Source organism: Artibeus jamaicensis, unplaced genomic scaffold, assembly GCF_021234435.1.
Source record: "Artibeus jamaicensis isolate MK-2021 breed Jamaican fruit bat unplaced genomic scaffold, CSHL_Jam_final contig_465, whole genome shotgun sequence".
NCBI classification, from domain to species: domain Eukaryota; kingdom Metazoa; phylum Chordata; class Mammalia; order Chiroptera; family Phyllostomidae; genus Artibeus; species Artibeus jamaicensis.
Genome location: NW_026521843.1, coordinates 20917135 through 21061313, shown reverse-complemented (window position 1 = coordinate 21061313; position 144179 = coordinate 20917135).

Genomic DNA, 144179 nt, shown 5'->3' with positions numbered 1-144179 from the left:
CTTGAAAGAGAGCAATGTGTTGATAAGACCTTCATGTACAACTGAGCCCAGTTAAGGACTCTATATAAACTTTTAAGCTTCTGGAAAGCAGATACGGAGTTCTACTCCCCTCCAGGCAGCCCAAGACAAGCCTTGTGTGTAAGTTCTCCCACTCATTACACCTGCTGCTTGCTATCTGGAGTGACCTGCTTCTTTCTTTGGTGTCTTCTGGCCCTTTGTGTACAGGGGCCAGTTTCAGATTTCACTTTAGATGTTCCTGAGGTTTGTGACCAAGAAAAGGATAAAAAAAAATGTCTTGTAGTTCAGATAATTAGATCAGGAGAAGACTCACATTTTTATGTGTTTTAAGCCCTTTGAGATTTTCCCTAAATTATAAAAACTCTTAATTAAACCTGTGTGATGTATTATAATAACAGTTAAATAACAAATAAAGGAAACCGCCAGCTAGGATTGCTTGGATGCCCTCATTTTGTCATGAATTATAATCTACATGTTTTCAAATGTCAGACCTGAATAAGAAGCCATATCCCATATGTCCCTGTTACCTTCCTATTTTTCATTCACTATAGTTTTAGGGACATTCTGAGTCAATATGCTCCTAAATTATTTTAAAAAAATTATTTCTTGAGACAGAAGCAATAGTTAGATTAAGGAAAAACTTATAGACTCTTTGATTTTGTGTCTTTCATAGTTACTGAGAAAAGACTGATAGGGTAAGAGAAGAGCTTCAACACATACTTTTCTCACTATTATTGGTTTAATTCTACCAGTCATTCATTTGTTCATTCATCATTTAACATCTGTTATGCTTGAAAGAATGAGAAAATAACAAAGAAATGCAATCATTGCCCTTGAGGAACTCCCAGTTAGTATGAAAGAAAGTTATGCAAGCCAGTTATTACAACGTGGAGAGATTAATACCCTGGGGGCTTTAATGCATAAACATCCAAGGTTGAGGAGATGAGTCAGGGGAGTACATTGGGAGGAAGAGTTGTTTTAATTTAATATGAAGCGATGAGTTCCTATCTGCATGACATGAAGAGAAAGGATATTTCAGCTGGGAGGGATTACATGTGCATGGAAATGAAAAAGATAAGGCCACTGGGGGTTGTGGGTAGCCTTTCATAGATGAAACTTTGGGTGCCTGCGAGGGGTGGGTAGGTAAAACTGGAGAGAAATGCAACAGCCAAGGACTATTCCCCAAGTGATGGATGGGGAACAGTTCTTCCCACCCATAAAACACCATCATTAATCTATTCTTAATTTTGCAAAATCTTCCCCAAAGCAATTGTCTACCTTGGAAGTCATCAGAAGTCAGATTTGTGCAGCTTTGCATTTTCCTGATGAACAATCAGTTCTCCATTTCACTTTGCAATGTGTAAACTAGGTATAACTAGTTTTTCACAACTATTTTTCACAACTCGGTATAACTAGGTTTTCACAAGTATTTCTTTAAGTTGATCAGCCAAATACAATTCCTTTTCCTTAGTCTTAACTACCAGTGAATGCTGCTGTGAATTCATGGACCCTCGTTATTTGTAAAATTGCCTCTATTGTTACAGTCTGACAAATTACTAACAGATACACATCACAAAAATGCCAAGCACTTTGGCTCATTTAACTGCTTTCAGTGGCATTTTATTCCTTCCCCTCATGATTACTGTCATTTCTTTTTTAGCTCTGTGTTAAATTACCATCTAATTATGCATCATCGCTGCAGCTCATAATGGTTGAGGGTGTCTCTTTCCTAAAGTCTCATAGCAGCTCTGTGAAGTCAGGCTCACAATGAGTGTTGTCACTTCTCTTGACCTTGCCTTCTGCTCCAGAGATTTGGGAGTTTTGAGTTCTATGGTTAAGGTGGGAATCTGCTCAGAGAGAGGGCTGTGCTTTTGGAAAGTTCATCCGTTACTTGGGTAAGATGAGGAGTAAGGAGCCAAGCAGGAAAGCTATCTCCTGTTGTTTCATTACCAAATTCAGGTGACCTGATTTGCGTTCTTACTTCTAATTCACTTTCTAATAAAAGAGGCATTGACTGATGGGAAGGCGGGTGTTAAATCTTGAGTTTTTGGCCAAATAGGATCATGTGGGTCAAAATCTTGCAAGTCAATTAATCTCTGTTTTCTCACCCGTGAAATGAACGTAGCCCACCTTTCCTAGCTCAAAGATGTATGAGGATAAAGTGCCCTAAAAATAACTGCTTGGCCCTCACTTGTTAAGGGCAGATTGTTTGACTCTTCTTTTAGAGAATGTTGCCTTTTAAAAATATATGTAGTTGTGATTGGCATTTGAGTAATAGAAATTGCTCTGTTGCTATTAACTGGAAATTTGCAAGTGGTAGATTGAGGGAGTCTTGCTGAGTGAGTATTAGTTGTGATCCTATTGAGTTCCTGTTTAGAATGCAGAGTCTGAGCCGAGTGGGGCCTGAGAGAGAGCCATTCTCCCTTGAGTCACCAGTGTGTGTTGGGGCTCCATAGCCTCTTTATAAAAATCATCTCAGATATGTATTTTATTTTGATGCCTCTATCAGAAAAAAAACCCAGTGAATTTCAATAGGTTCATTTATGATTATAAGCTCATCTGGGATCATCACCTGTTCCCATTTATCAGCATTGCCAAGGAAAAGTGGGATATTTTTATTTTTATTTAATGAGGAGCCAGCTGCTTTAACAGATGTTTCATAAATTTAGAAGGTGCCCTGCCCTTCATCAGTTTAAGAACACCTAAATGCTCTTTGCATATGCAGAAATGGATATATAAGTCCTTTGCTTTCTTGACCATTAAATTACTTGAAATGAATAAATGACAAATTATTCAACTCCTCAAATCTATAATCAATATATAATAGCAGATGACAAAGGTCCAGCTGCCTTCCTGTTTGTATTTTATCTCAAAAACCCAGTGGCAATAATGTGTAATAGTTGTGTGTCTTACAGACTAGCTTAATCAACAACCCATCAATGTCAGGATTATTGTCCGCACTTAAAGATGAAGAACCAGAGATGCAGGAATGCTATGTTCATTCAGCTAGAACTTGCTGGGTCAGTATCAAAACTCAGGTCCCTCTGACTTCACAACAAACCTCTTTTCATTCCTACCTGTTTTACCAGCCAGGGATATCTCCATGACAATTTTCTGGTGACTACACAAAAAATATTATTTCATAATTTTAGGAAGAGATATATTCAAATTACTCAAAAAGTCCTTCTTAATAACCTCAGAGTATTGACACTGGATAGAAAGAGAAAGAATTGGGGCTTTTGCAGAGACACAGGTAACAAAGAAAATTCTAGATTGTCCTGTATGGAAAGGTAGTTCCTAGTCACAACACACTAGGCCCGGGGCCAGATTTTCTGTGAAGTGGAAGGAATCTGAGATGTATTTACATTCATGGGGGTGACCAGGTAGTGTTAGAAGGCTGTGCTGTGTTCTAGAGTGACTTGTGGACTTGAGACATCATTCTTGATATCCATGAAAATATCCTTCCTCTTAGTGTTCACTATGTTCAACATGAGATATTGCTTTTCATGCCCAAATCATCCAATTTACTCTGCATCTCTGAAGCAATGACTTCTCTGAGAGATGGGAGGTTAGAACATACTTTTAATCCAAAAACCTTATCACCTTATTTGCAGTCAGCTTCACACAGACACAAGTTTTACTGAAGCAGTCGTATTTTGTTTTGTGAGAAGAGAAGCTTGGTTGTTGCTTCTTACCTTCTAATTCATATTTCCCCCTTGAAATTAGACATTAAGAGAAACAAACCATGGTTTGTTTCCATGGTTTCCAATTCGAAAATATTTCCAATATTTTCCTCTGATGAGTTTTTTGAAATTTTTCCTACCACAGTTGAGTTACTACTGGATCATTGCATAGAACCAGGACACCTTGTTTTCCCATTTGCTGCTTTCACATATTTAACATCTCTTGCTAGATACCCACTCATTCAATCATCCATCCATCCATCCATTCCTCCATTAATTCATCTAGCCACTCATTTATTAATTAAGTCAGTCATCTTTCAATGTTCACTTCCTTCTTGGTCACTGTATTTATCCTTTATTAAAATACTTTATAAAAGTACCGATAGTTAAAGTGGTATATTATTTCCCTGTGCATGTATTTCTTTTACTGCAATAATGATGACAATATAGAAAAATTGTAATACATAGGTTTGTATATATACTGATGATGTTAGTATAAATTGATACATACTCATTAAAAGCAATTTGGCAATTGACCCAGTGAATCTGTTATTAGTAATTCATTCTAGAGACATGCTTGTACATACAGGAAAAGACATGAATAAAGATGGAAATAGAAATGTTGTTAAACCACAGATAACCTAAATATCTACCAAAAGAAATCTGCTAAAAATAGCTATCTATGTTCTTTTAAAAGACTCTTTTCAAACTCATTTTCATTTTCTCTCAGTCTTGCCTTTCCAGTATTAGTTTTGTGGGTTAGTTAAATTTGACAACAAATAATGACTGTCCTAACCTTCATTAATTCTAAACCTTTTAACTCTATTCTTGACATGAGGTTTATATATTCATTCAAGAAATATTACATTGAGCACTTACCACGTGGCAGGCAACGTTTGAGGCGCTTGCAGACAAAAATTCCTTCCCTCACAGAGCTTACATTACAGAGAGGGGAGGCAGAAAATCTGTAATACTAATAATGAACAAGTAAATTGTATAAAAGACAGTAAGTGGTTTGGGAAAAAATGAACAAGGTCAAGGGTGTTTGGAACGCTGGAGATGAGGGTGATGCTGCAGTTTGGAGTAGGATCACTGGGGTCAATTCTGTTGAGAAAATGACATTCATGCAAAGATTTAAATGTGAAGGGGGAATTAGCTAAGCAGATCTGGAGTATGTAAGGTCTGAGTGTATTCGGACTGAGGAACAAGAGAAGATCAGCAGGAGAGGAATGATGAAAAACCAGATCATGTTGGTCCTTGCAGAACATTTGGAGTTTTCCTTCTGGGTGAGACGGGGAACCACTGGGAATTCTGAGCAGGGGAAAGACACAATCTGATTTATGCACTAAGTGGAGCTGTGTTGGAAAAATTGCAGGAGAAAATCCTGTAGGAGCCAACTGCAGTCATCCAGGTCAGAGGTGGTGGTTGCTTGAATATGCGTCACAGTAAATGTGGTGACAAGCAAATTGGGTTGAGAGTGAAGCTGCCCAAATTTCCTAAGAGTAGATGTGGGATTTACATAATTCCCCATTGATTAAAATAGGGAAGGCTGTGGGTGGGGCACTTTGGGAAGGAAGATATCTTACATTGAAGATGTCAGATGTCCAAATAGAGACTTCAGCTAGGCAGTTGGGAACATGAATCTGGAGGAGGGCAGGAGAGGTCCGGGCTGCAGGTTTACATTTGGGAGTCCCTGGCATATGGTGGGTATTTAAAACCATGAGGCTGGATGAGATCTCGAAAGGAGTCAGTTCAGGGGTATGGACACTGTGGGACTGGGCGGGAGAGGTGGAACTAGTGAAGAGTGCAAGGAAAGACTTGCAAGGAAAACAAAAACAAAAGGAGTCTATTGGAAATCGGAGTGAAGTGTTTCAAGGAGGAGGGAGAGATAGACTTTGCCAAATGCTCTCGTGAAGTCAAGCGAGCTAAGGACTAAGTGGCTGTTAATAGGGGTAATTCATAACCTTCAGAAGAGTAAACACTATAATCTTACTAATGATTATGAGAGGATTTTTGTTCAAAAGTGGACAAAAACATGATTTAGACAAATATTAAAGAGAGTATATAAGCAGGATAATTCTAGGAAAAGACATTACAGCCATTTTGAGCCCAAAGATGTTTAGAAACATTTAAGTAATAGTAAAAGCAAAATAATATAGATAAGATTGTGTAACAATTCCTTTTCACCATTTCCAATTCTTGACATAAAAAGTAATTCCATGATTCAAATTAAAATCTCTATTTAAGGTATAATTTTGTGAAGTTATTCTACTCTTGACCCTGCTTAGCCCATTCCCCTACTGCTATATCTTTTTGTATATACTTTCAATATTTTTTATTGCAGGCATTAGCAAATACAAATACATACTAATATTCCCCAATTGCTTACTCAAAAGATAGCATATGGCCAACACTTTCTTGTACTTTCTTTACTAAACAATATAACTTAGAGGTTTTTCTACATTAGGATAAAGAGAGCTTTTTTAAAATTTATGGTTGGATAATGTTTCATCGTAGTTTATGTAAAGAGCTTTCTTTTGATGGACACTTGTATTTTTCCCCTAACTTACGACATTAGTTAATGCTATGACCTTTATACAGTTCATGAGTTCAAGTATATCTATAGGGTAAATTCCCAGAAGTGATGTTGCCTGCTCATAATTTTTCTAAATTTCATATGCACTGTCAACTTTCTCTCCCTAGGGATTACACTGTTTTGCACTCCTGCTGACTAAGCTATGTGACTGCCTGTTATCCTAAAGCCTTATCAATGCGATGTTTTGTCAAATTTTGGACTTTTGCCGATATAGTAGATGAAAAATGGCACATCTTATGGTTAAGGCTGAGCACAATTTTGTATGTTTAAGGACTCTTTGTATTTTTTCCTTCTGATTATATCCTTTAACCATTTTTCTATTTTTGATGCTTTTCCTCCAGTTTTTAGGAGGTTTTTATATTTTAGAGGGATAACCTCTCACCTATGATGTGAATTGTAAATACATACATTTTAAAGATATATATATATATTTAAAAAATGTATTTTAGATGGATTTTTTGCCACATGGAAGTTTTCTTTTTAAAAAATGTGACTATGCATTTGAATTTATATTTTATTTTAGAGCTTGTAGATTTTAAGTCAGTTACAGATGTCTTCTCTGTTCTGAGATCATAAAGGGATTTGATATGCTTTCTTCTAGTATATTTTTGATCCATTGGAGTCTGGCCTGGTATGTGGTACAAACAAAAGTTGATCTTTTTCCAGATGGCTACCCAAAAGTCCTAACTCTATGTATTAAAATATCCATCTTTATTTCTACTGACTTGAGATTCTACCTTATCATACCTCAAATTCCCACTTGTATCTGGGTCTATAGTTCGACTTCCTAGTCTGTTATGCAGGCCTGTCCACATTGTGTTGTACTCCCCCACTGCTTTAACTGCTGTGGCTCCAGGATACTTTTAACTTAATGAGGTCCCTTCTCCTCTTTCAGAGTTTTCATGGCTCAGTACCACAGCTTGAATACTTGTGGAATTGTCTGGTTTACTTGCGATTATGACATTAACAAAATAAGCTTTAGAAATTGTTTTTAGTTTGTGGTTATTTAAACTCATTTAAATTTAATTTCATTTAATCAATATTCCTTCAGCACCTATTGTGTGCATTGCACTTTTTATACAATTGGGACACTGGTAAATAAAACAAGTCATGTTCATTGTAGCTTTGTAGCCATGAACATTAGTCCTAAGTCTTTCAAGAAAAAGTTTTTTTTTTTTTTTGACTTCTGGCCAAGATAGAGGCATAGGTAGATACTCTGTGCCTCCTTGCACAACCAAAATAAGGACAACAACAATTTAGAAACAAAATAACAACCAGAACTGACAGAAAATTGAACTGTGTAGAAGTCCAACAACCACAGAGTTAAAATAGACACATTCATCCAGACCAGGAGGAGGGGTGGAGTTGCGGCAAAACACAGCAGTGGCACTGGGCACACAAGGCAGCAGCTGACAAAACCCGGGTGTGCAAGATGGCTGCGGGCAGACCCCTGGTGCGCAGGTGGTGGCCGGCAGACCCCAGGTACGGGGTGGCAAAGGGCAGACCCAGTGAGGCAGCAATTGTGAAACAGGACATGGAGCACAAGGCAGCTGGCTGACTGGGTGGTCCCATATTTATGTGCAGATGAACCAGGTGAACCTGGGGAGCAAGACAGACTCAGGGTCCCAGTGTGGGGAAATAAAGCCTCAAAACACTGATTGAAAACTCTGATGAGTTGGGGGGGGCGAAGAATGGCAGCAGCGATTTTTGGTTTGGGGGAGGGAGAGGAGGAGATTAGGTGTTGGATTTAAGTTTTTGTCCGACCTGTGGGTGTTGAGGTCCTGGGGGAGACTCCCAGCCTCACAGGAGAGTTTGTTGGAGAGACCCACAGGGTTCTCGAATGTACACAAGCCCCCACACATAAGAATCAACACCAGAAGGGCCAAGTTTGCTTGGGGGAAGTGGCAGAAGAGACTGAAATCTGACAAAGCGGAGCAAACACCACTGTTCCCTCTTGGACCCCACCCCCACATACAGCATCACAACCCAGTGACTGGGTTGCCCCGCTCTGGTGAACACCTAAGGTTCTGCCCCTCACTATGTAACAGGAAAGACAGGACAAAAACAAATGGCCCAAACAAAAGAATAGATCAATGCTCCAGAGCAAATACAGTTAAGCGATGAAGAGATAGCCAACCTAACAGATGCATGGTTCAAAACACTGGGAATCAAGATGCTCACAGAATTGGTTGAATTTGGTTACAAATTACATGAAAAAATGAAGCTATGCTAAGTGAAATGAAAGAAAATGCACAGGGAACCAATAGTGATGGAACGAAATCTGGAACTCAGATCAATGGAGTGGACCAGAAGAAAGCAAATAATGGCCAAACAGAAAAGAATCAAGAAACAAGAATTCAAAAAAAATGACGAGAGGCTTGGGAACCTCCAGGACATTTTTAAATGTTCCAACATCCAAATTATAGGGCTGCCAGAAGGGGAAGAGGAACAGCAACAAGTGGAAAACTTACTTGAACAAATAATAAAGGAGAACTTCCCCAATCTGGCAAAGGAAATAGACTTCCAGGAAGTCCAAGAAGCTCAGAGAGTCCCAAAGAAGTTGGACCCAAGAAGGAACACACCAAGGCACATCATCATTATATTAGCCAAGATTAAAATGAAGGAGAGAATCCTAGAAGCAGGAAGAAATAAGGAGACAGTCACTCCTACAAAGGAGTTCCCATCAGACTGTCAGCTGATTTCTCAAAAGAGACCTTACAGGCAAGAAGGGGCTGGAAAGAAGTATTCCAAGTCATGAAAGGCAAGGACCTACATCCAAGATTGCTCTATCCAGCAAAGTTTTCATTTAGAATGGAAGGGCAGATAAAGTGCTTCTCAGATAAGATCAAGTTCAAGGAGTTCATCATCACCAAGTCATTATTATATGAAACATTAAAGGGACTTAGAAAAAGAAGATAAAAATTATGAACAGTGAAAGGACTGCAAACTCACATTTATTAACAACCACACCTAAAATAAAACAAAACAAAAAAAAACAGACAAACTAAACAATCAACTAGGACAGGAAGAGAACCACAGAAATGGAGATCACATGGAGGGTTAGCAACAGGGGAATGGGAGGAGGAGAGAGGGGGAAAAGGTACAGAGAAAAGTAGCATAGATGTTATGTAGAAAATAGACAGGGGGAAGGCAAGAGTAGTGTGGGAAATATAGAAGCTAGAGAACTTATGACACATGGACATGAACTAAAAAGGGTGAATGTAGGTAGGAGAGGGTATGCAGGGTAGAGGGGAATGAAGGGGGAAATGGGACACTGTAATAGCATAATCAATAAAATATATTTTAGAAGTTTTATTTATTTGCATTGTATGAGATTAAATTCAAGCAGATAGTCAGCTTTGCCATATCAATATTTTGTTAATGAAAAAAGTCTTTTAAATCTTGTTGAAGGACATCTATAATAAATCCTTGTTGATTCAAAATAATAGTAAAGAATATAGAGCACAGGTGTAAACACAAGGCCCTCGGGCTGAATCCAGCCCTCCATCTTGTTTTATTCAGCCCCACACCTTGTTTCTATCCAGTGGCAGCGCCAAGCTCTGGCTTAACTGTTAAGGAGTAGTTACATTTATACAGTCCTAAAATCACATTCGGCCCTTTGAAGGCAACTGCAAAGCTGATACCCTGATATAGAGTATTGAAGAAAAGAAAGTGCTAGAGAAAAAGGAGCTACCAAAGAGCAATCTGTTCCTTCACTTGCCTCAGTTGCAATTAAGTATCTATTTAAGCATCACAAACTCGCAGTGTGGTGGTCGTGGGGCATTTTAGCAGTTGACAAGGCTCAGAAATGGTCATTCCTGCACTACAACATTTTAAAAATTTGACTCCTAAACTGTTAAATTGTAATAATATTTTTTTTTGTTAAAATTCAAGAATTATTCTTGAATTCAAGGAGTTTGGTGGGATATTTGGCCACAGCCTTGGCTTTGGCTGAGTAGTGCTTTCAGCACTTGACCACTTAGTAAGACATAAAAAATATATATCTTCTAAAGTCCTTTACCATCGATTGATTTTTCCAAAGACAGGGGGAAGAGATGGGAATAACAGACATATAGTGCCTGTGTACCAGTGGCATGTAAGTCTCATGCCAATTTTTTAATCAGTTAGAAGAGTTCCTAACCCCAGGTAAACTCTCTAGTGAAGACGACTTATGTGAATCAACTTACCTGGACTTTGACCTTCTGCCGAGTGGGACTATCCTTTAGTCCCTTAGCAACCACCACACACCTGGGATAAATTCTTTTAGGGCTTGGAGTTACAAACCCAACTTATTCAGGGCTGTCATTAAATAAGGAACAGACAGTAACCAGAGAGGACAGGAGAGAGGGAAAGTAGGGAAAGGGCCACCAAGGAACATGTATAAAGGACACATGGACAAAGTCAAAAGGGGTAGGTTTGAAGTTGGGAGGTATGGATGGGTGGGGTTTGAGGTTGGGGTTTTAAGGGGGGGGAAAATGGAGACAACTGCACTTAAACAATAATTTTAAAAAGCTTATTCAAACAGTACACAACAAACATTTGAAATTGATCTATGGCATACTTTTCGATTGGTCTTTATTTATGCCACTGCTTATGTCTGGAATGTCCTTCCCATCTCACTGACCTCACTTTTCAAATCTCAAGAATGGCCTCCTCAACTGCACACTTTCTGAACTAGTTCCCAGTGAGCTGAGAACCTATCAGTAGTTATCTATAGTGTGGTGATTGCCTCAGAGCGCTTGGGTGATTACAGTGAGTCCAAATTTGGCATTCATTGGAACCATCTGGATGGATCGTTAAACCACAGACTTGTGGGTTCTACCATCTGACTAAGTCTGGAATGTTGTCCAAGAATTTACATTTCTGACAAGTTCCCATATGATGCTAATACTACTGACATGAGACCACACTTTAAGGACCATGGATATATTATTAGATTTATGACTTAAATTTTTGTTTTTCTACTTGTCTATGAGTTTATTAAAAGCAGATCAAATTCAGTTTTATGTCCCTTCCAGAGTCTAAAAAATAAGTCCCATAATAGATGCATTATAAAAATCTGTTGATTAAATATATAGTGACCTTTATTAAAAAGGGCCATTTTAAGTGTATAAATGTTCACAGTTTTTGTATTTGTGAGCTATTTATTTTACCCCTGGAAGCCACCAGCTGTTTTCTAGGAAACTGAAATTTCCCTGATTACTTTAGTATAAAATCTGAAACACACAGGGAAGTTTTGAATTATTTACTTTATTAATCACTAGCTAATATCTGTTAAATAGAAAAACCCGCAGGCCCCAAATGGCATCACTCATGCTAAAAGCCTATGACACCAAACCTGGATTTAATATCTGATCTAATTGCAATTTCAACCTCTCCCAGAAACATAATCTGGATCAACCAGTATGAAAATTCTGGTCAAGCAATAGTAAGGTAATTTGTTACATGGGACCTCTGTATCCCTTGTGGAAAGAAGAGGCGATATATGCCCAGTTAAAACCTGCCCCTTTTCTTTTCCCAATGAAAAGATGTCCCGACCCCAAAGAATCCTTTCTTTTCTTTTGTTTGTAGTTCCTTGTCCCACCTTTCTTTTTATAAGACCCTTCTTTTTTGTACAACACCCAAGGGTGCCTGTCTGGTTGCCAGATGGGGTGCTGCCTGATTTGTGAATTGTTTAATTGGAACCAGTTAGGTCTTCAGGTTTACTTGATCGAATATTGTTTTTCATTGTGTCAAAGAGAGTTTTAGGTTGATGTTTTATGTATAGAAAAACAGAAATACATTCTTTCTCATTAGTGTGTTTGGCTTGTGTATATTCTCATGAGGAAAGAAAAACCCCAACAACCTTAGCAAAGATTTCAGATAATACTAATCAACTTTATAAGTGCCTTGATGGGAAGTTGCAGAGAATACCTGTGAAATAGTACTCCATGGAACCAACTGTTAAAACTACTGCATTTGCTCTATGAGGCAGGGATGTAGGAAAACAATAGAAATAGTAAATAATAGTGGATGTAAAAGGGGTCACATACCAAACCTGACGAGCTCAGGGGAGGCTTGCTGGTGGGCCCTACAAACTCAGAGAGTGAAAGTAAGTAACTACCTGGGATGGTCTGAACGTAAAAATTCCTAACTGAAAGGGTCATGGCAGGAAGTCATGGCCTAGGCCTCTAGCTTCCTAGACAAAGGTCAGTCTTGACCTTAAGTGAGCCTGCCTAGTGTCTTTGTGCATTTAAGATCAGATACCTTTGGAATGTCAGAGTGATCTCATTTTCCTGGACCCCTCAGGATACAAATTCATATGTGTGTAGCCGGAGACCACAGAACTCATTGTCATGTGGTTGCCCACATACCATCTCTGTGAGCTGTAAATGTTAGCTGTCACTTACCCAAGTGTGTAAAAGAAGGATGTGTCTTTCCAGGTCCACCCTTTTCCAGTCTCAGAGATTCCCCCACTTTGCTTTCTTCCATCCCCTTAATAGACCTCCAATTAATTTCATAGAACCGCATCCCCCCACCTTATATCTGTCTCCACCTTGGTTTCTAATGTGTACAATTGTTACCGAACAATAGGAGGTCCGAGGGAGGGGCAATACAATATTTGGCCCACCTAGGGATGCCCAAAACTGCTATACAACAGGGGCCCCTCCCAAAAACAAAATACTAAAATCTACTGGGCCCTTCTGTCCGCCGCCAATTGGAAAGACATCTCTTAATGCCAGAGATTTGTGAAAAGGAAACAAAATGTTTATTTAATGCTATTCAGGCCTAATGCCACCACTAAAATATCAAAGTCCTTTAGGTTGTACACCTACACCCACACAGCGTTCCCTTCTCCCACTGTCCCAACTCCGGGTACCGTAAATCAGGAAAAGAGAGCACACGTCCCTTTTTCAGGCCGCTGGTGCCATCAGCTGTGTCACTGTGCAGGATCTTGAGTTAATCCAAAGTACCGTGGTACCCTCTCATGGTCCACTGGCAAGAGTCCTTTGTACCCAGTTTCAGTCAAAGTCTCTCTTGCTTTTTCAGGCCCCGCGGCCAAAGGGGGCACCTCAAAGCCGCGTGGGCCTCTTCTACCAAAGCTGCAGGAGTCCGCACTCCACCAAAAGCATGTGGCTTTCTTCTTCACCTGGCTGCAGGGATCTCCATTCTGGCAAAGCTGCGTGGTTTTTCCCTTTCACCTGGGAAAGAGGGGGTCCACACCCTGCCAAAACCACGTGGCTCCCTCTTTCACCTGGCCAAGAGGGGGTCCTCACTCTGCTGAAACCGCGTGGCTCTCTCTCTCTCTCTCATCTGGCCAAGTGGGGACCCTTCATGTCCTGGAGCCAGTCTTTTCCAAGCTCTCATCTAGGCGCTCTCACTCAGGAGCGCAGCCCCTCATTACCATCTCGAGTCCTTTCTTACTCAGGAGTGCAGCTCCTAGTTCCATCTTGAGTCCCTGCCACAACCTTCTCATTCAGGAGTGCAGCCCCTCATTACATTCTGAGTCCAAGCCCTCTCACTCAGGAGAGCAGCCCCTAGTTCCCATCTTGAGTCCCCCTAGTTCCATCCTCAGTCCCTGCTAGTTCCATCTTGAGTCCCCATCCACTACCTTCTCCTTTCTCAGGAGCGCCGACCCTAGTTACATTCTCCTGAGTCCCAGTCCACTCACTCAGGAGAGCAGCCCTTAGTTACATTCTGAGTCTCTGCTAGTTCCTTCTCTCTGGCCCCAAACTTGGCCACTGCTATTTAACATATCTATGAAACCAGTTAAAGGTTATAGATATGTTAAATAACCATTCCTCCAGAGGTTAGCTCCAAAACTGTTGCTATGCAAAATAGCTCTCAATGGCCTGGCTCCATTCATCCCTTCCCCCTGGGGGGGGGTGGTGAGGACATCTTATATGTCTCTCCAATATTTCTATACACTTTGAATTCTGGACACCTTTCTAAATCTTTTTTTGGGGGGCCCCCCCTGGCTGCACCCTGTATCACAATGAGCTGCATAACTTCCATTCTCTAGAGCATTTGCTCAATCTGTTGAGATTTTGCTTCTTGGCAATTGTCAGTTTGGCTTAAATAAACTCAAATATTCTCTGCAGGTCCGGACATTTCTTACGTTGACATGGCAAACGTAGATAATTAAAGCAGACACATTCAAAATTGCCACCAATAATCACACCCTCCAAAAGGGAAAGCAAATGAATCAAAACAGCAATTCCTAGAACATTACCTACAAGATTGAATATGGAGAGGGATGAAGAAGAACAACCGACAGAGCAGTGAAGTGAGCACTCTCCACAACTCATAATCATGTCTCCTGACACCTGACACAGTGCCCTATTTGGTATTGGTTTGCAGAATAATAATGTCCCTAGTGAAGCCTCTTCTCTCTTTTCATCAACATCTCTCCTGGACCCCTCCTCACCCACAGGCAGCCAGCAAGGCAACAAGCCTTGCTGGGTTGGACCTTCCTTCCCAGGTAGGTTGCTCCCAATGTTCCTCTTGCCACGTGGAATTGAAGAAGCTGAGGGTAGGGCTAGGCAAAAATTTGGTTCATTGACCACTGAGTCAAAATACAGCTTGGAGTACAAGATGCCGGAAACAAGTATTTCGAAAAAATTCTGAAAGCAAAGGTTAAAAGTGTTGAGAATGCTACACACACTTAGCTTTCTCTCCGCTCCTATTTCTTGCTTTAAAGTTTTTCTTATTCTCTGCCCGAATAGTTGTTGACTTGACACCTGATGAAAGGACAGAGACAAAAAATAAAATAAAAACATTTTGTCTGTGACTTACTCTTTGGCTTATGTTCATTAAAATGATAAAAGTGGATGAGGTAATTTTATGCTATTCTTTGTGTTTTTCTCCCTTCATTTCACTTTTAAATTGCTCTTTTACTTACCTTACTTTCTCTAGATGCATCTTTTATTGTTAGCACTACCTGTAGTTCAAAAGCCTTTTCAGATGTAAAATTCTCTCCTGCATTTATTCTCTGGCTTTTAATTTTTCATGTCTTTTATTTTCCTCCCCCACACCTTCCACTTGTGTTTTCCTTTTCCATGGATTTGATTTCACTGGCAGCTGGCATTGTTTCCATTATTTCATCCTGCTTACAAAAATATTGTCAACGCTCTCGCCTCCTTTTTACCCTGGAGGAGAAACGAGTGGATAGAGAATATGCTACACCTTTTCTTTCTTGCAAAGAACAGATAGCTATTTGGTGTGAAATGTCTCTCCTCTGTAAAATTTCTTTATATTTCTCCTTAATAATTAATCTAGTCTTTGTTCTTTAAAAAAGCAGTGCTAGCCTCTGCTAAAGATTTGTTCTATGTTGGAATCTTGTGAGTTCTTATCAAAGCAAAATATTTAAGGATTGGAGGAAGATCAAAAGCAAGGGAGAGGACACCCTTTCACCTATTGTATTTCCTCTCTTTGGAACAAACGTGTAAGACTTCAAATTTTATACAAATGCCTTAATTCCATATTAACATGGCTTCTAGCCTCATGAAACCCAAAACACTTACAGGGAATATACCAGACTATATTTCCTAAGATCTAAAAATATATATATTTCAAAATTTACTGAAATAGGCTTATGCCTACCTAGGAGATATGTTTCAATATGTTATTGGCACGTTTTGGTCAGTGAAATTTTCTATTAGTTTTGTGGAGACTTTTCCAAGGCAAGAAATGGCGATATTAATGGCTTATAAGGTATTGGCCTTGCTGATATAGCATGTGGACTGGAACAAAAAGGAGATTTCTTTAATGTAGCTGCTCTCAACTGAACCTGTGCCTTAGAATCATCTGGAGATTTTTAAAAACACTCTAGGTGCCAGAGCTTAACTCGCAGAGATCTGATTTCAATACATTTGGAAGGAGGTACGGCAAAGAAGTATTTTAAAATAACCTCCCAGATGATCCTAATGCAGAGTCAAAATTGTGACCCATTCATTTAGCATCAGATGGATAATCTGTGGATGTGTATACAGGCCTAAGAGCAACTTCATGGCACCAAGCAAAGCATTGCTCCTCAACCCGTGTCCTTTCTTGGGTCTATCTCTCAGAATCCTAAAGGATGACTTGACCTCTGGCCCCACAATGGTGAAGTGTGCCTCTGTCTTCTCTTTTGCACAGCTATCACCTGCCACCCCTTTGGGAATGAAGGTAAATGTCCAAAGTATAGATGAACCTCAATGTGGGGGGATCAAAGAATGGGAAAAGCAGAGAGTGTCCTTTGCAACATGGAACAATAAAAGAGCGCATGCTTTTGTTTCTGAGTCTGGCAGAGTGTGCCACTAATCTAGTTATATCCATCATATCAACTTCGCCCACAAACTTATTGTTGTCTGTCTATAGAGATGTGACATGAAGTAGCCCATATCCTGTGTTATTTATTTGTTTATAGGTTAATTGCTCAGAATATTGATCTCCTGGGCTCATTTGCCCATTCTTTTTCTAATACCCTTTCAAATCAACAAACATAAACTAGAACAGGTTTGCTACACAGGGGACTCTTAAATGATGCAGATTCTTTCTCCTTGGTGACTTAAAAAAAATCACTCTTACAAGAAAACATAATCCAGTGTAGTAAATATTGCTACCACTCCAAAAGTTGCTGCAAGGTTTTAGGTCCTCACTTTGGGAAAAAATAATTGGGAAAGACCAAACTTTTGAACACTTGACCTTTTGATTAATTTAGTAGTGAATATATATAGGCAGACCTCTAAGTTGCCATAAAATTCTATAAATTTTTCAAAGAATTTACTTGAAGATGAAGCACTCAGCTCTGTGTGAGCTTCCGGGAGACTTGAAATCTGCCTTTAAAATCACAATTTTAAAAAAAGGCTTAATTCTGAGCAGTGAGGATATTGTTGTCATCTGCCCCCCATTTTGTACTTCCTACAGTTGCAATTACACAGTAATTACTGCCTTAATTGCATAATGCATTTGTTTTTTAATTAGCAAAAAGTGCATTCAAAACCTGCTGCTTGACCAGTGTGGGAGTATGTGATGATAAACTGGGTTCCGGCGCTTGTGAAGGGATTTTAATTCCCTTGATGGGATTACGTGTCCACGGAATTGGGTGACTCAGAGGCTGAAGGGAGCTGTGCAGAGGCAGCATCTGAATCAGAACCCCTGAGACGAGATCAAAATCTAGATGCATAAGAAATCAATGCAGAATCTGGGGTGACCTCCGCGAGTGAGGACAGAGAAACTCTTATGAGCTAAGAACCAGAAAACTGAATGTGGAGAGAAAGAAGATTGCCCAGTCGAGACCTCAGTAAGCAAAGCAGGGATCCATAAAGAAATTCCGGGAGCAGAGGTATTAAACTAGGAATAAGAATTGGCAGAGATACCAGAAGTAAAATGAGGTGAGGGGAGATGGGCCGGACTTCTGGATGAACTCAGCCAGGGAAGAACAGATTGCTGCGGTTGTTTAAATTTGTGCTGTTGATTTTGTACTGTTATTTTTACATATTCTTTTTTTTCTTTGGTATTATGATTAAGGAAAATATTTTATTCTTGCAGGATGTGATGACATTGGTATTAGACAAAGAACATTCCACCAGTGGATAATCTATTTTTTGAAAGCACTGCTGTAGCCCATGTTAAATGTGTTCTTGGGAGCCATTTTTTCCCCTTCAAATACACCTTCCATCTTTTTTCTCATGACAAACCATCTAGATTTCTCTAGGATTCTATCTGCACATGTGTCTCATGGAGGGAAATGTGCTTTCTTAGCCATTATTGAGCACAGATAGAATGGTAGAGGATGTGTGTGGAACTTTCTGGAACTTCAAAGTTCTTAGCCATTACTGAAAGTTAGCGATATTATAATCAGTTAGGACTGTGACCCATTGTAGGCAACAGAGGTCCTCCAAACACCGCCTCAAGCACACAGAGATTTATTTGTCTCTGATGCCAAGAAATCCAGGGCTGGACAGTTTGGAGATGGTCCCCAGTGATATTCTCTTCTCTCATAAACCTTTATTGTGGAGGCCTTTTCATGTTTATGGACACGTGGTTCCTAAGTGCCCCTCACTTTAGTGACCTTGGCAATAGGAAGAGGAAACTGTGTTGTGTGGCGTGTATAAAGTTGCGGGGGAGGTATCCTCTTGGCTATAACAGAACTCCTCAGTTTGAACACCAATCATCCTAACTACCCATATTTTTAGGACTATAAGATGTACCTAGGTTTTAGAGGAGGAAAATAAGAAAAAAATTTTTGAGGCAAAATAAGTTGTAAAATATTTAATAACCCGTGACCCCACTCTACTGCCCCCCCCGGCACCCCAGTGAGCCAGGTAAGCTACATTTGGGCTATAAAATGCACCCCAATGTTCTCCCAAATTTGGGGGGTGCATCTTATAGTCCAAAAATAGTGTTTGTCACATGACCACCCACAGCTGCGGGGGAGTGTAAGGAGGCGAGCGTTCTTACCTGGTCATGTGGTCACTCTTAACAAAATGAATGGCTTTTTAATTAGGTGGTGAAGACAACACTGGGTGTCACACAAATGCTTATGGATGAATGTAGGAGTAGAGGCATTCTAAATACCTGAGAACTAGACCAGCTGCAGAACCAATGTCTAACTTAACGGTGAGATCAGTTCAATATTGTCTGCATTAGTCATAGTCGGTGGGTAAGATCTGAGGCAATTTTCTTCATAAGGATGTCAATGTTTCTATAAATTAAAAAAATCATATATCTTAAATTAAGAAGTTTGTCTTTGCATTAGACTTATGAATAGGGTTAAAAAGGCCTTTTCTTTTTGTCTGTTTGGAGTCCTTAGCTCTTCCTTATGCCACTCAGTTTAAGCCAGAAACAGGTAGTGGATCTTTCGTAATATGGAATTTTATCCTGTGGTTCTATGTGATATTTATTCTCAGGGAGCATTGCGTTTATTTAATAAAATAGTGCTAAGCCTCATGCCCAGGTAGAATAACTCTAGAAGTACATAACTGGATTTCTGCATTCCATAATAATTAGGTACATATTTATTATTTCCTCTTTTTCTTGCACAAGGGTAGCTTACTAAATACTCTTTGCAATTTAATGTTTTTTCATTTACTGTTTCTTGGAGATAAATACTCAGTTCATGGTGACCCATCCTCACCCATTTTTGTGGCTGCCGAGTACTTCACTGTGTGCCTGTATCATAGCTTGTTCAACCAATCTTTTACATATGGGAATTTAAGTCACTTTGAATGTTTAAAAAAATTGAAAATAGATTTTGCATATGTACTTTGATATTGTCATGTGTTTTTTCAGTGTAAATTCTTAGAGTAAAGATTGCTGTGACAAGAGAAAAACATAGTAGGGGTTTTGGTAGACATTGCCCAATCCCCCTCCAGTAAGATCGCCAACAGTGTGTGTGTCTCAGTCCCTTAATGCTGCTAAAACAGATGACCACAGACTGGGTAGTTTAAACAACTAACATTTACTTCTTAAATTTCCGGAGGCTGGAAAGTCCAAGGTTAAGGCACTGGCAGATTTGGTGTCTAGTGAGGGCACTCTTCTGCATGGCAGACTGCTACCTGCTTGCTTGTTGTATTTTCACATGAGGAAAGAGGGCTGGAGAGCTCTCCTGGGTCCGGTTACAAGGGCACTAATCACGTTCATTGGGGCTCAACCTTTAGGACATAATTACCTCCCAAAGGCCACACCCCCTAATACCACTGAATTGGGGGTTAGGGTTTTAATACATAAACTAAGGGGAAAGCACAAGCATTCAATCTATTGCCATATGCACCCCAGTTGCCACAACAATGCAGTGTTTTGTTTACTTCAAATTTTTTGCCAATATAAGAGGTAAGAAATGGTATTGCATTATGGTTTTCACAGATGTTTCTATTACTATGAGTGACGAGAAACATCTTTTCTATGTTAAATAGCCATTTGTGCATGTTTTCATGAATTGTCTGTTCATGTCTTTTGCCACTTTTGTTATTGTCTTTCTGAACCCCTGCTATTTTCTTACCTATCCTGCAAATAGCCACAGAGATCTGAGGAAGGGAACTGAAGTATGTGCAAACAGTAGGTCACGAATGCTTACCTAGGTTTAGTGCAGGCTAATCGCTAAAGAATGAACTAGGTATTACGGACTAACTCTAGCTTCAATTTTGTAATTGGGTAGGACTGGGGGTGTGGTCAGAGGATTCTACAGTTTTAACAACTGCTCCTGGAGGTTTTGGTGCCTGGCCACATATGAGTACCATTAAGACTGCTCTTTCTGGAAGAAAACCAGCTTCAGGACCCTTCACTGGGAAGAGAATAGGCTGCCTCAGACCTCAGGAATATTCCAGAACATTTTAGTACCCACACATTTTACCAGGTCGGCTTTATCTTCCCTGGGAAGAACAGAGGTGCTTTTCGTTCCATTTCTGGTCCTCCGAATGCAGCTGGATCACCTGGGCACCTTGCCCTTGAGAGCAGGTACGAACCCAGTATTGGATAAGGTCCCCAGTGGTTTTCAGACCTCCAGACTGGCTTAGGATTGCCCACCTGACTTTCAGTTTTCTTTTCATTTTCCTGGCTGTCTTATTTTTTGGATTTATACTATCATTTCTCAGGAATACCTCAAACTCTGCTTCTTTGGGTGACCTAATTTTTAGATTACTGACTTTGGTTCATCCTGTTCCTTATGCTTTATTATGGTCTCTTGGTTTCTACTGCTCCTTTGGCTCTGGGGCCTGGGGCAAGAATTCTCACCCTCTTGGGACAGAGGACATGAGTGTTTCATTATTTCTATGCAGTAGAACGTAGGGGAGAGCAGCAGTCTGGTTTGAATGTGGGTCCGAGATTCCTCCTCTGAAGATGTGTTTGCACAGTAAAGGACAAATGTTTCTTAGGTTCTGTGTTCATTCAGATGGAGGTCATGGGGACTGATGTGTCAATTACTTCCAACTTGCTTCCTGGAGTGGCCACTGGCATATATACATAGTAGGATGGGCCTTAGCACAGCAATACATTTTGTCCTTAGGTTAACCACAGGGTATTTGACAACCTGGAAATAGTCGAAATTTCTGGCCCCCATATTTTTCTAGCTGCAATTCTTTCTGCATGAAAAGTAGGCAGAACTAGATCATGGAGAGCAACGTTTTCATTATTTTGAAATGGGGAGAGTTATATATGATATTTTTCTTATTCAGAAAAGAGATCATATTTTTATAAGTGACAATTTAGTAAGATTGAAAGGGCGTACTAGTCAAAAGAGGAGTTTTGAGAGTAGTTGAAGGTGCTGGCAGGGAATTAGTAGCAGGAGAGCAGAACTGGTTGACCCAGGGACAGAACGTTTCCATACTGGGTGCACCTGGGTTTTCTCATCTTTGACTTTCTGAAACTCTGGCCTGATTCTCATATTTGTAGAACTTTACCTTTAATTTCAAAATCACTGAATATGGGGTGATATTAATATAAGAACAGAAATCACTTAGAGAAGCTGAAGCCCAGGTGTGACTTAAGTCTGGGACATGGCCAAGGGTCACAGAAGCGGAAAAACTGAACCAACTGTACTATTTCTCCAGGTGAAAAGGCCACAGAAGTCACAGATGTTTAAGCTTGAAAGAAACCTTCTTAGAAGCACTTTCTTGTGTATAGTCTGAATATAGTCTTTTGGAATTATATTATACCCCCAGGGAAAACAAAGATCTCAGATAATTTTCTTTAAAAATGTTTATTTCAGTCATTAAAAGTAATGCATTTTTCTTGTAGTGTAACAAAACAAAACAAAACAAAACCCCCAAATCTTTCTTTTTAAATCTTTCAAAAAAAAATCAGTTACTTCTGCCCTGGTTGGTGTAGCTCAGTGGATTGAGCTCGGGCCTGTGAACCAAAGGATCTTGGTTTGATTCCCAGTCAGGGCACATGCCTGGGTTGCAGGCCAGTTCCCAGCAAGGGACTCATGAGAGGCAACCATACATTGATATTTTTCTCCCTCTCCTTCCCTTCCCCTCTAAAGATAAATAAATAAAAATTGTTTAAAAATTAAAAAAAAATCAGTTACTTCCCAGGTTCATCTGCCCTTTAGGTGTATTTCATTTACAATCGATTGAAACTGACTTGGTATCCTCCACTTGGGTAATTGGTTTCCAGTCCTTCTTTAGAATTTCGCTCTTAGCTATTGGATGGATGCCCTTCCCCGATCCAACTCCTTTCCCCTGGGAGAACACTATTTATATGAAGAGAAGTTCAAGAATATGTATTATTGTTCATTCCTACAGTTTTTTTTTTTTTTTTTGCTATGGAGTCTCATTATTGCAAACAGATTGCAAGTAGATTTTCTTTAATATTCCCCTGAAGCATATTCATTTCATGTCAGCTGGTAAATACCATTATTCAATAAACATGGCATCATTAATTAAATCCAACTGTAGTTGGATTGGTAGTTTGGTCATTTCCTCCTCAAAGGTGGGAAGGAATAAAGTGACATTCTTATATTTTGGTTGGTCTGCTACAATTAGGCTAATCACATGGAAACAAAGCATTTACATTTAATTTGTAGAAGCCACTAACCCTTGCCTTCTTATTATTCTGTTTGTTTGTGAGGTTAAGCCAATGACGCCATAGAAACAAAGGTATTGTACCCAAAAAGCAAGGGCTGTTGGGATCTGTCTCACAAGATTCCAGTAGTTGATCCTGAGTATCTTTTAAGATAAGGAAGAATTGGGCTTCACATTTTGAGTGAAATTCAGCAGTATTTAACAAAAGAAGTTTCAACTCAGTATGTAGTCAGTAAGAGATAGCTATGTAAAAGAGATGCTGTTTTTTTTTTTTTTAATTCAAGAGAGATTATTTTTTAATCTCTACTGAGTAAAGAACAGGGGGATGTGGTTAGGTTAGACGCCAGAATTCCCCTCTGGCTAGGATTCATGTACGTGTGTGGTTATAAGGTTTCTTTTTCACTAGGGAAGAGGTTTTCAGAGTGTAGAGGAAACTGCAGTCTCTCTTGAGGTGACCTAAATGCTGTGTTATCTCTAATATGACAATGTCTGTATTTTGAGTTCTACTGTATAACATCATTTGCTTGCAATTTTTAAAATTTTAAAACCCTGGTAAAATGTTGGGGAATAGCACGTGAGTACAGAGGGAATAGGTGACCTGTATAGTCCTAGAGATCTTAGATGGGAATGATGGCATGGTCCAAAATAAGATGAAAAATATTTTCTTAAAAGATTGTCATTTTGAAGACTTCTGCCAAGATGGAGGCATAGGTGGAGATGCTGTGCTTTATCACACAACCAAGTTTAGAAGTTTAGAGACAACAAAATATTAGCAACAGAAAACAAAGCCAGAACACAGAAAATTGAACTATTCGGAAGTCTGATAACAACGAATTCTTCAGCCTGACCGGTAAGAGTGGGGAAGCCAGCAGCTGGTGGAGCAGGGTTGCACAGGAAAACTCGGTCAGATGGACTCAGGTGTGTGGATCCCAGGCATGGGGTTGCAACGGGCGGACCCAGTGAATGACCCAATGAGTCACCGGCAGACCCAGCAAGGACACAGGTCGGCGGGTTGACTGTGGTGGCACATTCCTGTGTAGATAGACTGGCGAGGGAGTAGACAGTGAGAGGGGACTGAGCAGGCCCCAGCGGCGGCAGGAGGCAGTAGAGAGGGCCGCCATTTCCCTGCTCTGACTCCGCCCCCACATACAGCGTCACAACACAGCGACCCTGCTCTGGTGGCCCTGCCCCACCCCTAAGGCTCCGTGCCTCATACTTAACAGGCACGAACAGACCAAAAATGGCTCAAGAAGATCTCAAAGCCCCAGAGCCCATAACTCTAAGCCATGAAGAAATAGCTAAACTTTCAGATGCACAGTTCAAAACACTGGTGATCAGGATACTCACAGAACTGGTGGATTTTAGTCACAAATTAGAGGAACATATAAAGGCTAAACTAATTGAAATGAAAGGAATTGTACAGGAAACCAATAGTAATGGAAAGGAAACTGGGACTCAAATCAAGGGAGTGAGCCAGAAGGAAGGAAAAAATGACCAAACAGGAAAATATGAAGAAACAAGAATTCAAAAAAATGAGAGACTTAGGAACCTCCAGGACATCTTTAAAAACTCCAACATCCGAATTATAGGGGTACCAGAAGGGGGAAAAAACAGCCACCAGTGGAAAACTTATTTGAACAAATAATAAAGGAGAACTTCCCCAATCTGGCAAAGGAAATAGACTTCCAGGAAATCCAGGAAGCTCAGAGAGTCCCAAAGAAGTTGGATCCAAGGAGAAACACACCAAGGCATATCATAATTACATTAGCCAAGATTAAAATGAAGGAGAGAATCCTAGAAGCAGCAAGAGATAAGGGGACAGTCACCTACAAAGGAACGCCCATCAGACTGTCAGCTGATTTCTCAAAAGAGACCTTCCAGGCAAGAAGGGGCTGGAAAGAAGTATTCCAAGTCATGAAATCCAAAGACCTACAACCAAGATTACTATATCCAGCAAAACTTTCATTTAGAATGGAAGGACAGATAAAGTGCTTCTGAGATAAGATCAAATTCAAGGAGTTCATCATCACCAAGCCCTTATTATATGAAGTGTTAAAGGGACTTATCTAAGAAAAAGAAGATAAAAATAGGAACAGTGAAAGGACAGCAAACTCACAGTTATCAACAACCACACCTAAAACAAAAGCAAACTAAGCAGACAGCTAAATCAGGAGCAGAACCATAGAAATGAAGATCTCATGGAGGGTTAGCAACAGGGGAGTGGGAGAAGGAGAAGGGGGAGAAGGTACAGAAAATAAGCAACATAGACGGTAGGTAGAAAATAGATAGGGGGAGGGCAAGAATAGTATGGGAAATATAGAATCTAAAGAACTTGAGACACATGGTCATAAACTAAAGGGGGGAATGGTGGGGTTGGGGGGGGTACAGGATGGAGGGGAATGAAGTGGGGGAAATAGAACTGTAATGGCATAATCAATAAAAAAAACTTAAAAAAAAGACTGCTGTCATTTCTTCCGCAAAATTAAATTATAACACGGATTTTTAAAAGGCTAATTTATTTGTAGGAAAATTCAGTACACAATAAAACTGCATAATAAACATAAGGTCAGTTAGGATGAATTATTCAGCTATCACGGGATTCTCCATGGTGGGATTCAGGACTGCAGTTCACTGGGAAGTCAATTTCTTCTAGTACTATTTGTACCCCCCTTGCTGGAAAAGACTGAGTGAATGAAGAGCCAAGGGTAGTCTGTATCTGCTTTGGCCATTATTGCATAATTTAGGACAAAAGCATGAACTAATAAAATTCTCTCACTGCTTTATTTGAACTGAGGAACATGAAAGGAAGTTGCCACTTAGTGGTAGAACCCAAGGTCAGAGAGTCAGAACACTGAGAGTTGTAGCAAACTTATGAACCATTATAAACCATGGAAGCTTAAGATTCTCTTTTAGTGAGAAGCTGAGAGTGGAACAAGCACCCACAAAAAAATTGCAATGTCCAAAGTGGGACACTTCAGGGCTTTTATGCTTTTGGTTTCTTGGAACCTCTTGCAAATATGCACCCAATCTTGAGATCCAAAAATACTTATTTTATTGTTAAAAGACAGTTCACTTTATTTGCAGTTTTATTTATTCTCTTTGCAGCCAAACTAGCCATGGTAATCAGTTTTACATAAACACAAATAATGTTTTGCAGGAATGTCAAGAAGCTGTATTTTTCACATTCTTTATTTCATTTATTTGTGCTTCATTTTACAGCAAGTACATTTTTTTCTACAAATACAATGTTTATTATTAATGTGAATAATATTAAAAGATATGATAGTGACAAATTTTTGAAAAACCAAAAATAAAATACATTTGAATATTTTATTCCAAACTGATTTACTAAAATCAACATTAATTTTAATAATTGCAGTATATGCTATGTGCTTTTTTGGTGGGGGTTATAACAACTCATATTCATGGTTAACAGAGGGATAATGATGAGCAACTTAATGAAAGGGAAAAATGCCCTAAATGCATAGAAGTAATTAGACACTCGATGCAGCTTTTAAGTTTCTATGTGCATAGATATCCCCTCATTGACCTTTACAAGAAATCATTTTACTTTATTGAATAATGGCTCCAAAGTGGAGACTTCAAAATGTGTTCATGCAAAGCTTTACTGTTACTCTTGATTGAGTCTTCTCTTCTCCCCAGCTTGGCCATGGCCCTGAGTCTTCCCTCCCTACAGTCCTTACCTTGGCATTAAGTTTTCTGGGGTTATGGACCAGATAGAGGCATATGGGGAGACGAAGTCTTTTTATGTGACTTCCCATGTGTCAGTGGTGGTCCTTGTTGTCCCCGAGGCTCAGTCTGATGCTGGCGATAACTGCTGGCATGCAGATTTCCACCCAGATGGTGTGTTCCATTTTCTTTGGGTGGCATTGACACTATTCCAGTTTTCTTTGTCACAGAGGCATCCCCTAGAGAAGAAATGTGCCACCCTTTTTTTTCAGTGGCACCTACCTCAAATCCTTGTTTGGATTGGATGTCCCATCCATTGGTCCAACAACTGCCTGGGCATTTTCAGTCTATTTCTGTACTATTTTCCATGGAGCCGGGGTGCTTTTATTCATGCTGAGGGCTGTGGAGACCTGGGGCAAGGTGCCCAGGAACAACAGACCCTTTAAGCTCCCTTGGCAAAAGCATCTCTAGGGCTCTCCATCCGTTAGAAATCCCTAATCCAGGAAGAGGCATCATTCTTTATGTTCAAGAATGACCTCTGAACTTTAAAGGAACTTTGTGAAGCACCCACTTTCTCCTCTCCACAGTGAGGGAAACAGACCGAAAAACGATGACACCATAGACTTTTGGGGCTTTAGCGTGCCCTTCCCTGGGGCATCATCAGCAAGGGCCAGAGGGTCCTGCAGCTCAATCAGCAAGCCTCCCACCAGAGAGCTCGATGTCATTAACCCTGTCTTTCTGGAGCCTCCATTCTTCACAAATTATTATTTTGGCTTTTTGGAGGGGAAACACCCCTGACTCGATAATCTTTTCTTCACAAACACTGGAGTACTCATCTCACCCAATTCTCTGCTGATTTTAAGATGCGGGGATTGATGGGGGAATTGCCCAGTGACTAAAAATTCTGCACTGGGCCTTTCAACAAGTTCTGCAGGGAGGTGTTGGCTCCAGCTCCATCTGACGACAGCTCCCTGTCAGTGCAGGGTCACTTTTGCCTTTTGTCCAGAACGACACAGAAGATCCCAATGTACCTATACACCAGAGACCATGGTATATTCATCCCCAACTCTCAACGTTTTATTCATTGCTTTTCAATAATTGGAACTCAATAAACATTTGTGATAAATAAAGACAGGAAAGGTTTGGATAAGTTCCTTTTTAAGAAAAATTCTAAGAAGCTTCCAAGAGAAATGGAAAATGTTTGATAGAATGAATGGCTACGTAGAGGTTAGAATGGATTTGTGAGAGTAAATCTGGCCCAAGTAATCTGACATAACCCCCTGCTGACATTCTCTGATGAAAACTAATGATGGGAAGATGATGTATTGAGATATTGTATGGGATTTAACTTGGGGAAAGTTGTGCATTTTATAAAATAGTAGAGAAAAGGGATTTGGGAATCAGTATTAAACCAAATCGCCAATGAATAGAAATAAATATTGAGTTTTAGGCTGTGCCTATCTAGGATGAAGCTATCAACTATTTCAGTTTGTGTGTTTTTAAAAAAATGTATTTGACTGACTTGACCAAGTTGACTTGTTGTTTCAGAATCACAGAAGAGTTGTGTCGTGTTATTGAAAGACACAAAGTAAATATACAGATAGATGGGGTGAGGTGTTTATGAAATTTTTGATGTTTCATGCGGCTCTTTGTGGGATTAGTGTGTGTAATATAAATTCCTTTAAATTTTTCTCTTTTTATGTAGAGAATTATATTTGGAGTAAGGTGGATTTTAAGAAAGTTTGCCAAGAAGGAGTTGTCAGTTTCTGCTTTTTTGCAGAGACCAGGTCCTGCAAGATTCACAGAAACCCTCGCTCCCTTTCAGAAGCGTTCCCTACTGAAACCAGTGCCTTGGCTCTTCACTCTGGTTCCCACCAGACACAGTAAGCTGCTTAAACACTGCACCCTATTTATCTTCACATCACCAGCAGCTATCACAGCCTAGAACCCAGTAGGCACTCAATCCTGGCTTCATGCATAAGTGAATGATCATTAGTAGCCTGCACACCAGTCTGACAACCTAACCCTAGTATTTCATTTACCTGGAGGGAGGTCCTGCCTACCCAAATACTCCTGAATTTGCTGGTTTCTTTCTGCCCCTGATGAGACTATTCGGTTCCTGATTGATGGATGAGTCATAATAGGGATTAGGACTTTCTCCCGAGATGTATCTTGCTTGCTGAGGCACTGCTAACTTCCCAGGACTTGCCAGCTCCCTAGCCAGCAGGGACCCCTACCATTATTAGCTCTCAGTTGCAGACCCATTTCAAACTGCGAACACCTCCTGAGAGCCATTGCAAAGCCTTCTGTGTGACTGTGACTATTGTCTGAGGGAGACTCCTGCTTCCATACTTGTGACTGGAGTCTTAACCAGCTATGAGTCTTTGAATATTGATATCACTCAAAGATGACTTTTATCTATCTTGCTGCTTTTAGATACTGGAAGTTTTACTACTGGGACCAATTTTAGCTCATAGGAAGCTGGTTCTTTTTTTTTTTAATGGTAACTCTTTTTTAATAATGTATTTTATTGATTATGCTGTAATCAAATTGGAGTTAGGCCTGTGGCTCCAGAATAATTTGTCTCTGTTTTCTTCCTTGGCCCATAAGCAGACAGGCGGATGAGATAATGTTCAAGCTGTTCCAAGCTAAAGTCATCCTGGGGTAGGATAGCCTCTTGTACTCCTCTGTGCTCCTTTTAGCCACTGCTTTGTCCAGCACAAACTTGCTACCCATCATGCTCTCAGGAGGCCAAGAGGCTTCCAATGTATCACTGTTAGTGCCCTACTGGCTGGTGTTTCCCTTCAGATCAGGCACCTACCTCTACTTCATCTCCTTTAGGACCATGGTCGCTATTACTTGGATTGATCAGAGAAATGGGACAATAATTTTTTAACGCAAACTGCAAATTTTGTAGGTCTCATGTATTGTATTGAAACCATACTAGAATCAACAAATGCATTGCCCAGAATTGTTGAACTATGTGGGATTCAGCACACTAACACAAGAACAAATGAAAAAAAAAATTGAGGCTGTTAAATCTTTGGACTCATCTGAGTAACATGGTTGATGATTTGTGATGAAACTCAAATACCTATTATGGAAAATATCTCAAAGAATGAAAGCAACCCTTTTATTTGTAAAGGGAATTATAGTATTTGAGGGATTTGGGTAACTTTTAAAAAGGTGTATTCATCATTTTATTTCTTTTTTTAATTGTATTTTTCCACCACCATTTATATCCCTTATACCACCTACCCCCTGCAGTCACCTCTGTGTTATACATGTCCATGAGTCCTTGATCCTTTTTGCTCGATCGATCCCTCCACCCCTAACACCCACACCCCCAAAACTGCCAGTCTGATCTCCATGTGTGAGTCCGTCTCTATTTTGCTTTGTTAGTTTAGTTTGTTCATTAGATTCCACATATGAATAAAATCATATTGAGGAGTTGCTCATCACCTCACAATAATTTAAGCTTTCTAAAGGTAAAAAGGCAATACAAGGTTGATAAACTTAACATTTATTAAATGTAAATTCTCTTATCCTTGTCTATTTGTTAATGTGATACTCATCTCAGAGATTTGGTGACTACCAAAAACAAAAACAAACCAGCCCATTTCTTTATTGTGTTCCCAGTGACAGTTAATCTGAAACTCGCCCCATTTCCCTCACTATCTTAAATGCACTTTACTTACTTTCCCCTTAACAGATAGCATTAAACGTTATATTACTGAAGTGATTACATCCATCTGATAAACTATCTCTATTTGCTATTTCTTCACATTTTTGCCAAATGTTTTTATTTCCTTAAGATTCTGGAGGAAGTACTCTTGCATCTTGGCAAGACTAATCCTCTTCTGTTGCACAAAATCATCCCCCAGCTTCCAACAACACACTGCTACAAAGTTAGGTGCTGTATCATTGCATGTATCTTTAGGTCCATTATAAGAATAATCTTTCATTCTCCTCCTTTATCACCGAGTACTGTAGTCTTGTATCTCTTCCCTTTCATTGCAAAACTTAGTAGAATAGGTTTTGAGCACAACTTTAACCTAGCCCTTTCTTAATGAATTCCATCAGCCTTGGATGCTCATCAATCTACTGAAACTGTTTTCATTTAAGAATTAAAAAAATCTTTTTATTAGCCCTACATGCTTTTCCTAGGCTCCATCTTCTTCAACCTCCTTGGTCTCTTCTCTCTTTTTGGGTAGCTCTCTTTGCTTTTATAACAACACATTCCCTAAATTCCCTTGCTACATCTTTTAAAATAACAGCTTTATTGAGATATAATCCACATACCACATGAATGACTTTTAGCCAACAGAATGTGAATAAAAGTTGTGCATGCCATTCCAAGACTCCTCTGTAGACACTTGCGATGTTGCTTCCCATGCTATGACCATTTTTGGTTTGACTGTGAACCTCTGAGCCACCATGTTGAGGATGGTAGAGGCACCGGTTGGAATGAAAAGAGGAAGGAGCACGAGTCTCTGAATCACTGCTTGGCAGGAGCCCACTGCCACTCAGGAGCACTTCCTTGGACTTGATGCGCAAGACATACAAGCATTTATGTTTAAACTGTTATTCACTTTCAGGTTTGTTGCAATAGAAGCTAGTGTTGCCTAAACCAACATAATGACTGTAGTGATTATAAACACCCCATCAGCACACAAAAGTCAGCTGTGCCAACATTCAATACTTTATTTGCCAAATTCATTATTGAAAAACAAATGTTTACTTAATTTTCCCTGCTCTATTACTATAAGTAAATATTTCATATATTAATTTGCCATTTGTATTTATTTTTCGAAAATTGCCCAATTATTTCATCATTAGTGCTTTTCTGAAGGGGTTTTCTTCATGGATTCTTTGCATTTAAAGACATACCATTTTATCTGTCATACATATTAGTGATACTTTACCTTGATTTTTTTACTTTGTCAGACTTCTTATTTATTGCCACTTAAGCATTTAGTAATATACAAAATTTCTTTATGGTTTTCTCTTATGGTTCTCATTTATTGTTTCTACTTTTGGTGTCATTTTCAAAAAGTCTTTCTGGAATTATATTCTAGTAGTTTCATAACATTTAAAAAATCAATCAGGAATTTAACTTAGTATAAAATTCTTTTTTTCTTTAATATTTGGCTCAAAATATTGCCGAGAGTAGGTACTTGATAAATATTTGTTATATTTAATTGTCTCCTTAAGAACTGAGGTGGGTTAGGTCAGTGGTTCTTACACTGTAATGCTCAGATTAGCATCATCAGCACCACTTGGGAACTGGATAGAAACGCAAGTAGGCCTGAGTCCTGTTCCAGACCTCCAGAAGGTCCCCCAGTCTGTGTCTTGGGAAGCTGTCCAGATGATTCTAATGCAGATTAAAGTTGACAACCCCTGAAGTAGAAAATAGGTAAGGCTACTCCCAGCAAAAATACCTGAGAAATATACTTATATTTTTCTTTTTTTGTGTCAGCAAGCCCACTGTTGTGGAAACATGATTCTCTCCTTATTTTTGGCAGAAGAGGAACTAGAAAAGGATATGTTTGAGGCTACCCCTTCAGGGGCAACGTTAGGGTTGCCATGAGAGTCTGGTGTCTTGGGCCGCAGCCTCTACTCAGCTTGTCTGCATGGGATGCTTTAGTTTGCCTGGGATGCCTTGATTTCCGAGGAAGCTCCCTCTAGAACACCGCAGCAAATTTTTTCTTCCTATGCAATACATTTCTATGAATGCTTTCTAGCCAGCCCTCCCCTCTCTGCCTCCAGTGCCTGTTCCAATCTGCAGTCAGAGAAGAGATTTGCAACCCCCAGGGCTCTGGGCGCTGATGTATAAAGTGTTCACTCACAGGAAGACTTACAACCCTGAATGGCTAACCGGATCCTGATTGTCCCTGCCCAGTTGTGAAGTGTTCCTTGCAGTAGTCCTCTGTCAGACCTCTTGTCCTGCCGCTGGTACCCCTGGACTCGGAGCTGCAAATATCTGGGGTTCTTAAGAACCCTTCTGATCATGTTTCAGTGATAATGAAGATCTTAGAGTCTAAGCAAGTATTCTTCATTTATTATCTTCCATTCTTCTCTATGTTTATCCACCAACTTGAAAATATCATTCTTTTCTTTTGCTCATTATAGCCTTGGGCAATAGGCTATAATGGGCATAAGAAGACCATGGAAGGAAGCAAGCCTTGGAAGACCCATCAGGAAGAATTTAATAAACAGTAGACTGGGATTCACCTTTTACCAACATAATATTCATTTCTTTCCACATAAAGGTTAAAATGCATCCATCTTTAGAGAGGATTCTTGCTTTCACAATGCCGTGACTCGGATTTGAACCAAGGTTGCTGCGGCCACAGCACAGAGTACTAACTATATGGTCACGGCCAGCTACTGGGGATCCTTAGGGAGGATTCTTAGTCTCTCTGTACTGCCTGGAGGAGATGTTTTAGTTCTAACCCAGGGAGTGGAATTGTGGGAGTGGGTGCTTTAAGGATGGGCTAATGGAGTTCTTATTATGCAGCCCCACCCCTTCTAAAAAATCTTAAAACTGGGCTGGGAGTTCAAACTCTTTCAACACACACCGTGCTGCTCCTGGGCACATATTTCCCTGGTATAAAAATTTAACCGTGATATAATCCCTTAACAATGTCAAGGATGTGATAGTGAGATGAAGTGTGTTTGCCTAGAGGAGCATGGTGAGTGAGGCTTGGGTAACAGTCACAGGAATTTAAGAGGAATAGGAATGCTGATCTAGCTACAGACCAGGCCTGGTTCTCTCTTTTGAGTGTGTGTGTGTGTTCTGTGTGTGTGTGTGTGTAGTCATACTTTGAAAAGTCCCAGGTTGTGCTGTTGTTTTGTTGAGAAATCAGAAACATCAATCCCATTTCTTTAGGATAAGGTTCTGCTGCAAGACTGCTGGCCTTGGAGAATACTCTGGCCTGGGAGACAGTGAGGGGAATGACTGGGGGTCTAGTTTCACACCTGGGCTCAAACTTGGAGACTCTTGTTGGACCTGACAATACCCTGGACACTGTAGCTGCTGCAATTTCCATTGCTGTCAATACCAAGGAGCTCGCGTTGGGGCTGAGGGTGGACGGGAGCGAGCTAATTGGCAGGCTGCATATGCTGATCTTTGCACGCACTGCTCTTTCTCGTGGTCTTTGCGGCTGCAGTTAGGCTTGCTTGTCTACGACCCAGCAGCGAGCTGATGAGCTCTGTCTGCAGCGTGTGTCAAAGCCACCTGGCACAGGCAGCCGCATTCCCGGACTTGACATCTCATCCCTCATCCTTCTTCAGATCGTCAACCTACACAGCCTGCCCCCCTCCCCCACCCCAACAGCTAATGGTGAAGTGACTGCTGGGGAGGCAATGGCAGCAATAGCTGTTTGGCATTTATTTTACCTTTGGTTTTGCTGTACAGAAAATTCCAGGACTGATGAGGTCTGAGCAGTAGGGGAGAGGAAGAGGGACATGTGCTGGGTTTGAGGGACTCAGAAATCTGTCCTTTCTCCTCCTACACTACAATGAAATTTGGGCTGAGAGTTCTCTGGTGGTGGTTTTAATGCCTCCTTTGTTTGGATGTCTGTCTACATTAACACAGCAGCGTTGACAGTCTGCATCGAGAGCTGTGTGTTGTCACTGAGTTGCAGGGACTATATATATTTCTGTTTCCTGCATATCATTCATAAGACTTTTTATAAATTCAAGGGCAAAACAGGGAGTTAGGCTCCTACTATTATCTGCATTCATGTTTCTTCGTTTTTCATTTTTCTCATTACCCAATTGATATCCATATCACCTGCTAACACAGCTCAGTTTTATAAGGAGAACCAGGCAGACACTGTTCTGCTGTCCAGGAGCTTGTAATCCAAGACAAATGCTTAGATAGAAAAAAAGCACTGTTTCTGCACCCCTCTTTTCTCTGTTACTTGGCATAAAGCTTGTCATAGTGAATGGGGTACACAGATAGTATAACTCAGACCTAGGTCCCAATCCTTTCTTGGTCATTTCTAGCACTGTCAATACTAAGGAGCCTGTGTTGGGGCCAGGGGTGGATGGGAAGGGAGGCAATTTAACCAATTAACTCCCTTGGGCAACTGAGTTAGCTTTTGTGAGTCTCGACTTTCTTATCTGTAAAGCATAGAACAGTGAAGTCCATGCTCTAGGGCTGCTGCAGGATTGCACTTGGTGTCTAGAAACGAAGAGGGCCTACGGTCGATGTTCGATTCCTGGTAGTTGTTCATATATGGAGAGTAACTCTAATGATATGTGTGTGTCACATTTCTTGTGATGTGTTTGGATGGATTCAGCATCCTGGATGAGTACACATGAGTTAAGTTTTGGAATCTAATGACTTCGTATTAGGAGTCCTGCCTTCCACTGCCTCTCTCATCTGTATTCCTCCTCCCACTGAGTCAGGTTACAGGACTAAGATAAAATGCTTACTAACTTAACCATGTAAATATGAAATTATCTGGATAGATAAATACAGACATGTGTTAATTAACCAAAGTAACCAAATTCTGCTTCTGGGTGATTTATAAGATGCTGGTTTTTGACGGTCTCTCTCGACTAGGGTGAATAACAGTTACAGTTACTGCATTTATGTAGCTCATGGAGAGGGTTCCATATGGGTACCTTTTCCTATTAACTATCATACCTTTAAATACCATGTTATTTGGTGCACCAGGCATCTCATAATTTAAGTTGATACCTTGTTTGTGTATACTACGAGGATCATCCATCCTAGTTAAATTGAAGAACAATTTGCATTTCTCAAAGTCCTTTCACTTGAACTGATGGCACTGACCTCATTTCTAGTTTCTCCCTCCTTGCCTCCATATATGAAGAAAAATGCCAACTACCCAGAGATGTGAGGGAAAAGTGGGAATAATTCTTTGGAATGTTAAGCATTTTTCCTTAAGAGTTTGAAGGATCAGTATACTGTGAAAGCGGAGGGCCATTTTTGGAAGAAGAGACAGCAGATGGAATTCACAGTCTTGGCATTCTTTCACATTCCAGAAGCTGGAGCATGCGTGCGTGTGGGGATTTCTTGGTTATATCAATCATATTCTTTCTCCTTTGTTGTTTGCCAATTGATATATGGATTACTGCCACAAGATTATAATCAACCTGAAGCCAAAGATTCTTTCAAAAAATTTATTTGCCTCCAAATGTTTAGCATAGTGTAGGGAAATTGTAAGTACTCAGTGGATTCTTGCTGAAAGGCAGAGATACTGTCTGCTTCTCTCTGCCTACCTAACATCAGGCTGCATGGAGTCGGCTCATAGAGACTTGTTCATTACAGCGGCTCCATGGGTAGCAAAGCAAATGCTTACAGGAGGAAGGGTCAATGGGATACAAACAGATTCTGGTTGGAGTAAACGAACCATGTCCTTTTCTGATTCCGCATGATTCCAAATTACTTTTAGCGATAGAAGCCCATTAATGTTTTCACAAAGTAATAATGTGAAATATGCTCCAAAATATGTGAACTGCTGAAAAAGAATGTGTCATAGAAGTTCAACTGGAAACAAGAAAAATTCCTAAGACAGAGCTGATGTCTGCTGCGTGGTAGCTCAGAGCCAGTCGGGAGCTGCTCTGAGCAGGAGGGCCTTCCGAACCGGAGCCAGAGTCAGAGATAAGCAGAAGAGGCAGTCACCCCTAGGTCTGCCCAGGACACATACTTTGATACTGAGATCTGAGACTATCTGCTGCAGCCCTACCACTGTTTAAGTGATCCCTTGTGGCTAAAGGGTGCTGATAAGCAAGGGACTGTGGGAAAAGAGGTAGACCAAGTATTTAAAAATGAACATAATTTCCCATTGCTAAATACTTCATGTCCATAACTTATGGTGCCAAGCTCTCCCCACTTTGCACTAGGGCTGGTCATGGAAATTGTTATTTCTCTGGTCCAAGCGATTTATTGATTTTGTCCTTCTTTGGTGTCTCTGGGGTGGTCTGGCATAAACCTGATCACCAGGGAGGATTTACTTGAAGCTTTTGCTGTCTTGGTCATGGTGTGAACACCGGACATGCTGATGCACTGCCCACCTCACTGGGTTTGGTGGAAGATGGCATTATCGCAGGCACGGGATCCTCAGTTCCACCTCTCATGCTGCTTTGTCCACGACCGGAACTTGGGCCACTTGTTTTCCTGATGGGCTTCACCTAACTGCAATGGCCCTTGCAGGACAGTCCCATGAAAGGCAAGGCGGACCCACTCTGTCCTTGTAGGAAAGAAGAGGGTGGTTAGAGAGATTTGTGCGAAAAGCTGAACTGTGACGTGTTTATGACTAAAAATACATGCTGCCAATGCCATCCCCAGCATGGGGAAGTTTTATTTTGTAACTTCTATAACTCAAAAGACTCAGTGGTTTTTACTTTTAATTTATTAATGTGTTATACCTGCTCGTAAAATGTTGACCCTCTGAGAAGCATACTTGGATGCCTACAGGCGACTAAGAACCAGCATTCATAATTTTCTAACTAGAGTCTTAAGAAAAAAACCCTCTATTTGTAGCAAGCAGAGGGAGAAACAATGTACTGAGGTAACCAAGGACTTTATGACTTCGTAAAAAGGTGTGGGAACTTCATAAAATCAGGCCTTTCGTTGGGGTCCTGTTAGTTTGTTGGTACATCTCTGTGGTACAATATCAGGAATGTGACGAAGTTTGGCTCTTAAGTTTACATATTATCTCATGAATATTTAAGAACATACCATTCACTGAAAAAAATGAATGTTTATAAAAAATTTACCATTTAAACATTATTCAATTTAAAATATCTTCCTCATACTGTATGGGTTTCTCTAAAAATAAAACTGTTTTTTAAAAAAACCTACCTAAAAATCTTGTGTAGAAGATCCTAGATCCCTTATCATACTATTTATCTTACTGAGATTGTTTTCTACTTATTCTTGTTTATAAAATTTACTTTGAGCACCAGGTTCCATCAGATTCCCATCACTTCATGGAAGCCCTCACCACACAGAAATAATGAACTGACTCATAAATGTCAAACAGTAAACTCACACCTGAAAATATAAAAATAAGTCCTTTTTTCTAAAGTTGAACAATCTCCCTGCATTTGGCCTCACAAAACTCATGTTTCTGTCCAAACTCTGTGGGTAACAGGTTTAGCCGAACAAGGCTGAAAGTCCCACCTGCAACCACAGGCAGGGGAGGTTCCCTCACTCCTCTGTGGTTGGTTGATTCTCTTCGTTCTACCTTCCACTTCCTGAGACTCCACCTGTGCTTTCCCTTCACTTCTTGACTTCATTCATGTGCTTCTTATTGAGGCATGGCAACCCCACTCAGGATTTTAGGGTTCCTGTAGAGGCCTTTGACCTGCTTGCTGCGTCAGATACCCTGCTGACACTGAGGGCCCGGGTTACTGGGTCAGTAGGTGACTGCACCTGATTTTTTCTTTTTTTGCTGCTGCTTGACTTGACTGAACTTGGCACTTGGTTGTAGTCATGTACCCATGAGAGTGGGGCCTGACACCTTTACAAGAGCAATCCAGCATGTTCAGAATAAGCTATGGAAAGCAGAGGAGGGAGGTTCCAAAGGAATCCTGGAATGAAAACTAGTATAATCGATAATACCTACCTGTTTCGTTGGTCTTTGAATATTACCTGCTGAGTTTACTAAAAATGAGTGTCAGCTTCTTTCCTAATTTTTTTCTAGGCATTAATTCACAGAGTGGGATGACATTTTTGCTCTTTACATTTTGGGAAAGGAATAGAATTGCACTGAAATAAGGAAAAGAAGAAGAATCACAGTGATGTAAGCCAGTCATGTGAAGCTATGTGGCTTTGACTGGAGCCCAGTTTGAAAGAGGATGACTCACTAAATACCAGACACAAATCAAATCAGTGGGCATTTTTTAATTTGGTTTATGAAAAAGAGGGTGAATCATATTGCATCTCATGGAATATTCACATAAAATCAAATTTAAATATGACTAATTAAAAGAAATTTCCATGAGTAATTCAACATAATGCCAAATTAAGGAGCAAATACACCTGAAGAGCTAGACGCAATAAGGGAAGCTTTGCAGTTTTTCAGGTAGTGGGGGCACTCAAGGTCAGAGATGAGGACTGGGAGAAGCTGGACTAAATTTACTACTCCTAAAGGGCAACACTAAAGAAAGATGGGGTCAAAAATCAAGAAGAATCAACAAACTGATGGTTGGCAGAACGGAGTGAGAAAATGGGTGAAAAAGGTAAAGGGAAATAAGAGGTACAAACTTCCATTTATAACATATGTAGGTCATGGAATACAATGTGCAACACAGGCAATATTGTCCATAATATAATAACTTTGTATGGTGACAGGTGGTTATGAGACTCACAACAGCAATCACAGTGTACGGTACATAAGTGTCAAATCACTGTGTTGTACACCTGAAATTAATATAATATTGTATATCAACTATACTAAAAATAAAGAAAAATAGTAAAAGACATATTCAGAGTGTTCTAAAGGTCTGGGTCCTACTCATTGTGATAATGGGTGGGAGCTACCTAGAGTAACATATGGGAGAGAAAGATCTAGAAGGCACAGAGGCCCAGGAAACTAGGGGAGGGGTGAAACTGTAGCCAGGAGACAAATCCTGAGTGAAAGCTGAGAGGAATTTGATTGGGTAACAGGATAGCAGGACCAGGAGAAGATACAGATGTTGATTGGGCATCCAGGATGGTAGTTAAGGAGTTTGGAAAATGAAGGCTGAGGTTTGAACCGTACAGATTGAACCAGACAGAAATGAAAGGGGAAGTAGACATACTGTGCACAGGCAATGCAGAAGAGCTTACAGTCTGGCGAAGGAATAAATTCAAAAGGAGTTAGAGTTTTCTGAGCCAAGGACAAAACAAGGGGCTTTCTATAAAACTAGAGTGATTTTCTTTATCATCTGTAATTTTTTATGTCCTTAAGTGTCCTAGTACCATGCACATGGTAGGTAGGTGCATGATGTAGCCCTGCAACCATGTAACATTAGTTCACTTTCTTTGTAATCAAAGATAATGCTACCAAAAACCCAACTTATTTGTGTTTCGAGATGTGGACTTTTGGCCATCTCTCTATGAACAGCCACTTCCTGGCTTCCCACTGGAGCAAATTACTGAGAGCTGGAATGGTTCCCAGGCAAGTATATTGGAATTTACTTTATTTTCTCATTAAAGTCAGGCAATTGCAGTATATAGAATAAATTACGCCTCCACTTAAATTACAGGCTCTCCTTTAACCAAGGGAGAATTCTTCTCTATTGTTATCTTTGCAATTCTGTCTATAAGTCCATAAGTGAAAAGGAGAGTTTCAAAAAAATATTCCCAAACAAATATCAGCATAGGATTTTACAATATGCTAACATTACACACAATGTTGCCACATTGAGACATAATGATTCCATGTAAGTAATTTTTTCTAGCTAATTGTCAGCTACTCTTGATAGAGTTCTCTTTTCTGAAATTTTAACTATATTGATGAGACTACCTATTAAATATATTATACTTGTCTGCATTGGTGATTGGAGCACAGTAGATTATAAACTTTTTTTTCATGATTTCAATTGAAAGTTTCATATTCATATTGTGCTGAATGATAGCCCTCAAAAAGAAATACTCATTTCTGGTATGAATTGTGTCCCTACAAAATTCATATGTGGAATCTCTAACTCTTAGTATCTCAGATTGTCATTGTATATAGATGGACATAAGCCCTTTCAGGAGGAACTTAAGTTAAAAAGAAGCCCTTAGTGTAGGCCAAACTGATCAGTGTCTTATCAAAAAGAAAACTTCGACATGCAAGGAGACACTAGGGTTTCCTGTGCAGAGAGAAATGAACATGTGAAGACATAGGGAGAAGGTGGGTATTTGAAAGCCAAAGAGAGAGAGGCCTTGGGAGAAATCAAACCTGCTGACGCCTTAATCTTCAGTGTCCAGCCTCCAGGACTGTGAGATGATGTACTTCTGTTGTTTAGGCCACACAGTCTGTGGTATTTTGTTACTGCAGCCCTAGAAGATTAATATAACACCCTAACCCTTGCAATCTGTGAATATTACTTTACATGGCAAAACATTAAATATTATTTTCAATAGCCAAAGATGTATTTAAGTTAAGGATCTTAAGAAGAGGAGTTTTTCATGGATTATCTGGGTAAACATCAAGTACTATCACATGTGTCTTTAAAAGAGACAGGTAGTTGAATTGTATAGACACACAAAGATGATGTGAAAAGATGCAGCCACAAGCCAAGGAATGCTGACCCCACTAGAAGCTGGAAGAGGCAAAGAGCTAAATCTCTCCTAGAGGTGCTGGAGGGCCTGAGTCCTTGACAATTTCTGGTCTCCGGCACATGAGAGAACACGTTTCTGTTCATTTTTTTTATTTATTACATCAGTCCCCAAAAACTAATACTTGGTTTTAAAACAGTCACATCCTCATGATTCCTAGCATAGGGAATTTCTCTTTTTTCTTTGCATTATTTCTTTTTATTGTTGTTCAAGTACAATTGTCTCCATTTTCACCCCACCATGATCCCTCACCCCACCAATTGCTATCTCTCACCCTCAAACCTGCCTGCTTTGGCTTTGTCCATATTCCCTTTATACATGTTCCTTGATGGCCCTTCATCTGTTACCCCTATTATCCTTCTCCCCGCTCCTTTCTGGTTACTGTCAGTTTGTTCTATATTTCAATGTCTCTGATTGTATTTTGCTTGCTTGTTTGTTTTGTTGATTAGGTTCTACTTATAGGTGAGATCATATGGTATTTGTCTTTTATCACCAGGCTTTACTTAGCATAATGCTCTCCAGTTCCATCTATGCTGTTGCAAAGAGTAGGAGCTCCTTCTTTCTTTCTGCTGCATAGAATTCCATTGTGTATATGTACCATAGTTTTTTTATCCACTCATTTACTGATGAGTGTATGGAATTTCTAATTGACCCCAGACTACTCTGTATGTGTGATTGTACTGGAAGTGCTTGCTCTTTCTCTGATAGTATCACTGACAAACATGTTATTTTCTTTGATTCATTTAACATTCACTCACCGCAAATTACTTTTGGGAGTTAAAGTATATTATGAGCTTCCTTATCATCTACCATCTTCCTTTCCTGAATTTGTCTAATCTATTGTTTCTGAAATATATTAAATAACTTTATTTATAGTATATATTAAATAACTTCACTTATAGTGTATAGTAAATAACTTTACTTATACTTTAAGTAAAATAACTTTAGTGTAAAACTTTTAAGTAAAAATTATTATACTTTAGTAAAATAATTTATACTTTAAGCATATACTTAACATTAAAAATTAAATTTGCTTTAAATCAGTATTAGACCATTAAGGGCAACTCCATCACCAAAGTTCATGGCTTCAAAGTATCATTTTTTCTCTGACATCATCTCCTTTAACTTTCAGATAAGTTTTAAGTTATTTACCATATTTTTGAGATTTCTAAAAGCCTGATTACCAGATATGAACACATGTATATAAATTTCCCAAATGATTCCTAAAAAAATTATTTTGTTTTCTCTAAAAAAAAGTCTAGCTTGTAAGTATGCTATTTAGTATCTTTACTGATTCTTTTAGATACTGTTTAAAGTATTTATTTTTATTCCCTTGAAATCACAGAATGTAGTTTGGATTGTCAACATAAAAGTAAATTTATTGTCATAAAAATTAATTTGCTTTAGTATAATTTTAACTAAGCCCAGAATTACAGTACATAACAAAGAAAAACCTCATTTGGAAAACCTCCGTGATATCCTAAAATTTTTACTATAATAAATTAGTAACCAAGGTCATAAATACTCAATGAACCACAATCTTATAGATAGTTCATATGTGGCTACTGGATGACATACACTCTAGTAAGAGCTAAGTGCGAGAGATTCATATATACATTTTTTTCATATAATATATAAAAAAGTGATATTGATGTACAATGTGATATACATAACTTTGTTTTTAAATATATAGAATTTTTCCAGGAATAAATAATTTTTTTCATGTTTCTTTTTACCTTTCTAAATTAAAAGAATGAAAAGACAATATTACATTTTAAATACACCTCATATCATCATAACCTTCTCAGAATACAGGTATTTTCTACATTTTAGCACCTATAACATAACTTAAACAAATAACAATTCAAATATGTCTTTCAAATCTTTTATTCCATGCCTCAATATTACCCATAGGTTGATATTTTACTAATTAAAGTAGAACCTGGATGTTTTACAGCCTACTGCTGAGTCTGAAATCAGTTCCATCAGACTAATTATTTTCTAAGCTCTTGAAATCTTTTTTAATTTTATGTCATAAAAAGAGGTCATTATCCAAATTCTGATGGTAGCTGGGGACAGAAGCATTGGCCGAAATGAGATGAGGCCACCACAGAAAGTCCTTTTGCTCTTTTATGAAAATTCTGAGTTTATATAACACTGTTTGAAAAGCACAAATCAATGGGTAAAATTGAAGTATGCAGGTGCCATTGTAGAAATTTTAATATTGTCCTTAGGTGTGCTATTTTGACTTCTGCCCTCTCATTAGTACCCTGTATTACTTAAAAGTTCATTATAAAAAATTTCAACCCCAATTTTTCTGATTTTAACATGCCCCAGAGGTGTAAAGTTCTTTATTTTTATTGCTACTGGGGCAGCATAACAGTTATATTATCCCTAGTGAGTTTGCCCAATATTAGCATTCAATCTGAGTCAATTTAGTTAACAAATCTTTGTACTGTATCTGCACTTAAACTAGACATTTAATTGTCAGGATACTATATTTTAATCAGTCATCAGGGGACTCTTATCTGTCTCTAGACTGGCTGTTTTGGAGGTAATTGGCATTAACAGAGCATTGAGGTTATTCCTGCTCTAATCTTAATGTTAGCAAATTAGTGTATCTGAAATTACAGATATAAAATGACCCTGACTGTCTACCCTGAGAGGTGGTGGGGCTAAGACCCAGCTTGCACACACTTATGAAGGGAACCCTTTATACGGATAGAAAGAAACACAATGCTTCTACTTTTCATCGAGAAAATATCAAAAGCCAACCTTATCCTCTAGATAATTGTGGATTCTAAAATTCTACCCTGAACCATTATCAGAACAACCAACAAAAGGACAGTACTAGGCTAGTATTTCTCAGCTTTTTAAAGGTAAATTTAAAAAGGTAAAGGTAAATTTTAAAGGTAAATTTAAGATTTGGCTCCTATCAGGAGCCAAATCCCTAAATCCCTGTACAAAGTAGGAGGGTCTTCCCTTGCACATTCATAGATATCTTGCCAACACTCCAAATCCAGAGAGAAAACTTGAGCCGGCTTTGCATGCCATAGGAAAGTGGAGGCAAACCTCATACTAAAATATGGTACTGGTGTGCTAAGTGGAATAAGCCAGATGGTGAAAGACAAATACCATATGATGTCACCCAGAAGTGGAACCTAATGAACAAAACAAACAAATGAGTGAAATAGACCCAGAGGCATGGAAACAAGGATCTGACTGACAGTGACCAGAGGGGATGGAGGAGGGTAAGGGGGGAAAGAAGGGGAAGGGTATAGTCAAGGAACAGGTATAAATGACCCATGGACATGGACAACAGGTTAAGAATTGAGTGTGCAAGTTGGGGGTGGGCAGGAAAGGGAGAGCAATGGGGGAAAATTTGAACAACTGTAATAAAACAATTTGAAAAAAAAAAGTATGGTACTGGTTAAATAAGGAAAGCTTCAAGCCACCCAATTAATCAAGTTATTAGCAAAATGGAAAATATCTTTTGAAAGCAGGATGACAAGCCCCCAGCACAGAGATTTATATTAAGAAATTCTCAGTTAATATTTGTTGGATTAAATTGATATATTAAATTCACCCAGTATCAGTGTGCTGGTAAAAGTTTAACAACTGGATCAGAGGAGGGGGAGCAGAAGGAGCCTTGATTTGTAGAATTTGCAAATTTCTGTGATGAAAATAGTTCTAGCATGGTAAATTTCCAATTTCCAACATGATGTCATTGAACAAGGAGTTGGGAAGAGATGCTAATGAACAGGTCTTGTGGCCCACGTAAGCTGGTTCCAGCACACCACTGTGACCAAGACACAGAAGACAGTCAAAAAATATGTGAGTGTCTGTTAGGTGACAGGTTATACCTTGACCACACTGGGTAATATAGGGACAAGAGACATATTTTATTCACTTCTGTATTTCCCCAGAATATCAAATGTAGTGTGGATAAAATAGTAGCTTCTCAGAACACATCTGTGGACAGAACTTGTAAACTCACTCTTCACTCACAGCGTCCATGCTTAGTGTCTATTCTGCTTGGGCCCTTCAAGTTTACCTGGGTGAGGTTCTTGTATGGTTCTTCTATTTACCCTCAGAATGATGGGTATAAACCTGGGCTTCAGGAATAACACAAACTCTTCCAGTTCAGTGTTTCACAATTCATGATAATTTGAACATGTACTTGGTTAAATGATGTTCCCTCCTCCCCAAACCATGTCCAACTGGAACCTCAGATTATAATCTAATTTGGAAATAAAGTCTTTGCAGATGTAATTAGTTAAATGAAGATGCATTCATACTGGGGCAGGGTGGGTTTAAATGTAATGCCTGCAGTCTTTATAAGCAGACACGCAGACACACAGGACAGAAGGCCATGTGGAGACAGAGGCAGATATTGCAGTGACACATCTGTAAGCCGAGGCAGGCTAAGGATTGACAACGACCAGAAGTTAGAAGACTCAAAAGACCATGCTTCCATAGAAGCCTTCCGAGGGAGCATGGCCCCGTGGATGGCTCGATTTCCGACTCCTGGCCTCTAGGGCTGTAAGACAGTAAGTTTCCCTATTGAGCCACTCAGTATGGGTAGTTTCTCATGGGGCACCTAGAAAAGAGATCAGGACATGAGCATGATAATGTGCACCTGTGAAGAAAGCATACTTTGGATAAAATCTATTAGAGTAGATTTTATGATGTCTATATTATCCTGGATCTATATGATGTCTATATATAGTAGACATCATATAGTTCGTACTATGCCAAAGCACAGGCACTATTTTCACAGTATCTTTGTCAAATGGTCACCTAGCCCCACCCTCATAACAAAGGGCACTGCATTTTGGGGAAGCTCTCATCCTTAGAATTTCTGTTTGTTACTTAAAGTCTGACTCAGATGTCCACTGATTACAGTTGTGTCCTCTAGATAAAATTTTTGACCCTGTTCTTTTTGCCATTGAGAATAGTTGCAGCCTTCAGTCACCCCTTCATTTGTTTTCTGTGTTAATGAGCTCAGTTTTTTCCACTATATGAAATGGATTCTAAACTCTTAACCATGATGTGTCTGCTCCGCTCTGTACACTTTATTTCGGCATTCTTCTGAAGATCAACATATTTTTCCCGATAAAGTTTGACTATACCAGTGAAGCAGGAAGCTAATTCTTCCTGTAATTTGGGCATATTTTTTTAGTGTTAAAGCCTAACATAAAATTCAAAGATTTTACTCAGCACCTTATATACTCTATTAGTTAATCATTTTTATCATACAATTAATACATGAATGACTAGTTCTGTAAAAGTTTTAGACATATAAATATATGTGTGTATGTGTATATATGTACATATATATATATATAAAATAAAATAAGTCAGATCCTTTTTTCTTATCCCTTTCTCCCAAACACCCATTCCTAGAGATAGGCTTTCAATTATTGAGTATTAGTCTTTCAGGTCCTTATTTTATGTGTTTAAATATGTATTATATATATGTATATATATATACACATGTAGTCTTATTAAAAGTAATATATATACACATAGGTAATCATTAAAAATAGGGTATTGCTTTATGAGTTTTCTACATCTCATTTAGTTCCCTTATACTTTGCTCAGTTAGATGCTTTGCCCTGAGCATGTTAAATCACCCATTACCATGGGAGTTTGGTACTAAATTCAAGATTTTGATACTGAATTCAAGAAATTAAAAAATGTCAACTTTTTGTGTTTTTACTTTATGTTAATACCATTTTCAATTTTAACTTGGACATCTAACATATTGGTTATCCTTTTCAGTTTTGTGCCTGCTGAGTCTTAAAATCCTTCTTACATCTTTGTGTAGGTCATTGGAAGACATATTGACTGAAATTAGGCCAGGGGAAATTACCCTATCAGAAATATACCTAGGGTAGCACTGCAACATTAATCAACATTATTAATGTGTAATTATTTAAGAGTAGCAAATTCAGATAGCATGCAATTAGTCACACCACTCGAGGCTTTTGGGATAATACGATTTTGTGTTTCTGCGGTCTGGGTTGTGGGGTTGAGCAGGAAGAGATCTGTTTGTGCTCTTTCTTCTGAAAAGTCCTGAAAGCAGGACTAGGCAACCTGGACCAAAAAACCCTTAATGACTTAAATGTTATAGCAAACTGAAAAGTCTATCAGTTTCACAAATCTTTACCATGACTCGCTAATGGCAGAACAGGAAAAAGGTAATGGCATTAAACTTGTTTTTATTTTTTAAAGACTGTTTTTATTTTATTTTTAGAGGGGAAGGGAGGGAGAAAGAAAGGGAGAGAAACATCAGTGTGTGGTTGCCTCTTGTTCTCTCTCTTTCAGGGACCTGGCCTGAAAAAGCCTCTTACTGTTCTTATTTTTCATAGGCCTTTGTTATTCTAGTCATAGAATATGACTAGAATATTTGCAAGCCAGGCATGTGCCCTGACTGGGAATCAAACCAGCAACCCTTTTATACACAGGTCAGTGCTCAGTCCACTGAGCCACACCAGCCAGGGCTAAACTTCTTGTTTATAAGGAATGGTTAAAAGTTTGAAAAAACAAGCATGTTCTCTATGATCTAATATTCATGAAAAAATCTGTCTTAGTAGCAATGTCTCAGAATTTGCTTCTTGAACCACTGAAGAAGGCAATTTTATATGTATTTTCTGGAATTATTTTCTTGAACAGAAGTAAATGATATTTTTATGTGTTTGTTACCCACCAAATAAATATTTCTTGCAGCCAAGTTGATTTATTTACTAATGGGTAAACTGTTAGTATCAGTTGAGATTCCTGGTTGAAAGCAATAGAATCAGACCTTGACTGGGGAAAGGATAATGGTGGGGAGGGGAGTACTCATGAGAAGGGGGACAGGTGGTAGGTAGGGGTGCTGTCTAAAGATCTGAGGTCACGGCTCTATACGTTCAGGGATCATTTCTACAGTTCGTTACTAGAGAATCAGAGGTCATAGCATGCCGTCCATGGCTAGAATGACCTGAGCAGAATGCGCTGCTGTTACTGCTAAGGGCAGCAGCCCTGAATTCCCTTAACTGTGACCTTCCTCTGGACTCACTCTCTTGAGAGCTGGCTTCTGATTGGCTGAGCTTATGACAGAAGATTTCTCCTGGCTATAACTGAGAGAAGGATCTGTTCTTCTTTTACAGTGGGAAGCAAAACTTGGCTTGACTAAGCCACTCAAGATTAAGTGGCTTGAGCAACAGTTCAATACAATATGTATATTTACAGCCATAGAGGCAGGATGTTTGACATCACCGTGTTAGCAGGGTGGGCTCGTTCTGAGTGCTGGGAAGGAAGGGCATGCCCCACACTCTTCCTTTGGCTTGCAGATGGCTGTCTTCTCTCTGTGCCTTCCCATCATCATCTTCTCTCTGTGCTTCTCTCTGTGTGTGCCCGAATATCCTTTCTTACACAGGCGCCAGTCATATTGAATTTGGGCTCACCATAGTGACCTCATTTTAATTTAATTACATCTTTAAGAACCCTATCTACAAATATGGTGATGTCATTCAGTACTAAGGATTAGTATTTCAACATATATAATTTTTAGAGGGACACAATTCACCTTGCAACATTGGCATCTCTCTTCCCTTTACAAAGTACAATGTGCAGGAGAGGTGGTTCTCCCAGAATAAAAACTGAGTTACTCCAATAAGGAAGCGTGGATTCTGAGCAGCGAAAAAAATGAGAAATGTCCTTTTGCCTTTTTTTTGGTAACCATAGATGTGGAAGTTAAAAAATTTCTAATGATAAGAAATGCTCTGTAGAGAAAACTTGAAAATCTAAAAACTAACCATATGTCCTAATATTCAGTGTTGGTAGAGCTGCTGGAAAATGAAAATGCTGTCTTTGCTGGTGGGAATGTGGGCTTTTATCTACCTTCCTATCATTCTACCTGCTTCACACAGGCTGCAGTGGAGTTGGGCCACTTAAATCTCGGTTCAAGCAGGAATTTGCCATTCAGCTGCAAGGGATGCAGTTAGCAGGCCATCTCCTGCTGTTATTGCCTTCAGGATTCACCTCCGCTCTCAGGCCATGGCTGTGCAGTATCCAGCCAATAACTAAGCATGGCAGACGCAGGAGGGCCTGGCCAATTCTGTCCCACTCTGGCCTTCTTTAACAGCCAGCCAGTCTTTGCTTTGGAGCTGTCTTTCCATTTGTCTGAGATTTGGTGAAATCCGCAGCATGTTCTGAGCTTCTCCCTGTCTATCCTGCTTCCTCCTTCCTTTATCTTTACAGGTTTCTTCCCCCCAAAGCTTTTGCATTCTGTATCTGCATCCCCGTGCCCAACTCTCTCTCTCTCATACACACTCTACATCTATTTAATTATATTTTTCTTTATTTTCTTACTGTTCTTATTTTTCATAGGCCTTTGTTATTCTAGTCATAGAATATGACTAGAATATTTGCAAATATTTGCATATTTGCAAATCTAGTGGATTTGCAAACCACTGCACTTTTCAATAATGTAAACCTTGTGGTTTTAATATAATATTGCTCACTTTCTTTTTCACCATTTCATCTTTAATGACATCATAAAGATTTTGTTGAGTATTTTCTTGACATAAGTTAAATTATATTATGGGCTACTTACTCTCTTTAAGCTTAATTTGGGGCTACTTAACTTTGTGAGTCATTCATTTCAGGGCTAGATAGAAACTAGGGGAGTTAGATAGAGACAGTCAGATAGACAGACAGACAGGAAGGTGCCTCTTCTGAGTATCGATTCAGTAGAATATAAAACTGAGTGACTGTCAATGGCCATGGTCTGTGCTATAAAGTCATGAGCAGAAGAAAGTCTGAAGTTGGAAGAAAGAATCAGTTGGATACACAATGTTCTGGTTTGCCACAAGAGGTCCTAGGGACTATTTGGTCCAGTTTGGGTCAGGAGGACAACCTAATCCAAGCTCCATTCCTGAGTCAAAGCTGAATCTTCTCTGTGGGTTGGATGCAATCTTACAGAAAGTCTTTTAATGAGTTCCCTTGACTCTCCATGTGTCAGTATAAATTGAGTTGCCATGATTTGCAACCCAGGAAAATTTTACTACCACAGTACATAAGCACTTTGCGTAACAGTGGACATTAAGAAAAATTTAGTAAAATCTGCCTCCTGTTACATTTTTTAGTCACTTGTAAAGTATTACTTAGAGAAAATAATAACAGAAAAAGAGATATTTCTATTGGACTAAAGGAAGACTTTTGCTCTTTACCAAAGAATCAGGTTTTAGATAAAAGATTTTTATTTATCAGAAAAGCCCAAGTACCAGCTACTTTTTTCTGGGACAAAGTTTTAAGTCTGCATTTGGGCAGAAGACTTTGACAAAAAAGAGCTTCCTTGAGTGACCTCTTAGTCTGGACAGAAGTCAGCAGAGAAATTGTCACTGGAGTTTGAATTACCTGAGAAAGAAGGTGGAGATCTTTTATTAAGGTCCCTAGATCATCTGGAAACATTTGTTGCTTCATGTTATCCTCAGTCAGCCATAATATTCCATAGAAACTACTGGGGGCACAGATTCATAAGGATCAAACTGGTAGATATGGATGAGAATGCTTCTAACAAGGATCTAATGGCCAAAACATATGACATGAACTTGGGCCTCTAAGGATAAACATGCTTAGTTTGACCTTGGACACCACGGGAGCAACTTCTGTCCTAGGCAGCAATCCAGAGTATCCCTCGTCTCTTAGCCAAATCCTGATGAATTTCCTCCTTACGAAGATTTGGGCTTTGATTTTTGCCTTACTTTTTCCAGGTGTCTCACACTCCTGTGCCAACCCGGAGCCTTCGTGTTGATCCCAAGTGCGGGCCTCGTCTTGCACGTGGACCAGGCGACTGACTGGTAGTCCTTGCTCTGACCATATGTCCTGGTGTCACCTTCCAAGTTCTCTGAAAGGGTTTCTCTTCTTGGCAGCAGAGTCTCATACTTTTTAATCTTGTCATTCTTGGCAACAGGGCACTGGGGTCCCGAAACTTATCCTCCTGATCATTTTCTTGCCACTTGGAAATGACTGAGCTCTGCTTTTCTGCCTTTTTCAGCTGCCATTTTTAATGATGCCAGACCTCCCCTCTGCTTCTGGAGCCTGTGAGTGCAAAATGTAAGGCTACAGAGAATGCAAGCTGGTGGTGTTTTCCAAGGGTGTGTGCAGACTTGTATTTCATCTATTAATCCTGTTGATGGTGCCCACCAGGGCCAGAGGGATCTTCAGACCATCTCTAGGCCCTTTTAATAGCTGAGAAGAACCTGATTTTATAAGTTACAAGAAAGAGCAAGCTTTCCATGCAGCCCATGCTGCTCATTCCCGAGGGATGTGAGATTTCTCGTGGAGTGACCTCTCAGTTGTTTTACTGAAGTTACATGATTTATGTTGTCACTTAGACATCAATAGAAAAATGTGTACTCGACTAGTCTCTTAAATAGCATGTCTAAGACAAGGCAACTGCAAGTAAATCTTACTGTTTCTTAATGACCTATTAATGAAAGAAGAAGAGATGGCTTATTTTGGGAAAAAGTGAATAATGCATCATCCTGTTTTGCTCACAGCTCATACAATGAGAAATAGTGGCGGGCACCAGGCTTTGGAGAGCCTTTCACCTGGACTTCACGTTGAGCTCTGACTCTTTCTGATTGCATGGCGAAAGTCATACTTAACTCATGAGGTTTGGGGGAAATTAAGTGTGATAATACCAAATAACAAAAATATTTACATTTATAATATGACACTATAAATCCAAATATTTATAAAACGTCTAACCTAATGTTTAGAGTCAGCTCTATAAATAGACAATTTTAATGCAATGTGGTAAGGGCAATTACAGAAGAGGCAGGGGGAGTATAGAAGCACGGAGGAGAGACATATAACAAGGCCAGAGATGGAGGTGGGACCAGGGAAGGCTGTGGAAATAGATGTCCGAGCTTAGAGTGAGCCAGAAAATAATAAAACAAGATATACTATGCATACATTTTCAAGGTAACATCATTATATAGGAGCTTTCTTTACTTTGTATTTTCTTTAACTCACACTGAATCACAAACATCTTTCATATTTTTGTCAATTATGGTGGTTCCGTGACTCAATATGTTGGCAGTAGGGAAGGAGAAACCAAACATATGGACCATGGTGGGTTTGTACTTGCATATTAAGATTGCTCGGATTTGTTTCCAAAAGACCAGCCACTAAAAGCTGAATAAGAAAAAAGTAAGACTATGAAAATATTAAAAGTGGGAAACATCAGGTGTTATAAAATTCAACTCTGAAAAGTGTAAACTGGAGGGAAAATTGAGGCAGTAAATGTTACTGGTGTGTCCACACATGTTCAAAATATCGCTTTCCATAGGTAGAACCTGCTAGCAACAGAGTCTCCTCTAGGACCCACTCTGCACAGCTGCTCAGCCCTTCATGGCCTGTGATTGCTGAGATCAGGGGTTTTGGCTTAGGAAGGCCCAGAGCAGCTTAGGGATCAGGATACCAATCTCTTATAGTCCCGGGGCACACAGGACCCAGGAGACTCAAAACAGAGGTTTGGGAGTTGGTTAATAACATGCAGCTTAGTTGCCAGTTAAACAGACTTTTGCAGATGGGCCTTGGAACTTTATCCTCTTTTATAATTTTGCTAATGAGTACATTTATTCATCCTGCAGGGGTGCTTACGTCTCATAGGTGTTTGGTGATTGTGGTACCAGTGCTGTGGTACCACTGAGTACATGTGGTTTGGACCCATGCACTGCATGGCAGAAGGCAGTGAATGGCAAACCACAGCTGCATTTTCTTTTCTTATTTTTTCATTTTATCTTAAAAATCCTGATGAGATAGTCTAAGAAGAAATATGAGGTGGTGCTGAAAGATGAATCTCCAAAATCAAAAAGCACTCACACAGTTACCGGGGAAAAGCAGAGAACAGGTACAATAACACAGTTGCTAATAACACAACTAGACCAAAGCTGAAATGAAGTCTAGCAGCTGTTGTGCACAAAGGTGAGAGGAAAGGACGATGCTATAGCACACGTACAATCTGAACACGGAACATAAGAAGCATGAGCCAAGGTAAACTGGAAATTATAAAGCAAGAAATGGAATAGCTAACCATTGCAGTGCTTGATGTTAGCAAACTAAAATAGGCTGAAATAAGACATTCCTAGTCAGGCAACTACAGAGTATTCTACTCTGGAAATGACAAGCCAAGAAGAAACAGAGTAGCTTTAATACTGAGGCAAGATGCTGCATAGTCTGATATACATATATCAGACTTCTAGGAAAATGTGTTAATGTAACCATCATTTAAGTTTGTGTTCCAGCTACAGAAACTGAAGAAGTTGAAATAGAAAGGTTTTACACAAGTATCCAAGAAGAAATTGATCACACACCAAAATAAGACATGCTGATAATCAGAGGTGATTGGAATGCAAAAGTAGTGAATAAAGCAGAATCGAATGTCATCGGAAAATCTGGGCTAGGGTTCAGACATGAAGAAGGGGATCAGCTCATGTATCTATGAGAAGACAACGACTGGTCCAACGCAAACATCTGCTTTAAACAACTCATAGATGACTATACATGAACACCACCTGATGGTGTTCATAGAAATATAGAAATCAAATAGACTGTTTAATTGGAAGCAGGAGATGGAGAAGCTGTATTCTCTTGGCCAAAACAAGAGCAGGAGCAGATTGTGGTATTGATCATGAACTCTCAAACATTAGAGAAGAGCTGAAGAAGCGCACTGAAAGAATCAAAGTGCCAAAATACAATATAAAGAACATCCCTGATGGATTTACGTTCACATAAAGACATACTTGCACTCGTAAGCTGAACTGACCAAGAACAAACCGCACCATGGACTGGAACTAGAAATGTTATTAGGGAAGAATGCGAAAGTACAATGCCGGAAGTAGAAGGGAATAAAAATAGAGATGGATGACAGAAAGAACATGAGAAATTGTTAGAGACAGGCAAGAGGCAGAAGCAAAGGTGAAAAAAGTGGGGGCAGAATCTGATTGTATTTTTTCAAGGACTATCAGGGAAGTATTATAATAGTCAATGTAAGCAGATAAAAGAGAACAATGAAAAAGGAGAAGCAAGAGACCTCTACCGGAAGAGTCCAGAAATAAAAGAGAAATTCAAACCTAGATTAGGAAAACTGAACAACCAAGAAAGAAGCACGTATCAGAACAGGAGAAAATAAAGGGAAAGGGGAAGCAATGTACTGACAATCTATACAGCAGAGACAAAAGAATTACAGGCCTTTGTAGAAGATCCCTATGAGGAAGAGCCCGTGATTCTGGAATGCAAAGTGAAATCTTCCCTGAAAGTATTGGAAAGAAAGAATCCCCAGGGATAGATGGGATGCTATAGAATTATTTCAAGCCACAGTAACTGAATCTGTCAAAATCCTAACAGGAATATGTAAGCAAATATGGGAAATGAAACAATGGCCTATAGAACCGAAGTGTTCAATACCTTCCAGTCATCAAGAAGGAGAATATGAGTCCTGACTGGTGTGGCTCAGCTGGTTGGGCATCATCCCACAAAGCTAACGGTGCCTGGATTGCGGGTTCAGTCCCTGGTTGTGCCATGTGAAGGGCAACCAGTTGCTTTTTCTCTCTCACATCAATGCTTCTCTCCCTCCCCCTAAAAATAAATAAATAATCTTTGGAAAAAAAAAAAACAAGATGCCCAGTAGTGCAGTCACTCTAGAACTGGTGCGGTAATTTCCCATGCAAGTAAAGTGATGCAATGTTCTACCTTAAAAGGAGCAAGAGATGCTGGATGTACAAGCTAGATTCGGAAATGGAAGAGGCAGTTGAGATCTAATTGTGAGTATTCACTGGACACTGGAGGACTCCGAAGAAATTCAGAAGAAGGTTAGTCTATGTTTTATAGACTATAGTAAAGCCTTTGACTGTGTGTACCATGAAAAGCTAGCAGTTACTCTGAAAGAAATGGATGTGTCTTAGCTCTTGATTGTCTGATGCATAACCTGCATTTTGGACAGGAAGCCACTGTCAAAACACAATATATAGAGACAGGATGGTTTCCTATAGGCAAAGCTGTTAGACAGGGGTGCATGCTGTCTCCCTATTTGCTTCCTCTGTGTGCGGAACATGCTACATGAAAAACTGAGCTTTGACTCAGAGGAAGAGGAGTGAAAACTGGTAGAAGAAATATCAATAACTTAGGATGCACAGATGACACCATCTTAGTGCAGAAAATAGCAATGATTTGAAACAACTTCAGATGAAAGTGAAAGAAGAAAGTGCCAAAGCAGGACTACATTTGAACATCAAGAAGACAAGAATCATGACTACAGAAGAAATACACCATTTTAACATAGACCATGAAGACTTCAGATTGTTAAAGATTTTGCTTACCTTGGTCCAGTCATAAATGCAGATGGAGACTGGAGCCAAAAAATAGGAAGAGAAGGCTGAGATTCAGAGGGGCAGCAGTGAAAGAATTAGGAAAGACCACCAAGAGCAAAGATGTGTCATTAGATACCCAAACTAAAATCAACCACATTCTTGTGTTCCCAATTACTATGTATGCATGGGATAGTTGAACAGTGAAAAAGGCTGAGAGGAAAAGGATTGATTCATTTGATATATGGTGCTGGAATCAAGCTCTACAGATACCCTGGACTGCCAGAGGGATGGGCAAGCTTGTCATTTGTTCTGGCAAATGAAGCCCAAAACATCTCTGGAGACAAAATGGACAAAACTAAAGCTGTTCTACCTTGGGTACTTCATGAGAAGGCAGGGTTCAGTGGAAAAGACAATAATGCTAAGAAAAATAGAAGGCAGCAGGAAGAGAGGAGAACTAAGTGTGAGATGAATTGACTCCATAAAAGTGGCCATAGGTGTGAGTCTGTAGGAGCTGAGCAGGGCTGCTGAGGACATATCACTCTTTCACAGGGTCACCAAGAGTCAAAGCCAACTCAACAGCATGTCACACACACACACACACACACACACACACACACACACACACACACACACACACACACAAATCCATTCTAACTACCAACTGGGCATTCAGAACACAATTCACCCGTAAAAGAATAACTTGACCATGTCTTTTTCAGTCCTTGAGGTAAGTCTTATGAATGTCTGGAATCAGTATCTAAAATGTATAAGTGTTATTTAGTAATTGTTTTTTGATTTTTGTACCTTATTGCTCGTATATTTCCTGAGTATATCATCTCTAGAATCCGTTCAATCCCCTTTAATGAACATTTTTAGTTGAATAACAAATCAAGTAGTATTTGTGAGCTTAAGTGTATAGGACACTTTGCTGAGTAGTTTTATCAGAGTTCTATATGTCAAGATGCTCACACTGTAATAGCTCTCCAAGAACAAACCAACACTTGGGCCAGGCTTCCAGGAAATCCAAACATCTGTATTAACAAAAAGAAGGCCAGGAACAATCAATCATCCAGTCTGTCAACATGTTGCCAAAGACCTAGATCACTGCAAGTGTTTTTAACCAGATGTTAAGCAGTCTGTGAATGTATCTAGAATCAAAACTACAGACACACACTAAGGAGTAAAGTCCATCAACAGTTGCTTTTGAGTTCATCACATGCACTTTTGCTTTGTGTGTTGGAACAAGGGGAAAGTAACTTCAGAATTTGTAGAGATGATAGAGGATGTCTTTTAGAATATCTGTAAGATAATCATTAAAAAGTCAGTAAGGAACATTTAAATAGTACCAGGGTGGGCCAAAGGAGGTTTATGGCTATGAGTATGTGAGACACAGAGTTTATTCTTGTATTATTATTTATAATTATTGTATTAATTTCTTTCTTTTTTAAAAGATTTTATTTGTTTATCTTTTAGAGGGGAAGGGAAGGAGAGAGGGAGAGAAACATCAATGTATGGTTGCCTTTCATGCGTCCCCTGCTGGGAACTGACCTGCAGGGAACTGGCCTGCAACCCTGGCATGTGCCCTGACTGGGAATGGAACTGCGATTGTCTGGTTCACAGGCCTGAGCTCAATCCACTGAGCTACACCAGCCAGGGCTGTATTAATTTCTATATTAACAACTGTGAATATACCTTTGCCCACCATCTATGTTGGGAACATACTAAATGCTAGGAGGAAGCTACAGAAAATTTTGGCTGGCTCTGCAGTCTAGACTACTTACTTGAGATTGTGCCAAGTGAGAAGCATTTAGTCTTTTTATGTAAAACTAGTTGATTTATTTTTTTGGTATTATTCTAGCTAAGAAAGCTCTAGTTTTGAAAAGTTTTAAAATAGACTTGTGTTACTGCTATAATAAAGAAAACACTTAAGGGCTGATAGTAACCATTTATTGAACACTTAGTGATGGGCACTGTACTGAATAGAACTCCTGTACCAAACCCAGTAAAGTAGGTGCTGCTGTTATCTTTCTTTTGCAGATTAGAAACACAGGCACCCAGAAGTTCAATAACTGACTCAAGATGTCACAACTCATGAGAAGTAGAGCTGGAATTTGAAGTCAGGCGGTATCCCAGAGCCACTCAGCTGGACTGCCTCCGTGCCAGCAGGCCTGTTCTGGGAACCTGAGGCAAACCTCATGCAGGTCAACAGGTCTTCAGTGAAACAACTGGCAGCAACACTAATGACAATAATAATATCTAATAAAAACTAAAAGCTTAATGTATTGTAGGGATATTCTTTTTATCTCTAATTTTCAAGACTCTTGTAATGTTAATTCATTGTGCAGATAAAGAGGCTGCAATGGAGAGATTACATAATGAGCAACATCACCGGGCTCTTAGGTCCTGGAATCAGGAGTGATTCCCGGTCTGGGGTTAGATCATTTAAACTAGATTCACATCCTCACCTCTGTCTCCATCCCCTGTAATCCCTCACAGGGATTTGGGGGTCCTCTGTGACTGAGATACTCAAAAGATGTCATGGGTCTCTCCTTTGGTCACTGTTCTCAGTTCTACATCCCTTTTGGGCAGCTCTTTCTCCGATCCCGATCATATACTGATATTCAGGAGTCTTATTCCATTTCCTCTGGGCTTTGTTCTTGAGAGCACAACTACAGTTGCCTTGGGTTTCCCTTCAAGAAAGAAGTGTGCACTTAACTGACAGCCTCCAGATGCTATTGCCTTCAGGACTCACAACAGTTTCCCAGCTGAAACTATGTCATTTCTGGGCAATGACTAACCAGTAGACTGAGCACAGTAATACTAGGACCTGGCCATTGGTGCCCAGAGAAGCATTGTTCCATAGCTCCTCACTGGGATGGCAGAGACATTGTCAGATTTGTGTGGTGGCCTGATCTTCTTCCAGTCCTGTCCTGCTTCTTCTCCTTTTTAAATCTTTCATAAGCATTACTCACCCCTACCCCATTCATCGCTCAATAGACCTCTCGCATTTCTAACTCCATCTCAGTGTCTACATCCCATAGCACCCAACTGGCACAACTACTAAGTGAATAATATATCCCAGGTAGGGGATGGATTTAAGGGCACTGGTGTGGTACCCATGTCTAGTAACATATTAGTCACTGCCAGGAGGCTTCTGGCCGTAAAATGAGAAGTATCAGTGGAAACCTTAGGAATGTGACAGAGAGAATATGTGTGTGTGTGAGAGAGAGAGAGAGCAATAAGCACATGAAGGAGATAGGAATGGGTTGTGGGCTTAATGGAAAACTTTAGGTAGATATCTATTCTATTTATCTACACGTCTGTCATTTAGCCTTAAAAAAAACCCTTACTCTTAAGTTGTAGCCTTGAAGAGTATTTAAACTCATAGGATCAAAGGAACAACAACAACAAAAAAACCCAAACAAACCCCCAAAACCCAAACAAGCCCCCCGAACTACTGTTTTTAGTCCTTTTATTACTACGATATAGTTAATTTTCAAGTTCTCAAAGAGTACCTGACACACAGTAGTGAGCTCTCAACAGTTATTTGTTGAATGAACGAAAGCGTGAATGAAAGTTTAAAAAACTCAACACATACTTTTGAGCCAGTAAAAAGAGCTTTCCAGGGTGGCTAATCGTGACAGTTATTAACAGATAGAAATATTTCCAGCTGAGTAATAGGGAACATTCATTTTGTCCACAATGCCATTGGTTCCTACCGGCCAGACCGTATCCCACAGCACAGTTAACATGTGAAAGCCCACATAAAGGCATGTTCCCACCCTCTGGGACTTGCACTGTAATGGAGCTTCCCTGTCAGGTGAAGGTCACGTCACTGTTGTAGTTGAGGAACCAAGGGATGGTTTATGAAGAGGGATAACCCAACACAGTCTGAATGTTCACAGAATAGAAGAAAATTAGCAAATTTCTATTTATAATGGCCTCAAATCTAACTAGAGAGCTGTCCAGGAGCCCTTTCTATGTAGCAAATACGGAGATGCCACTGTATTCTTCTAAAACATATATATGACCTCAATGGGTTGAAGGTTGTGCTGGCAGTTTAGAGAGCTGTCAAGAAAACACTCTGGATTGCCAAGGGGAGGCAGTTACAGGAGTGCAGTTAAAGAGGGAAAAGGGCAATGACTGGCTTATTGGAGGACTCAGATGGTGCTGGGTCAATGTTCTGAGACATAGTTGCTACTAATGCCCCCTTTAAGTTATAATTGGTATAGGAGAACCACCATATGAAATTTCACATATAATTTATTTTTATATTAATGTTTTGTGATGTGATTTGTCAGTAGGCAGTAACAGACATAAATATATCTCATTCTGCCTAAGACAGAATTTTGGACAAGGTAATTTTTTAAAAAATTGGAGCAAACTGTGGTCAAAGGAGATCAGCCTAAAATGGTAGAAAGAATAAGAGAATGGAGAGTGAAATAAAATAGAACAACTATGCTTTTCATGGTTTCAGACTGAAAAATCACTAAATGAATATTTTTTTATTTAAATATTTTTTATTGTATTGATTATGCCATTACATTTGTTCTATTTTCCCCCTTCATTTCCCTCCACCCTGCACACCCCTTCCCCACTATTCCCCCCCTTTAGTTCATGACCACGTGTCTCAAGTTCTTTAGATTCTATATTTCCCTTACTATTCTTACCCTCCCCCCTATCTATTTTCTATCTACGGTCTATGCTACTTATTTTCTGTGCCTTCTCCCCCCTTCTCCTCCCAGTCCCCTGTTGCTAACCCTCCATGTGATCTTCATTTCTATGGTTCTGCTCCCGATCTAGCTGTCCTTTTAGTTTGCTTTTGTTTTAGATGTGGTTGTTAATAACTGTGAGTTTGCTGTCCTTTCACTGGTCATCTTTTTATTTTCTTTTTCTTAGATAAGTCCCTTTAACATTTCATATAATAAGGGCTTGGTGATGATGAACTCCTTGAATTTGATCTTATCTGAGAAGCACTTTATCTGTCCTTCCATTCTAAATGAAAGCTTGAGTCCCAAAGAAGTTGAACCCAAGAAGGAACACACCAAGGCACATCATAATTATATTAGCCAAGATTAAAATGAAGGAGAGAATCCTAGAAGCAGCAAGAGATAAGGGGACAGTCACCTACAAAGGAACGCCCATCAGACTGTCAGTGGATTTCTCAAAAGAGACCTTACAGGCAAGAAGGGGCTAGAAAGAAGTATTCCAAATCATGAAAACCAAAGACCTACAACCAAGATTGCTCTATCCAGTAAATGAATATTTCTTAAAGAAAATGTTAAAATATTCTTATGTTAATTTATCAAATTGCAAGATAATTTTTTTTGCAGTTTGAATAAATGTGAAGGGTCTCATTGATGAGGGAAAGTAAAAAGTTTCAACGGAAAAACATTGAATACAGAATATGCAAAAAGGACATATGAAAAGTAACAGGGGCAGCAGTCAACTACAGAAACTATTTTATTCCAATTATAATACAACAAAATCGATTCAAAGAAAAATTGGTAAGAATGAAATAATTTCACCTACAAGTCATCAATCTTTAAACATTGTAATTTTCAATGTAATGACAACTAAATCACTTGTTACTAATGTCACAATACCCAAGTGTTTCGAGGAAAGCTGGTTTAAAAAGTATGTTTCTACCACACACTGGTTATGAATCATTCAATAAATGTGTGTATGGGGCAATATTGTCTACAACACATTTCCTGCCAACCTTCATTATTCACTGAATATTTATTTATTTATTTATTTATTTATTTATTTATTTATTTATTATTTTTTAAGCATCAGTGTGTGGTTGCATCTCATGTGGCCCCCACTGGGGACCCAGCCTGCATCCCAGGAATGTGCCCTGACTGGGAATTGAACCGACAATGCTTTGGTTCGCAGCCTGAACTCAATCCACTGAGCTATACCAGCCAGCGCTATTCACTGAATATTAAAGCAAAACAAAACAAAACTTGAGGCAGCTTCATAATGTATTTGATAATAGAAGCAGATGGCATCTCTTTGATGCTCCCTTTTAGCTTCTAGGCATTTGCAATCAGGTACATGCCAGATATGGGGACAGACAATATGTATTAAAATTAGCTCCATCTTTTATAGCTGCCAAAAAGTAGACTTGATCATAAAATATGAGTGTTAAGAACCTGCGAGATCATCTAGTTAAATTCTTGTATTTTGTAGGTGAGAAAAATGCTTTGTCATAGAGGAAGTAAATTGACCAGTTCAAGATCACATTGGAGTAAATGGGACCCGATCTCACCCACTTGACTTAGTGCCAGAGACCCTTGCTCTCGCTCCCAGTATCAGAGCTGTCTTTTCTCTTTGGGGAGATTGAAATATTTACATATTATATAAGTTATAAAATATTTTAAATACCCTGAGAATGGACAGGTATAATATAACTCTGCAATACCTTCACATCCAGTTCTGTCAAAACTTAAAATATTGCCATATTTGCATCAAAGTTAAAGAAGATATATCATGTTAGAGTTTGTCTTCTTTTATAGATCAAAATCATTACATTCAATTTACACTGAAATGATAGCACATTAGCCATTTCAACCGTATTGAAATTAATTATGTAAATACTCTCAATACCTTGAAAATAATATGAATAATAAAAATGTTGTTACCAATAATAACGAGTAGCCGTCATAGTTCTTACTCTGCTTACTATACTTAGTGCTTACTTACTATAGGACAGGCATTATTTACATGTTTTGCATTATTTCATATCATGTTTTGTTATTGTTCTAAAGTTCAACTCATTTTCTTCTAGACAAAATTTTCTTTTGTCATTCTGTTGGGCCTCAGGAGTTACTTTTGGGGTAGATGCCACCTCTTGTCAGGTTCCCTAACATCAAGATCACAGCTGGTACTTGATTTCTACCCCTACTTGTCCCTTTAATTAGGCACTCTTGTTTAAAGCCTACCCATAAACTTGACTGTGGCAGCCCTGATGGACAGAAAGAGAGGACACTGAAATCTGGGGAGGGGATTGGATCAAGACCCAGCTAATCTAAAATGAGGAATATTGTTAAAAGATTTGAATTTGGTTTTGGATGAGATTATTGAATTTACATTTGAATATGGGTCACACCCAATGATGTTCTGAAAATTCACATCAAAGAGAATTGGGAAATCATGCTGTGAGTGAAGGCTGTACTGAGGAGAAGCTGGGAACCCATCCAGGTTATTGTCCCAGAAATCAAATCTTCTTTGGAACAGATCCTAAATGAAAATAATTAGATTTCAAAGCACATTTTTCCTGAGAATGTGATGAAATAGAAAGCTAAAGCCACTGAGGAGAAGTGTTCTATGAGGTATAAAACACAGTCTTAACTGCCTCTAATTATTTCTGCATCATCTTCCTCCTGACCTAAAATTTGCTCCATAGAATAAAATAAAGATGGAAGCTTTGTCATCCCCACTTACCATGGCTCCCGCTTTATGTTCTACCTATCTCAACATCTCACCCTTTCTCAAGCAGAGAGAGCTCTTTCACATTTCAGGCCATTTGTTCATGTCATTTATTTCCTGGTCTAGAATTCCCTTCCCTTCCTCTACCTGGAAAACTACAACTCAGGAATAGTAAGCACAAATCTGGAGAGATGAACAAAACTACATATTTCAATTATTCAAATTTGGATAGGATCTTAAAAATCTAAACTTGAAAGAGTGTCTGGTGCATAGTTTGTACTCAATAAATACTAAGAAATAATATGAATGAATGAAGTAGATCATGTATATGATTGTTTCCCTCCACAACCTTTCATCTGCAGTTAGGTCCTTGTATATGACTCCATCCAGAAGATTTTAAGGTGCTGTGATTAATGTCTTACAAGAAGTGAGGCTCACTGCCCCTTGGAAACACAGATTATGTATGTTACCAGATGACTCGTGTGCCTAAGTACTCATGTACCTGACCTACATTTTTTTTAGTCCTGTTGTGCTCATTTACTCATGGATCTTTGCCCACAGTCTCCATCTCTTGCATTAGCATTGTAGCTTTTGGCTGGAATTTGGAACCCACCCCGAGAGTTGGTATACCTAGCTGGAGTGTGGGCCTACTTTACTGTGTCTTGCTCATGGGCAGAGGTACAGCTACTGGCCTTCTTCTATCTTGCCATTGGCTAAAGGTCCTGCTTCCACAGACTGGCACTGAACCTGTGATGCTTCTGCCCTGTGACATGGAATGTTCCTTTTCTGAACATTGCATAGTTCAGTGGCCAAGGGCACAGACCTTGGGGTCAGACAGACTTGGGTTGTATTCCAGCTCCTTTATGTCTAAGCTTAGTGAAGATTCTCACCTTATTTGTAAGTTGCAACGAAGAGTTAATCTTTGTACTATGAAGACTAAATGATAATATAGAGAGCATTCGATAACATTCAACAGTGTGCACATAGAAGCGATTAATACCTCTTTGACTTCTAAGGTTAGGAACCCTGCTCCAAAGCCAGTTGAACACTGGCTATTGGAATGGATATTGGTCTACTTGGATTCTGGTTATTGACCTTTAAAGTTTAGACCTCCTCTTGAGTAAGCAATATTCCTTGCAGTTCATTTTCTTTTTGTTTCTCTGTTCTCCTATACCCAGATTCTATCAAGGTAGAGATGGGAGGAGCACACAAGTTTATCTGTCTCATAATTTTCCTTGGCCTTGGCACTGGCAAGACAAGGGAGATTGATTATTTTAGAACACAGTAATTAACTAGGCTGACTAGAAACTGCCAATAATATCAACAAAGCAATTCATTAAGGAGAGTAGGTGTTATTGGTTAATAAAGTGACTTTAAACAAAAGTTTGCTATGGGTAAACCAAAATCTTGCATAATTAATCTGAAGATGAGGGAGAATTAGCTTTATTTGTCAAGTGTTTCTAAATATTAACCATTAATGAGCACAGAATAAATATTCTTAGAAATGAATCCAGGATATTTTTCTGGAAACCATGGCCCTTAAAAATTTTGAGAAAGTTGCACCTTGTGTTCAGCATATTTCATAATCTCATTCCAGTGATGAGGTGAAATGATCATAGATTTTAGAGTCAGACATGGTTTTGAGTTCCACTTTGATATTACATATTTTCACGGAGGCTTAGTTTTTCTCTTAGGGGAAATAGCTTTGATTTTCTTTGTTTTTCAAGATGGCTGTATAGATCAAATATGACGCCTGTCAAGTACCTGGTGTCATGCCATGCCCGATTTTTATCCTTGTCTCTGCCTTCCAAAACTGTATGAAGGGCACATATGTAGTAAATGAACTTAGCAAAAACGTACAACTTTTCATCTGAAAACTACTGTACATTCATCCCTTTTACAAGAAACATCAGTGTGATCTAATTTTCTAAGACAGGACTTGCTGATTCTTTGAGTGTTTTCTTTTTTGGGTAGTGCTATTCGGGTTTTGGATAGGGAGGAGAGGAGGGGAAGCAAAATGACTGAGTTCATTGACTTGGATAAATGGGAAAAGGAGTGTTATTCTGAATAAAGTTATTTCCTTATACCATCCATTGCACAAATAATTATTGAGTGGCTAGTGCAAGTGAGGCACTGTGCTCAGTGCTGAAAATACAACAGTGAACAAAATAGGTCAAGTCCCCGGTCTCATGGAACTTAAGTGAGAAACATAGAACACGAATAACTTAGTACAATACATAGTGCTATAAATAGTGATCACAATGTTGAGAAACTTAAAGCAAAATAAGAGGCACAAGAAGTGGTGGGGTGAGTGAGGTGTTTCTATCTTTTATAGGGTGGATAGAAAGATACCCTTTAAGGTGACATTTATGCAAGGGTCTGAAGGGAATGGGAGTTTGCAAATACTAAGCCAAAGATTCTTCTATGCAGAGAAATAACAAATTGCAAAGTGTCTTGAGGAAGGAGGAAACACAGACTTTAAAGAATATTACGAAGATTGCTATGAGTGAAATAAGGATGACAGAGGAGACCAGAGGAATGAGCCATGAGTGGGTTGTTCTTCCCACAGGAGCAATTTGCAAATCTGTGGAGTGTTTTTGGCTGTTACAAGGATTGGGGCGTGCTACTTGATAGAATGGGTGGAAGTTGGAGATACTGCTAGATATACTGCAATAAGGTGGGATAGTTATGCACAGTGAAGAATTGTCCTACATCTTGCCCACTTCTCAAATATCCAAATGGGTATTTGTCTAGTGTAGGCAGGACTGCCACATACAGGGGTGTAGGTTGTGGACTGCAGAATTTTTGAAAGCACCATTGACATGGATCTGCCTGGCATAATATCCCTATGGGATTGTGTCGTGCAGCTGTAAATGGCATCCCTGCACAGAGTAAAAAACAAAACAAAACTGTTTAGAGTATTCTGAGTCTAGAATCTAACATCATTTTACATATAAACAGAAAGGTTTTATTTTGCACCATTTTATAATTCCTGCATTTCTTAGGAATGCAACCATTGCAGCATGTAGATAAAAGTAGCTTGTTTTACCTTTTCAAAAACTTTACCAAGACTTGTTTATTATATCACTCAGAGTCCAATCAGAAGAGAGAAATCATATGGTAAGTGAAAACAGAAAAAGTTTAATATCAACCGTTATTACCTATGAGATGGAATTAGGATAATGAGGGATTGGTTAGTAAGAAGAGAATTCTAAGGAATACAAAAATGCTAGGTAGAAGGATCAGCACTATTCCTATGGCTATGAGAGAACATACAAGGGAGAACCACCCACCTGGAGTCGGGGGAGGATATTGAGAGCCAGTACTAGACGGAAAGACACAGACACAGCTCACTGCATAATAAAGAAGTTGCTGTGGTTTTGCACTAGCAGAACTTGCTGGAAATCACCTTTTTGGAAACTTGCCAGAAAATCAGGGTCTGCGGCAAGCCATCCATTGGAGTGTCTCTCAGAGGCATTCTGCTATGACACTGATTAAGAGGTGTGGTGGAGGAACTGCTGGCCTCTAGGTGCTACTGACCGCTGCTCATTGCTGGAGGTGACCACTGGCTAAAACATCTGTGCTGCAGACACCTGTGCTGGGAGAGTTGCAGGCACTGCAGGACTGGGTATTGAAGAAGCTGCACCCACTGCAGACGCTGGACACTAGAGAAGCCTTCAGGCTGCAGGAATCCGGCTCTGAAGAAGCTGTCCATGCTATAGGAACTGTGTGCTGCAAAAGCCAAACCCAGTACAGGAGCCTGCAGAGAGCAGCACGCTGGAACCAGGAGGGAATCCCCCTTCCTTCTGCACCCTCTGTTCACAAAGGCTAACTTCTTGTAAATACATATATTTCAAGGACACAGCTTCATTAGTGCAGAACAGGAATGAAGGGTAGATTTGGGGATGAGGGACAACAAACTCTTAACAGGAACAACCATTTGGGAAAACCATGCCACTCGTAGTGATCCATTTGTGCTATTTGAGTAGGCCTTTAATATACAGATGTTTTTGGTGGTTTTATAGATAGATACAATCCTCTGACAGTTTATTATGTTTCCCAGGGTGGTCATGTCTGAGTATTTTTGTCTTGTACATTATTTTGTTATTAATATTTTTCTTTTATTCCTCAATTAGGTCATTATATATATATTTTTTACATTGTTTGTTGTTGGTCAAGTACTCCTCAATGGAGTACTCCCCCCCGACCCCAGCCATCCCCTCTTCTCACCCTTGATTCTACCCCCTTTTGGCTTTGTATATTCATATTTTTGAAATGATGTACCTAGGTAGGCTGCATTATATATACTTTAATTTCATAACAATTAAAAACAGTTGTTACATAGAGCTGTGGATGATTTGATAGAGTTGGGAAGGGACCCTCCATGTCGCTGTGAGCAGTCATGGTGAGACAGGAGGCCACTGAAGAATTTTGAGCAGAGGAATGATGTGATGTGACTCATGTTTGTGAAAGATCACTGTGGAAAGCCAGGGAAGTAGGTGGGGAGACCAGCTTATCAGCCAGGGTCCCGACAAGAAACAAAAGGCAAATTCAACTGGGATGGGGACAGGGGGTAGGGAACTACTAAAGCACGAATCACCCAGGAAAAGAGGCAGTTAGAAATTATTACCATCCTAGGATCTGAAGGACTAGAGGAAGAATTTTTATTATTGGGTCCAAGAGCTAGATGAAGCCATCCATGGAGGAGGAACTGGCTCAGAGGATCAGACATAGCCTCCATCAGAATCAATTTGCCCAAGAAGGGAGAATAAATAACCTCATTTCTTCTCCTCCTGCCCTCTTATCTTCTGTAAGAGTCACTCATTGACCAACCTGACTAAGAACCAGTGGACTAGTGAGTCTGGGTTAGGCTGACTATGGGAGTCACAGGCCAGGGCACAGAAATGCCTAGAATGGATTTGGATGGGAAACAAATGCAGAATATCAACTTGGGTCAATTAATTATAAAAGAAGGGCAATCACGTCAAAGTCCTTTGCTTATTTTGTTATTGCTTATGTGATAACCTAATAAGGTAGCTGATTTATTCTGGAACACATTTTTGAAGGGCAGTTCCTTTGACCCTGTTGTCACAGAGAGAACACAATGGGGTAGCAGGTCAGAGAAACTCTCCTTGGTACTTTCCTGGCCAGCCCCACATTTTCCGGCTCTTTGGGTCTGTGCTGTCTTCCTGTCCCCTCCTTACTCAGAAAATTGCATCATGATAATTTTAACTGGGATGACTAACACCAAGGATCTATCCCAGTCTTCATCTTCCTCCATCAACTTCATCAAAACACTGTGTTATTCCAACATGAAAGTACATTAATCTGAAGAAGACATTCCTGCCAAGCAACTTGGGTGCTTTAGCCATTACAGTCTTTTCCATTAAACCTCACAAATGTCTTTAAGTATTTCAAGGCTTATCATTTAAAAGTGGGATTAGAGATCTCCAATATTCTTAGCCTTCTCCAGGGATGGGGAAGAACCAATGAGCAGAATAAAGAGAATGAAATAGTTTTTGCTTATACTGGTCTGATGCCTTCCAGTTGTACAAAGATAGAAAGACCTCTCTGGAGAGGCAGCAAAATCCATCCCACCAGAGGCGTTTGCTTGTTAATCTTGGAGGGAACTTGTGGAGCAGATTTAAGTTCGAGCTGTGTCATTGACCCTCTTACCTGTTTAAGACCCCTTTCAATGCTGAAACTGCAATAGTCTGCAGATGAAGGTGTTTAAAATCATGACAGCACCTCACATGGCTTTGGCCTTTGCTTCTGGAGTTGAAGCTGAGAGAAAGCAAAGAATACGGAAAGGGGAAAGTTAGAAGGAAAAAAAACAGCAAGAAGGAATTTATGTTTTACTGTACATGTGGAGTTATGTTTTACTCATTTCAATTATAATTAAGTGACAAGGCCATGTTCTTTTATTAGGGTTACCTTTGGAGTTGGGACCACCTGTCATCCTGGGGCAATGGTTTTGAGTGTTGGCAATGGAATTGACACCCATCCTGCACCAACACAGCTTTGTAACAACATTTCCCACCATCCAGCCCTGCCCACTCTAACATCTGAATGCCAGCTAAGCACTTTCATCTTACATTACGTGTTCTGGGACACTGTATGGGTTTCCTACTGCTACTAAGAACAAATGACCACGAACTTAATGGTTTAAAACAGCACAATTTATTCACTTACCATTTTGGAGTGCAGAAGCCTGAAATACTCTAATTGTACTAAAATCATGGAGTAGGCAGGGTGGTGTTCTTTCTGGAGCCCCTGATAGTCTATTTCCTTCCCTTTGCAGCTCCTTGAAACTGCTTGTACTCCTTGGCTTGTGGCCCCTTCCTCCATCTTCAAAGCTCACAGTGTAGCACCTTCAAATCTCTCTTTTTCTCTGATTCACACAGTCCCCATCTTATAAGGCCCTTTGTGATTATGTTGGCCCCAACTGGATAATCCATGATAGGTTCTTCATCCCAAGATCCTTAATTTAACCACTTCTGTGAAGTTCCATTTAGCCACACAAGGTGAAATACTCATAGATTCTAGGGATTAGGACATGGATATCCTTGGGAGACTATTAATCTGCCTACCACAGAAACGGACACTTAAAAGTTATATGCAGGTCAAGCCTAAGACAGAGGCCGGGGTGGTGGCAGCAATGTTGAGATACTGCTGCGTGTCCTCTTCACTGTGAACTGTTGAGATTCACCGTCATTTCGGACTGCCTCCCCACCCACCTGTGGCCACGATGCCATCCTAGGAAACTGAGCACTTGGCGGTCATCAGTGCTACTCGTTAAATAGTTTTGAGCCCTCCTTTTGGGCATATGGAAGAATTGCACTTCCCTGCTCCTTAGGGTTAAGTGTGAGCACATGACTCGCTGTGACTAATGAAATGAGAACAAAAGTGCAAATGTCACTTGTGGGGTGAATTTCAAAGGTGCCATGTTCACCTTTGCCTGCTGGAGCGAACTTGGAAGCACACAGATGAAATCTCCCTTGGCCTGGGTTCCCGAGTGAGAAGGAGTAGAGGAAAGCCTCCCAGCTGATCCCTAATCAACCAACAGCCCAAATAAGAGATGAGCCTTTGTTCTTTTAAGTTACTGGGATGTGGGGGAAACTTTTGCTGCAGCTTAACCTCGCCCGTCCTGGTTAACACAGGAATTGTTCCTAACAAACCAGATCAGGACTTACTCCCTATCCTGACCCTTCTCACCAGGGCACCATTCCTCATGACCTACCTCTCTGTTTATCTCAAGGCAGCCTGGCCCCTTGAAGCCCAGTTTGGAGGATGTTGTTCATCTATGTCTCCACTTGGCTTTCTAAAAGTTACAGGCTGATAGCTAGAGCACGCATATCGGCCTGGACTGAGAGAATACACTGATAATTGTGTCTTTGAATGGCTGCATGTCTGATCCACGAAGCAGCCACAAGTGGACTTCACATACGAAACGTCACTGCTGTCCTCTACCTGGAATAGTCCTTCCACTTCTCTCTGCACCTCCTAGTAGCACCATTATTCTGGCAGCTTGTAGAATTTCTGCTCACTCTGAAGACCTCTGTGAGCCTTTTCTCCTGACCCATGGACACCATTTGTCTGGCTGAGAACAGGTAAGATGTCCCTGTGGCAGCTGACTCCATCAGTCTTTGTCATGTGCCTCCGCAGTCTTTCACCAGCTCTCTGCTGAAATTCCTCCAACTACAGGAGAGCTCAACAATGGGTTCCAATTTCCCCAAGCCAGCCTGAATGTGCTCGAAGAGGTCCTCAGCCCCATTCCCCCATCAGCAGGAAAGGGCAGAGTCTGAAGAACAGTCACGAGAATGCTCTTCTGACTTAGGAGTGCAGGGGCCTGGGAAAACTCAGACCCAGCCCTGAGGGCGGAGGGGTTCTCATGGGGCAAGTTCAGCACCATCTGTGGACTTTTAAATAAATCTAGCCCATTCCCACAGTGCACACCCGAGGATGCATTGTCCATGCCATGTTTCCAACCACCCTCCTGCTTGCCTGACCTCTCCCCTCCAGGTCCTGGCAGCATCTCTTCCTTAGTGACTGTTCAGACTGGATGCTACAACTTTAAAATGAGCTATTTTCTTTAGCATAGGAGCTTATCCTTCTTCTCTGGCTCAGGCACCCACTGCCTTAGTTGACCTGGGCTTCTGCTCCTCCTCCTTGCCCCTGGAGACCCGGCACTGCTGGGGCCAGTCTCTCAAACACTCCTCAGTAGCGTCAGACCTGATCAGTGCTCACTAATGGCATCAGCGTGGATTTTTCAATTTTTAAAGATGGCTTCACATGAAATCAAGAGTTCAGACATGCACTAAAGCTTACACTTGAAACAATTAGCACTTAGATGCTTCCACTCTTTCTAAGGAAATAACCCAGGAGTTATTTCCTTATCTTCGAGAACATCTAGGTCATGATGTTTATGTTTTAATTCATAGCTGGCAGCCAGCATTCTTACCAACTAATGGCTAAGAGATTGTCCTGCTTTTTGGTGATGGTTCAGTGTCTTCCTGCCAGGCAAGTGCAGAGACGCGATCTCAAGCAGATGTGAACAGAGCACAGTCCTGTTGTCCTCTGTGATTATGGGGCTTCCGTGCACGGAGGACAAGAGGATAAAAGGGCAGCGTTGGTGTCCTTGAGCGGCTACCTACAAATCAGATGTAACTACAATTAGGACACTTGGGAAATTAAACCATGGAAGTTCATTCTCTGATATTGAACTTTAAGGTGATTTTCAGTTATGTAGCAGACTATGAGGAGATCATTTTGAAAATGTGGTCAGCAGGAGTATTAGTGTGAGGTTTTCTAGGGCAACTTATTAGAAAATTGCCTCAAAACCTTCTAAAAAGATAACAGGATGCCTTGAAGACTTGTTTTACGTTTCCTAATACTTGTTTTCTGTGAAATTCATTCCACTGAAACTTCAAAACAAAAATAAAACGAATGGGAAATATGTTTTTCCAGTCATTTAGTATCACAGAAAAATTCAGTTATAACAAATTTTAGATTCTTAAAAATCTAGACACTCACAAGTAATTTGCTAAACTTAAAGTATAGAAAAACCAAATAAAATAATAAAATAAATTAAACTGCCCACTGCCCTATACACTGATCCCTGGCTTATCTTGTGATATGCCTGCAACCCAATGAGCTGCTTCTCTCTCCGAATTTTGTGTACGTTGATCCAGAATAATCTTTTGATAATTGTTAGATTGACCGAAGGCACGCCGTGTTACTGTTTGAGGAGTGAGTGGGAAGACAGAGGCTCCATCAGACAGATGACAGAAAGCACTTTTACAAACAGCGTGAGCACAATAGTGCATTTTGTTTCAATGTAAAATAAAGAATTGAAAATGATTTAATTCCCATTTATATCTCTTGTCTTCACTATGTGGAATGTAACAGAACAAATAAAAATGAGGTTCTTTATTCTTTATGAAATGATGGACTAAATGAAACTACATTTATTTGTGAGTAATTGTGTGTGTTGTGTGCTTCCAGAATTCAGTGACTTTGCACCATGTGACCATGTCAACATCATCCCCTCCCCCCCTCCACCAAATTACTCAGCAAGATGGATTTCCTATGGCTAACAGCTTTAGCGTTAAAGGAAAGAAGTGTATATCAGACAAACCTCAGCAGGTCCGGGTTGCTAAGTGAGTAACAAGGATTTGTAGAGAGCCCCAACAGACTGGGGAACAGGAACAGTGGGTGTAAGTCTCAGCTCTGACATTAATGATGGTTAACCTTGTACAAGTCACTGAGACCTTTGAACCTCAGTTTCTTCATCTGCAAAATGGATGTGATAACATTTCTCCTGTCTGCTTCTGCCTTTCTAACTGGCTCTCCATGGGCCTCGCTTGGACTTTCTGTGCTTTCTCTCACATTCACATAGAATAGCCTGACTGCCCTCCCACCTTCTTCTGCGCAAGAAACTCATTGCGGCATTAAGTCCTTGGAGAAGCAGCTCCTTCTTCAGCCCAGCTTCTCATGTAAACGTGATTGTGCCTTCCTTGGAGACATTAAGGGATTTGGCATATTTTTGATAGAGGAGATTTCCTGACATCCTGCGACTGTCTTTACACATTAGTCTCCTTGAGACTGCTGGGGATTTGGGGTCCTGCCTACCCTCCTCCATTTTCTCCTCAACACCCAGCAAGGCACCTGACCCTCAGCTGCACTTGTAAATGTTTGTGGGTTGAGTTGGTGTACAGCCTGCCTCCTCCAGGGCGGCTATTGGTAGTTTTGAAAGATCAAAAGAAGACAGAGAGTTAGATATGTGCAGATTTCTTTGAAACTATCTTTGTTGCTCCTGATCTCTTTCCGCTCACGCAGCTGTATGGATGGGTCATGGCAACTCTCACCATGAAACTCTCAGTTCCAGATATAAGAATCTGGTGCAGTCATGTAGCTGTTTTTTTCAGGTTAAATAAGCTCCAACTCCTGTAGTCATGATTTATAGACCCTGTTTCCAACTCTTTAATCATGTTCATTGCTTTTCTCTGGAACCACTCCAAGTTTTCCACTCACTTATGTTTCAGGCACCAAACTGGACATGGTATTGAAATACCGAGTGAAACAATTATCTGAAGGTTTCTATATTTAATATGCTTATTTACACATAAATGCTTTCTTCTCTAATCAGTCTACAAATATGAACTAGGCACTTAGGCTCCGCCTGGCACTGGCTTCAAAGTTTTTGGCAGTTTTAAATGATGTGCCTTGTCTGTGTGAGACAGGCTTTCTTTGGTGGCATTACATGAAAAACATTACATTTATAAGCATCTGCATGGTAGTTATTTATATAACAGTGGAGAGGCTTTTCCATGTCAGTAAACATGCTGCCTCTTAGCTGGTTTGTTTACGTGAAATTAATGTAATAGCTCATCTGCTCCAGGACTATACAAGTATGCTCCTTATTCTATATTATACTGTAAAGTAAAAAAAAAGAAGCAGAAAATGATCTAGTGATTTTTGTGCATTATAAATTTTAACATGCTCAAATTTAATTCTAACTTATAGATTTTATTCTAGTTCAGCTGATCATTTTTCTCTATTGTCATTAAAGAGATTTCAGTTGAAACTAAAATATTAATAACATTAAACTACTTAAACACATTAAGCTATATCACTACTATATGTTGCTTTATCTTTGAAAGCATTTTTCATGTCTCCTATCTCCTATATCTCTCATAAGAACCTTATTAATAAAGAAAGAATTGTCACCACCATTGTCTATTTGGTGACTCTGAGGCACAAGCAGAGTCAAGGTTCAGCCAAGATCATTCAGGTTAACTGGGAGATAAGTGTTCTGACTTATATAGTTTTTCTCACTAGAATTTCTCAAAGCTTGAGAAAAAAAATGGACAAGCACTACTATACAAGACCCTTAGAGATGAAACTTCTAGGAAATCCAAAATAAGGTTCTAAAATATTTAGTATGTAATAAATGTTGTTTTGAAATAAAAGATTTTTAATGCACACAAAACCCATGTGATGTGATATAATTATATCATCAACAATATGATTCAAGTATTGACAACAATATTTATTCATAGTATAGGTATTGTGGTCTGCTAAAATAGTACAAAATTAATGATATTTATTAGTCAGGAATATCTACCTGTTATCTACCTATCATCCATGATTTCTTATATGGCATTGGCTCACATGATTAAGGAGGCTGAGGAGTCCCAAGACCTGCGTTCGATAAGGCAGAGACCCAGGAAAGCCAACATTCAAACTGTAGTTAGAGTCTGAGTCCACAGCCTTAGAACTGGGAGAGCTGATGATAGTGTGTGTCCTAGCTCAAAAGCAAGTCAGTCTGAGTCTCAAGAAGAGCTGATGCTTTAGCCTGAGTCTGAAGAATGGGAAGGACCAATGCCCTGGCACGAACAGCGAGGTAGGAGGAGTTCCTTCTCATGCAGCCTTCTTGTTCTTTTCAGACCTTCAATTGATTAGATGAGATTCACCAACCTTAGGGAGGGAAGTCTGCTGTATTCAGTCTATGCATCCAAATGTTGATATCATTCAGAAACGCGCTCACAGTCACACCCAGGATAATGTTTGACTGAGTTTCTGGGTACCCTATGGCTCAGTCAAACTGACATATAAGATCAACCATCACAAGATGCATGATGAACATTTTAAAATCCCAACAGAGTGGTTATGTACCTCTGTGACTATGTTGTAAACTCACTTGTAAGTAATGTAAAAATTGTAATTTTGAGGCTCCCTAAGTATATTTAATCATAGGCCAAATGCTGTTTCTGATATTGTACTCTAAAAAGGCCCTGCTATGATCTCACCTTTAACAGGAAGCTAAACAACAAAACAAACAAGCAAGCAAAATAAAAACAAAGACACTGAAATATAGAACAGGAGGATGGGGACCAGATGGGAGAGGGGAGGGAATTGCAGGGGAAAAAGGGGAAGAATTTAAAGGAACTAGTATAAAGGACACATGGACAACAACTAGGGGGGGTGGAAATGGGAGGGAGGTGGGGAGCATAGTGGGGGGGGTGGGCTGGGATGGGAATAAAAGACAGAAAACTGTACTTGAAAAATAATTAAATTAAAAAAAAGAAGTAAAACTAAAAAAAACAAAAAGGCCCTGCTTTCATTATATTACTTCGTGCCAACTGATTCATTTCTCAAGATGGAGGCGTAAGGAAGCTATAAGAAGGTAGACATAAACCAAGCATTGTTCTTAAGCATTGTGCAATCAGTTTCTTTGAATCATATAACTTCTTTCATGTACTGCATCAAATATACTTAAATGTATAAAAAATAAAAATGAAAGTTTTATTTTTTGTAGTCAGTTTGCAGAAGATTTGGCTAAATATATATTTCTTTCTATGGTCTCCTTCAAAATTACTGTAATCTTTATCCATTTATGTGAGCAACTATTTTTAAATTGTATAAAAAATATTTACATCCCCAAGTTGTTTTAAAATTTTTTAAAATTAGGATGCTCAATGTCACTAGTCATCAAAAAAATTAAAATTAAAACCACCATGAGACATCACCTCAGACCTGTCAGAGTGACCATCATCAGTCCACAAATGATAAGTGCTGGAGAGAGTGTGGGGAAAAGGGACCCTCATGCACTGTTGGTGGGGGTGCAGACTGGTGCAGCCACTGTGGGAAACAGTGTGGAGGTTCCTCAGAAAATTAAAGGTGGAACCGTCTTACATCCCAGCAGTTTCACTTCTGTGTATTCATCTGAAGAAGCTCAAAACACTAATTTGAAAGAATATATACACTACTGTGTTCATTGCAGCATTATCTACAATAGTCGAGATATGGTGGCAACCCTAGTGCCCATCAATAGACAAGTGGATAAAAAAGTTGTGGTACGTATATATAATAGACTATTACTCGGCCATAAAAAAGAACAAAATCTTACAATTGTGGATGTATCTAGAAAGCATTATGAGAAGTGAAACAAGTCAGTCAGAGAAAGACAAATACCATATGATTTCACTTATATGTGGAATCTAAAGAATCATTTAAATAAACACAACAGAAATAGACTCATAGGTGCAGGTAAATGACTGATAGGGAGGGAATTCAGGGGACTGGATGAAAAATGTGAAGGGATTGAGAATGCAGATTGGTAGTTACAAAAATAGTTTTGGGGATGTAAAGTACAGTATAGAAAATATAGTCTGTAATATTGTAATGACTATGTGTGGTACCAGGTGGGCAATGAAAATATCGAGGGACCACTTTGTAAAGTACATGATTGCCTAACCACTACACTGTACACCTGAAACTAGTGCAAAATAATATTGAATGTAAACTGTAATTGATAACTAAAATTAAATAAAATTTTAATAATCTTATTTTAGAATCCCTTTTAATTAACTGGCTCTATTGTGATATTATTCTTATACCAAAAAATTCACCAAAGTACACAGTTTAATGATTTTTAGTAGATTCACAGTTGTATAAATATTACCATGCTCAGTTTTAGAACATTTTTATTATCCCCAAGGGAGACACCCCCACATCCATTCCTAGTCACTTCTCATTTCTCCCCATCTCACCCACTGACCTACTCTATTTCTATGCCTCTATAAAGAGTGCCTATTCCGAAAATGTCATATAAATGAAATTATACAATATGGAATCTTTTCTCATTGTCTTTTTTTCATTTAGTGTATTTTCAAGGTTCATCCATGTTATAGCATGTATCAATACTTAATTACTTTTTAGTGAATAATATTTCATTGTAAGGATATACCACATTTTATCCATCAGTTGATGGACATTTGGACTGCCTCCGATTTTGCGATGCTATGAATAATGCTGTTATGCAAATTTGTGTCCAGGCTTTTGGTGGATATGTGTTTTCATTGCCCTTGGACGTATCCCCAGGATAAGGAAGACTGGGCCATATAGTAACTCTGTGTTTGACTCCTTGAGGAGCCTGCCAAACTGTTTTCTCAAAGCAGCTGCAGCAGTTTGCATTTCACCAGGCGTGTACAAGTGCCCCAGTTTCTGATGTCCTTGTTAACACTTATCCTTATCTGTCTTTTTGATGATAGACATCGCATTCTGATTATCAGCCTTCAAAACAAGGGAGCATAGAATTAAATTTATTCAGTCAAAACCATCTTCAGTTTCTCAAGTGCTGTCTTTGAAAAAAGCTGAAAGTTTGGAAAATTTGTCCTCTTTTGAAACATTTAGAGAAGATAATTTTATACCCTGTTTCCTTCTGCCTTGAAAAAAACCGTGTATTTAAGGCTTATATTTAATATTAGCCAGTGGTCTTTCATTACATTTCAGACAAAATTTTTCAGGACTTGTGTAGAAAGATTCTTTTGAATAGGCTTTTAGGGAGAATGTGCTTTGTGAGCTGATTCTCCCTCCCCCCACCCCATTTCTGAATCTCCTTGAGCATCTAAGGAGAAGCATGGCATGAGAAATTGTTCTTTTTGCACTCATTCTTCATTCATTGTCTACTATGCAGAGTTAACTGCCTACCTGGTTTTGGTGGCGCCAGCCTGCAATCGTCTCTGTATTCTGCTGTTCTTTGATTTCATCAAAAGGCATATTTACATATGGACTGATAAGGTACCTTGGCACCAAGATCCTAGCTTTCGTGTGGGAATGGTTTTGGCACAGGGCTGATGAAAACTCAATTATCATTTATGTCTATGCAACAGAGTTTCCTATTGATTACCTGCCAGAACCATGATAAAGCAATGTTAGGCCTGAAGCCAAGTTTTCCCAGCCACAGTCTTTCCTTGGGTTTTGGATTCTATGTCTTTGCTGGAGTTCTCTGAACATTTGTGGATAATAATGCTTCACAAAAATGATCTTTGCATGAAAACTTGTCTGCAATAGCCCTTCTTCTTGCCCAGGTTAACTTTGTATTCATTCTGAGATTTGTGCATTTGCTTAAGTACATTAGATTGTTCTAAGTTTTCTAGGATGTAGAAGAAATGGAAACCATGGCTCATGTTTTAAGGAACTTGCCTATAGTAATCTGGATGAGGTAAACTGTTCAGGGTTGAAGACACTAGTCCAAGAAGCAATTCCTTCTACTGTCATGTTTGTGAAATTGAACGACATGAGGTGATAACCAGAGTGAAGTGAAAAAGATGAAGAGGCTTTTGGTTATGATTATTAATTGAGGAAGTGTATTAAAAAATAAAAGGAATCACAACTAGGTAGGAGGGATATGAAATGAAAGCCCTTAAAGGGGCTTCCAGTGGAAAAATCTAGCTTTCTTGCTAATCAGTTTTTTGTTGAGATGGTGGGCATTACTCCTTATATCTAAAGCTAATATCTCTATTAAAACTGTCTAACTTTGAAATAATTCATCTAACATCAACATACTGCTGCTGAGTGACAATGGGCCCTATCTAAGTGCTTAACATCCAATGACTGAGTTAAATCTTGAAACATCTCTGTGAGGAAGTTCTGTTATTGCCTCTGTTTTACAGACGAGTCAAGTTCAGATCAGAAAAAGGCAAAGAAGTGTCTAAGTTCCCACAGCTGAGAGGCGGTGTTGCTAGACTCCGACTCTGGGTTCTGTGCCATCAATCACTACCTCAGACAGCCTCTCGTCTGGGAAAAGAACCGGGGGCATGCGCCATGGACTATGTCTTGGCTGTTCGAGGAGTGATGGAAGGAGCAATCCCTTTCTCATGGTGGGGAAACAAAAAGTCGCTGTTCTTCAGCCTCAGGATCACTTACAGATGGTAAAGCAGCCGGTTCTGAAGAGCTGCCCTCAACTCTTTAGCAGAAGTTCAGTTAGAATTGTGTCATGGATTTATTTATGTCACCCTTAAATGATATGTTGACCTTACAACCTGGTACCTCATCATATGACCTTATTTATAAACAGTGTTCACTAATTGCTATTTAAATGCTCAAACGTGGGTCTCATGTCCACCTATCAGAGAGTGGAACAACTGATAACCTCCATAGTGAGGTTTGGGAGGTATTACATCAAACGAAAATCTCACTTGAGCACCGAGAACCTCATAGAACTGAAAACTTATGTCTAATTGATTGCTACCTCAAAAAACGTACCTAAAATCATAACTCTTGTCAGGAAAAGGGTCTGGCAGAAGCAAGGCCTGCTTGAGTGTGTTTGGTAGGCTAATAATATGGGTGTGATAATTTATAGTTTTAATTTGAACATTTCACCTAAAATGTCATATGGTGTACTTGAGTGGGATATTACTAGGTTACAAAATTGCATGCTTATGATTTTGTAATAAAAGATTTTGTAATTAAAAAAGGGGGTGTTATTTGTGCTGCACCCTGAAGTTACATCCTGAGGAGGTTTTTTTCCCCCTGCAGAGAAAAAAAGGGTTTTTTTCCCCCCTGCAATTCAAGGACCCATCTCACTAACCTTCCCATCATTATTTATACTATAGGTACTGGCTCATTGGATTGGATGAATGCTATAATTTATTTCATGTCCTGAAAAAACAATGCTTCCTATCCCAAACTATAGCCTTCTTTTATTGGACAATAGCCCTAAAGTACATGCTAGGTAATTGATTGTCAAATTACAGGTTTAGTTTTCCCAGGTCAATGTTTTATATGTAGAACAGAAAACATCAAGCAAAGGTTCTTCCTTTACAGACCACTGCTATTTTCATTATTCTCTCCTAGCAAAATACATGGGAGACATCAACTTGCTGCTGTGTTTTGGTCTTTCCATTCCTTGCTCTTTATCCTTTGTGTACAACACTTGGCTGCTTGAAGCACAGGAGCTCAACCTAGACAGAACCCCCGGTACAGAGGCTTTCACAAAACGGGCCCTGTTATGGTTCTGCTCAGATCGGAGGCAAATAAGCACAGTCTTTGGACACGGCAAACCACAGCCTTTGGGATTACAAAGGATTGTGTTTAGATTTCTTTTCTTTGAAACTTGGCTCTTAATGACCTAGTTGAGCTGACTTCAAACCCTCCCTCTTCTGGCTTTCTAGAGACAAGTAGCACAGACATTGTTTCTCACATGAATATTATGGCTCTATTATTTAAAACAAGGAGTGGCCTGAACAGGCATCTGACCCTGCTGGCCAATTATTGTCTAAAAGAAAGGCCACTGATAAACCTTTTAGCCTTTTCTTATTCTTTCCTTTTTCCAAATACATTACAGCTTTTGTGAGATATTCTCATCTTTTCATTGGTTTTAAGTACTTAACAATCTCTTACAACTTGCTGCTATTTCCTTGATAAGCATTTCACAATGGTTTATTTTGGAACGCACAACAGAAAGCATTCTGTTTAAAGTCAAAGATGTTTTCAGTGTTATGGTGGTGTTTTACTTTGTTCAATGTAGATGTCTGGTTATCTTTAGCATATCTGGGCTAGTACTAATGGAGTAGAACTGTGGGCCTCAACTGCTTACTTGGATCTGCAGTGGGTTCACAATAATTTTCTGAGACTACCCCTGGCCTATCTTGCCAGTGCTCCCTTTGTTCACCTTGTAGAGGGTAATGGCTGAACATATACCATTGGACATATAGCTTGAAGGGTCACCAGCTTCTGCAAAAGGAGATGAACCCTAGCTCCCCTTCTGTGTTTGGCTTGGGCACAGGAAGATGAACTCAGGGGTACAGAGAATAGTCATTCTCGATGCATTTGCTGTTACCACACAGTATTCATCAGAATCTAGGAGAAACACTATTTAGAAAGAGTTGCTGAGTTAATTCACCTCCCTATCCTCTAAGTTAGATCCATGTGTCAAAGCCCTGTGTTGATCAGCAGAGGCTGAAACACTGTTTTAGCTGGGCTGGCCATCTCTGCCTTCTTTTCTCCCCTCTCCAGAATACCTTTCCTCTGCCCATGTCTGTATGTGCCATTAGCCTGCATCAGCGATTTTCAGCCTTTTCCCATCTTATGGCACACATAAACTAATTACTCAAATTCTGCAGCATACCCAAAAATACATTATAATTTTTGCTGATCTGACAAAAAAGGGTATAATATCAATTCATTCACACTGGATGGCTATTGTTGTGTTGGCTGTTGTCATTTTTTTACTTGACAATCTAAGGGAAAAGAAGTCAGTGTCCCTGACTCAGTAGTCAGGTATTCCATGTTTCAAAAATTCTTGTGGCGCACTTGTTTGCCTCTTGCTCACACTAGGGTGCCTGCCATGGCACACGAGCTGGTAGTCACTGGCCTACATCAGGAGTTATTTTAGTGAGTAGGCTCATGGATCTTGTTAGATGAACTATAAAGAAGGGGTGGTGGTTGTTCATTACATCATCTACTTATGAAGATCCCAGGGAAAGTTCCTGTTTGGTCTGAGTACCAAGAACAATTAGACTTCCCCAGGAAATTTGGATTGTTAGTATCTCCTGGACACTGTGAGTTGTGGAACTAAGGTTTTTCTTTTCATGTTGGCTGCCAGCACCTTAGAGTCAGGTGTACAACTCACCTACTGCACACGTGTGGGTTATTATGCTATGTGTTCGAGACTTGTTCCTGGCTCTCCTCTTGTTTCACTTTCTCCTCTGGCTTCACTTTGAACTGATGCTATTGGGTCACTTCTGTGTGTCCTGTTATAGGCTGCTTCCTATCTTTTCAGGAAAAGGGGAAAATATGAACATAAGCACATATTCCTAAATAAAATAATCTCACATAGGGGTGGAAAGGGAGGTGCAGATTGGTTCGTGTAGAAAAAAATAGGAGCTTCCAGACATAGGGAGCAACACAAGAAACAAATAAAGGTAGAGGGAGTGGTTTTGTCAAGGGAGCCAATAAAAATCTTCCTTATTAATGTTTAAAGGGATGTCGAAACCTGCTCAACGGACATATCTAAAATGCAACATGGAAAAAGATGCATGATATAAAATTGAAATTGCTTTTAAAATATCTCAGCCTGACATATTTTTTCATGAATAAATTTATGAAAATATTTTAGTTACTATACATTGGAATGGAACTGAGAAGTTATCTGAAAAACATAAAAGATGTCGAGATAAGAAAATCATATTGGTATCATTTAGCTGAGTACATCTTCATCTGCTATTTAAATGTCTAGAAAAAAGTTAGGTGATGTCATTCTTTGAATTTTATTCATGCCTTCTGGAAGTCATGACTACATCTATTTGAAAGACACACAGGGGAACAATTGAGCATTTTATAGTAAGATTAGTGTAAATTGGAAATTCAGATGAATTATGATGGCAACAGTTTCAATAACTCAAAGATAAGAAACATTATACATACTCTATTTACCTGGAAATCTTTAACTCTCAAGGCTCCTTTTTTATTGATTAGTTCCATGAAGTTAAGAGCTTTGAGTCTAATCGATTACTGCTATGTTCCAAGTACTCAGCCCATTGCTCAGAATGCAGCAGATAATCAGTTCATATTTGTTGAACAAATGAGCAAATAAATGAATGAAATGAAAGTGAAGTTCAAATTGTATTTGTACATTCAGGATAAAATAGATTTGACCTTAAGGAGGTAATGACAGAGACTTCATTTTTCCTCCATTTGGTGACTAGAGAGTAAGGTAAACTTCTTTTTAGAGTTGATATCCCAGACTGCTATTTAAAAGTTACCATTTCTATAGTTATTTAAAAACCTGCTTCCCTCCACAGTGTGGAGCCTACTCCAAGATGATTGTTTTATGTAATAATTGTCTCCCTGTTGGTGTTAGAATAATGAATGCTGGTGGTATAAGGACCTTAAAGGTCATTAGCTCCTGTCTGTGGAGATGAGGGGATCAATGATTGGGAGATGATGCCTCTGGCCCAAACTACTTGTCCTCTTTCCCAGAGAGGCTGTGGTACAGCAGTTACCTGCATTCACTCTGGAGACAAACAGGTCCCAGCTAGAATTCTGTCTCATCTCTGAGATGAGAATAATAGTTCCTACTAAATTAGGATTGTTTAGAATGTAGGATGAAATAACGAATGTAAAGTGTTTAGAAGAGTCCTTGGTATCATTTAAATTAAGAGTTCCATGGTATGGTCAATTTGCATTATTAGAAAGTAAAGCATAGTTAGCTTGAGCATTTACATTTATCTTCCCATATTAACTTTTCCCCGTGCCCAAGTAGAATGGATTGTTTTCTTCTCTAAACCACCTACCTGGTGTTGTTGGTGTATGTTACCTCCCCACCTCTCCAGTGGTGACCCTTGTAAAAGCAGAGTCTGCCTGCATGGTAGGCAGTTAAAGTTGTCTGTTAATATTACTTAAATAAGTATTAATATTATTCTTCAATGGGATTAATGCAGTGGTTTGGACCAAAGCATTGTCCACGCAGATGGCTTTAATGATGAGACAAATTATTCAAACTGTAAATCTTTTGCCTTTACTCAACTGTTTCAGAGAGGACTAATTTAGTCATACTGATTATTTGTCTAAATAAGGGGTTTTCAACCTTGGCACTATTGACATTTTAGCATTGGTAATTCTTTGTTGTGATCAACTGTCCTGCGCATTGTAGGAGGTTTAGCAACATCCTTGGCTGCTACCCACTGGACATTAATAGCACCTGACTTCCCCACCAGTTGTGATAAAATAAGACATGTCCTGTAAAGGCCACAAGTATTCCAGATTGCAAAATCATCCCCAGTTGAGGACCGCTGGGATTGAGTACATTAAATTGTCACTTTTCTTAATTATACTTTATAAACAATCTCTGGAATATGCTTTGAAATAAAACCAGAAAGAGTCTTCTTTATGAGGTATTTAAAAACAGAGAATGAGAATTCTTAGCTCTGAATGGTTCAGAGGGTTGGATCAAATGACCGTTGGAGGGAATTCTCAATTCTCCCCATTGAAGATACAGAAGTGCCACATGCCTCCTTGGGTCATCCCCCTGCTTGCCTGTATACATGAATACTTAGCATGTAGTTTTCATGCTTGCCCTTTTATGTTGTATTAAATAAATAATCTCTGGTCAAAAGTACTGGGGAATAGTCACATATCTCATTTATTTAAAATACTTTTGCTTTATTTGTTTACCAGTTTCCAATTGATGGTGTGTGCCTTGTCCTTCCCAGTTGCCCAGAGCATTCTGGATCATTTTCTAGGTCTAGTGACTATAGTAAGACAGGAGGTTGGTGGGGATTGTGTCTATAAACACATCTCAGAGCCTCTCTGCACATTAACAGTAGCTAATACACCTGGTGCTTGGAACGTATTCTAGCATGGCTGCCTTAGCAAATTCCAAGCTCCCACTCTAACTCTTTCCAGCTGCCCCACCCCAAAGACAATCAGAGCATTGTGCCGAACAATCCCAGAGCTGTTTAGAGAGCGTAGCCCAAGGCCCAAGGGTTGCTGTTTATTTGTGGCGTTAAATCAAGAATGATGTGGCAGCAGCTTTATGGATGTGCTTAAGAGAGGCTTCTATCAACAACATCTGAAGCTCTGGCCCTATCTCTCAGCCCTCTATTGTCTCTGAAAACAATGCTGTATGTATTTGAGGATTGGACGTGTTCTGGGAAAATATGCATTAGGAACGCACACAAGCTTACAATGGCCTCTGGGTCTTTTGGCACATCCCTTGGTATTCTTCTGTCTCAGGTGTGCATCACTGCATGTGCAAGGGCGAGTGAGGTTGTGCACACTTTGCTGGGTGCCCACTGGGCTTGTTGGTCAAGGTGGGGTTAGGGAGTCACAGGGAGACCTGTGGAAGCTAAGATTACTGACTCTAAAAGAGCCAGGTGCTCCTTGTCACCATAAAGTGCCCTGAGTTCCACCCAAAACAAGTTCAAAGAAAGACTCTTCCCAAACCTGGATGTCCTTCAACTACATATATGGACAAATTAAAATAAATCACCTTTAAGGGGGGAGGTACAAAAGAATCTGACTTCAGAGTATTCATAAAGTAGTAAAGGTAGAAAAATACCTGTGACCCAGAAGGTGGGCTAAAGAAAGAGGAAACAATAAATGAAGCCATAACCTTTTTCCAAAGGTATGATTCTGACTGAAACACAGAGAAAGCAGAGTTGTGAATAAGCTTTAGAAAGAACGCACAAAGAAGGGTTCCCACTTCCTTAAGTATTTTTTAGCACGAGGTTTATATGAAGCAGGGAAGGAAATTTTGTTTTGAACATGAGTGACTCATGTCAGCGTACTGCTTTTATTGACTATTATTCCAAGCTATGGCTTTTCCACTTCCCCTTCTCTCTTTGACGGCTATTTAATGAGTGCATTTTAAAGAGCAGTTTGCTCTTTTATGGCCAGGGTGCTGGCTCTGGCAACTGGAAATTTGTAAAACTACAATACAGCCCTTCCAACATGGTTCCATCAGTTATACACCAATAAATAACAGTGATTTCAAGGATGATTAATCATAATCATTGTGGAGCACTTTGGCCAAGCCAACATCTGTTTCCATGGATACAGCAGTCGGCCATCCCGGGTTTTGTAATTTATATGTTTTCGTTATTGTTCCCAGATGACTATGAGGACCATTGTACATAATATGACCTTTTAACTTTAGGCCCCGATGGACTCTGTGGTTTATGTGCAGCCTATAGTCCTTTTGAGAAGTTTTTCTTGAGAATTTGTGGAGCTCTGAGGAAATGAAGCAGGATTTCAAAGGTCTTCCCATCACTGATCCCTTGAAGAGGCAAAGTAAAGAAAAGAATAGTAGTGACTATGTTAGTAACAAGCAACAAATACTTCCAGCAATATTACCAGCAAATCAGAGAGCTAGAGACTCACGGGCACTGGGGAAACTGAGGAATGGCTCCCTCCAAATTTAAACAGCAACTGAGTAGAAAGCCGGCTTATAACCAGATCTCCTGACTCTCAGGCTAGGGTTTATCTTTTCCTCAATTATTTTTCACAGATATGATTTATTCAGGTCTTTACTGAGTGCATGTTTATTGAGCCCATACTATGTGCCAAGCTCCAGGCTCAGTGTGGGCAACTTAATGGCAAGTCAGTGAGAAGTCAAAACTTATCCTGGTTCCTGCCCTTGTGGCTCAGAAAGAGACTTGTGGAAGATGATCACATTAAGCAAATAATCACACCAATCACACCGGCCAGTAAACAGTTAGGCTGTGAGAAGAATTGAGTGAAAGCTATTGTACCCTGAGGGTTTGTCATCAGGCATTATCTAGTTACAGAGGTAAGGACAAGCTTTTCTGGTGCACTGTCACCTCAGCTGAGATCTGATGAAGGAATTAACTCTGTAAAATCAGAGGAAACAGCATGATAGGGGCCAGCATGTTCAAATGCCCCCCTGGCAAGAGAAAGCAAGTGGAGTACCAGCTCTAAAAGAATGTCTGACAAGAGTACAGAAATATGGAACAAGATGATCAGGGGCCTGATCCTCCAGGACTTGTGTAGCCCATAATGAAAAATTCTGTCTCAATTGTTACAGAAAGGACTCACCTGCAGTAGCTTAGCTTGATTGGCTTGTATGGGAATCAGGAGTAGATGGGGACTAGTGGCCGGAGGCTCTCTCATTTCAAGGGTAGAACTACGCTTTGGTCCTTTGCCCCTTTAAACACCCTACTGTGATTTTCTCCACACTTCCGCTGTGAAGTCCAGATGCCGAGAATGTTAGGAAAGCTCGGAGGTCTTGTCTGTTGTGTCTGGCCTGGTTTCAAATGCTGCAGCCCCAGGTGCCCAGGGTTCTGACCTCCTTACAGCAGACGGGAGAGGTCATGCAGTAGACTGTTGTCACCGGGCCTGAAAGAATGGACTCAGTGTAGACCTTTCTGTTTCTGTGCAGAGGATTCCAAGTGGTTTTCCCACATACTGGACTTTTAAGACACTACATATGAAGGGCAGCTGCCTGTGTTAGTTTTATGGGCTGTACACCAAATAGCCACACACAGCAGCTTCAATGACACACATTTATTATCTCACAGACTTTCTCTAGGTACATGGCTTAGTTGGGTCTCCTGGAAGTCTTCAGTCAAGGTGTTGGCCAAGGCCGAATTCTTGTTCGGAGGCTTCTGTCGGCCAAGTCCCACTTCCAAGCCCAGTCAGGTTGTTGGCAGGATTCATTTTCTTGCGACAGGAGGGCTTATGCCAGTTTGCTTCTTCAAAGCCAGCAAGGAAAGCAAAAGCCTAGACCAAGCTGGCTAGCAACATGGACTTTTCTATAACATAATGTAATCCCAGGAGTGACATCCTATCACCTCTGTCACATGCTATGTGTTAAAATAAAGTCACCGGTCCAGCCTGAGCACAGACAGAAGGGGTTACACTAGAGCGGGGACACTGAGAGGCAGGATCACGGATCAGTCTGTCCGTCACACTCCCCACTCCCCCTCCCCCCACTTCCCAGCACAGCCACGCGGCTGTCTGTAGGAAGCCTGGGCATGGTTTGGTTGCTGACTAAAAGGAATACAGGAGCCCAGTAGCAGGTGAACCCCCCTACCCCTGGTTCATTGTGGAATAAATGACAGGTGGAGCACAAATTGCTGTGGGTGATGGGGGCTAAGGGATCTTGGGGGTTTTCTTTAGTTCACTCTGCTTCCCTGAGAAGAAAATTAGCAATTAGGTGGATAAATTGACACTAAAAAAGGAACAGAAGCCTGGCTATGAAGGCAGAAAACGGCACTGGTTGAGTTGGAGTTCTGGCTCAGCTGCCTTGGGCGGGACACCTTCTTCCTATGGGATGTGCAGCTGAAATGAAATGAGCAACTTGGAACAGGTGATCTCTCAATGTCTAGAATGGTAGTGTGTGTGCACGCATGTGTGCGTGTGAGAGAGAAAGTAGGTGGAGGGGGAGAGAGAGAGAGATGGACTTTTCTTCGGTGGGGTATGAGGATGCCTTACTGCTTTGAACAGATAATTTCTATTTTTTAAAAAGTGGCTTCTGGATAGACATTCTCAGTCACACACAGGCAGCTCCTCACCATTCACGCAGCAGGCGAGGAGTTTTTGCTTCGCACTAATATGCAACGCTGGGAGGCTTGCTGGGTTGTGCAGGCCTTTTGGGGGCTGATGATCTTTCTCTGGCACCTCTTTGAGCCTTGTGAGTGATGAGATGGAACCCTACCACAACACAAGTCCCTGCCAGGACAGGGAGGCTGACAGTGCTGTCTCCCACTCTGCGTAGCGGGGGCCAGCTCCCCAGCATGTTACAGAGCGGAGAATTTCGCTCAGCCTTCTTTGCTGGTAGTCTTGAGGATGCAAATGGAAACAACAATTAGTCACAATTTTCACCCATCAGATTAGTCAAAAATGAATAAGACTGAAATAGCCAAGGGGATAGAAATGATACAGCTACTTTGGAGTGCAATTTGGCAGTTTCCAAAAAAACCCCCAAAGTGCACACACATTTGACTTCTAAATCTGTGCTTCAAAGAGGTGACTCTTCTAACTGCAGAAGCCCAGCTGCACACAGCTGCCTGCCATGCAGCGTTACTTGCGAAAATAAAACATTTCGACCAACCTGCACAAGAAAAATATCATGAAATATCCTAACAGAATAAATATAATGCCATTTGTTCATACAATGGAGCATAGTCCAGTAGTAAAAACGAATAAACAGGGCCAGTCTACAGGCACATTGGATGAATCTCAAAAACATATTAAGTGCTACTATTGTAGAACAATATGATTTTATAGTGTAATTTATTTAAATGTGAAAAGCAGCACAAAAATAACAGTGTGCATTATTTATGGACACATTTACGTATATCCAACTCTCACAATGGATTGGAGGTTGAGTAGCAAATTGCTGGTAGGGGTTGCTTCTGAGGAGGGAGAAAACTGGGTCAGAGGGTAGGAGACTGAGGGAATTATAACGTGATTTATAGTGTATTATTTTGTTTAAAGAACACAGAATTTAAAAAATGTCAATATGTGATTAATTTGTATGAAGGGGCAGAAATAAAATTTTAAATTTTATCCTTGGAGATTTTTACAAGTGTTCTAGAAAATATGATTAATGAAGGGATCACTATTTCTTACCGTGTGCAGTGGGGTAGGGTTAGCCTGGGCTGACGAGGGTTTTGGAGGGTGAGCTTCAGCACAATGGGGATAAGCACGTGCAATAGTATACAATATGGAGCTATAAAGGGGTAACAAAGTTCAGAAATTACCTCCGTGCAAACACATTGTGGATTTGGAACTGTGAAACTTTTAAAAAACAATGTGCCAAAGAAGGTTTTAAGTAAACAGTCGCCGAATTGGATATGCATGAGGATTGCAGCTAATTGCATTTTTAATAGAATTATTCTTTGGTGTCTAAGAAATGAGCGTTGAAAGCAGGAAATAAATAATTTTTTACACTAAGTCTGAATTTCAGATTGGTTCCGATTGTGATGGAAATTGCCTTGTTGAAGGCTTTTCTACTACTGTTCAGATGAGTGGTTGTGGAGCAAAAGCACTTAGTGAGCTCGAGGAGAACCAACACACTTATAATTTGGAAAGTAAAGGCAGGATTTGCAGAAGTAAACATTTCCATTGAACAATGTTCAGAAAACCATACCCCTGGCCGCGTTGATTGCCAGAGTAAAAAAAATCCAAAAACACTGCTGGAAATACTCTTTGATTTTTTAAAAACTGAAATGATGGAGAGAGTTAAATTATAAAGCAATTATAGATTTCCATATCTCAAATATCTGCTATTATTGCATATCATGAAAGCTAAGTTTCATTAGAACATTATTCCAAGGGTTATTAGTAATAATTCTGTGTGTGATGCCCTAGGCAGTGCACATAATCAGTGTAGAATTAACACCTGCTGTTTGCTGTGGAGGAGATAAACAAATAGCAAAGGGGGTAAGTTTCTTGTTTTCCAATGACTTCTTTCTTCCCAGCTGTAATTCACCCCTCATTTGGTTCCAGATCAAACCTCTCAAGGAATCTCTGATGCTGTCACTCCCTTTCTTGGAAAGGTTCAAGGACACCTTCCTTTTCACTCAGTTAAGAACAGACTGCCCTTCCCACAGTTCTACAGCCTGACAAGCCAGGGGTTTTATTTATTGTTTACTTTTAACTATAATGAGGCAGTCCACATGGTTTAGTTTTGGGATCTTTCCTGAATATGCCTCACCTTTTTCTCATTTTCCCTCTTACCCGTCATGCTTATCTCATTCATTCTTCCTTCCAAGATGCTCTAGAAATTACAAGGATTATTGTAAAATTCATGGCCTTCATAACAGCTTTCTTAATTCTGTACTTGTTACATACCATTTGAAGAATGGGTTATCTGCATAATATTTATGGACTTTTGAGTCCATAAGATTTAGCTTTCCTCACTGTATTGCAAGCTTCTCAAGTATTGGACTTATATTTATGACTTGTATTTATGTCCCTTCTGGCAGTTTGCACTGTGCCTTACAAATAATAGGTGCTTGGTTAATGTTCAATTATTACTTGACTGAGTACACAATACATAGAAAAGTTAGCCTTAGTTAGCTTTTACCTGACCTGAATTCAATGGTCACACTTTCAATTGTATTAACAAACTAAAAGCTAAGCAAATACCTTTATAAATAGGGACGTATTTCTGTATGGAAACTCTTCTGGGATAAGCTCAGGGTCACAAATACGCATATTTTCTTGCTGCCATGTGTGGAGATGGTGTGCAGATGACATGGTGAAGCAAGAAGTCAATCACCTCCAAGAGCTCTCAGTTATGGGTTCTACCAGTTTTCTTGGGATAAAAAAAGATTTTCTTTCTGGCCAGTGTTCCCAACATCCCTGAGTTAAGGATATTCCCTAGAATATTTCTTGTTCAGGGTCTGATTCATTGTGGTTTGAGAAGACTACTCAGCATCGGGACTGGCGTATCTTGATAGGCAGGTAATATATATGGTGAAACGGGCTTTGGACACTGGTCCTTAGGATACTTTAAAACATCTGCTCTGCCTAAATTTGATATAATATGCAATGGACCCTTACTTTACTTCATTTAATTTGCTTATCTATTGTTTGTTTCCTGTAACTCATTTTAAGTTGCTTATGACACACATACACAGATATAAATAGGAGAGAAAAATGTTAAGAGTGGGGTAAATATAAATTTGAATGAGAAGAAAGTTAGGACTGGGGATGGGAGATGAAAGAAGAATGTAAGTGTTCACATTCTATGGGTCTTCAGAGCTGTTGGAGCTCACACTGGCAATTGATGAGAAAAGTTAGTTTGGGACCTAGTTTTAATGTATGAGTAGAATAATGATATAAATTTTGGTGGAAAACAAATATAAGCCAAATTGGTCATATAGAAGGCCCCTAAGGGCCGTGGATGATATTCTCAAGCACATTACACAAAGCTGTATGATTTTAATATCCTTCCCCAGTAAATGACTGAAGCAACAATTCTATCTGAGACCCAGCTCAAGGGCCAGCATAAGTCAGAGCAGGAGGGCATCTTTCCTGAGGTATTAGCTTGAATGGAGGGCAAACCCTGAAATGATAGGAAGGATGAAAAGACTATTAAAGAGTCCTCCATAAATATTTCCTTTAAGCAGGCTTTGGATATGAGGTGAAAGACATAAAGCTTATGACAGCATTTTTTTACGAGCTCGTGAGAAATTCTTCATTACTAATTAAGGATTCATTATTAATTATTGAGCAACCTTCATGATGTTGTATGTTGAATTATTCTTATTGTCACCACCTCTCCCAAACTCACTTTCATCCTCAGAAAGTATCTACTTGATGCTCATCATGATATGCACATAGGTGGTTGTTAAAGAGCATGAATTTGAACCACCTGTGGTTCACCTGCTAGGAGCCTGTGAAAGCGACTCCATTTGTTTCTCTTTGGAAATTGGCAGTTAAGTAAGCTCGAAAGACATATTGGAGATAAACAGAATTTTCCATAATCAAATGCATCAGTGTGATATATCTAATTTGCAAGCCAACAGGAAAATGGTCCTAACAATTGTATCCATGAAGTGAGACTTCAGAAAGTTTTTAAAGGAAGTTGAAGGAGTGGTCAGAAAATGTATTCTGGTCAAAGATCAGTGTTTGGGAGAAGACTCAGTAGAGAGAGCATCTCTAATTTCATTTCAAGAAGTCTAAGCTCACACAAAGGATTGAAATGGACATTTCTACAAAGATGATTTTCTTTTACCCTAAAGCTGTCCTGCCTAGTAGAGATTAGTATATAGTCATCTGTGGAAAGAAATCCAGAGAGGCCACACAAATACTTCAAGTTCACAGGGCTAGGACTAAGGATGTTTTCTGAGTTCAAATCCTAAGTTTAAGTTTGCTGAGCTGATAATAATTAGACAAGAAAAGAGCAGACCTTCTAGTTTCTGGCTCTCTTCCTTTTTACCACCTTATCCAAGTACTCTGTTGTTTTTTAAATTTAATTTATTTGGATGATATTGGTTAAAAAGATTATATAGGTTTCAAGTGTAAAATTCTATGATACATCATCTATATATTGCATTGTATGCTCACTCCCCAAAGGCAAATCTCCCATCACCATACATTTGACCCCCCTTTACCTTTACTACCCCCTCAAACTCCTTCCCTCTGGTAACCACCATGCTATTGTCTGTCTATGAGATTTTGTTTGTTTCTCCTGTTTATTCATTTGTTGCTTTCAGTTTTATGCCTATGAGTGAAATCACATGGTCCTTAACTTTTTTTGTCTGACTAATTTTGCTTAGCACAATATTCTCAAGATCCATCCACCTAGTCGCAAATGCCAGTACTGAATTGAGTTACACTGTTTTTGTTTGTTGTTCCTGCTCATCTTGTTTTCCCTTTCTGCCACTTTATAAACAGAGAGCATGGGATAGAACACCTAGTGGATGTTAGTACTTATGTATTGATTGTTCAATTTGGAGAATGAGGTAAAGAAACCTATTCTCTGAAGAATGTTACATGAGTTCCAGACAAAGCAAGAACATCATAACATACACCTGATGTGTTAGTTATGACTCAAGTTAAACACTTAAATATCAAATACCAGAAATACTTGTGGGTTAACCAAGATAGAAGACAGGCAGTGGACATCTAGGGGTGGCCATCCAAAGATGGAAGAGTGGACCCATTGTGTCATTAGGTTCTAGGTCTGCTCCACCAGTTTTAGGAGTCTTGATTGCTGGTCACTGGGTCAACCCATAAACTAAGATGGCTCTTGGACCTCCAGCCATTAGATCAAGTGAAAGTTGGCAAAAGAGGGAAATTGGGGAAAGCGGAGACCACTCGTTCTCTTTGTAAGGAGTGGTCTTAAAGAGAGATACAGTTGGGTCATGGAGGGCTTTGCATCACATCCCACCTCCCAGAGCTTGGACACAGGCTGCAGAGGAACCTGGGAATCAAATCTGTTCCTGGAGGCTGTGCGTCCCTCCACACACAGGGACTCTGCTACTGGGGAAGGATGGGAGGGTGCCATCACTTATTTAGAGTAAACTATTATAATCAAGATTTCTAGTTTCTAATGATTACAGGTCTAATGCTTTTTTTCCAACTTAGTTTTCTCACTTAGGCTACTCTTTCTAGGTTGCACTTACTTTTGACTTCAGTTAGATTTAAATGAATCTCATCTTATATATTCTTATAGAAAAAGGTAAAAGAAAAAGAACTGATTGATAGCTCATTTCTTTTGATCACTCTAACTATAGTTGATTAAAAACTCTCAAAATTATTGTAATAAATTTTATTTTTAAATATCCTGATATTTGTTTCTTTCTTAATATCACTTCCTTTTTTTGTGTGTTTATAGTCTTCACTACTTACTGTATTTTGAAAACTGAGGACTCTTTAATCACATGTGAATTTATACTATAGCCTTTTGTTTTTGGCAAGAATGTTTGAGTAAGATTAAAACTGCTTACCTTGTTTATGCTAAATTTAATTATGTCTAATGCAGAGCCACTTTTAATGAAGAATGATGAGAAGGACAGTTACCTGGTTATTTTCAGCTTTTATAGTTTACTCCAGCAGCATAAGCTTCCTGAGCACTCTGACATTAGACAGAAAACTGCATTCTATGTGTCACAAGGTGGGTCAAGTTATATTTTGGAACCTCTTTCCTCTTCATTCTTTTTCCTTGCTAAAAACAGATTCCTTTCTTCAGAATTCATTTTGTATCTTTCCTCTCCTTAAAAGAAGTTTTATTCATTGCACATGACAATGCCTTGTAGATGCACCTCCCTTTGGAACTTCCTGCTACCCATCAGAGGCTTTTAAATCTATTTATTCATTATTCTAAAAAAGTTTAATTTTGAGCATAAGCAAAATGAAACATCTAGAATCTCCAACCTTAACAAATCAGTTTCAGATTTGTAAAGTTGCTTCTTAAAAATAAAATGTATTATCTTTAATTAATTTATCTTAATTCATATATGATCATTTAAAAAATTTATTGCTGTTTAGTTACAGTTGTCCCTATTCCTCCCCCCACCTCTGCACTGCTCTTTCCTGCCCTGCCCACCTCCCTTCTCCCACATTCAACCCTCCGCTCCCTGTTGTCCTTGTCCATGGGTCCTTTATACAAGTTCCTTGACTTGACCCTTTCTTTTCTTTCCCCCACTGGCACCCTCCTCTCTCCCCACTACAAGTGCTGGCGAGGTTGTGGGGAAAAGGGAACCATCGTGCACTGTTAGTGGGAATGCAGACTGCTGCAGCCACTGTGGGAAACAGTATGGCATTTTCTCAGAAAACTAAAAATGGAACGGCCTTTTCACCAACCAATTCCACTGCTGGAATTATACCCAAAGAATCCTGAAACACCAATTCAAAAGAACCTATGCACCTCAATGTTCATAGATGTTTGTATGGTTTCTAATAGTACCACATTTAATTCAGTCTAAGATGTATCATTATTTTAAGTACCACTTGGAAAGAAAAAGTACTTCCAATTAAAACAGAAGACAGTATTGATTGTAAAATGTATCATGATTTCACAGCTGTTGATATACTAAAAATATGCCTTTTAGAATGAGAAAAGTTGGTATTTGTTTACACAAATACATACTTTTTCAGCTACAGTCTTAGAATACAGGCCCTTTTATTCTTTGCTTCTACTCAAACCATAAACATTTTCTACATTTCTACATTACCTTTATATTTAGCATTTTAATAAGTATACAGTTTTCCATCAAGTTGATAAACTGTAATTTACTAAATCATTTTGCTACTGTTTTGTTTCGGGTGTTTTTAGGTTTTTTGATGATAAATAGCATACAAATGTAGGTTTTTTATACTGTTGAATAAAAATGTATTTTTCTCAGTTCCTTTTTGAAAATATTTTTATTGATTATGTTATTATAGTTGTTCCATCCCCCCCTTTTATTCCTCTCCGCCCTGCATACCCCCTCCTGTCTGCATTCTCTTCCCCCTTAGTTCATGTCCATGGGTGGTACATATAAGTTCTTTGGCTTCTCCTTTTCCCATACTATTCTTAACCTCCCCCTGCCTATTTTCTACCTACCATTTATGTTACTTATTCCTGGTACCTTTTCCCTCATTCCTCCCCTCCCCTTCCCCACGGATAACCCTCCACGTGATCTCCATTTCCATGATTCTCTTCCTGTTCTAGTTGTTTGCTTAGTTTGTTTTCATTTTTGTTTTTTTGGGGGGGGCATTTGGTTGTTGATAGTTGTGAGTTTATTGTCATTTTACTGATCATATTTTTTATCTTCTTTTTCTTGGATAAGTCCCTTTAACATTTCTTATAATAAGGGCTTAGTGATGATGAACTCCTTTTACTCGACCTTATCTGGGAAGCACTTTATCTGCCCTTGTATTCTAAGTGATAGCTTTGCTGGATAGAGTAATCTTGGATGAGTAATCTTGCCTTTCATGACTTTGAATATGCAAGTCATGCAAAATATTGCTTTCCAGCTCCTTTTTGCCTGCAAGGTTTCTTTTGAGAAATTAGCTGATAGTCTTATGGGAACTCCTTTGTAGGGAACTGTCTCCTTTCTCTTGCTGCTTTTAAGATTCTTTCCTTCTCTTTAATCTTGGGTAATGTAAATATGATGTGCCTTGTTGTGTGCTTCCTTGGGTCCAACTTCTTTGGGACTCTCTGAGATTCCTGGACTTCCTGGAAGTCTATTTCCTTTGCCAGATTAGGGAAGTTATCCTTCATTATGTTTTCAAATATGTTTTCAATTTCTTGCTGCTATTCTTCTCCTTCTGACATCCCTATGATTCAGTTGTTGGAATATTTAAAGTTGTCCTGGAGGTTCTGACCTCTTCTTATTTTTTTCAATTCTTATTTTTTCATTCTGTTCTGGTTGAATGTTTATTTCTTCCTTCTGTTCCAAATTGTTGATTTGAGTCCTGGTTTCCTTCCTGCCACTGTTGGTTCCCCATACATTTTCCTTTATTCCAATTTTCATAGCCTTCACTTTTTCTTCTATTTTGTGACCATACTCAATCATTTCTGTGAGCATCCTGATTACCAGTGTTTTGAACTGTGCATCTGATAGGGTGGTTATCTCTTCATTACTTAGTTCTATTTTTTTCTGGAGCTTTCATCTGTTCTTTCATTTGGGCCATTTTTTTTTGTCTTGGTGCACCAGTTTTGTAGTGAGGGTTGGAGTCTTGGGTATTGCCAGGGCGGGGCAATCCACATTGCTGCGTTGTGGTGCTGTAAGTGGGGGAGGGGTCTCAGAGGGAACAATGACTCTTGTTCACCTCTCTGTCAGCTTTCAGTCACTTCCTCCACCACCCATAAGCAAATTGGACCCTCTGGTGCTGATTCCAAGGTAGGTGAGATGTGTATGTTCTAGAACCCTGTGGATCTCTCCAACAAACTCTCTTGTGAGGCTAGGAGTTTCTCCTGCTGCTGCAACTCCCACAGGTTTTTTCAATCAGAGGTTTTGAGGCTTTATTTCCATGCCTTGGAACCCTGGGTTGCATGGTCTGTCTTGCTTCCAAGTTGTTCCTCCTAGTTAGTTTCTGCACATGAATGTGGGCCCATCCAGTTCTCCAGCCACTGACTTGCTGCAAGTCTTCTTGGCCTGGCTGCCAATCTCTGCCCTTCCTACTGGTCTGGATGAATGTTTTTTCTTTAACTCCTTGGTTCTTAAGATTTCCCTACAGTTTGATTTTATGACAGTTCTGGTTGTTTTTTTGTTTTTAAATTTGTTGCTGTCTTTTTGGTTATATGAAGAGGCACGGTGTACCTATCTATAGTCCATCTTGGCTGGAAGTTCTATTTTTCTCAATTTCTTGATCATCTGGATCAAAAAATTCATGAACATTTGTAAGGGTCTTGCTATTTTCCATTGCATTTTAAGAATGTTGTGACAATTTCCATTGCTATTAGCAGTAAATGACCTTCCTAATTCCACAGGAACTACACTAAATGTTAAAATCTATTTCCCAACATTATTTTTATTTTGAAGTGCTCTATAAATGTTGTCTTAACTTGTATTTATTTGAACTACTAAGTGTAAACATTTCTCCTCATGATTGTTTATCAGAATTTTCCTTAAGGCCTATTTAGTAACCACCAATCATTTCAGTTTCTATTACTTACTTCCATTTGGCACTGGGACAGTTTTAAAAATAGTTATGCTGTTGGTGTGATAAAAAAAATTCTAGTCTTTATTTTCTATAAGGTCAAGACCATGGTGATGGCAGAGTGGGGTCATGTGGAAAGAGAGGTGCTATGCCCCCTGGTTTAGCAGGAAAACTGAGAATCTTGTGGACTTACATTTTCTTCCAGCATCTACAGGGGCCTGGCCTTTGCTTTCTTTTGATTCTGAAGGACATAGGTGATGATTGTAGAGAGACCCACTATAGAATAAATACTTTGGTGTTGGGTCTACTGATTTTTAACTCTAATTTTGACACTTAGTAGCTATATGGCTTTGGGAAAATTACTTGAAGTCTCGTTTAAATTAAGTGTGATATTAATCACCACCTAGCAGGGTAGTAAGGACATTAAATAGGTAAATGTATGAAAAACAACTAATGAAGGTCATGGTTTTGCCACAGTTCACTTAATTCTGCTGTGGGAACTGCGAATGCTGGAGTGTGTCATATACAGCATCAGGACATCACATTTAAGGGATGCCATTTGTATAATAGTCATTATGAATTTATATATTTATTATAATGTAGCAGACATTGTAGGTTTTTAAAAATATATTTTATTGATTATGCCATTACAGTTCTATTTCCCCCCTTCATTTCCCTCCACCCTGCACACCCCTCCCCCACCATTCCCCCCCCTTTAGCTTATGACCATGCGTCTCAAGTTTTTTAGATTCTAGATTTCCCATACTATTTTTGCCCTCCCCCATCTATTTTCTACCTACTGTCTATGCTACTTATTTTCTATACCTTCTCCCCCCTTCTTCTCCCACTCCCCTGTTGCTAAACCTCTGTGAGATCTTCATTTCTATGTTTCCGCTGCTGATCTAGTTGTCCTCTTAGTTTGCTTTTGTTTTTAGGCGTGGTTCTTAATAACTGTGAGTTTGCTGTCACTGTTCATCTTTTTTATCTTCTTTTTCTTAGATAAGTCCCTTTAACATTTCATATAATAAGGGCTTAGTGATGATGAACTCCTTGAATTTGATCTTATCTGAGAAGCACTTTATCTGCCTTTCCGTTCTAAATGAAAGCTTTGCTGGATAGAGCAATCTTGGATGGAGGTCTTTGGATTTCATGACTTGGAATACTTCTTTTTAGCCCCTTCTTGCCTGTAAGGTCTCTTTTGAGAAATCAGCTGACAGTCTGATGGGAATTCTTTTGTAGATGACTGTCCCCTTATCTCTTCCTGCTTGTAGGATTCTCTGCTTCATTTTAATCTTGGCTAATGTAATGATGATGTGCCTCTGTGTGTTCCTTCTTGGGTCCAACTTCTTTGGGACTCTCTGAGCTTTCTGGATTTCCTGGAAGTCTATTTCCTTTGCCAGATTGGGGAAGTTCTCCTTTATTATTTGTTCAAATAAGTTTTCCACTGGTGGCTGTTCCTTTCCCCCTTCTGGTACCCCTATAATTCGGATGTTGGAGCGTTTAAAGATGTCCTGGAGGTTCCTAAGTCTCTCATTTTTTTGAATTCTTGTTTCTTCATTCTTTTCTGGTTGGTCATTTTTATCCTCCTTCTGGTTCACTCCTTTGATTTGAGTCCCAGTTTCCTTTCCATTACTATTGGTTTCCTGTGTAATTCCATTTATTTCAATTAGTTTAGCCTCCATATGTTCCTCTAATTTGTGACTAAAATCAACCAGTTCTGTGAGTATCCTGATCACCAGTGTTTTGAACTGTGCATCTGAAAGTCTGGCTATTTCTTCATGGCTTAGATTTATTGGCTCTGGGGCTCTGAGCTGTTCTTGAGCCATGTTTTGATCTGTTTGTGCCTGTTACGTATGAGGAGCAGAGCCTTAGGTGTTCACCAGGGCGGGGCCACCCAGGTGGCTGGTTTGTGATGCTGTATGTGGGGGCGTGGTCAGAGAGGGACAATGGCAGTCCCCTCCCCTGCTTCCTGCTGCTGGGGCCTGCACAGTCTGTCTCACCGCTCGCTCCTTCACTGGTTTATCTGCGTGCGAATGTATGACTGTGGTCAGCCCTCAGTGGGTCCACCGCCTTGCGCCCTCAGTAGGTCCGCCCGCTTCTCCACACCTGGGATCTGTCCACGGCTGCTGGCGCACCTGGGTCGCACACCCCGGTGGGTCCAGTGAATCTTTCCTGCCTGACCCTGCTCTGCTGCTGGCTCTGCCCCTCTTACCGGTTTGGCTGAAGGGTTCGTTGTTGTCAGACTTCCGGATAGTTCAATTTTCTGTGGTTTGGCTGCATTTTTATTGTTAAAACCTTGTTGCTTTTAAACTTAGTTGTGCAAGAAGGCAGAATGTTTCCACCTACGCCTTCATCTTGGTGGAAGTCTCGACATTGTAGGTTTTATATACTATTTTCTTGTTTTAACCAAATCAATATATTATGGCAACGTTTCATCAGATGGAAGTAAAATTCCTTGAGAAGAGGGTACTTTTTCAAATTTGCAGAGCAAAACAAAATTATTGGTTAGACTTAAAAATTATTAGTTTTATGAATGACTAGTTTATCATACTGTGTTTTTCTTGTTACAAAACGATTCACATTTTTAGCAGGCAAAATGATGCTCCCTGGATTATTTGACCATGCCCAATGTAACTGCAAGTGTCAAAGTGACAGAGCTTGAGAGGAACCCAGGCCACAGTGGCTGGCTTTGCAGATGAAAGAGGAAGGACACTGTTAGCCAAGGAACGTGGGCACTTTCCAGAAGATGGAAAGGGCAACAAAGTGGATTCTCTCACTTCCCTAGAGTCTCCAGAAACACCACTCTCTTGACATCTTGATTTTAATCAGTGAGATCCATTTTGTACTTGTAGACTGCAGAATTGTAAGATAATGCATTTTTGTTGTTTCAAGGCACAGAGTTTGCAGTAATTTGTTATAACAGCAATAGAAAACAAGAACAAAATTATTAGCAGGAAATTTAGAAAATATGGACAAGAAAAAAGAAGATAAGTTACTCATATTATTTCCTCTCTCTGTCTTGTGAGAGAGACAAGAAGCAGTGGCAAACCAGCCACCTGGGTTTCTATCAAACCCAGATTTGATAGAAAAAGGGAAGAATAGTAACTTAACAGTGGAGATAACTGGCAGACCCCACTATAACCAAGTGGTTAAGGTTAGCATCACCAGTAAGAAGTCATATTGTTATCATACATCTCCTGATCTTATATAATGAGAAAGACACTTTATCTCTGTAGTATTCTTAAAAATCTATTACATTATTCAAAGCATGAACAAGAAACCATTGGGAGAAACCAAACAGAGGCTAAGTTTAGAAAATACCTGGCCAGTACTCCTCAACACTGCCAAGGTTATGACAAAGAAACTGTCACAGACCTGAGAGACCAAGGAGGCATGATGTCTCAAGGCAAACTCGGATCCTGGAATAGAAAAATGACATCATTGGACAAAACTGGTGAACTCTAAATAAAGACTGGAGTTAATAGTCATGTAGCGATGTCAGTCTCTTTGTTTTAACAAATGTACTGTCGTTATGTAAAAAGTTGACCTTAGGGGAACTGGGTGGCAGGTACATAGCAGCTCTCCTTACCATCTTCCCAACTTTTCTGTGAATCTAAAATTATTCCCCCACCCAAAGAATGTCTTTTGTACAAATCACTCAGAAATTGCTCTTAATATTTTATCCAAATGAGGTTAAATTCTAAAACTTTTGGGAATCTAACTGTTTACTTGTGGCCTGTGAGGACATTATTCTACTGATAGAGCTACCAGAGCTGTTTCTCTCTTGTCATTATGGTCACTTTGAGATCCTTTGGCTACTTGAAGGCAGACAGCGACTGGTCAGCAGAATCTTAGATTGTACTGGACAAATGACATCCATCCTATCAAGGGAGGCAGGCTCTGCCTGGTCATGGTTTGGTCCAAACCTCACTTCACTTATGAAAGAGAAAAGCTTTTGCTAAGGCTTCATAAGCTTTAATACTCATTATATTTTAATATATTCTCTACTGTCCACACAGCACTAACTCTCACAGAATAAGAAAGGCATGTGGAGAGGTTTCTATAGCTTTAACACAAGGGCATTGTCTTCCTTTATAGTCCATGATTGGTGATGCCATGAATAGATTTGGCATTATTCTTTGAAGGAAAAAAAAAAAAACAAACCTCAGGTGACTCTCTACTACTTGCCAGTCACTAGATACTCTATGTGCACCATCTTATTTAATCCTAAAAGCAGCCCCCTGAGATAGGAAATCTTCTCGTTCCCATTTCATGCATCTGTAGAGGAGGTTCAATAATTTGCCCAAAGACACACAGTAAGTGGCAGAGCTAAGGTTCAAGCAGGCAACATGGCTCTAGCCAGAATATTTGATCATTGTATTATATCATGTCCTTAAGGAACAGTTAACTTAATCAGGGGTTTGAGAGAAAGAACAAAGCTTATTCTATGGGAATTATTGGTGAGACAGTAGCAACAAGAACCCTTCTGCAGTTACTTGTTTTGTGTACGGAGACAGTCATATTGCTTGGAGGAGTGCCAGAACAGACAGCAGGAAAATGTGAGAAAGAATAAACTAGACAGTTTTCTGTCTTTCTGAAGTGTCTTTGCCACTCTAGTTAATATTAAACTTCCATTTAGTTGACAAAATTTTCAATATGTCATAAATAGTTTTCTACAACATAATTTTGATGACATCATAATGCACCATATCAATGAATAGGCCCTAAAACTTTTTCAAGTTCGTAAAAGAGACAATGATAATATCTTTGAAATGCTTTATGAACTTTAAACTGTTATGTATATACTAAGCATCCTATCACAACATATTTTTAAAGTTAGAATTCTTTTTATATAAATATTCATAAGTAGCTGTATAGTCAGTTAATACTAAAACTAAACAAAACTTAGATGTAATTTTCGCTTATCTTGGTTTCTGTCTTGCATATTTCTTTGTTAGTGGAATTAAAATACAACCAAAAATAGGAATGCATTTGTTAGCACCTGGTGCCATTGTTCTAACGGGCAGATATTTTCTCCACCATGGCCAACTTTTCCTACACTAAACAATATGCAACTGAATTTGCATGTAAAAAAATGTGTGCACTGCTTTTTTATAGTTAAAGACAATATTAACCTATGCGCTGAATTTTCCTCCACCAACAACTTGAAAATGTTTTCATGTTAATTTCACTGAAAAGAGGGTGAAAGTAACAGGTAATTATTTTCTGCCGAGTTCTCTCCCATTAGACTGAATGTACATTTCCGAACTGGGCTGTCAGTTCTGATTTCAGCCTAGTTTTCATGTACAGTTGGTGCATTGTGATTATTTTCCCATTATTGTTGAATGCATTTTTTTTATGGGTGTAGAAATAATTTTGGGCCATTCTGTCAATCATTTCCTCATACTTTGGACACTTGTATGAGAAATATAGAAGGAAAGTTTTAAGCCATCTGTTTTAAGCAGTCTAACTTATTTGCATATATAAAGCCCCCAATTTTGTAGTGTTTGTTAGAACTGACTATGGTTTACATTTAAAAATGTAATGAAAACCTATATAGTGCTGATGTAATGAACAAAAAGTCAATTTATTTGTTCATAAAAATAAATCCATTCCTTCATTTTTAATGCTAGACTCCTATGTAAATCGCATTGACTTCATGATATTTATTTATGCCAGCTGATGTTATGTTTTCTTAGCCTTCTTGGAAATTTGAGATGTTGAATCATATCAAGAAATTTCCATTAATATAATTATTAATTCATAAGAACTTTTATTTTCATTTTATATGCTGAAGGTTCAATAACAATGCTTTCCATTTATTATTTATTCTTCAAAATTTCTTTTGTGCCTACTATATAATTATCCTGTTAGGTGGAGAGAGGGTTCCTAAGATATACAGGTACGAGAAGCTCTTACTTATGATAAAATGATAAGAGAAGGTCTCTGAGCTCCAGGCACCAATAATTCAACAGCCTGCAAAAGCATGCTTGGGATATATTAGATACATTTTGGAGAACTAATGAATGTTTTTGATCAGGGGCATCAACACTGTGATTTAGAGAATTTAAGTGGCAATCTTATAGGGACCGACAACCTAGCTAATCATAGACTGGGACACCTGGTATGAGAATATTGCAGCAGTACTGGGGGAAAGTTAGGGTGGCGGCATTTAGATGGGGAACCAAAGAGGAACAAAAGCAGTTAAAGAGAATGCAAACATGCTGACAGCTGACTGACTGGCTTACTCCGAAAGTTTGAGTCTGAGTGAATGAATGAATGATTTTAGAGCTATAGACCGTCAAGGCTGGGAGATGCACTGGGTTGAAGTAAATGTAGTTGTTTTGAGTAACTGGAACATAAGAGTGAGTGGAATATTCAGTAGACAGGTAGACATACAGACTGAGACAGGGACGAAGGATAGGGAGGCCCAGTTTCTGCAATCCCTTTCTAACCAAACGGATATAGAATTCACTAGCTGTCCTAGTGGATAGGATTCTCTAGGGTAGTTGCTTTTAAACATTGCTAACTGTGACCCACAGTATATTTTATGTCATGACTCATTACATGTATGTGTCTAAGTGGGAATATACGTGATGTTTACTCACATAAATATAGAATCTTCATATAAACATGTTCCCCCCCCCAATTTTACCTTTATTTTATGTCATTCACTCTGATAATTTTCTATTGTATTTTTAAACTAATTAAAAAAAAGTGTTGGTCAAGACCCTCTTAGTAGATTTCACAGTCTACAAATCAGTCCTGACTTGCAGTTGACTACCATCATGCTTCGCATGTTCTTCCTCATGGTCAGGCCCCCGCACTGGGCAGGGGGTAATGGGTTGTGAGGGACTGGTGTCGGGAACGGCAGCAACCTTGCTACTGCTGCTCCCAAACTTCCCACCCACCTGAAATTGAAGTGGGGAGAAGCACCATCCCTTAACTGTCTTCTAATTCTTAGGGATTGAGTGTTATTTATTTTAAGCATAATCAGAGGAAAGGCAAGGAGAAGAAAAGTTATAAAATACAGGAAGTAGATAAAAAAGGATGAAGAAAATTTAATTTTATATTATATCTTCATCTATTTCATGTATGTATGAGGTCAGGTTATTGGCAATTAGATACTTTTCAGATTATCAGAGGAGGCAGAGCTCTTCAACCTGTTTTTATTTTGGAAGTTGAAAGGTTGGAGGTCCATGTGGGCATTTGTTGTTATGTATACATGTGTGCTCATGTACTTGTATGTTTTCTTTGTGCACTTCTACGTTTACATGCATGTGTTTGTACTGTGTCCCATTTTATTTGTTTATTTTATTCAAACTTTCACCTTGAATTTCATTTTACACAAGGTCTTTGACATACTTACCTTAGACTACACCATCTGTTACTATCCTGCCATATTGAAATGAACTATTCCCCTTCCAGACACACTCCATAATTCATCAAAAATTCTTTACTTTTCCTCTAATTATGTTGTCACTTTTGATAACATCACATAATATTCATTTAGACAATGTACTGTCACACCTTACCCTCCACCAACTTTCCGCCTAAGATCCTTCTTGAATGCTCTTGCTTTCGTCCTTCCTTAGCCAGTTACTACCACAGCTGTGGTTGTTTTCTCTTATCGAGTCTCTCCACTCCTTGACTCGTTCTCACTCTTTGATGAGGATTTTGCATCTTATTTCAATTGTAGAAAGAAAAGCTATGGGCAGAGAGCTGCAATGTATTTCCTCACCTCATTTTCCAACCCATCCACATTTCTGCTCCTGTGTGCTGTCTTCTTCTGGCCACAGTGATGGACTGTTACTGCCATGATCACCCCACCTGGCACACTGGATCCAGATTCTCTCATCTACTCAAGGATACTGCTCCTGCAGTTATACCTTTTCTCAACACAAAAATGTCCCTCTTTACCAGATTACTCATGTCAGCACACAAACACGTTGAAATATTTCCCATCTCAAAAAAAAGTCCACTTTCTTACTAGAGTGGTCAGTACCTGCCATCATCAGTTCTCAGTCTCCTATTCTCCCTTTAATTCATTTCAGTCAGGCTTTCTTCCCTGCTCCTGCACTGAAACTCTTCTTAGTAATTTTACCACTAACCTCCATCTATTAAAATCCACAGGTCAGTTCTGAGTTCTCTACCTAAATTCTAGCAGACTATTATATTAGTAATTTCTTCATTATTCTGGAAGCACTTTCTTTACTTGGCTCCTGGGTTATACAGAATTGTGAGTGTTCTCCTCCCCCGGATCCTCTTCCTCAGGCTCTTTGCTGAATCTTCCTGTTTCCCACACTCTAAATATTACAGAGTCCCAGGACTCTGCCCCCAGGTCTCAGACCTCTTCTCTTCTCTATTCTCTACTGGGTTGTCTCACTAGTCCTTTCGCTTTAAATGCCAATTAAATCTAATGCCACTGCAATTTATATTTATAGACTCAAATTCTTCCCTTAGTTTGACATCTATATCTATCTTTAGATTTAATAATAGTCATCTCAAACTTAGCATGTCCAAAAAAGTACTGTCCTTTTGACCTCTTCTGGACTTCCCTCTCCTTCAATTTTCCCTGTCCAATTAATGGCAGTGCCATAAATTGTGGGTTTGGACCTAAGAACCAGGAGTTATCCTTGATTCCTCCTTTCCCTTAATGCCCCACATCTGGTCTATCTGAAAGTCATGCTCGCAAAACTTCCAAAATCTATACTGAATTCAACCACTTTTCACTATTTCTGCAACAGCTGTCTGAGACACCATCATCTCTCAACTGGACCGCTGCTGTAACTGACCAAATTGACTTTCTGCTTCTGCTTGTAGCTGCAGTCATACAGCACCTGGAATGATCTCCCAAGTTTAATCAAGTCCCTTTCTTTCACTGCTCGGAACCATTTAAGGCTTCCCATCACAATTAGAATCAAACCCCAAACAAATTTCCATGATAACGCTAGTCCTTCTCAATCTTTCTTACTATCCTTTCCTGAGACCTTCCAGTGTTCCACACGTGCTGGCTTGTTTTGGGTTTTCATATTTAACTTTTTCCGTTCACAGGGACAGTTTTTTTCCTCCAGATCCTCATTTTTTTGGGGGGCTTTGCCGAAAAGTCATCGCTTCAGGAAGGCTTTTTTTTTCAGACCTCCATATCTAAATAGCAGCCCCTTCCACCCTCTGCCATGGCTTTTTCTCCGTACTTTGATCTGCTTTTCTTTAGAGCACATATTTGCTCTGCAACTATAAGGTATCTTATCAATCACTTTCTGTTCTTCTCACTCCTCCCACCTACTTGCCCCCTCCCTTACGTGGAAAGCAAATTCCTGAAGGCAGGAGCTCTCTCTGTGCTGTTTGGCTGAATCTGCAGCATCCAGAACAGGGATGTCTGGCACAGACAGGTGCTCTAAAATTTGTAAATTTGAAACAAATTAATTTGCAAAAGGGCATGTCCATGCATTAAAATCTTATCATAGTTGTGGTCTTCCCTGCAAGCCCCTTTTCTGAGTGCTTACCTTTGAAGAGGGCTGTGTTCTGATGACACCCAAAGCATCTCATAAAGCCAGTCTCAACCGTTAATGTAAGGCTGTCCCAAGGCCAGCCTTAGGCCTAAGTCCATGTGCGGGCATTTGAGAAAAAAATCCTCATGGATTTAAAAAACTTGTGTTCTTTTCAAGTGACTAGAAAGCTAGGCTATAGCAAATAGAGACAGATTCTTTTTCTGTTACTGAGTTCTGTCACCGAGTGGCCTGAGGCCACAGGTTGTGCTGGCAGAAGTCATAGGAAGAAAACAGCGAGGGGAGGTGGTTTCTAATCTTACTGCTATTAGGAAACAGCAGTAGGAATGTGGGTGAGTCACCTAATGTCAAAATCCTTGGTGCTCAAATTTCCTTATCAGAATTAGGAATTGTCTGATAGTAGAGCAGATCTCTGGCTCTTTTCTGCTCTAATACCAGACAGTTCTGCTGAACAAGACCCTCTAAGGTGACCCTCATCCATAGTCACTAGGTATTTTATTCAGTTATATTTTGTTTAGTGCAAGTCTGGACACATTTAATCGCTGGAAACCATATAGCTTCTTCTGAGGGAGAGCAGTCTGTGGATGCTGGGACTAAGAGCTGATAAGTGCAATGGTGAGCTGGAGCCAGGGACCAATAGCCGGTCACGGGCATCTCTTCTCATTTTCAGTCACATCATGCAGTGCCAGTAGATTGGCCTTGGATGTCCTTGTACACCAAAGAAATTCTACAAACCAGGGATTTCCTCCTTCATCCCACTCCTTATATAAGAGACAGTTCTTAGACATTTATTAGCACACTGGTATTGAATGGGTGTTATCATTAAATGAGAAATAAATCAAAGAACGTCTGATTCAGAGTGGTACATGGGTACATGGTGCCACTATGGTACATAGAACATGCACATGAACACCCACCATCATCACCACCACACTGTTAACAAACTTGACTGAGAAGTTACATATTAAAGCACAATAATAAGAACTTTATGTCACTCATTTCATACTGATCATAGCTCATGACATTATTATCATTGCTACTACTTTTACAGACAGAGAAGTGAAATGGCGAGAAGATCATACAACTGGTAAGTGACAGAACCTGAACTTGTGCCCAGGTTCCTCTGATTCCTATAGTGAGGCCACACTGCCTCCCAGGTACATCACATAAGCACAGATACATTCCTATCTAGATCTATGTTTATGGGTTTAAAATCCTTCTTTCCCTCTACTGTGATAATTGTCTATCTCTTTCTTCACAAAGTGCAGAAAATGTCAGAGATATGAAATTATACCAGAGACTTGTTTGTTCTCTGAGACATTCCAAAAATTCCTCTGACGCTGTTTCAGAAGTGAGACTGAAGTTCTCGTCTGAGTCAAAGTCACCAAGGTGCAGTGCTGTGGAAGATGCACACGTTTCTGGTGTTACAGCACGTTAGCTCTTCTTCAAAGCAAAATAGCTGAAGAGGAAACTGCTTTTCCTAAGGCAGAGCACTTTGCCCTCAAAACAAATTACTTCTTAAAAAATAGTGATTGCATAATCTTTGAATTAAAATTCTAAATTCATGGAGAAGAACGTTATCAGCCTGTGTTAGGTTTAAAGAAAAATGCCCATTAACTCACAGAACATGCTAAGGAAGCTAATCTTGGGACAGGATGAAAGTCCCAGAAGTAATGACTATGTCTTTGATCCAATAACCATATGGCATTCTTGACAGGATTATGTAAATGACCTTTAAAAAGTATTTGGGAGCATGCAAACCTGGAAACATTTATAGATTTCCAAATCTGAGTATCTAATCAGATAGAAGGAAATGAAGCTTTTCTCTGTTTACTTCAACTAAAAGGTCCTTTTAAAAATATTTCCTTTCATAAGACTCATTAAAGATGACAGGTGACATGCTGCTAGAGATGCCTCCAGTAGGTAAAAAACGTGACAAGAGAATAGATCCAATATAACTAGTCAGTTTAAGTATATTGATCAACATGTCCTCACCCCTAAGGAAATTTGGCTGAAATGGGTGGCGAGGGACTTGGGAAATTAAGGTCAGTGGTTTCATGAGGCAGTAGCATTTGAACCAACTGTAACATGTGTCTAAGGGTTTGTAAGAAATTAAATATGCTAATGAATCAGGTTATTGTTCTCCGGGAAGCATTTCTCATCTGTCTGCACCTCTATGTAAGTGGAGTGGAGCTATTTGCAGTATGACCTTGAGTTGTTTGTAGGCTGCTGCTGCTGCTGGTTTAGATGACAAACTTTCAAGAAATACTGGTCTGTGGTTTTCAGCTCTAGCTTCCTGGGGGGGGGGCGTGGGTGGGAGAAAAAAAGAGCAATAAAGCCTGGAACCTACCTCAGACCAAGATCCCCGGGATAGGGTGGGAGCATTAGTGCTTTTTATTATTCCCCCAGGAGCTTCTCTGGTACAGCCAGGGCTGAAAAGCCATAGCTCTGGACTCGCCTCTTCATTTTATTAGAGGTGAAAAAAACTCAGTTTTAGAGATGCAACTAGTGCAAGGTCACACTTAATTTAGTTCAATTCAGCAAATGTTTATTCAGTCCCAACTATGAGTTGGACTCTGAGAGCTCAGAGGTAGAGGTGAGGGCATCGTTCATGAGGGAAGAAGGAGGTTCGTGCTTCCCTTAGCTGGGCATTTCCTGAATTCCGGGCAGCCTCCACAGGGTTCTGTAGTATATTTTTATTATTTCAAGTATCCTATAGGAGACCCATGTTGGCCTATGGTAAGTCTGCATAGACTAGGCACATGATCCAATACATTTGCTATGCGTTGGAGCGCTATTATGTAGCTGTGTGGTTACTTTGGTATTCTCATGCCAATCGGGAGCTCTGATTCTGGAAGCAGGTATCATGACGTCATTGTAAACATTGAGTTCCCAAGTCTAACTGTCAGGGCAAGCCCTGGTCCCTCTCCTCACTGTGGTCAAATAATTTTATTTCTCTGTGCCTCAGTTTCCTCAAATGGGGTGATGATAGCTTCTTAGGAAGAGGGTCGTTTTGAAAATGTCTGTGAAGTACTTTTGTCGGGAAAGCAGCACACTATAAACATCAGCTGTTGTTACTAGTGTGTATTTGTTCCTTCCTCCTTTATTTACAGAGCTTTACTAAGCTCTGTACCAGCGGTAATGCTAGGGGACGTGTCAGGTTGCCAATCACTGTACATCTCTAACTTCCAGACTTGTAATTATCAAGGTGAACTGGAAGAATATGAGCCATGAGTTGCATTTTTTCTCTTTGTTGACAGCAGTCAATCAAATAGAGCAGCAGGGATTTCAGATAAACTGTGGGGTGGCCGGCTTGGCGGGGTGGGGGGGGGGGATGGGTCACAGAGGGAGTGGGAAGCAGTGGCCAAAGCACTGGATTCAATCACATTGAAAGCTCCACAGATTTTCCTTCAAACGAATCGTTGGTAATAGACAATGCTAACAGAATATAATGAACAAGAATGAAAATTGGTACAATAAGTTGTCACCCTGATCATTGTCCTGACACTACTGGGCAAATTTTTAGATACAATAGAACATTACTTGGCCTTAGTAGAAAAGAAGGAAATCATGCCCTTTAAAACAGCATGGATGGACCAATGCTAGGTAAAATAGTCAGAGAAAGAGTACTACATGACTTCATCTATATGTGGAATCTAATGAATAAAATAAAGTAAACAAAATAAAAACAGGCTCATAAATACAGAGAACTCAGCTGTCAGAGGGGAGGGAGGCTGGCGGGCTGGGTGAAAAAGGTGGAGGAATTAAGCCCCCTCCCCCCCAAAAAAACCCCTCATAGACACAGACAACAGCGTGGTAATTACCAGAGGGAAAGGGAAGTGGGGGGGGGAGGTAGACGAGGGTAAAGTGGGATGAATGGTGATGTGAGACTTGACTTCAGATGGTGAGCACACAGTACAATATACAGAGGATGTATTACAGAATTATACACCTGAAACCTATATAATTTTACTCACCAGTGTCACCCCAATAAATTCAATAAAATGAAAAAAAATATTTTAATACTTAGATTTTCACTACTAGAAAAGAAACCTGGTAAAAGGTTATCAAGTATTGGACCATTTGAGAAGAATTTGTTTGCTGATCTTTTTTCAAATTAACATTAATAAAACACAGCATGCAGTACATTCTAAGCTCAAATAAGCCCTTATTAGTAACTAGTGATTACTCCTAATTTATACCTTTAGGATGTGACAACATCATTTCTAGTGAGAAAATCTTGCATGTGCTGTGCGAGTCAAATGGGGGAGCAACTGGATTCTCTCTCTCGCAGAGCCCATGGAATCTTTTCACAAAACCGTGGGCTGCATGTCTTTCCCAATCTTTGTCTGGATGTCTTTGATAATCTTATGAAGCTATAGACTGTATTCCCAGGAAAATATGTTTCTAGACGTAGAGGCATGATTTTGCATGCATTTATAGACAATTTCAGGTTAAAATAAGCTCTAAGGTTTTACCTACCAAAGTTTATGGTTCCCAAATTCAGACCTACAAAAAATGGGAGGGCTGGACATTTACTAGGTGAGAACATGCCTACAATGAGGACTTTTTAGCTCCTCCATACATACCTGTGTGTGGTATAAGGTACCATTTCTTTGTAGTTGTAATAACAGAATGAGATGCTGGACTGAACCATCCTTCCCCCTCGATCCCCAGCCACTTATTAAAATTTTGTTAAATCTGAAGGAACAGTCTGTACTTGACCATGTTCAGAGAACTGTGGGTGAATTCTTCGGAAATCTAACTTGTGTTAGTTTCAGATAACTTGGTGACTCGACATAAGCTGCTAAAGCTGGTCTTGGAGATGCCACGGGTGGCCCTGGCTGCATGATTTGCGGGGCCCAGGGTGAAATGAAAATGCAGGCCCTGTGTTCAAAAAGCACTTAGGGTTTCAAGATGGTGACAGTACAGCATTAAATCATGAGGGAGCATCTATGTGTGGGTGCTGTACAACTAACTACACAGGACGATAACCCATGAAGCTGGCCCTGACCACATAAATATAGAGACACTAATGGGTTCCAGTGACTAAAACAAAATCAAAACTTCTTTAGACAGAGAGGGTTGATCTTGATTTTGGAGGGACAGCAGACTCAGGAAGAAACAGAGAAATGATGCCGAGTCCTTTTATTCACCCTCATTTTTCTGACTGGACCCAAAACTGAAAGATTAACGTGTATGGGGGGAGGAGTCACAGCAGGTTACCACCCTTTTTCACATATCCCAGGTAAATAGGGAGCAGTGATTTCTTGGGGTGGAGAGCCAATGGCAAGGGGAAGTGGTGGGGAAATTGGACTCTGTAGTGCCCTCCGTTCCTTCCCAATCCTCCTGCACTAGGCAGTTATAAGACGGATGGTTGTCCCAGTGTTGCTGAGATCAGTGCCTAGAGCGAAAGCCCCACAGGATGAGGCCTGGGCAGGGAGCTTGGGGAGGGGGCTGGAATCGGTGAGCCCAGGCTGTAGCCCTTGAAGTTTTCTGTCCCGAGGATCCTCCATACCATCACTCCCTGAAGGAACCCAGCCTAGGCCCTTGCTCAAGGGAATGAAAGATGTGCTCCCAAGAAAAAAGATTAGATACTTAAGAAACATAAGCTCCAAATAAGAAGGAGAACTGAAACTAAAAGCCTTTCCAGAGGAAGCAGAATATACCTGACACCTACCTAATTTTATTAACCAAAGCCACTCCACTAAATTCGATTGAAAAAAAGAAATTTCAATTGAACAGCAGCAACAACAACAACAACAAAAAACAGAATATGAATTTACAATGTTCCTAGTGAATATTCTCAAAGAAAGATAAGGGAAACTTTTGATATTATAGAGCAGGAAAAAAGACTAATTTAAAATTTGTGGTATGAAACATAACTGTTGATATTAAAAACAAACAAACAGACAAAAAAAAAACAAAACCCACAAACAACCAGAGAGCCAATTGCAATTGCAGAATGGATTCAGCTGAAGTACAAGCTAGTGGGTCAAAAGTTGGTTCACAATACTTTCCTGGACGACATCAGGAAAAGGAGATGGAACCCATCAGGAATGTTGAGACTCATGAAACCCTGAAATAAAGGTGTCGAAAGCTACAACATGGAATTCCCAGGTGATGAGCAAGTAGCAAAATAGAGAGGAAGGAATGTAAACGTGAATTTCCCAGGCTTTAAGGAAGATATAAAAGTTCAGCATACAAAGCTAATAGAGTATTGAACACAACAGATAAGAAAACAACTTCCACTTATAAAAGAAGTCATGTGGATGGAATGCACATCATAGGGAATAGTGTCAATTATATCATAAAAACTATATACAGTGACAAATGGTTACTAGATTTATTGTGGTGATCACTATGTAAAGTATATAAATTTTGAATCACTATTTTGGTACCTGAAACTAATTTAGTATTGTATATTGACTATAATTTTAAAAAGTTGAATTTAAAAATATATAGTCAGGTTACAGTTAAACCTCAGAGCATAAAGACAAAAAGAAAATTAAAAAATTTCTGAGAAAGAAAAAATTTAAACAAATACCAGATTTATGGCAGATTTCTTACCAGCAACACTGGATAAACTCTTCAATGTTTTGAAGGAGAACTTTGGGCTTAGAATTTAATATCCAGCTGAAGTACCATTTTGGTAAAAAAATTAAGAGGCTTACAAAAGTTTTTTAAAATTCACACTTTGGAATGACTGTGAGAGAAGTGCTTCATCGAAAAGAAAGATCCAAACCCTATAGGCTCCACCAACAAACTACTTGACCTAATAAGTGAATTTGTCAAAATAGTGGGACACAAAGTCAATATTCAGAGATCAAAGGCATTTTTGTATACCAACAATAAATTATCAGAACCAGAAACTAGGGGGAAAATCCTATTTACTATAGCAACAAGAAAAATAAAGCACCAAGGAATAAACTTAACTAAGGAGGTAAAAGAACTTTACTTAGAAAACTGTAGAATACTGAAGAAAGAAATTAAGAAATACAAATAAATGGAAGCTTACACCATATTTATGGATTGGAAGAATCAACATCACTAAAGTATCTGTGCTACCCAAAGCAATCTATAGATTCAACACAATCCCTATTAAAATGCCAGTGACATATTTCACAGATATATAACACATATTTCAAACATTTATACAGAACCCGAAACAACCCTGAATAGCCTCAGCAATCTTGACAAAGAAGAACAAGGTAGGGGGATCATAATACCTGGTATCAAACTGAATTACAAGGGGGCTGTAATTAAAACAGCTTGGTACTGGCATAAGAACAGACACATAGATCAGTGGAACAGAATAGAAAGCCTGAAATAAAGAATAGAAAGCCCAAAATAAACCAGTGTCTCTATGGTCCATTCATATTTGAGAAAGGGGAAAGAAGCATAAAATGGAATAAAAATAGCTTCTTCAATAAATGGTGCTGGGAGATCTGGAATGGTACATGCAAAAAAAAGATGCTAGACCACAGATTTATATCATACACCAGAATAAACTCAAAATGGATAAAAGACAAATATAAGCCATGACACCATTAAAGTACTAGAGGAAAACAATGGTGGTAAAATTTCAGATATCCTACACAGCAATATTTTTGCTGATATGTCCTCTAGGGCAAGGGGAATAAAAGAAAGAATAAACGAATGGGACTTCATCAAATTAAAAAGCTTCTGCATGGCTAAAGAGAACATCAGCAAAATGAAAAGGGAACCAACCACATAGGAAAACATATTTGCCAACAATAACTTGGACAAAGATTTGATCTTGAAAATATATAAAGAACTTGTACAATTCAACGTCAGGAAGACAAACAATCCAATTAAAAAAAGGGCAAAGGACCTGACAGACACTTCTCCAAAGAGGACATACAGAGGGCCCATAGACATATGAAAGGATGCTCAACATCGCTAGCTATCAAAGAGATGCAAATGAAAGCCACAATGAGATACCACTTCACACTGTTCAGAATGGCTGTCATTAACAAATTAACAAACAACAAGTGCTGGCAAGATTGTGGAGAAAAGGGAACCTTAGTACTCTGTTGGTAGGAATGCAGACTGGTGCAGCCACTGTGGAAAACAGTATGGAATGTCCTCAAAATACTAAAAATGGAATTGCTTTTTGACCCAGTGATTCCACTGCTGGAATTATACCTGAAGAATCCTGAAACACCAATTCAAAAGAACCTATATACCCCTGTGTTTATAGCATTGTTATTTACGTTAACCAAGTGCTGGAAACAGCCTGAGTGTGCATCAGTAAATGAGTGTATCAAAAGACTGTGGTTCATTTTCACAATGGAATACTCTGCACCAGAAAGAAAGAAGGAGCTCCTACCCTTTGTGACAGCATGAATGGAACTGGAGAATATTATGCTAAGTGAAATAAGCCTGACGGTGAAAGACAGATACCATATGATCTCACCTGTAAGTGGAACTTAATGAACAAAACAAACAAACGAGCAAAACAGAACCAGAGGCATGGAAACAAGGAACAAACCGGCAGGGAAGAGAGGAGAGGGACTAGGGGGATAAGGGAGGAATGAAGGGGAAGGGTCTGGTTAAAGAACAAGTATAAATGACCCATGGATATGGACAACAGGGTGGGAGAGGAATGTGGGCAGGGGAGAGCAGTTGGGCAAAACTGGGACAAGTGTAATTAAATAACAGTAAAAAGAAAAGATCGTTTAGAAAGATAAATGAATGTGGGAACAACACCATTTAAAGAAGTTGGTCAAGTTTATTAACGTCTAAAGGAGCAATAGTTTAAAAGAAACATAATTTTAACAGTGAAGAAGAAGTAACCCTCTAGTGGGGGTGTCCAACCTTTCAGCATCTCTGGGCCACACTGGAGGAAGAAGAGTTGTCTTGGGCCACACAGTAAATACACAAACACTAAACAAAAACTGATGAGCAAAAAAAGGTTTTAAGTAAATTTACGATTTTGTGTTGGGCCAAGTTCAGAGCCATCCTGGGCTGCATGCGGCCTGCAGACCAGGGGTTGGACAGCCCTGCCAGTCTCAATAACACCACTAAGACGAGAGCAAAGAAGACTCAGGGGAAAGTGTGTTCAAATTTTGGACTTGTCTGGGAGACCTAGATGTTGATAAATTAAACAGCAATAGGGAAAAGTAAATATAGCAATAGGCTTTAACAAATTATGAATAATCTACAGGAGACATAAGCAAAATGTGTAAAGTTCAAATGACAGAAGAAATTTCTCACTAAACAAAGGCCTGCTGGATGTCATGAGGGTTAAAACACAGACTTAGAAATAAAGACACTTGTGTTCAAATACTGGTTGTGCTATTTTTCCTTGTGACAACGGGCAAATAGCCTCTGTAAACCCTGGTTTTGTATCTGTAAAACTGGAATGACAATTTCTAGGTTTAAGTTGGGGATAAAATAAGATACTGTTAGTATTGGGCTTAGACTGCAAGCCAGAGAACAGTAAGTGGTCAGTGAATGGCACCTAGTCCCGCCTAGGTTCATAGTTCAGGCGCCAACCTCACCCTGCCCTGTCTTTGAGACTAAGGGCATCTGGGCCCCACCAATTAGAATAACTACCTCTCAGCTTCCTTATCTATAATATGGGACTATAAATGCCAATATTCCACAAAGTTATTTAGAAGATTAAGTAAATTAACATATGTGAAATACTTAGAACCTATTAAGTGCTTTAAATGTTAATTACTATTATTGTTTTTCAGTCTAATTTTAGATAGAAGCTTCTAGAACATGCCATCTGTTCCTTACAAAATTCCCTCATCATGCTTACAGTACAGACATAACCAATCTTAAAACATTTAAAGCACAAAGGCAGTGAACCTCTCTAGAACAATAACCTGGAGCAGTCTCTCTGACATGGAAGTCATTCATCAAAGAAAGAACTACAAGGTCTGCTTGTGTGAAGAAGTATTCTTGGTTTTGATCTGTGGCATATGCTTCACTGGACAGAAGAATAAAATAGCTTTGAAAAAAATGGTCGTCAGCTGGTTAGACTTACACATAATGTGTAAGATGTCTGCCTTGCACAGCACACAATAGGCTTCTTATTGATCATTTACCTCGGTGAAGCAGCTTTGTATAATTATATGCTACATTCTGCAGATTAAACATTTCTATTGACTCACCACTAGTAAACATATCCTTTGCAAACTTTTCACAGGCACAATTAATCCATACCTCCTTCGAGAAAGACATAGGTATAACCACATCGTTAATGTGGGTGTTGGATTCAGCCTGACCTGGTTTTATGACCCTGTTCGCTGACATTGACCAAGTTATTTAACTTTAATACACCTCTGTTTCCTTATACTGTGACCTGTATTTTGACACTACTGATGAACCCATCTCATGGTGTTATTTTTAGGATTAAATGAGATTAGGTATTTTACATGCCAGAAGACAATGAAATGTTCAGTGACTGTTAGTGTCGATGACAGTAAGATGGTGTTTATGGTAGTCACAGGGTCAGGGTGTGGTCTATGGCTATGGGGACCTTTCTCCTCTATTTTCCCTCCCATTCCTGCAAAGTTATGAATAAGATATGGAAATTAAGCCTAACTATCTTAATCAGTTAATGTGAGTAAAATAGTATGTTCATTTTTTTCCTCCCTCTGGTAATGGTGGTTCACATAAATAATTGTAACTTTGTAGTTGCTTGTACCTGCTGAGAGATTAAGGCAGGTATTTTTTTCTGCTTTCAGAAGGGTGGGATGCCTGAGCCATGGCCATAATATTCAGAAAGAACAAAGGTCATTTCCTTTTGAGACCTGGAAAACACATTTTTCTCCTCATGATTTCTTTGACAAAAGGTGACTCCATACCAGTTTTCATGCAAGATTTATTAAATTGTCACAGAGAGTTATGCATATTCTAGCAGAAGATACTAATGATGATTCTGAAGATGCATTCTTTTGTAACCTTCAGGCAGCAATGGAATAGAAATGGATGCCTGACATGAAACTCCCAAGAAGATATGGAGACAGAGTAATGTGTCACTGAAAATGAAGTCACGATTCATTTTGGCGCGTTCTTTAACACTCCACTGTGCAGAAAAGACGCCGAATAGTGAAAGGCATTCAATGTGTTTGGCTGGAGGCAATCTTATGAAAATACAAAACATAAAGAGGAAACAGCATATGAAGAATAATGGGAGGACAAAATGCCTGGGCAAACACCGAGGTGTAAAATAACCAGTCACATCAGTGAGCCCTTAGACAGAAAAGCGTGCACCACATCAACCAGGCTGGCAGAGTAAAAACAAGTGGGTGAGACTGGAAGGCATGTTCTCACTAAGTAAAAGGGTTACTACTGCAACAGCCAATAGATAATGGAGTGCTTATGATGTGTTAGACCTCTGATTATTGTTTTATAACTGCAACTCCTATCATTCTGCAGAACCTTATGAGTCATTTTCAAATAAAGTTACATGACTCAGAAAGAATGGTGCTGGAATGGGAGCCCAGGGGATGTGGTTCTGTAGCTGGGAGACGGGAAGTCGTCATTCAGAGGTGAGGAGCAGAGGGTTGGGAGGGAGCCAGAGCCCTGGTGCTCCACCACTGTGCTACACGGCCTTTAGCTGATGTCATGGAAACAGGTCTATTTTGTGAGCCCCCTGAGAGAAATGAATGTCCCATGGAAGATTTTAAAATATCTGAGAGATAGGAGTGCACAGCTCTGTTTTGAGTCCCTATGAGTGTTATTGTATGTCCCAGTTTGTTCCAGACAGCCCTGGTTTATGTCTGTTGTCAAGATTCAATCAATAATAGTGCTCTAAAAGGTGTCCCAGTTTGAAAGACAGAGTATATAGTCACCCTAAGTAGACAGTCAAATGGTTAATCCTTGGGCAAGACTAAACCCACTTAAAAACAGAAGTGCTGTGCTCATGATTTCTTCTCTACACAAGAGGTGGATGGGATGGAGCGGGGACTGTTCTCTAATAGGAATAGTAAGGAAGTAACACCCCACACACCCACGGGAAAAACAACAATGATAACAGCAACAAGGACAGAAAAACCAAATAGAAAATAGCAGGACACTCAAATGAGGCAGCCTAATTAGACTTAGTAAAAACCAAGGCAAATTCAGGTCCCATAAAGTGAGTCATTTAATCTTTTTGCTGGTGGAGGGTTTTGCCTTCAGCTTGCAAAAAAAAAAAAGCAACATCTATGAAGCACAGCAAAGCAAAGCACAATAAGACGAGGTATGTCTGCAGCTTAAAGAGGGCATTTTATTGAGCTTCCTCTGCCAAAGGGGCAGTTAGGATGAAAGACTGATTTTCTCAGAGGAAATTTGAGGTAAATTTCAATCATGTCTGTGTTGTTTTAATATCTGTTCAGGTATTAGAACCCAACCCCAAACATCAGGAATTAGGGGATATGGAGTGGAGTGAATTTCTTAGAGTTTGTTCACAGTTTGTTATAGGGAATCTGAAGGCATTTCACCAATGTCAACATTAACTTCCAGCAGGAGTTCACATGTCGGGTTGCTCATCAATAAATCAGTGTATAGCAGCTATTGAACTGAAGAACTGATTGTTAAATTACCTTTTGTGGGGCGGGGGTAGTTCATCCTTCTTTATTTATGTCTGCCCTCAATGTCTTTCCTCAATGAAATAAGTGTCTTTCCTCCCAACACTCAATGAAATAAGTGTTGGGCTTTGCCTTTTCACACTTAAGACAACAAGTGAGGATAGGAACATGTCGAGTCCTCTTGAATATCAGTGATCCATGTTTTAATGCATAAAGTGCAACTTTTCTTAGCCAGCCCTGGATGCCAGGCCAGAGGAGGCAGGAAGCCCCAGACTTCCTCATGTAATTGGCCTCGGTGGATGTGGCAGCATTTCTCCGCAAGCCCATCAACAACTGCTGACTCAGTGTTTGCAAGATGTGGGATGACTAAATAGGAGAGCTCTGGTCGGTAGGTCTCAAAGTTTTTGGCAAACCCCTTCTCTTTGCTAACTAGACTGGCCATAAATTCTTAGGGCCAGAGCAGGGCACATGCGTCTTTCGGACATCCTCTAGAAGACACAGAGACAGGGGAGCTGGATTCAACCTCTGGGTTGTCTACCCGTGAAACGTCACATAAATAGGTTTTCCATAATAAGTCTTGCTATACACTGAAAGTATGGAAAAGAATATACTCAGTAAGTTAAAAAATATTGAGGTTTAATGATGAAAATTGAGTTCCCATTGATAATATAGCAGAATAGGGCTTTTTAGGAGATATATTGCAATGGAAAAGCAGCAACTCTTAAAAGGTGATAGATATGTGGTAATTCATTACTTTATAATTACCAGGTAGGCAATTTCTTTGAAAGCTATAGAAACCTGGCCAAGTACCCCTATTTACTTTCCATTAAGTTAGATTATGCTTTATTTCCCATCTAACTTTCCATTGATAAAGTTGACTGTGAGATAAAAGGGTTTTTGTGCTATTAATGTACAGCATGGTCTAGTTTCAAGAATACTTAAAATAATTGCTCCTACGTTGGCTCAAAATTGTGAGTCAGAAACCTCTGGGGAACTTTCACTCCACCTGGGATGTTTTTAAGCCTAGTGCTCCTGCTACCATTTCCAATAGAATTTTGTCATCCCATTTTTTTTCTTTGTAGGTAATCTTTGTGACAACGTTGTAGGAAACCAGATGCAGAGTTTAGCTGTGCTGTCCTCAAAAACCAGATGTCTGCCTGCCTGCTATTTATTCACTTTCTTCTCCTTTTTCTCCATCTTTAAAGACGTTTAGGTCCCTACGTGCACATGGGACTGTGCTAGGCCCTACGCAAGCAATTTAATGGGAACAAATCCTGCTGTTTTGGGGACTTCCTGTTTTTGATGAAGAGAGTCTGATGGCAATAGCAAATAACCCCCACAGCTCAGTGGGTTAACATCATAGAGGTTCATTTGTCATTCACTTCACAGTCTAGCAAGACCCAGCAGGGGATACGGTCCACGCAACCGCTTAGTAAGGGACCCAGGCTCCATATAGCTAGAGTCTCTCTATTTGTATAGATTATTCCATTTGTAATGTTTATGCTGAGGTAAAGGGATATTTGTGTTCTTAATATACATCGTGGTCTACTTTCAAGACTACTCAAAATAATTGTTCCTGTGTTGTTACTGATAGGCATATGGCATATCTGACTGAAGTCAAACCTTTTTTTCTCTTGAGGTAGATGATTAAGGAACTGAGGGTGATATATTTGGATATTGTCTCTGGGCATTTGGAGGGTTTCTTCTTCCTGTCTGAAAGCTCTGTGTAAACTGCTTAAAATTAGGGGATTAGAGATTCATTGATGCAACCTTGTTCAGGAAGTGGAATTCTATTTTTCTTCTCTTGACTGTATGCTGGACTAGTGACATGCTTCTCAAAACCAGAATATTTAAAGGAGGAAACAGTAAGTTTTCTGTGGGGAAATTCGGCAGATACCCCTTCCACCAAATGATCAAAGTGTCAGCCTCACCAATAATGTCACGCTGATGTCACGTCCTCCTGATGCAATGTGACCAGAAGGGCAGGTCACCTCTGCAGTGCTGTTCTCCATAACCCATTTTCCAGTTTCATCCAGAGAAAACTTCCGATAAACCCAAGCAGAGAAATATTTTACAGAACACCTGACCGGTACTCCTAGAAAGTATCCAAGATGTGAAAGATGAGGAAGGACTGAGGAACTGTCACAAATGGGGGAGATGAAGGAGACACAATAACTAAATGTAATGTAGAAACCTGGATTGGGTTCCAGAACAGAAAAGTTACATTACTGAATAAACTGGAGATATTTGAATAAAAACTATGGTTTATTTATAAGTATCATGCTGCTGTTAATTCTTTTTTGTTTTTTAAAGATTTTATTTATTTATATTTAGAGGGTAAGGGAAGGAGAGAGGGAGAGAAACATCAATGTATGGTTGCTTCTCCTGCGTCCCTTGCTGGGAACTGGCCTGCAACCCAGGCATGTGCCCTGACTAGGAATCGAACCGCGATCCTTTGGTTTGCAGGCCCGTGATGTTAATTCTTTAGTCTTGGTAAATATACTGTGGATGTGTAAAATATTAATAGGAATCTCCTTGAATGTGAAATGTATATAGAAACTGTGCAATTTTTGAAATTCTTCTCTAAATCTAAAATTACTTCAATATTGGTTGCTTAAAAAAACCTAAATATAAAATTAAACATTAAATAATTAGCCTGAGAAAGAAAACAAAGTTAATGATGACAGAGACAGACCATCAAGAGTAGAAAAGCCATTTTAAATTGTCACAATTTACCAACTCATCTGAAAGAGGAAATAAAGCTTTGGAGAGGAAAGTCAAAGAGCCAAATATTTCAGAGGAAAGAAACAGCCCCCGCCTCAATAAAATGGGTTTATTACTCTTAATCCAATATTCTTGCCCCAGATTATTCCTGGAATATCTGTGTGGAGGGCAGAGAATTCTGGCATCTATGTAGCAATAACACAATAATAAACGTATGTGGCACATACTAGGACTATTAATCTCAATTTTTCTGGTATAATTCCTACTCTCCCTCCCCCTATTATTAACAACCCTCCCACATACACTATACACACACAAACACACATTTCTACCCTTCCCCCACAATTTGCTGCCCATGGCCCTACAAGATAAACTTTACTGTTCCTGGTTTAGGTATGAGCAGAGTGAGACTCAGATAAACTAAGTAACCTGCCAAGGTTTCATGGACAAGAATTGGAAAAGCTGGATTGAAACCTCCTTCTGTTTAATACCCTTTCATTATATTGGGGTACCTCCTTCCCTGAGAAGGGGAGTGGGCAAGGCCCCAGGAAAGACGAGTGAGGGAATATGCAGAAGCGGGAAGCTGGGTGAGGGGCAAGGAGGGTTTATTGTGAAATATTTCTCAGGGCACCAGAATTGTAACTTATGACCCCAAATTTCTGGAAAGCTGCAGTTTATATGTGAGTGAATGAGTCTGAGGCAAAATGGGCCAAATATCTGTAGTGTTAGGGGTTCTCCTTTGGAAAAAGGATTCAAATTATTTACTTGATCTCCTTGATTAGCTTTTCTTGTGATCAAAATATTTAGTTAATCTGGTGAGAGCGGTACTCTGTCTTGCTTCAACCCTGAAGGTAGAGGATAATAACATTGACCATTGACCACACCCTTCCTCTGTTCCTAGTACTGTAATATGTTACATCTGTTATTTCACACCACAACTTTGGAAGGAAAATATTCATTTGATAAAAGAGAACACTGAGGACCTTTTACTAAAGCTTCCCCCATCTATGCCAAATATAAAACTACTGCAATTTATGTGAAGCAGTGAGTACAAAAACATGTTTACACGGAAGAACACTGACAAAGCACATATGTCTCTTCTAATAGATTTCTGTCACCAATCTGTCTCATACATTTGCGTAGCCATTTTGTTATAATATTACAAAATGTCTATTAAGTTTCCACAGCTTATTTAATTGCTGGAAACTCAGTAGAAATGGACCACAGTTCAAATTGTGGAATTCTTCACCATTCCATTTCTCACACATTCTTCTGTTGATATTGATTGGATTGTGGTTTCCTGGTTCTCTTAGCGTAATCTGGAAGACCACCCTGAACCACCCGGATGGTTGCTGCCAAGATGAAGAGACCTCACAGGATGGCATTGATGAAACACCTTTTCACTTCCTGGTGAAGTCCCTGACAACATCCAGCCGGACTCAGGTCTTTGGCTCATCAGCAATGAGTATGTATGGCCTTTAAGATGTTATCATTCACTCCTCCTTGACAATCAGAACTCCATCAGTTATCAGTAGCACTGAATAGAGACCTGAGCTGATTTCCAAATATTCCTTACCAGGCCTATGTTGTTAAAAGGAGCTCTAGGCCTAAACCTTTCATTAATTCATGTATATCTACAGATGCTTCTTTGCTTCATAGTGTATTAATTGATAAGGTTTTCCGTATGATTATTTTTATTATTATTTTGCATAATGCTTGTTATAATCATGAGTGTCAGTGTTTTGTACTGTAAGGAAGTAATAGAGAAAACTTCTGCCAGCCAAGTGTTGAATAGAAATGAAATGATCTATTCTAATGAAATGCAGACTGGTATTTTCTTTTGCCTCCTGTTGAGTGTTAAGCTTGAGTTAATTTCTTGTTGACACCAGCTGATGTAGTAGTATCTTGAGTACTTGATTGGCACAACTGTAAAAGGGAGCAAACCGAATGAGAGAAATTAAACAAGGCATAACCAAGTAGACTGTTTCAGGTGCTTTAATGACACTGTCTAACATATGTAAGTTGGAATCAAGCTCTGAACAGTAGTGAAACCATGTATATTCCATTTCTTTAAAATTATTTAGCAAAAGCACAAGCTATAGCAAAGAAAAAGGTAATGGCTTTCTCCTATTTAGTGACCACCATTATTTTCCATTCTAAGCTTATGCTTATAAATATAAAAATTTTTGTGTAAAAATCACAAGGGGTAGGAGCGCCTCATTTCCTTCTGCTGCATAATATTCCACTGAGTAAATGTACCATGGTATTTTGATCCACTCATTTACCGATTGGCACTTACACTGTTTCCAGCACTTGGCATGCTTTTGCAACAGCATGGATGGAAGGGAAAATATAATGTTAAGTGAAATAAGCCAGTTGGTGAAAGACAAATACCATATGATCTCATTTATAAGAGGAATCTAATGAGCAAAATAAACTAATGAACAAAATAGAACTACAGGCATGGAAAGATGGAACAGACTGAAAATGAACAGAGGGGAGGGGGAGGGGGATAACGGTGGAAAGAAGGGGAAGGGACTAGACACAGAACATGTATGAAAGACCCAGGAACATGGACAACAGTGTGGGAATTGACCGTGGGAGCAGTGGTTGGGTAGGGCAGGGGAAAGCAATGGGAGAAAAATTGGGGCAACTATAATAGAATAACAATAAAAATGATTGAATTTAAAAATGTAAAAAAAATTACATAATCAGGTATAATAAAAAATGCTTATTAGACTTCTACAGAGTACCTACCAATAATCATTCTAAGAGTTAGGGAAATGGTCTAGGAAACAGTTTCTGCCCTCTTTAGGAGCAAGAAACAGATAAAAAACAGAGAAGTTATGTATCAATAGAAGTCCATAGAAACTATAGAAAAAGGAGTGATTTGCCAGAAAGCCTGGAATTTGAAGATTGGGTAGGATTTCACCTTGAAGAAGGTCATTTTCAGCTCACTCATATGCAAAAACATACAGTATATGCAGTGACATAATAATGAACTAACACAGGGTGTGTTCAGGGAACTCTGAAGAGCTTCTTCTAATTGCTAGAGGGTCAAGGGCCAGAGGTAGAGATGTGATGGGAACTGTTGCTGAAAAGTTCATTAAGTACTTAGGAGCATGTAAGGCACGATGGGGATGCAGAAAACTTCTTAGATTTTTGCTGGCTTTAAAAAATGTATGATCGAGCTGAGGAGACAAACCAACATACACGAAGCAATTAAAATACAATTCAGAAGTCAGTGATGTTTTATTGACTCTAAATGCAGTTGGAATTCAAAGAAGGTACAGAAATCAATAGTCTCAAATAATCAAAGAATTAAAGATTTGATTTGTACTGCCGCTTGACAAATGGGAAGGCTCTGCTCCAGTTCTTATCCAACCAGTACTGCCCCCTAGCGGGCATTGGAAATGTGTAGATTTAGTTTTCAATGTTGCAGTGGGGAAGAGGGAAGTCACTTTAGACCAGGGATGCTAAATGCCTTGCAATCATAGAACCTTTCTAGACCTTTCAGTGAAGAATTGTCCCTCTCAAAACTAATAGTGCTCCCTTTCAGAAGCACTGATTAGATAAACAGGGCAGAGAGGTTAGATTACAGATGGTGAGAACAAACAATTATAAGATTAAATTAGATAATTCAGAGAAGTTTCTATTCTATTTTTCAAATTTACTAACTTTTACAATTTATTTCAGAAAATACATGATTAGTGATGCAAGGAGATTTGACTTTGGGTTGTAAACACAATGCAACGTACAGATAATGTATCATAGAACTGTACACTTGAAACCTGTATAATTATATTAGCCAATGTCACCCCAATAAATTAATTTTTTAAAAGAAAATGCATGATTAAATAGCTTTTTTTTTACAGGATTGCTACCTCAGGTGCGATTAGCGGTTAGACAAAAAAGCATAAATAGGCGAATGGGTGATTTAACCAGCACTACCTGCCTCCCTGGCCCAATGCTGCAAGGTTATTTGAGACGAACGGTAGCTCAGCATCATGGCTGTTTATTCCATCACCAAGCAGCATGTGCCCATCCTCTTGCTTCTGACTCACCACCGTGGGCTGAATCCAACTGTCTCAGCTCCAACTGCTCCTGTCACTCTCTTTAAATTATTATGGCTTCTCCCTGCTTTTGGCTTCTGTGTACTCCCCTCCCTCAGTTTCCTTCTCTATCACTAACTGCCCTATCTCTACATCTGACTTTCCAACTCCCCAAGATTTGATATTAAATGAGTTTCATGGCTTCTTCTCTGATGGGCAAACCTTTGGTCTACCCTGTGGGTCATTAGTTGACTTGTAGGTTGCTTGTGCTATAGCCTTGAGTTAGGTCATCTTCCCATCAGTTAGCTATGGACAGAATGGGATGATCATAAGCCCAGATCCATGCAAAGGGAATTGGGTCGCAGCTTCAACAATGAATGAGTGACTTTTCATCAATGACTCTGGTTAGACTGAAATAAGGAGGTTTAATCGAAGTGGAGCTGCAGGATCTGCTAGTCACAGTGGCAGTAGAAGAAATAAATCAAAGGCCAACTTTGGCCCTGGCTGGTGTAGCTCAGTGGATTGAGTGCCAGCCATGAACCAAGGGGTCACTGGTTTGATTCCCAGTCAGGGCACATGCCTGGGTTGTGGGCCAGGTCCCCAGTGGAGGCCATGTGGCAGACAACCACACATGGATGTTTCTCTCCCTCTCTTTCTCCCTCCCTTCCTTCTCTCTAAAAGTAAATAAATAAAATTATTTATTTATCTCTCCCTTTTTTAAAAAAAGGCCAACTTTGATGAGCACACAGTGTGGAATAAACTGCTCACCCTCACACTTATATGTATAAATTGTAGTCACTTTCAAGTTCAGGTGGCACTCCTTTCAAATATAAATGTCATGAGTTTACTGTCACTTCAAAACCAACAACTACAAAACTTTATTCATAGATTTCTGCCAGCATTAAATTACCACGCAGGCTTCCTTATTTCCAGCCATAATATTATAGATTTTATAGGGAATGTAGAACTAATTGTGAAGGGAACTGGATCATGACTGTGAATTGCAAATATCCTAGACTCCACTTGCTGGAATGCCCAGAGTCAAGATTGATGGAGAGAAATATCTTAATAACCATATAAAACAAAATGTGTAACCTGATGGTCTGTCAAACAAATTGGGCTGAGAAATACTTTTCATGTTGATGAGCACTGTCTACTGTTAGCATTTGAACTAGAATGTGTATAAATAAGGCATGTGAAGTAGAGATTTTAACAGCGTCCACCAACCCAGAAGGGCATAGCAAAAGAAGCCACCGGAGGGTACCAACTGACAGGAGATGACGTGCAGGTGTAACACTAAAGAAGTGCAGGTGAGGAGGTCAGGTGGGCAATGTTTTGTTTGGCTTATCATTTTAAATTCTCACACTTCACTTCTTTTAAGGTGGTCAGCTACTATGTGACACCTGTGGTCATAGGGCTGTCTCTTCCACCCACATATAGGACTGGTCTAGTGGGAAAAAGAAATGTGCACTTAGAAGTCTAATCAAAACACACACTGTCAGCAACACCATCCTGAAAGCCCCATTAAGCATCTTATGAATGCCCAAGAGCATCCCTGCCCATGTTTGGAGTGACACATTTTGGCTCAGCTGGTGACAATTAGGATGAGACCCAGGACACTGGAGAATATACACTGCATCCCATATGGCCTCCTGTGTAGGTAGATTGTTCCCTGGGTGTCTGAAACTCAATGAAAAAACTCAGGGTAAGAATTAGATGAAAATGATGGAGAATGCAAATTAGCACACTATAGATGAATCTGCATCATGTATGGCTGCATTGTGGATTCGATTCAACTGTCAGATGGTTATGTATTATTCATGATCAAATTCAGGGGAAAGCTACCAGATGGCAAAGGCATATTCATGGTCAGATCATAGTTGTTAGATTAATTATAAATCTACATAGGAATTGGATAATAATAATTTAGACTACTCTCAAAAGGATACTCTGTAGGTCATCTAATCAAAACTGTTTTCGAAATAAGGTGCATAAGTTACTGCACAACATTAAATATTTTATGTTGCCATAAGTTATTTTGCAAAAACACTATCTAGCAACATGCAAAAATTCAGATTTCACTAACCTGTGGCTTTGATCTTAATGTTTGGCAGAGCTGGTTGTAACAATGCCATTTCTTTAAAGAACTGCAAATGATTTACATTAACCAGAATGTCAAGGGACCGGCAAAGCTCTGTTAGACAATAAAAATGATTATGTCTATATAGCTATAACTCATCATGTACAAAAGGGCTCTCTGCACCCAGGCTCTGATGAAATGTCATCAGCATCCCTGTGGGCTGGACACTTTCTGATTGCCCCTCTGAATCTCCTCTCTACCCTTCCCCACCCTGCATTGTACTTGGTGAGACTGACGCGTACATAAGGCTCTCATCAGCGAGCCCTGTTGTTTTCTGGGTTCCAGCTGGCTGACGGTTGAGGAGCATCAGTGGGAGACTGATGGGGGTGGTAATAATTCTGTTGGGCCCCCTTCCCATCGGGTGGGATTTCCTTAGCTGGCTGCCTCCACCACAAAGGCTACCACTCCTGTTAGGTGATCCTCTCCACCTGCCTTTCTTTCTGGATTCTGGAAATGTTACGAGTGGTTGTGGTTTTCTGCTATTACCAGCCTTGGGGCTGTGCTACATTATCCTTTGTGGTTTCCTCACACGCTACCCACATCTTTGTAAATAGTCCTTTTATTAAGTTCTCTTTAAATTCCTGCTTTGAATGTGCCAGCTGGTTTCTGCTGGGATCCAGACTGAACTCTACCCTAAACACAGAATCAGGGAATCAAAGAGTATTTTAGCTGCAATGAAACATAGACATGATCTATTCAATTCTTCTCATTTTACTGATGAGGAAACAGAGACGGAGAGACTTTAAGAGGTTTGTCCTACGTCACTAGCCACTACATGACAGACTAGGGACCAGAACTCAGATCTTGGAGTCTCTTTGGTGCAACAGGATCCTCTGCAGAAGGTCTTTGTCACCACAGAAGGTGTTCATTGATGGTGTCCATTCAGGACAATTTGCCCTGGGGGCTCAACCAATAGACAAATGTTCTACACTCAGAACCTTCTTTCTGGTCAGGAGGTTATCAGTAACTCCAGGAAAGGATTCAATAAGGAGGCTAGTGATATTGAAAACCCAGAGATCGATATAGAACTTGGGGGAATAGTTTTCAAAGATCCTAGCTAAAGTTGGCTTCCAGAATGTTGCTTCAGTCCATAGGGAGGGTAAAGGTGGAAATTCATAAAATGGGGCCTTTATCTTTCAGTGTGTAGGTGTTCTCTGCAGAGGGGAGGAGCAGGGCGATGGTTGCGATCAGGTGAGGCAGGTGTCACTACATAGGCACAAGAGATCAAAGTCAGAGTAAAATAATGACCATGAACTGAATGCCCACATTTCGGAAACTTCACTGAGGGTCTTAGAATATTTTATATAATCCTAACCATAACCCTCATTTTAAAGATGAGGATATTTAAGCAAAAGAAAGTTACACCTGTAGCGAGTGGGAAACAAGCCCCAGAGAAGGCCTAGAGTTCAATATACATTGAAAACACAGTTGCCATGGCAACAAAGATCATAAAATGTCACTGAGTCTGATGCTGAGGATGAATGAGAAACGAAGATCAAGAAAGAAGCACCAGGAACTAGAAACACCACACTGTCTGGACCCGTGAGCTGTGGCGTAAGAGAGTGTAGAGATCACTAGACTATAGATGGAAAAATGTGATGTGGAAGGGCAGGGTTCCTACCAGGGGCACACAGGCATGGGAGGGCGTGGAAAAAGCAGCTTTCACCGAAGAAGAGTCATCTGAGTGAAGAACTAAAGGGTGAAAAGGAATCGGTAGGTAGAAGTAGAAGGGAAAGTGTTTCAGGTAGATAGGACAGCGTGATCAAAGACCTGCTGTTAAGAGAACGCCTGGCAAATAAGTGTACTGGAGTCGGTCAGAGGTCAGAGGGAGGTGGGAGTGGAAGTGGGTGAAGCTAAAGAGCAATGTCAAGGACAGTGAATGTCGAGCCTGTAGGTCATGTTCCAAAATTCGGATATTTTCCTCTGAGAGGATTAGAGACCCTGGGGGTCTTAAATAGGGAGATTGCATGACCAGATTGGCAGGGGTCATTGATCCTTGGATGAAGATCACTCTCCGTTCAGGTTTTGTTGCATGAGTGAAAGACTACACTTTGTTTAGGGTGGGTCTGTAAAGCAGCCAGCATGAGGCTGAGCTCACTGGGACCCATGGGTATTAATTATCCTTCCCTGGGAACCGGGTCTCTCCAGGGATCCCAGCAGTTTGGAGTCACTGAGAGTGTTATGCTGTGTTTGCCAGTCTATTACCTGGCGCTCTCTGCCTAGCACCAAGGAATTTGCATTTACTTTTGTATCTTGCTGCCTTTGTAGTTTTGTCCTGTTTTAAAGGAGACCACAAGACAGTGTTCCACAGAGCTGTTGATCATTTTCAGTGTGATATAATAAGTAGTTGCCATCTCTTTTTAACTAACCTCTGAGGTTGTTGTGCTTTTTCATTCCCAATTCAATATACTCCAAGCCCTGAGCTGGGACATTGGCTGCCTTGGGTGGATTTGGAAAACTTAACCTCGAATTTGGATCTGGCCATGTGATACAATCAGAGCTTGCTGAACTTTGGGAGTCACGGCATTCATAGGACAGAAATCCCAGGCAGGAGGAAGGCAGAAGGGATGTTCCTTTGTAAAACATGAATGATAGAGGACTCAGACATTGGCTTTATCTATATGCATCTTAAACTGTCCAGACAAGTTCCTTAAAATATGCTTACTAAACAAAAGAGGGAGGTCGTCGGGTACTCTTTATAAATGAAACAAAATGTTCATGAAATAATATCTACCTTGCATGTGCATTTCCTTTACTCTTTTTTCTACCCTCCTCTTCTCTTCCATTACACTCTGTTTAACAAGAAAGTGCTGGTTACAAACCACTAAATTGATTTCAGAACTCACTAATGATTGGGTTATAACCTATATTTTTAGAAATACTATTATAAAGGATTTAACCAAAAGTGTATTTTTTTCCTGGCTATGGCAAAGAAACTAATCCAACCTGAACTGTGGAGTTACTAAATCCTACCTAATTGCTTGGGTTGTCTTACAATTTTCACAGAGGCTCTTGCCTCCTTGGAAGGGCAGGAATATAATTTTTTCCAAAAAGCCATATCTTTTGTGGCTATGGGATGGTAATCTCTTGAATTGCCCTGTATTTGGGAGGATGTTTAGTAGCTGTTTGGTAACTATGTAATGGTTCCTTCCCACGAGAAATCTATTTTCAGTGCAAACTCGAATCAGAGAGCTATTCCTCTAAAACAAGGAATATGGAAAATGTGTTGCTGATCACTAACTCCAGAACAGCTGGCTAGAATTCAGAGTGGTGAGGTCAGGGAGAGAAAAGCTGCAGGGCGCACAGGAAAAGGCGCCATGCCTGTGCTCTAAAGTAAATGGAAGCGTGGATTTCTCAAATTCTACTGAAAGGAGCAAGTCCACTTAGCATTATTGTTAATTATATCTTAGTCTGGAAAAGAAGTGAATGAGTATTATGCTTGAGAGGTTTTCGTGAGCCATGATGGAAGTAGGAAAATCTTTTCAGTCCCAGCTGGTGTGGATGGAATAAAACCACAAAATGATGGGTTCTTGGGAAGGGGATCAGAGCACTAAAGGTAAGAAGATAAATCTAGACAGAACGGACTAGGCCAAAGACATCTCCTCTCAGTCTTCCGGGCTAAGAGGTTCCTCTAATACCTTAGTGAGAAGAGAATTAGAAGTCGATGTCAGAACCTCAGTGTGGGTGTTTTCAGATGCATGTCAAATGAGCGGACAACACTGCCCGGCTCTCTGTCTGCTCGGTGGGCTCAGCCATTTGTGTGGCCTTTGTAAGTCGTCAGCCTATGACCCAAATCAAAACCGACAAAATTTTCTCAACCAGTTCCATCCTGGGGTACATATCACCAATGAGCATAGTTTTTGCTTTGTGTTCTGCAAATAGAACTTCTAAAAAATGTTTTCCTTCCTGAATATTTGTGCCAGCCTGCCCATTCATATGTTGAGATATTTATTTATTTATTTATAAATTAGAAGGAAGGCATATGTTGAGATCTTAACCCATGCAGTTGATGGTGTTAGTAAGTGGGGCCTTTGGGAGGTGCTTCAGTCGTGAGAGTAAAGCCCTCCTCAGTGGTAGTAGTGCTCTTTATAAGAGACTCCAAGAGAGACCGGTCCCTAGTCCCTTCTGCCAGGTGACCTGGAGGAGGGCACTCACCTGATCATGCCGGCACCTCATCTTGGGTTTCCAGACTCTAGAACTGGGAGCAAGCAATTTCTGTTGTTTTTGTGCTACTCAGTCTGTGGCATTTTGTTATAGCAGCCAAACACACTACCATACTTTCCTTAGAACTTGAGTTATTGGAGACTTTCAGCAACAATGCTCAGGAGAGCAACTGGTGCATTCACGGTCTCCATTCTCATTCTCTGTGATGCTGTGGAGTGTGCTGTGCGTGTTTGCCGTATTCTCTTGCTCTCTTTCTACTGCAACCTCTTCTTTTCCACTCTCGCCTTCCTCAAGAACCCGGTTCTTGATGAGGTTTCCCTAGGTGTTATCCTTTGACTTCTCTTTTTCTCCTGAAACATACCTGCACGTGTTGTAGTGTTTCAAAAATGGGAGTAATGTTTGAAGGAGCTTTGCTAAAATGTCGATGCATTAAGGAGGATACCTCTTCAGAAAAACACTTCCACTTAACTGAGGCCTTCTGTGCCCTAACCCAAGGGTTAGACACAATTGGTCCAATTCTTTCATTTTTTGATCTACATGAAGGACCTAAGGCTCATAGATGTTGTTAACTTTTCCCACTTCCTCCTCAAAAGGAATATTCTACCAGCCAGATTTTTAAGTATCTTGATCCATCATTGAGACATTATGTTTTCCTGCAGGGGAAAAAGATACAATTTCATACTTTTACCACTAATCCATTAAAACGTCTAACTTTCACAAAGCTTACCATTCAGATGGGGAGTATTTCAGACATAAAAAGAGATAACATATAAAGTAGTATATGTTAAATATCCAAAAAATAAGTGGTCAATTTCAGTGAGAGAAGGTTAGATATGTAAACCTGGCTTTATCTTACAAATAATCCTTCTAGTTCAAGGGAGTAGAGAGATAGAAACAGTGTCCCTCACACTCTTACAATGAAAAAAAAAAAAGGGAGTAAACAAATGATAAGTTGGCGACTTTTGTTGAACCTGTCAGAAAACCTGACAGAGGGTATCCCCTGACTCAACCGACATCTAAGGAGAGAGAGGCCGCTGCAGGGAGAGACAAGATGTGAGCACTGATTTCCTGTGGTGTGGACACAGGGAGGTGCTGGTAGGAAACGTTCCACTGCGGGGCCTAGGGAACCGGTCCGAGTGCGATGCCCCACGGGCCAGAGACCGGGTGAATCTGCAATCTCTCCAAGCTGTTTCTCCTCAAACTCGACGGAGCACTCATGGCAAACGTCGGAGAGGGCATTAAGAAAGCGTCTAATACAGGAGGGACACAGGATTCCACCTCGACCCCTCGCACCAAATTTTCCCATGGAATGAAAGCTTTGATGTGTAGGGGGAAAGCAACAAACATAGTTGTTTACAGTCCAGTACAGGGGGGACCAACCCCCCCCGGAATTATCTTCTGGAGGGTGGGCCCCTTGTCATACAAACTTTCCCTGACTAGGCGAGTGTTCCAGTAACCCATCTGTATCACGGTACCAGCTGGCATTGTTGTGAGAGGCTGCATTCAGCTTCAGTGAATTTTTTTAAGACTCTCTCAATGAGTTTGCCCATTTCATGGTGGGTGATTTATGAGTACACCTGCCCACACTGTGCCGAGTGTTCAGCACTTTTTGACCCAAAATAGCAAGACCCTCATGCCCCACCCTCCCTATTTACCTGCTCTCTCCCAAACCAACTTTTGTTTGTTTGTTTCCCCGGATGAAAAAGTCCTCAAAGAGAAACGTTTTGCCCATGTGGAAGAGGTAAAACAAAAAACTGCAGAAGCACTAAAAGGCAAAAACAACTGACCAGTTCAAAAACCGTGTTGGGCCATGGAAAAAACACCTCAATAGGTGTATTGCTTCACATGGAGAGTACTTTGAAGGTGACTAAGGTTTAAACAGGTAAGAATAAATACACATTTTTTATAAATAAAGCCCATATTTTTGGTCCCCCCTCATATGCAAATCCATTGTAGTAGAGGAAACAAGGTAGGGCTGACCACTACCCACTGGGGCAGGAACAGGGATAAGGGCTGTGCTTGGCCCATACCTATCCCCAGGGGAGAAGCGGAGCCACTGAGACAACCAGGTTCCTGAGCAGCTCTGTCTGCTGGGAGGGTCTAGAAGCAACAACACTCCAGAAATAGCGAGCACAGCTACAGTGAGCACTCAGAGATTTCCTTCTAAATACCATCCTGCAACAGAAGAAACCAGCATTCTTTAGAAAAGTGGTTTATTCCGGGGCTGAGGTGGGTAAAGCTTACAGGGTGGTCCTAGAGCATTTTGAAAGGTCAAAAAGCAAAGAAATGGGAAAAATGCTAGTTTTACATTAAAAGGGCACAAGAGCCAAATGAGCTCCTTTTGGCTAAATCCGTAAGAATTTCATCAACAAAATAAATACTGATAGTATTGGATTCTAACTCATAGAATAAATATCCATGAGTCTATACTGGTATAAATAAACAACTGAACAAATACATAAATGGAGAAAGGATAAATTGTCCTCATAGAAAAATTCCAAATACTTAATATTGAAGGAAGGGAGGGAAGTGGAAAAATTATCATTTGAACAAGGTAGAAATCACAGTAAAAATTGCTATAGTCAAGATCACCTGATGTGCGTTGAACACCAGTGCATGCAAATTTGAGGAGAAATGGAGCATTTGTAGGATCTTGAAGTATCTTCCTCCAAGTATTTATTACTTACAAAAAGAAAAATAGTAATTTTTCAGTGGAGAAATCTGGAAAAACCACCTTAATCAAGTGATCTCCAGCAATGTGTATGAATGCTTAGTGTTGCTGATTCGATGAAGCCCTGGGAAGAGCACACCTCCTCGGTGGCAACATTCCAGATGGAGCATCACCCCAGTCTATTCCTAATGCATTTCTTAACCTCTCTAGCTGCATTTTTTGTAGCATATTACAAGCTGCATGCAAATAAGCCTGTAAAATGTGTTGATTTTTCTTCATGTTTAGTCTTTCTAAAAAGGAAATTTAGGAGAATACAATCAAAGCCTGGAAAAGAAAGAAAAAATGTCAGCCCTAAGTGCTAACATAATACTAGTTAATGAGTATCATATGCGGCTCTGTGCTTTCTTGCTCCCAAGGTAAAAAGAGAATCACAAGCAATAAACACCAAATTTTGTGAGAGATAAAGTTTTCCATAACAATATACATTTTTGCACCACTCTAAACATGTTTCTAAAGAGAGAAAAAGGTACCTTTGATTCCAATCCTACTATATAGTTTATATTTGAGTATTTATTATTATTTTGTTTGAATATGTATTTTATATATCTGCAATCACAGTATAGATATCATTTTGTATTGTTTTATTCACATATCATAAACATTTCCCATCTTTCTACAATTTTTTAATGCTTGCATAACACTCTGTCATGTGAAAAATGCCATGATTTACATACACATTTCCCCATTGTTGGACATGTGGGCACTAAATTTTTCTTGGCACTGACTTCTGGAAGATGTTTTTATGTGGGGAATCCTCAGAAGGGGACATGGAGCAGAGAACCCATATCATTGACAGCACTTTTATGCAATGCAGAGGAGAATTTCATGAGAACATTGCACATAATCACTCTCCATAAGAGGTGAAGGTATGTCCCCAAAATGTAAACCAGTGAGGTGAATTCACCAGTGGTTCAGTTTATGGCAGGACTAGTTTGTAGGTGTTGTATATCTTTATATGCTCTCTGTGTCTAATGTGGAACCTTTCACATAACTGAAGCTGCGTGGATGCATGTCGATGTCAACGTACTGCCATCCTTCTCCTCTTTCCATTTCTGTCCCTGCCTTCACTCGGGTGGAAAGTCCACTTCTTAACTACGGTGTTTCTAAGCTTTCACACAGAATCATACGGTAGTAAGAAACAAAGAACCTCCATGCGAGAAAGGAAATGTGGAATGCTCTTGGTGTTAGGGAAAAAGGGAAAATAACAACTCTCAAAGCTACAAACCACGAAGAATAAAAGTATATTTAGTAGAAGCAAGTAGTAGCCTTCAAGAACCTGTGCTTTCTTGTTCCTACCCTCAAAATTAAATAAAAAATCAGCATAACATTTCAATGTTTTCAAGCTGATTATGTAGACAATTAGAAATTATTTTGTTTTTTGGCTCAGAGAAACTTCCTAAGGTCCCCCCTCCACACTCCATCCTCACAAATCTTTGTAAAGAAATCAAGCTTTTTTAAGGGCCAGGTGTCTGCTAGTTGGTTTAAAGCTCTATCTTTGAACACATTGTTTTAAATTCTGAGTTTATCACCCTGACCAAGGAGACTTAGTCTACCTTGCTTTCTCTTTAGTCCAGCAAAGGGAAAGATCACCTGTTTGATTCCCTGTCAGGGCATGTACCTGGGTTGCAGGTTTGGTTCCCAGTGAGGGCATGGGAAAGTGGCAACCGATCGATGTTTCTCTCTCACATTGATGTTTATTTCCCTCTCTGTCTCCCTTCCTTCCCTCTTTCTAAAAATAAAGAAATAAAGTCTATTTTAAAAAGTTTGAGTTTATCAAGGACTTCTTAATCTTCAATGATACATTTTCCTTTTAAATATGTTACTCTTTTCCTTTCAAATATGCTTATGATTAGAGTGCTGATTTAAAAATTTTAACAATCTCCCATTTTTTTGTAAAATTTTTCACTTTTAGGTTTTTTAGCCATGAAATTATACTTTTTCCTTTTTGAAATTCTTGTTTTTGTAAGTCCTGATCTTTTTGTAAGAGCTGTACCCAATTCAACTTTTACATATTTTCATATAACAGATTCCAAGATTATTCAATAATGTCTTGAGTGTTCCGTAGTTTCAATGCTGTATATTTGGTATAAAGCTGAACGTTTTCCCCTTGCCCTTTTGGTGAGTGTGTGAGTTACTCCATTTAATTATTTGTTTCATTCATCAACTGTGAAAAATTATCAGTGATTGTCTCTTCAAATAGTGCTTCTTTATCATTGTTTCTTTTTACTCCTTCTGGAACTCTGATTAAATAAATCTGGATATTCCCATTTCCCTTTTATGCCCTTTCACTCCTCTTCCACATTTCCCATCTCTTTGTAGAGAATTTCTTACTACGTATCTTCTGGCTCACCAATTCTGAGCTGTGCCTGACCTACTAATATACCCAAACCATTTTGTGTTAATTACTATATTTTATTCTTCATTTATAGGTTATGTATAATTTATGTCATTCTGTCCTGTAATTTGCCTGGAATGACTAATGTGTTCGGAAAGTCTGTATGTATGGCTTGAGAGAGGTTGCCATTTACCACCTGCTACTAATAACCTAATTTCCTAAGTAAACACATAGAATAAAAAAATATATATAAAGAAATGATAACAGATAAGTTTTTTAGTATTGTCCCATGAGATATTTGGAATATACTTGTACAAAAAGGACATGGGTAATTCATCTGAAATTCAGGTTAAGCTGTGTTTTCATTCGTTAGATCTGGCAACCCCAGGCAATGGTGAGCCACTGTTTGAGTAACGTGGCGCCCTTTATTCATGAGCAATAAAATGTAAGAAATACTTTGCCAGTTTGCAACAGTCAGGTATTTTAGAATACAGATATTTTGTCAATAGTCTGTCCAAATCTTTCGGGAGTCTTTTGATGGTGAAAATGTTTGGTCAGGCCTTGGATATTCTCTCAAATTGTATGTGTATAACAAATCATGTGCAACCCGGACACATTCTTACACTTCTGAAAAGCTCGCTTACCAGCTATATGACTTTCTCCTGACAGTTTTGCAGTGCAAGATTCAAATTATTGCCTTAGAGACATGACAAATTATTACTTGTCATAGACCTTTGGGTTGCAAACTGCCACAGTCATAAATGTGAAAAAAATGTGCTCATCATAGCAATGATTTTCGTTCTATCTTTGTGGCATCCTAGGGTTCCCCAGAGGTGTTTCTGAGACCACCGTGAGGGTACAGTTCTTGGTATTGGACTGAATCCTGGCTGTTTGGTTTTCTTCTGTTACATGCATTTAGGCTCAAATGAAATGGCATATGGTTTTCATTTGAACACAGTATTCCGCTGCTAAGAATTAATTTGAAAACCAATACTTTGGAAACACATAGGCTTTGGTGTGAGAAAAACGTGTGTCTTATTCTGGTTTGGGCAATTATCTTCTATGTAAAATTTGGTTACTTAACCTCTCCCAAACTTTTTCCTCAAATGAGAAAAAGAGGCCCTTTTACCTGCTTTTCATTGTGTTAAGAACACTTAGCATGAGATCTAAGCTCTTAACAAATTTTTAAGTACACACCAGAGTTTTGTTAACTCTGGGCACTGTGCTGTTCAGGAGCTCTCTAGAACTCACTCATCTTGCGTCTCTGAAATAATGTGTCCATCGAACAGCAGCCCTTTCTCCCTCCCCTCAGCCACTGGCTACCAGCATTTCATTTTTTGTTTTATGAGTTTGAGTACCTTAGATACCTCATACAAAGGAATCATGCAGTATTTTCCTTTTGTGTTGGGCTTATTTCACTTAGCAGAATGTCCTCCAGGCTTATCTATGAATAATGTACGTAATACCCATGCCACATTTTATTTACCCATTCATCTGTTGGTGGACCTTTAGGCTGTTTCCCTGTCTTGGTTATTGTGGATGGTGCGGCAGTGAACACGAGAGTGCAGGTATCTCTTTTGGGTCCTGAGTTCAGTTGCTTTGGCTGTATACCCAGAAGTGGTATTGCTGGATCCATGTGGTAAGGAAAGAGGAAAATAATTAATGCAAAATGTTTAGTAAAGCATCTGGTACATATTAAATAAGTAATAAATGTTAGCTATTATAATTATTATCTTATGTTAAAAGTAATCTTTGATTCATTTAATAACTACGTAAATTACATTTAACTAATAGTAGCTTCTATTTTGAGCCAGTAAAGAATCTGCTTTTTCTCATGTAAACAACATACTGAGGTCATTGCTTTTTTATTCTATGGGGAATAAAACTGAAGCTCGGGCAGCTTGGTGAGCAACAGTGCTGATTCAATTGCAAGTGGCAGGCTAGAGCTTTGAACTTGGGTATCCGAGTCCAAGGGCACTATTCTTTCTATTAAACCCAAATCGTCTCCTCCAGAGTTAACAAGGAACACATCGATCATGATTTATACTATCACTTAAGATTTTAGATCTGTGGATTTTATAGTTTTAGGAAACTTACCTTGTTAATTACTCAGTGTCTTCTTTCTAAGAATCAACATTAATGTGATTAATATAAGTGATCAGAAGAATTTTTTCAGGGCCTTTATTTCAGGTGCGCTCTGATTACTTACTTCCTGAATTCCAGTAAACTGAGGTTTGCTGTGTGAATCTATGTAGCCTTCAGGAGTGAAGGAAAGCCCCTTGTCACCTCACCCTCTGAATAGTCTTGCTGTCCTATAATTTTCTAAAATTACTTCTGATAATTATTTCTGTAGGTTAATGATGTGAAAGGAGCATGCTGAGCAGATAAAGTGAGCTGCTTCTGGTAAATATACAATTACAGCAAATCACACCAAATACCATTTTGTTTTCTCTGCTGCCAAAAGGACACAAATGCCTTATTTTTTAAGTATGAAAATATTTTATCATCAGCTCACCAGGTTATCCCAGTGATTGGCAACAGACAATCTCCTCTGGAGATTTTTCGTTGGCTTGTTGAACTGGCATCCTTCTGAAACAGTCTTTCTTCACCTGAATTTCTACTTTAATAAGTTCTAATAAAATATCAGTGGAGCATTTGCCTCTTCTCTTTTTAGTTTCTATAATATAGTAGCTATTTATGAAACATCATTTTATGTTGGGTACTTTACATAGATTATTTCACTTAATCTTTATTATAACCCAGCAAGGTAGGTTTTATTCTCTCCTAAACATGAGGAAAATGAAGTGAAGGAGTTAGAAAGGCCTCCCTGAACTTCCACTATCTGGAAATGAGGAAGCTAGAATTGATTCTCAGGCTTTGTTAACACTAAAGGTGGAGCTTCTTTTCAACCTAAGGGCAAAGAAGCCCAAATCTCAAACAATTCCACTAGTGATATACATGATTATAGGTATATAGAAAAGCACCCTTGGGGTGCAGTGGAGATCAGTGTGATAAATGTCATAATGGGGAACGTTAATGAGAATTTATTAGGTGCTAGGCATTGTGCAGCACTTTACGGATATTCACTAACTTAATATGCATCGATGCCCTTTGGGTGTGTTTTTATATCCAAATTACAGATGAGAAAACTGAAGAGTATATAGTTGTGACTCTTCGCAGATCCTATACCCAGTGAGTGTGGGAGCCTGGGTTTTGACCTGATTCTGTGTGACTGAAGGTCTCCTCTTCCCCCTGAGATGATGCAGGAATTGGGGTCGAGTCATTCCCTCTTCTATTGAGTATCTTGGTGGGTTCTGAATCTGTGCCCTATTTTAGATGTTGGCAGAAACTGGGTGTTGATTTAGACTAGCGTGATTGATGTCTGATTTCTTATCCAGTATTTCTTGTATCTTCTTCAAGTAAGGGGGGGAATGCCTTCTATATTAATCCAGTTGATTTTCTGCATGGGCTTGTAAATTATGCTTAGTTTTAGTTTAGAAAATCCTTTTATTCTGTCATGTAAAATGAAATTTCTTATTCTATTTTTAGAAATATATATCATCGGTTATGTACTTTTTATTTTATTTTATTTATGTATGTTATTTATAAATATTTTGAAGCCTCTCTATGGGAAAGCAGCTTTCACATTTTAGATTTTATGTATTTGCTTTTCTAAACACTAACATTTGTTAAATCTGCTATGATACTAGTTGTAATTTTTTTTATTGAGCTTTAATGGACATATAACATTGTATCAGATTCAGGTGTACAATGCATTGAGTCCATATTTGTGTGTGAAAATGGTCACCCCAGGGTCTAGTTAACATCTGTCACCACAGGAAGATTTTTCCTTGTGACAAGAACTTTAAAGGTCCACTCTCTTAGCAACTTTCGAATATGCAATATAATATTATTTACCATAGCCGCCATGGTGTGCATTACATCCCCATGACTTATTTGTACCTTAAAACTAAGTTTCTGTCACAAATTTTTAAAAACACAGATCATTAAACCCCTATCTTCTTACAAGCCTATTTCAATCTACTTTAATTCTTTCCCATTCTCTTTTGTTTTCACACTTAAAAAGTAAAATATCTTTTATTTATTTATGCATTACATTCTTTGCCAGGTATTTGTGAATGAGCCTTAACAACAAGGTCCACACCTGATATTCCCACTGTCCTCATCTGTCCTCATCTTGGGATCAATACACCATCAAAAGAGAACAAATTGTAAATCAACCAGTGGACCTATAATGGCACTTTGGTTGCTAAGCAAGCCACTCTCTCCATCATCTTCGCCCCCCTCCCCCCACACAAGTTCCTTTCAGAACAAATGTGGTACTTGGGAGGGGTAATGTATGGCCTGAAGCAATGAATGGTTACCAGGCCCTAATGGGAGGTCTCAGTGTTTCTGTGTTGCTATGGTGAACCTTGGAAGGTCCCTGCAAAAATGGGACCGGGATACTTGGATTTAGGGCCAGAGTGGAGAGCATGTTCATAAAACATGGAGATCTCTGGAGGTTCCTTCCCTTTGTTCAGGCTGACAATTACAACTTAATCTTCTCTTGAGGGTGACTTTCAAATAGCTATTGAGTCACTATTGGGACCAAACAGCTACGCTGCTCAGAATCATGCCCACACAGCAGGTTGGAACTGAACTTGCTTAGAACCTTTGCACAAAATGATCTCGTTCCCCATTTTGTGTACTTTCTTGAATTTCTTATCCTTTGAATTTATTCTCAATGATCAATGGAGTTTGTAAGGGCAAAGTCTTATGAAAATATCACAAAAATAATAATAACTCTTCTATAGTGTTTCAGTAAGTTGTAGAGGCACTCTTCTAAGTAATTTATACATATTGACTCATTTAATCCTCAATACAACATATGACAGATAGGCAAATAGAGGTACAGGGAAGGTCATGGCCGCCCGGGGCCCACAGTGAATAAAGGGAGATCCTGGGATTTGAACAAGGCAGGCTCGCCCTGGGCTCTGTCCTCAACCATTTCATCATATAGCATCACATAGTGTCTGTTACACTAATTGAATGCATTAAAATCAATTCATAATGTTTCCTGAATGTAAAAGGATACAGCAAATAGAATTTAGTTTATTATTATTGCATCACTAATTCACTGACTTGTTTAGCAAATATATATTGGGTATAGTTGTCACTGTGTGAGGCATGATGGTATTAAGTAGGTAAGATCCCTGATTTCATGGAACATGCAGCCTGTCTGGGAACACAGACTTTTAAACAAGTTGCTGCAGGGGAGCAAGCATGATGTGTGACATGAGGGGGCTGCTCCAGGGAACAGAAGACATAACTTGCCTATGTATTAGGGGGGGACTTCTTTGAGGAAGTAACATTACTTACTCCTGAGATCTGATGGTTGAGTAGAGGTTTGTCAGGCAAAAGGTAAGAGTATGGGGCTTTCTAGGTGGAGGTGGCAGGAGAGGAGGGGCACATAAAGCGGCGAGAACACCTGGAGCCTGCACAGAAGTGTGTATGCACAGCGGAAGTGAGGATGAAGAGCTACAAAGGCCACATTATGGACAAAGCCGTGTTATCTCAGGGGCAAAGAAAACCCATACAAAAGATTTCAAAGCTGGGGATTGAGTGACATGATTACATTTGCATTTTTAGAAAGAATAGTAGTCTGACTACCATGTGGAGAGTAGATTGAGAGTTTGTGTGTGTGAGGAGCTGGTCTGGAGGCAAAGACACTCCAGACACTGGATTAGGAGGCTATCTTCCAGAATCATGGTGCACAGGTCTGGAGTGTTAATGGAGAAAACTGGCCAAATTTAAGATATACATAAAACCTGGAACAAGGAGGACTTAGTAATTGCCTGGATGTTAAGGTGAAGAGTTGAAGGTCAGATGTTTCTGGCTCTGGTAGAGGGGAAGACGATTATGTCACTTGCTGAGGTAAAGAGCCCTGGACGTGTGCATAGGCCATGGAGGAACGGTGGTGGCAACGACATTCATTGTGTATGCTGAGTTTTGGGTGCCTCTGAGACATCTAAAAAAAAGTTTTTTAAGCGTCTACAACAGAGCATGCAGGACACAGTAGGTGCTCAATAAATATTACTGAGTTGAATGAATGGGGTGTATGTGTTTGGAGCTCAAAGTCAGGCTTGCGGAGATAAAGATAAAGTTTTCCAAAATATTGGCATGTAGGTGATGACGAGAGCTGAGGCAGTCCTGACAACGGGGAGTGTGAGCATGAGAAGAGTAGAAGGGCCTGGGACTGAGCCTGGGAAGGGCCAGCATGTAAGCAATAGGCAGAGGAAGAGGCGGGGCCAGAGGGATTCAAGGAACAGCAGAGCAGTGCTGCGCCACGGAAGCAGAAAGAATGGGCTTTTTTCAGAGGTCAACTTGCCAAATTCTTCAGGTAGATCCAGGAGCTTAAGGACTGAAAATCATTTCTTGGATTTGAAAATAAGGTAGTCATTGATCTGGTAATAGCAGAAAGGGAGGAGGGCTGAGGGCAGATGGGAGTGGACTGAGGAATGACTGGAAGTGGAGGAAATGAATTCAGCAAATACT